This window comes from Hakea prostrata, chromosome 3 (assembly GCF_041222555.1).
Source record: "Hakea prostrata isolate BN-2017 chromosome 3, UWA_Hpros_2, whole genome shotgun sequence".
Lineage (NCBI taxonomy): Eukaryota > Viridiplantae > Streptophyta > Magnoliopsida > Proteales > Proteaceae > Hakea > Hakea prostrata.
Window position 1 is genome coordinate 73771933 of NC_142602.1, and position 139619 is coordinate 73911551.

General features: G+C 38.8%; 6 protein-coding genes and 1 non-coding gene across 10 annotated transcripts; 2 read left to right on the top strand and 5 right to left on the bottom strand.

Moving 5' to 3' along the window:
* Positions 1-17396: 17396 nt before the first annotated feature.
* Positions 17397-17503, bottom strand: LOC149023043 (small nucleolar RNA R71). The gene has a single exon (XR_016172640.1). It is a non-coding gene; the product is annotated as a small nucleolar RNA R71 (small nucleolar RNA).
* Positions 17504-56397: 38894 nt separating this feature from the next.
* On the top strand, positions 56398-66161 carry LOC149023044 (RPM1-interacting protein 4-like). The gene is made up of 4 exons (XM_089150907.1): positions 56398-56856; positions 64598-65125; positions 65358-65549; positions 65650-66161. Exons 1-4 carry the CDS (start codon positions 56851-56853, stop codon positions 65680-65682), a joined length of 759 nt encoding a protein of 252 aa, XP_089007033.1. The 5' UTR covers positions 56398-56850; the 3' UTR covers positions 65683-66161.
* Positions 66162-66758: 597 nt separating this feature from the next.
* On the bottom strand, positions 66759-74452 carry NPQ1 (non-photochemical quenching 1). 2 transcript variants are annotated; one of them, XM_089150906.1, is made up of 6 exons: positions 73996-74452; positions 72283-72602; positions 72040-72209; positions 70566-70662; positions 70072-70463; positions 66759-67813 (listed from the first exon to the last, which is right to left on the bottom strand). In XM_089150906.1, the coding sequence occupies exons 2-6, from the start codon at positions 72571-72573 to the stop codon at positions 67312-67314; spliced, it is 1452 nt and encodes a 483-aa protein (XP_089007032.1). In that variant the 5' UTR covers positions 72574-72602; positions 73996-74452; the 3' UTR covers positions 66759-67311. The 2 variants fall into 2 exon arrangements, with proteins under 2 accessions (XP_089007032.1, XP_089007031.1); XM_089150905.1 differs by having other exon boundaries at positions 66761-67813; positions 74034-74450.
* An 8763-nt stretch (positions 74453-83215) lies between these two features.
* Positions 83216-88730, bottom strand: LOC149023046 (protein INVOLVED IN DE NOVO 2-like). 2 transcript variants are annotated; one of them, XM_089150909.1, is made up of 8 exons: positions 88586-88730; positions 87266-88201; positions 86941-87122; positions 86386-86475; positions 85986-86273; positions 85403-85615; positions 83836-84074; positions 83216-83546 (listed from the first exon to the last, which is right to left on the bottom strand). In XM_089150909.1, exons 2-7 carry the CDS (start codon positions 88179-88181, stop codon positions 83847-83849), a joined length of 1917 nt encoding a protein of 638 aa, XP_089007035.1. In that variant the 5' UTR covers positions 88182-88201; positions 88586-88730; the 3' UTR covers positions 83216-83546; positions 83836-83846. The 2 variants fall into 2 exon arrangements, with proteins under 2 accessions (XP_089007035.1, XP_089007036.1); XM_089150910.1 differs by having other exon boundaries at positions 87266-88730.
* Positions 88731-98377: 9647 nt separating this feature from the next.
* On the bottom strand, positions 98378-103460 carry LOC149023047 (uncharacterized). Its single transcript, XM_089147751.1, has 4 exons — positions 103455-103460; positions 102800-103298; positions 100249-101008; positions 98378-99740 (listed from the first exon to the last, which is right to left on the bottom strand). The coding sequence occupies exons 1-4, from the start codon at positions 103458-103460 to the stop codon at positions 98378-98380; spliced, it is 2628 nt and encodes an 875-aa protein (XP_089003877.1).
* Positions 103461-118170: 14710 nt separating this feature from the next.
* On the top strand, positions 118171-118691 carry LOC149023048 (protein FAR1-RELATED SEQUENCE 5-like). Its single transcript, XM_089147752.1, has 2 exons — positions 118171-118177; positions 118285-118691. Exons 1-2 carry the CDS (start codon positions 118171-118173, stop codon positions 118689-118691), a joined length of 414 nt encoding a protein of 137 aa, XP_089003878.1.
* Positions 118692-127001: 8310 nt separating this feature from the next.
* Positions 127002-136438, bottom strand: IDN2 (XH/XS domain-containing protein). 2 transcript variants are annotated; one of them, XM_089150911.1, is made up of 9 exons: positions 136051-136437; positions 135821-135870; positions 131309-132225; positions 130981-131162; positions 130435-130524; positions 130033-130320; positions 129449-129661; positions 128108-128346; positions 127003-127616 (listed from the first exon to the last, which is right to left on the bottom strand). In XM_089150911.1, exons 3-8 carry the CDS (start codon positions 132204-132206, stop codon positions 128119-128121), a joined length of 1899 nt encoding a protein of 632 aa, XP_089007037.1. In that variant the 5' UTR covers positions 132207-132225; positions 135821-135870; positions 136051-136437; the 3' UTR covers positions 127003-127616; positions 128108-128118. The 2 variants fall into 2 exon arrangements, with proteins under 2 accessions (XP_089007038.1, XP_089007037.1); XM_089150912.1 differs by lacking the exon at positions 135821-135870 and having other exon boundaries at positions 127002-127616; positions 136051-136438.
* Between the last annotated feature and the right edge of the window lie 3181 nt (positions 136439-139619).

Sequence of the window (139619 nt, forward strand, 5' to 3'; positions counted from 1 at the left end):
TCAATGTTTTATGATCAAAGCGGAGGGGTCTTCCCTATGGCAGATTCGATGCGGTTGAGACATTCAGTACTCAAGAAATCAAGAGGGAGACCGGGGAGATTGATCCACAAGGGAATTGTGTTGGTCAACCTTGTGGAGGGGCATTGAAGGATACCATGGCTGAAGGAAAATAGGGGATTTACCGACGAACCAAGGAGAACCTTCCAAAGTGCGGGCTTTGCAATTAGAGGAATGGAGATTGAAGAGAAAGAAGCTAGAGTTGAGAACAAAAAAGTTAAAATATTCTATTGCTTTCCATTGCTTAGATAATGAGGTTTTTACAATACTGGAGAAGGGCTAAGAAACTATCCAACAATGGCAAATTGCCAAAGAAGGATGCTCTCCTTGGTAGCAGAGGCAGGGTAGTGGGCAATAGGGGTAACCGACAAGGGAGCAGAAGGGTATGATGGAGTTAGAGGTGGAGGAAGTGAAGAGGGAATTCCAGGGTTTAGCTGGAAAAATGGAACGGAAAGAGTCAAGGGTGGGGAGGGGTTCGGTGGGTCATTGGAGAGGTCAAGGGAGTTGCCGAAGGATCAGAGCGGGGGTGGGGAGGCCATCTCTCATGAGCTTACATTGTCAATCGCTTGAAAAGTGTTGTTATTGCAATACAATGGTACATTCGGCAACATTTTATGTAGCATTTAGGGAAACACCAAAATATGTCTAAAGCAGCATTTAAAGAACCTATGGCGATATCTACCAATGTTGCCATTGACCCTTTTTCTTGTAGTGTCTATTGGCTCTTGTGATGACATAGTGGGCCATTCTCCTACTCAAACATCTATTCGCCAATATCAAATGAGTTTTAAGAAGAAATCAACCATATGAGGGTTTTAACTTGTGTTTCATTCACTCCCGTGGTTAAGATGAGTTGGGATCATTTCCCTTTTAGAGTCCCCACCCTCTCCATCACACAATCAAGTGAAACCCCATCTCTAAAAGTTGACAAGGTGAGACCTCTCATTGTAGAATAGTGGGAATGAGATGTAATGTTATACACTACCCTCAAAAGAAGCAAAACTGGACTTGAATAAGACAATAAAAAGTATTTGCTTTCACTTCACAATATGTCCCAATTCAAAGTGAAATCTATATAGAAAACCATGTTGTGTTTCCCATTGTGTAACTCAATATTTAATGGTTATGGAGAATGAGGCAACAACTTGGGCTATGGGCATGTTTTATCTGAGTGGAGCTCAGCTGAAATATATCATTGTAGCTTATGCAAATGACATTCATCATGATTAACTTTTTTTTTTTTTTAATAGGATTGAAAGAAAAAAACAATGAATGAATAAAATCTAAACATGGCATTATAAAGCATTGTATAACAGTCTACATAAGCCCAACCACCATTCTTTCCTTCTCAGCCCACCTGAGCACATATATAAGAACCTCAGTTAACTTACCAATCCATTTAATAGTTGGGCTAGGTCGAGCCTAGACTTGTCAGGCTCATTAGACACCCAAAAAGCTAGGACCTGTGGGTGCAAGTTTGGACCTTTATGGCCCGAACCCTCTGGCACACCCTGATCTCAAACAAGGACTGAACTCAAAATTCTTATCCTAAAGGCATGTCAAGGCCAAGTTAAGGTACCCTTGGATTAGGATCTAGGCCGAGTTAAGGTTGAGCTATTGGCCCAGTCTAACCGAGCCGCCTTATAGAATATTTTTAGTAAAAATAAGGTAACATTATGGAATTATGCATTGTTTTATTGTTTCATGGTTACGGTCTAGATTAGAGTCAGTGTCACGGTTAGTTGTCTAACACACCTAATCCTAACCCAACCTTATAAGGTCAAGATCAAGTTACTGGATTTATGATTAGGGTCAAGGCTTAAAAATTAAGTTCTACCAACCCAACCTACTTGCATTTGCAATCCTACTAGGAGTCTTTAGAAAAACCATGCACACAAACTTTTAACTACAGGAGGATGATCGACTTTGTAGGGTTGAGCCTGAAGTTGACACCCCCAGTTGAGCCTGAGAATATTGTTAATCAATATTACTTGTCAGAATGAACACCAAGAAATCACAAATAAGAACATAGACAAATCAAAGTAGAATATAATTTTAACGTGGTTCACACACCAACACGGTGTGCTACACTCAAAGCAAAGAAGAAGAACTCTCACTATGTAGGAAGAAGATTATAATGGAGATCTTAAACCTAATCGTCAAAAGGGTGTTACAAAAACTCTCATCCAAAACCTTAGCACGAAAATCTCAAATCTCAAATCTCACAATAACCTGATAAGAGAAGATAGAGTACATATTTTTAGATTTTGATCTGGTGAAGGGGTTGGCATATTCGGTTAGCTGCACTCTCACCCAAAACCGAGATTCGTGATGGGCTATGGGCTTAGGCCAACATCCATTACAAATATCACTAGTTGGCAGTGGCGGACCTAGGATGCAATAGTAGGGGGGCCGAAAAATGAAAGCGAGATAACCTTCCCATTTGGGGTCCCACCTCTAAATTATTTTATTAAATTAAAGAATAGACCCACATATATTTTGTGGGGCCCACACATATTTGAAAAAAATAATAAATTACTGATAATGATTTTTTTAAAGACAAAATATAGGTAAAATTAAAGCAACAATATAAAAAATATATTTACATGACTTCAACCCTAAAAAGTTAAATGCAAACCAAAATTTTCTTTGGTAGGAGATGTAAACTAGAATTTTTTTTAGATAAGAGATGCAAATTAATGGTAGTTAATTACCTACTAACTATAGACATTTTATTCACAATACAAAATCAAATAACAAAAATTGCAAAGAAATAAAGAAACATAGAATATAAAATAAAACTAAAAAGAATAACTAAAAAAGAAAAGAGAAAAAGAGAAACAATAAATAAATTGAGCAAGAGAAAAAGACATAATTGTGGAGTAGATTTTTTTCCAAATTTTCTTAAACCACGCTTATAAAAAGGAAAAAGAAAAAATAGGAAAAAAAAGATGATAGAGGAGAGAGGAGATAGGAGAATAATAGGGATTGAAGAGTTAGTTTTAAATTAGAAATAATACTTTGATTTTTGAATACCTAATAAGATTTTTTTTTCAAAAATTTCCTTTAACCCACGTTTATAGAAACAGAAGGGAATAAATAGGAAGAAAAGATGAGAGAGAAGAGAGGGGAGAATAAATAGGGATTGATGAATTAATTTTTTATTGGGAATGACATTTATACCCATCATTTTACCTTTAAAAATTGTTCACAATATTGGGGAGGGGGGAAATAGTGACATTTCACATGCGGGAAGAGAAAAACCAGAAAAAATTAAAGGAATTAAGGGAATATCCATAAAATTTTAAAAAATCCGGGGGGCCATGGCCCCCTCCGGCCCCTTCATAGGTCCGCCCTTGCTAGTTGGGTCATTCAAGTAGCCTACCAAAATATATTGGGGTTGCTTCATCTATGAAGTTGGGTATAAGAATTAGGTAACACATAACACTCCTTGTCTATACTTTTTTTTAGCTTTTAAGAAAGAGAAAGCATATAAGCATGTTGTGTTTTGAGCAGTTGCAACTACTACCTTTTCGTTTATTATGGAGAACTTTTAAAGTGGTGTGACTACTTTTGTTAGTGGTGTCAAATGGTGGATTTGACTTAATTTTGGTTTGAGAGTTGGTGAGAACAAAACCAAATTTTAAAAAATTGAAAAAAGGAAAAAAGAAATTTACTTGAGGGTCTTCTTAGTCAAGGATAAATTACCTGTTGGGTCCTCTTAGTAGGAAACCTTACATCTAAGTATAGGGGCCAATAACACTTTGAGTAACTGTTAGTTTAATTCAAAATTTAAAAGTTAAATGACCAAAATGCCTTCCTTGACAATTAATAAATATAATTTTACAAAAATACCCACCTACCCTTTTTTTTTTCTTTTTTCAAAAGAGAAGCCACTTACCCTATTTTACAAAACTATATAGATTGGTGAAGGGGAAAAGGACCAAAATGCCCCCTTCACTATTAATAAATGTAATTTTGCAAAAATACCCAACACTTTATTTTAAAAAACCATATTATGTGGATGAAATGATTCCCCTCTTCACTCATCTTTTTCCTTCAAAAAACTAATATCCTTCAAGATATTGATAAGCTCAAATTGAGGAGGCATGTGGCACCAGTTATCTAGTTATTACCTCATTGGAATCTGATTTTACCAACAACAATCCACCCCGTTTGAGACACATTGCAGAAGAGCTTCACGATCTCTGGTACTTCCCCTTCTAGAACAAATGAAAAAATAATGGGATAATTACTATTACCCCCTTGCACTACAACATAATTACTACCTTACCCTATATTTTTTTAAATTACATTATCCAAAACTTTGCCTATAAATACTAATGTCCCTTGCCCGTTAAGGTCTGTTAGTTAAGTAATGTGTGACATCTTTTACAAATTTAAAAACCCAAAAATAACTTTTAATTTTTATATTATTTATTTACATTTTATATTAAATTATATTATTATCCTTAGGAAAAAATTAACCTTAAATTTAAAATGCTAAACAATCTTCTTTTTTTATTAAAATAGAAAAGAAAAAAAAAATTGCTTTATCCAGCACATTAAGTGACCTCCAGGGTACCCAAAGAAGAGTCCAGATCAGCTACCCGTTGGGGGAGCACTCTGTGCTCTCCGACGGCTTTACCACCATAAATACAAGGGGACTTAGGGGTTGGGTGATGGGAATTTTTTATTATTATTATTATTATTTTTTTATTTTTTACCTGTGAGTCCCACAGAATTTATGGTGGTAAAGCCGTCAGGGAGCACAGACTCACAGGGTGATGATCCAGATTCTCCAAAGAACAAAACAAGGTCTCATTTTCTTTTTTTTTTTCTTTTTTTTTTTGGTTGGGTTTGGGGGGTTGTTAAGACAAGATCTCACCCTTAAGCCATGCCAAAAGTCAACTCAAGAATTAAATTAGACCTCCAAAAGTCTACTGCAAACGAACAATTTCTCCAGTTAAAATATTTCAAACAGATGGAATTCTGCTCAAAATCATACAAGGGTAAACTTTATGCAGACACAATTTCCCCACACGCAGACTGCTTTTTCATGGGTGCCCTTCTATTATTATTCTCAGCAATTTCTCTATGCTTTTCCTTCACATTAAAAAGCTTAGTAATTAATCTATAACATAAGGTGGTAAGAGTAATAAATAGAAAAAAATTTATGGACACTGCCCACAACAGAGAACCCCTTGTTTGACAAGGGATCATCCAATTGGTCAAATTCAAATTGAATACATATACTAATTAATACATAAGAAAATTTGATGGACATCCCAGAATAATTGGAAAAAAAAATGCACAGCACCTCAAAAGTATGTCAAATCTGGAATGAACCCCCTCACCCTCGTGCGCCCAAAAATAAAAAAAAATGTCTCTTAAACTTGCGGAATAGTAAACTCCGTCAGCAAAACTTTATTAGGTCATGGTTAGATAATTTCATAATAACTAAATTTCACTTAATCTCTTTTGACTTTACTGTGTTGCCATTGGTAAAATAGAATCCTGAATTTCTTCTCTTTCTTCCTCCTTGAGTTCCTTCTTCTTTCTCCGTTCATTATTTTATGTTACAAGATATAAATTAGTACAACTAAAATATAATTGTCATTCCATCTGTTGTGGAGAACATATATCCTGAGGACCCCCCCTCGGGACGAACATACACCCCCACTCGGGATAGAGAAGTCTTCTTAAGGGAAGTCCTCTTAGGAGGATTCTGAGAATCCCTTATGGAGAAAACGCATATCCACTCGAGACTTGATTATTCTGAAGACTCGGGAGGAATAGTGTTCTCCCTTGAAAGGCAAAAAAACCCCCTCGGGCCATGATTATTCTGAAGACTCGGGAGGAATAGTGTTCTCCCTTGAGAGGCACAGAAAACCCCCTCGGGCCATGATTATTCTGAAGACTCGGGAGGAATAGTGTTCTCCCTTGAGAGGCACAGAAAACCCCCTCGGGAGGAAGCATATTCACCCCTTCAGGGAACATGTACGGAATAAGCTCAAGAAGCCCATTTGGACTAAGTCCAAGAGAGACGTTGAAGAAGACGGCCAGGTCAAGAAAGTTAGTTACAGATAACTACTCAGTAAGAGCCGTTCCGAGAATTGGGGAGATGAGTCATCAAATAACGGCTCTATCCGGTCCGACAAAGAAGGAGCCGTTATTCCAAAGAGACTCCACTCACTGTTCAACCGTCAATCCGAAACTCAAGGAAGCGCCGCCTCCAGGTAACCTCTATATAAACCCACCTCCTACATGGAGAAAGGTACGAGAACTTTCATCTGAATATTTACTCATTACGTTCTTGAGAACTCTCTCAAGAACCATTATTGTTGCCTAGGCTGACTTGAGCATCGGAGGCGGTTCCCTGTCAAAAACTAGGCCGAACCGTTCTTGCTTTCTTTGTGTGTGCAGGCATCCCAGTTATTCCAACTTGGCTGGAGAGCTCTTAAGGTGGACATCTCAATATCCGGCCCTCGAAGAAGTTCTAGACGCAACAAATTGGCGCCGTCTGTGGGAATCGTCACAAAAAGTCATGACGAGACATACCACACCTCAAGTGACAAGTTCTCAAATTCTCACTCGAGTGAGAGAAAGGGAGATAAAAAATGGACGTGTTGAAGAACGAACTCTCCCTTCTTCAGATCGACAAATTCCTATTCCAGAGGAAGGTCAAGAAGGAGTTCCAGAGATTCCCCCATTAACTATTCCAACTCCATTTGGAGAGGGAGGTTCAAGTCAACCTCCTATTCCAGCAACAGTAGCCGATTTGCAGAATATGCAAAGAGAAGTCCAACAACAAATGTTGGAACTCCAAGGAGTAGTTCGTGGCTTAGTCCATCAAGTCGGGGTACCATCCGGACCCCCCAGAAATTCCCAAGAAGGACGAAGGCGTGAAGCCATCCGACAGACTCGGGATAGGCAACGTCCGGTGAATGAAGAAAGAAGAAATCCCAGAATACCAAGACGACTAGCTGAACGAGTTGGAGAAAGATCTCAAGGAGTTCGTATTGAAGAACCACTTCCCCGAGGAGATCGGACGAGGGGAAGTGTTTTCAATCGTTTGGCTGGGCTCAGGCAAACTCAAGATTTACCCAGAAAAGGGCGCAGAAATGAAAGAGTTCGGGAACAAGAAGGCGAAAGCACCGGAAGAGGCCATTCCAGATCTAATGACCCGAGAGGATCGGTCAGTCACTATGGATCTTCTCATGGACCAACTTCCCAATATTCTGATCTAAGAAGTGTTCGGTCTCCGCAAGAATGTCAAGAGGCGCATGGTCTCGGGAGAAGATTAGATGCCATGGAGAGAAGGCTTGATGATCGGGACCTTGATGACGACTATGACGTGGTTGACAGAGAACCCTTCTCAGAAGAAGTTACGAGAGCACCTCTTCCACCGAACTTTATCATGCCGACATTTACTCCCTATGAAGGTAAGTCCAATCCTCGAGAACATATTAGTTGTTTTAAATCTGTCATGGCTGTTATTGGCCGAGAAGATGAGTTATTGTGCCGAACCTTTCCGGCATCTCTCAAAGGCCCGGCGATAAAATGGTTTTCTAGCCTACCGCCAAGATCCATCCAAAACTTCCGAGAACTCGGGAGAAAATTTATTGCCCGATTCCGAAGTTGCATCGGGAGTAAGAAGACAGCAGATAGCCTCTTCGCCATCAGGAAAAAGCCGAATGAGTCTGTTCGAGACTATCTTCTCAGATTCGATAAAGTGGCTATCGAGGTAGAAGAGTTGGATGACACGGTGGCGTACAATGCACTCTGGAGTGGAATAACCCAAAGACGTTTGTTTGAGGTATTGCTCCAAGATAAGCCAAAGACTTATGGAGCACTTCTTAAGAAATGTCAAAAACAAGCAACGGTTGCAGAAGTTATCGAAGCCCGAGAAGAGTCTACGAGAGGCGTAAAGGAAAAAAAGAATTATGGAGAAAGAGGTCAGAATTCAAATGCTCGGGCAAGAGATGACAAAAATGGAGGTTGGAAAGAAAGACTCGCCAATGGAGACTTTACACCTCTTAATACTAAGAGGTCAGAAATTCTATTACAGATCAGAGATAAAGAAAACTTGAAGTGGCCGAGCAAGATAAGAGCCCGACCCGAAGATAGGAATATGACAAAATATTGCCGCTTTCACAAAGACTACGGCCACCGATGAGTGCAGAAATCTAAAGATCGAGATCGAGAAACTCATCCAAGAAGGGCATCTTGAAAAGTATCTTCAGAAGAAGCGACAAGATCGAGAGAAGTCCCCACCTAGATCAACAAAAAGACTCAGATACAAAAGTCCCGAGAGGGCAGACAAGAATCCCGAGAAGAGACCCGACACTCGAGAATTTCCCCCCATTTACATTGTTTTGGGAAATCCGACGGAAGAATCCATTAAGAAGGCGAAGCAAAAGGCACGGTTCGTTGGATCGATGCAGTTGCCAAGAAAACGAAGAAATGACTTATGCCCAGATCCAATAACCTTCACCGAAAAAGATCTCAAGGGCGTCACTTCTCCTCACGACGATGCTATAGTTATCAAAGTGAAATTGGCAAATCGGGAAGTTCACCGCGTTCTTGTAGACACGGGATCTTCCGCCGACTTACTATCTTATGAAGCATTTAAGAAATTGAAGTTTGAGGACGAGATGATGACTCCATGCGGGACTCACTTATATGGGTTCGCCGGGTCGTCCACCATATCCGAAGGGACCATCCAATTGGATCTAAGGATCGGGACCTCTCCTCGGGATGCAGTCGTCCAAGCAACATTGATGTTGGTTCAGGACCTTTCAGCTTACAACGTCTTACTCGGGAGGCCAACTCTTAACGCCTTAGGGGCGGTGGTTTCTCCAACACATATGAAGTTGAAGTTTCCAACCACAGCAGGAGTCGGGGAGTGCTCTTCTGATCAGCGACTCTCCAGACAATGTTATGTGAATTATCTCAAGAAAGTCAGAAGAACCGAGAGATCGGACAATACAATGAGTATTGAAATTCGGGATGACCGGGATGAAGAAGCTATGCAGAGAGCCGAACCTGTTGAAAAACTCAAGCGAATTCAACTTCATCCGGATCTTCCCGAGAGAGGGACTATGATCGGTTCAGAACAACCTACAGAATTCAAGGAAGAATTGATCGAGTTTCTCCAGAACAACCTAGATGTATTCGCATGGTCGGCCGAAGACATGCCCGGAATAGATCAAAGAGTTGTAGAACACAGTTTATGGATCAGGGACGATGCAATTCCAATGATCCAAAAAAGAAGGAATTTTTCGCTCGAGAAACATGCTGCCATCAGAACCGAAGCGGAGAAGCTAGAGCAATCGGGTTTTATAAAACTCATAGAATGCCCAACTTGGTTGGCGAATGTAGTCATGGTGAAGAAAGCCAACGGCAAATGGAGAATGTGTACAGATTACACAGACTTGGATAAAGCATGCCCAAAGGATTGCTATCCACTTCCCCGGATCGACCTTTTGATCGACGCCACAACAGGACATGAAGTATTAAGCTTCATGGACGCTTACTCGGGATACAATCAGATTATGATGAATCCCAAGGACGAGAGGGATACGGCCTTCATGACAGATCGAGAAAGTTACTTCTATAAAGTAATGCCCTTCGGGTTGAAGAACACTGGGGCCACTTATCAGAGAATGGTAAACAAAGTCTTCAAAGACCAAATAGGAAGAAATATGGAAGTATATGTGGATGATATGCTCATAAAGAGTATTGTCCGAAGAAGTCATCTGGAAGATCTTGAAGAAGTCTTTGATACTTTAAGAACATATCAAATGAGGCTAAATCCGGAGAAGTGCGCGTTCGGAGTTTCTTCCGGAAAATTCCTTGGATTTATGGTATCCCAACGAGGAATTGAGGCCAACCCAGAAAAAATCAAAGCCTTGCTCGAGATGGAATCGCCAAAGACGGTTAGGGATATTCAATGCTTAACTGGAAGAGTAGCAGCCTTAAACAGATTCATTTCTAGATCGGGTGAGAAATGTTTGCCTTTCTTCAAGGCTCTTAAAGACCTCGGGAAGGCAAAGGATACACTCTGGACGGATGAATGTCAGAAAGCGTTTGAGAAGTTAAGGAGAAGCTCGGGACTCCACCTCTCTTAGCTCGACCTTCAACGGGAGAACAATTATTCACATACTTAGCCATTTCTCCAGCGGCGGTAAGCGCGGTGTTAGTAAAAGAAGAAGGTACTTCGCAAAACCCTATTTATTTCATAAGTCATGTTCTAGTAGATGCCGAGACGTGATATCCAGATGTGGACAAACAAGCTTTAGCCCTTGTAGTCGCATCTCGGAAACTCAGACCATACTTCCAAGCTCATCCAATTGTAGTCTTGACCAACTTCCCGTTGAAGAAAATACTACAGAAACCAGACTTAGCCGGAAGAATGGTAACATGGGCCATTGAGTTAAGCGAATATCAAATCGAGTACAGAACTCGTCCAGCTATAAAGGGACAAGTTTTGGCTGATTTTGTTCTTGAGAATAGCAAGCCCAGTTGGGGAGTAGAAGATCCACTCGGTCAGGAGTTATGGACTTTATATGTCGACAGCTCGAGCAACTCTTTGGGGAGTGGAGCAGGGTTAATGCTAATCAGCCCGGATGGATTCACTATTCATTATGCTTTAAGATTCAACTTCAAAGCCTCTAATAATGAGGCTGAGTACAAAGCCCTTCTAGCAAGACTAAGACTTGCCCAAGCCTCTAATAATGAGGCTGAGTACAAAGCCCTTCTAGCAAGACTAAGACTTGCCCAAGCTCTAAGAGTCCGAGAATTGGAAGTCCGAAGTGATTCTCAGTTGATGGTGAATCAAGTTCGCGGCGTGTACGAGGCAAAGGAAACAAGAATGGCAAATTACTTAGCCAAAATTGACGATTGTCACCATTATTTTGATCATCTTGAAATAAAGCAAATTCCGAGAAAGGTAAATGAATTAGCAGACAAGTTATCCAAGTTGGCTTTATCCAAGTACTCAACCTTAGGTTCAGCCGTTTATATTGAACAGTTGGAAATTCCTATCATTCGAGAAGTCGAGGCGATGGATATTGAAGAAAAGCCTAGTTGGATGAACCCAATAATATCATATTTGAAGAATGATATCCTTCCGGAAGACGTCAAGGAGGCTAAGGCAGTTAAAAATCAAGCAGCGAAGTTCACCATTATTGAAGAACAACTTTATAAAAGATCGGTCACACAACCTCTTCTAAAGTGTGTTGGCCCTTCTCAAGCTCAATATGCCTTAGCCGAAGTACACGAAGGAATATGCGGAGCACATATGGGAGGTCATGCTTTAGCCCACAAAATAATACGCCAAGGCCTTTATTGGCCGACTATTCAAAAAGATGCCGTGGACTATGTCAAAAAATGCAAGCAAGTCAAAAGACCATTTGATTCTCAATAAAGTCTACGTCTCCATTTTTGACATCATTTTTCTTGAAAAGAAAGTTATAGCGAAGAATATACAAGCATTTCTTCAAAAGAACCCAAGAGAGTTCTTGACAAGTTCAAGAACCCGAGAGCGTTCTTAAGAAGAGCCCAGGAGAGTTCTTAACAAGTTTAGAACCCAGGAGTGCTCTTCAAATCAACAAAAAACTCGAGAGAGTTCAAAGGCGTTACACTCGGGACCTCACTCGGGTAGCCATTCGGGAGTATTTCCCCACCTCTTATGAAAGTCCAATGTAGACTCTCATAAGATGGAATTATTCAAAGGCGTTACACTCGGGACCTCACTCGGGTAGCCATTCGGGAGTATTTCCCCACCTCTTATGAAAGTCCAATGCAGACTCTCATAAGATGGAATTATTCAAAGGCGTTACACTCGGGACCTCGCTCAGGTAGCCACTCGGGAGAATTTCCCCACCTCTTATGAAAGTCCAATGCAAACTCTCATAAGATGGAATTATTCAAAAGCGTTACACTCAGGACCTCACTCGGGTAGCCACTCGGGAGTATTTCCCCACCTCTTATGAAAGTCCAATGCAGACTCTCATAAGATGGAATTATTCAAAGGCGTTACACTCGGGACCTCACTCGGGTAGCCATTCGGGAGTATTTCCCCACCTTTTATGAAAGTCCAATGCAGACTCTCATAAGATGGAATTATTCAAAGGCGTTACACTCGGGACCTCACTCGGGTAGCCACTCGGGAGTATTTCCCCACCTCTTATGAAAGTCCAATGTAGACTCTCATAAGATGGAATTATTCAAAGGCGTTACACTCGGGACCTCACTCGGGTAGCCATTCGGGAGTATTTCCCCACCTCTTATGAAAGTCCAATGCAGACTCTCATAAGATGGAATTATTCAAAGGCGTTACACTCGGGACCTCACTCGGGTAGCCATTCGGGAGTATTTCCCCACCTCTTATGAAAGTCCAATGCAAACTCTCATAAGATGGAATTATTCAAAGGCGTTACACTCGGGACCTCGCTCGGGTAGCCACTAGGGAGTATTTCCCCACCTCTTATGAAAGTCCAATGCAGACTCTCATAAGATGGAATTATTCAAAGGCGTTACACTCGGGACCTCACTCGGGTAGCCATTCGGGAGTATTTCCCCACCTCTTATGAAAGTCCAATGCATACTCTCATAAGATGGAATTATTCAAAGGTGTTACACTCAGGACCTCACTCAGGAGAATTTCCCCACCTCCTATGAGAACTCAAGAAAGGCTCTCATGAAATGGAATTTCTCAAAGGCGTCACACTCGGGACCTCACTCGAGTAGTCACCCTTAATAAAGGCAATGGCATCTCTCGGAGAACCAGGCTGGGGGCTTCTCGACTCGACGAGACTTTAGAGAAATGATGGCTATCATTCAAGACGACGCATTGGAATTTCTTTAAAAGAAAAAACCTTCAAAGAGGTATGAGAAGAACATTCCATACACTCGAGAAACCGATCGCACGGAATGGGGGGCTCTGTTGTGGAGAACATATATCCTGAGGACCCCCCCTCGGGACGAACATACACCCCCACTCGGGATAGAGAAGTCTTCTTAATGGAAGTCCTCTTAGGAGGATTCTGAGAATCCCTTATGGAGAAAACGCATATCCACTCGAGACTTGATTATTCTGAAGACTCGGGAGGAATAGTGTTCTCCCTTGAAAGGCACAGAAAACCCCCTCGGGCCATGATTATTCTGAAGACTCGGGAGGAATAGTGTTCTCCCTTGAGAGGCACAGAAAACCCCCTCGGGAGGAAGCATATTCACCCCTTCAGGGAACATGCACGGAATAAGCTCAAGAAGCCCATTTGGACTAAGTCCAAGAGAGACGTTGAAGAAGACGGCCAGGTCAAGAAAGTTAGTTACAGATAACTACTCAAGAAGAGCCGTTCCGAGAATTGGGGAGATGAGTCATCAGATAACGGCTCTATCCGGTCCGACAAAGAAGGAGCCGTTATTCCAAAGAGACTCCACTCACTGTTCAACCGTCAATCCGAAACTCAAGGAAGCGCCGCCTCCAGGTAACCTCTATATAAACCCACCTCCTACATGGAGAAAGGTACGAGAACTTTCATCTGAATATTTACTCATTACGTTCTTGAGAACTCTCTCAAGAACCATTATTGTTGCCTAGGCTGACTTGAGCATCGGAGGCGGTTCCCTGTCAAAAACTAGGCCGAACCGTTCTTGCTTTCTTTGTGTGTGCAGGCATCCCAGTTATTCCAACTTGGCTGGAGAGCTCTTAAGGTGGTCATTTCAATATCCGGCCCTCGAAGAAGTTCTAGACGCAACACCCTCTAAACAACGAGTGATTCTAACAAAAAAGGGGCAACTACCAATTTGGTATTGTTTTGGAATATTTATGCTTTTTGCCAATACCTAAGGGTGTTCTTAAAATTTTTCCTATTTGTTAAGAAGATTATGGGTAAAAGTGATTTTGTATTACCTCTTCATGAGTATATATAATACAATCAAGTAAAGAATAAAATAAATGTGGCACGCTATACATAAGAAAAGAAATTATATAGAATAAGACATAAAGGGAAAACATGCATGGGATGAGGATTTGAATTGCAATCCTAGCATTTATAGTTTGCAGCGGTCATTGCTAGCTTGAAATTCAGTCCACCATAATCTCCAAAGATCTCTGATGGTCATATTCTCCAAAGATCTCCAACGGTCATATTATAGCTAATGTTCCCCCTCAAGTTGGAGAGTGAGTATCAAGAACTCTCAACTTGTCCTTTAGGAATAGAAAAGAATCTTTGCCCAGGGATTTGGTGAAAATGTAAGCAATGTGGGTAAAACTGAAGTGTGGACGGTGTGGACGGTGCGGATGAAGCTAGAGCATATCTTATCACGAATGACATAACAATAAATTTCAATATGTTTGGTGCGCTTGTGAAACACAGGATTGGCGGCGATGTGGATGGCCGCTTGATTGTCACAGAAAAGATGGATTGGCTGCTTCAAATGAACACCAAAATCTTAAAGGAGCAAAGTTAACCAAATTAGCTCACAAGTGGCCATCGCCGAATGGGCTCGATATTTTTCCTCGACAGAGGATCGAGAAACTGTATGTTGTTTCTTGGTCTTCCAAGAGATAAGGCTAGAACTGAGAAAAACATAATAATCAGTGGTGGATTGGCAAGTCATGGGACAACTAGCCCAATCAGAGTCACAAAAAGCATGAAGTGATAAGGTGCTATTAGCTGGAGTAAAATACCCTGGCCAAGTGAGCTATAAAGGTATCAAAGAAGGCAAGTTGCAGTGTCCATATGTGGTTTCCGAGGTTGGTGCATAAACTAGCTGAGAATGTTGACAGTGTACACAATATCGGGACGAGTGATGGTGAGATAAATCAATCATCCAATCAAACGCCGATAAGATGTAGGTTCAGGAAGGACATCACCATCAGAATCCATAAGCTTGAGATTTTGTTCCATTGGAATTGAAGTCGAGCGAGCACCGGTGAGGCCAACATCAGATAATATATCCAAAGTGTATTTTTGTTGATTAAGGAAAATACCCTTTTTTGAGCGAGCCAATTCAAGACCAATAAATTATTTCATGGGCCCAAGATCTTTGATACGAAATTGTTGGTGAAGGAAACCCTTTAAGATGGAAATAGCAAAAGCATCAGAACTGGCAATAAGGATGTCGTCCATATGCACTAATACAAAGATGGTTGAATCCCTGTGGCCCTTAGAAAAAAGGGAATAATCTACAGTTGATTGAATGTGTCACACCCCACCAACCGATCTCAGTTATTCGCCCGAGAAACCCGTGGGTGTGAATTGTCACAAGATCCACAGTCTTACCATCAATAATAATAAATGCAAGTAATAGATAATCATGAGCAAAAATAAGTGCAATAATTAATAGAAAGATACAGGAGTCCAAATACTCTAATAAAATAATAATTGAAAGAATCAATGATCAAAAAGAATAATGAGTTCAGCGGAAGCAATCAAGATAACTAAATAAGTTTCTTTCCGGTTGATAAGCATTCATTTACCATTATTTATTTGATTTAATTCCCCATACTTATTTAATTAAAGAGAGCTAATTGAGTATTTTTGTTTATTTTTGAGGAATAAGGAGATTTTGGATATTAGAGATAATATGGAGTAAAGTTGGCAAGTATATTAGATATTGGTGGATTTTAAGTCATGGCATTCAATCTTGCTGCTCAAGAAATCAAGAAAAGTGAGATCTTAGCCAAATTGGAAATAGGTGGAGGTCTAAGGAACAAAATTGGTAATAAATCTGAAAATCGGGTAAACAGACCTACCTTCAGTATTTTGGGCATATCTCTCTCGTATGAGCTTCGATTTCAATGATTCAAGATGCTATGGAACGATATTGAAAATATCTACAATTTTTCAGTTTTGAGTTTTTCCAAATTTCTAAAGAATAAAGGTCAAATCGATGGGTAAAGAGAGAGGATTCATTGTGTGCGGTAGACATAAAAGAGAAGCCAACCACAGAGAAGGGAAGACGGCGAATGCGGCTCTCATCTCTCATTGCTGAAGAAGAAGACTCATCTCTCTCTCTCTCTCTCTCTCTCTCTCTCTCTCTCTCTCTCTCTCTCTCTCTCTCTCTCTCTATGTTTCATCTTTGTTGTTCCATTGGCCTAAAATGAAGGTGTTATCATTGTTGGCAACTTAAGTTAGCTTTGATATGGTACAGCAACACACAAAAAGGTTTCGAGAGAAAGAATCCAATTCAAATAAAGAAAACTCAAGAATCCCGTTTTTGAGGGTCTCTCAAGAATCTCGTTTTTGAGGGTCTCTGTCCAGTTTTGATCAACCTCTTCATCGGATGGTCATCTAGTGTCCGATTGAGCCGATTTTTGGAGGAGAGCTTCACGACTTTTTGATCTTCAAATCCAACGGTGGGATTGTTTATTGGATATCTCTAAGTTAGTCCGATTTGTACATCAAAACACTCCTTGTTTAAGTCAGATAAGAACTCTGAGTTTGATTCAAACTCTGAGTTTAATTAATCTATAAAAGGAGAGCAAACTCCAGCATAAGAGATAGGACGTTTTGAGGAGTTTGGGAAGAGCGTGGAGGTCGAACCAGAAGACGTTGGTTGGCTTTGGAGATCTGAAGCTTGGGAATAAGAAGTCTTTTGTTTTGCTGAACAAAAAAGAAAGTGAAAGAGAAGGAAGAAGAAGCAGCAGAAGAAAAGAAGGGAACATGGTTGTATGGTTTTTTTAAAGAGAGAAAACTGAAAAAGATTTAAAAGAGAAAAAAAGAGTTGGAGAAAAAGAGAAACAAGTATTGTTAGAAGAGACTTCAGGTACATCCTAAACTCTCCCTTTTGCTATAGTTATTTTCTTTTAATTTTACTTATTTAGCTTATTCTTTTTTTATTCTTCTGTGTGTATGCATGGTCGTCGGTCACTAAACCCTGAGTTGACTCCACTTGACTTAGAGTTAGAAGAGACTTTGGCCAATCTTAGAAGGCAAAGAACCATGGCAAACTATGAGCCTCCAATGAGGCCCTTGAGTGAGCATTTCATTCCTATGATATATACTTCGGTTTCTTGTATTAAGTTGCCTAACATAGAGGCGGCTCAATATGAGATCAAATCTAGTGTGATTCAAATACTACCATCTTTTTATGGACTTGCCAATGAAGAGCCCTATAAGCACTTAGATGCGTTTTTAGAGGTGTCATCCACGGTTAAAATTCAAAACTTCTCAGTTGATGCTTTAAGGTTACTTCTTTTTCCATTCTCCCTTAAAGATAAAGCTAAGCATTGGCTTCATTTTTTGGACATTGTTAAAATTTTCACTTGGATAGAAATGCAACAGGAGTTCCTTAAAAAGTTCTTCCCCATTGGCCGTACCAATAGCATTAGGAGAGTGATAACGAGTTTCTCCCAACAAGAAGGAAAACAATTTCATGAGGCTTGGGAAAGACTAAAAGAATTACTTAGGAAGTGCCCCCACCATGCTATTCCTAAATGGCAATTAGTTCAATGTTTTTATGATGGCCTTAGAGACTGACATAGGCAAATGGTTGATTCTTCTTGTGGTGGGACTTTCATGCACAAGAATGAGAATCAGGCATGGGAACTTTTTGAGACCCATAGTGAAAACTCCCAACACCATGCTTCAGCAGCTAGGACTGAGATTCCATCCATTGGGCAACCAAAGAGGAGTGGTCTCTATGAGATCAATTCTACCATTGAGATGAACACTAAGGTTGACTTGCTATCAAAGAAATTGGACCATCTCTTGTCATTAGGACAACAAACCCCATCTCCACTTCCTACAAGTTTCTCTCCACCTAATTCGATTGAAGCATGTGCTTTATGTTCTAGCCTATCCCATCATGTCACTGATTGTTGTTTGGCTGCACAATACCCTGAGTTTGTTAAGGAGCATGCAAATTTGGCCCAAGGAGTCTCTAAATTGGGCAATGATCCATATTCCAATACCTACAACCTAGGATGGCGAAACCACCCCAATTTTTCATGGCGAAACTCAATGCCCAATCCCTCTAATCAAATACCTTATAGGCCACCTCCATTTAATATGCATCAAAATGCCTATAGGAATGAGCAACCATCATCTTCACAACCCTCACATAATTCATCATTTGAGGATAAGGTACCAAAAGCACTTAGTGGATTAGAGCAAAACACTCAATTGTTGCATTCCCATTCTCAGTCTATTAACAAATTGGAAACTCAACTTGGTCAACTAGCTGATGCCATCAGTAGGAGGGAGGTTGGTCAGTTACCTAGTCAACCAATAGGTAACCCTAATCATCAAATTGGGTCTAGGAAAGAACAAGTCCAAGCAGTCTCTATTGTGACACATAGTGGGAAGGAATATTATGCCCCTTTGCCTACTCCCAAGCCATTGCCCATTGATCTTGAGAGTCGAGAGGAGGTTGATTTGATCCATGAGATTGGCGATGATGCACACAAGCCTAGTAAAGAAACACCACCTGTGAGTATTCCCCATCAATTTCCTTGTAAGGGGTTGCACATTCTGATTGTAGAGGGTCCTACTCCTAAATCTTACACTCCCAAAGCCCCCTTCCCTGAAGCTCTTGAGTCCTCAATTCTAGATTCTAGAAAGAATACTAAGATGCAGGAGATGATTGATTTATTCCAACAAGTTCGTATCAATCTCCCACTATTAGATGCTATCAAGCAAGTCCCAGCTTATGCTAAGTTTCTAAAAGATTTGTGCACCCAAAAGCGTAAGTTGAAGACTCAAACACCTAAAATCGTGCACCTAATCAATCAATCAGCTCGGTAATTTCCAACCAACTGCCCCCTAAACTTAAAGATCCAGGTACACCTTTAATTTCATGTGTCATTGGAGATTTATCCATAAGTAAAGCATTGCTTAATTTGGGAGCCAGGTGGGATATTTTACCCGGTTCAGTTTATGATAGGTTTGGTCTAGGAGACTTGAAATCCACTGATGTGATTCTACAATTGGCAGACCGTTCAATTAAACGACCCCGTGGGCTACTTGAAAACGTTTTGGTAAAGGTTGAGGATCTATATTTCCTGTTGATTTTTTGATCCTAGGTATGGACAATACAACTACCAATAAGTTACCACCAGTCATTCTTGGACGACCCTTTTTAGCCACTGCAAATGCTTGCATCAATTGTAGATCGGGTGTCATGGACATATCATTTGGCAATAAGAAACTTAGAGTCAACATCTTCAATGCATCATTAAGCTCAAATAGCGATGAAGACTGCTTTGCGATTAACTTTATTGATGAGGTAGTGGCTGATTATACTCCAAACATGTTTATTGATGATCCCCTATAGTATTACTTGCCATTTGGGGAATCTAAACTAAATATTGAGGAAGTCAACACATTGTTGGACTCTTCCACTTCTTTGGAGCAGTCACCATTCACATTTAGATTTGAGCCTCCACCTCCATTGGCTGCATTTCACTGAGTCTGGCTGAAGACACTAAACTTAGGGCTTAATGGGAGGCAACCCATTTGTATAGATGTTATTTCTTGTTCTTTTTCTTCTCTTTTCTTTGTTTGTTGTTAGGTTTTACTGTTGCGTGCTCTATCAATTTCAAACATCGGGTAAACTCTTTCCTCTATTTGCTTCTATCATTTTTTTATATATCATACATGCAAAGAGGTCATTGCATAATTTAAGTGTGGGGGGGGTGTCTCGAGTAAGACTTGTTGATAGTTGGTAGAGCATTGTCACAAAGATAAAAAGTGCCCAATTTTTTCTGGCTTTGGTAAGATAAATGTTTTAATTCCTTGCTTAGATACAAAATGAGAGTTTAAGTGTTTTAGAAATCCCATCTGATGTAATGAACACCCTCTTCAGAGAATAGTAATGGGTTTTACATTTTGAGACCGAGGTTGAATTGGAAAATAGGAATTCCAGGTAGTCCAAAAGGTTTGACCATCTAGTTATCTTGTATTGCCTTGTGCTTATGGTGACAAGTTAAGACCGATTTTAGACTATTGAAATGTGAAGTGAATTGAAGTATAATGTGAAAAAAGAAAAAGAAAAAAAATGCTGAAGTTTAAAGGTTAGACCTCCTTAGTAACCAGGTCTCGGTGTCATCAACATCGTGCTTCGCGTCAAACAGTTGGGGTGTCTTTGGTCCAGTCTTGGCTTGTAGCCTAGTTGGCTTGAGTAAGTTCGAGGGGTATTCTACACCTAGTCCCTTAAGGCCATCTGACTTGAGAGCGGCTGACCCAACACTCATTACATAGGCCATCTAGAAAGCTTAAGAGGCAAGACATTGCACGGACTAGAACTGTGACCATTAAAGAAAGAAGTGAATTAATGTGCTTATAAAGGTGAAATGTCTAAGAAGGTCAATATTGCTTAGATCTTGAGTTCTTGGTATTATTTGGTATCTAGTTTAGTCTCATCTGAGGGTGAACTGGTAGACTGAAGATAAAAAGAGACTTCTCGATTGAATTGTTTGCCTAGAGCTAGACTCAAGAGAGGGTGTAAAGAGCTTAAGTGTGGGGGTGCCTATATTCCTTTAATCTTTTGGGGTACCTAGCCATGCAATACTAGGCTCTCCCTAGGTATGTCATCCAGTAGTTGTGATAGTGTTGAAGGCATCAGTGAGCATGTGTCTCATACCACAGTCCTCTGATATCTCAAGCCAAGATATCCCAATGGAATACCCTTTCCATCAGAACCACAATCCATCAATCACCATCATACCATAACCATGATTGATACAATTCATACAAGAACATTACAAACAACAAGTATACAAAAAGATTAACATACTTTATACAGTTACAGCAAGATATACGATTAATGAATAGTAAGAAAAGACACTGATCTAGCATGTTCAAGTCATTACATAAAGATAAGAGTGTATATCCTTACATGTAAATAAGTAGAATTCCTATAAAATGTAATCCACAAACAATTATAAGACTTTCAGTAGAAACAAAAAATACCTATAAACAGGGTTACAAGATCATATAAGCCAAATGAGTCAAACAAACAAATAGCCAAAAGCCACATACTTACTGTGACCTAGCCGGTCGCTTAGCTCAAGCGACCGCCTTGAGCAATGTTAGAACCAGAAGACCAGAGGCACAGTACAGACAGACCAATTACAGAATCAAAAAGAAATAGATATATAACGTATTCTTTATGTCAGTATCACTAACCCGAATGTAGTAGAATGAGCGAAAGGAAAACAACACGAACTTTCACAGGGTGAGTTGAGGTGTACGAACTATACTTTTCCTTAAGGTATTTGAACACCCCCTTTATGCTGCTGGGTTTGACCTTGACGTTCTTACCTCCAAGATACAACAACTCTTAGATCCGAAGGCAGCACTCCAACGGAGTCTACTTGCAAAGGAGATCCGAAGGTAATACACAGCACCGAATGTAGAAAACAAAAGAAGGAATTTTCTAACACTAGATTTTCAAAATTCTGTTTTTCACCAAAAACGGAATGGAATCTTGTACAGAGCTTAACCTCTATTTACTGACTCGTATGGACACCTTCAGAGGGCTGCATATGTACGTAAGGTCACCTGCAGAGAGTTGTGACTGTATGATCAGTCACCTCTCTACTGCAAATCCCAAAGCCGAGTTTTTTAGATCCATGACCCAAGACCCACGTCCCCAAGTCCCAAGTCCCATCATAAACAACTTAATATTATTTATATAATATTACGGTGCCCCATGGCTTGATTAGACTAGGGTCTACGGACCACTACCACAACCACGCCCGACTTGGTCCAGCTCGTTGCATGCGCGTGAACCACACATAGCTCTCTACCAGCATACACCCCACTTAGGAGCTATATACGATTATATAATCATATAATCATTAGCTCCATCCGATGTGGGACTAAACGCATATGGTAATCTAAATCACCTAATATACATCCAGAAGAGTCCTATAGAAACAAGAGTCCTAAAACAAAACTAGGGAGATAGAGTTTTAATGATTTTGAAACTTATCTAAATAGTATATTATATTATATTATATATTTTTTAAAACAAAATCCAACAAGCAACCGCCCCAAAAACAAAATACTCAAATCTGAAACTCAGGCTTTTGATCATCTAATTTCAATCCGGTTTTGGGATGATCTCAATCCGAATTTCAAACCTAACACGTCTATAACCAAGGGGTAAAATGAAACCCTAAAATTAACACATATTTGCCACCCAAAATCCTCCCCTTGAATAGATCCATCCTTTCCACGAGTTCATGGATTTGTTTTCGGACAAGATCTCATCAAGAACATTAAAAAGGGGATACCATGACAAGAGGATCATGAACAACCAAAAAGGGAACAAAACAATACTATTCTATAGCTCAAGAAAAAGACGGAGTGAATGGGGATTCACTTACCTCAACTAGATCAGCAAGAATAGAAGGGAAAAGGTTCCAGATCACTAACAGCACTTCGCCCACCTTCTAACAGGTCTCCACTGCCCAAAATAGCAATCCCGAATATAATAATGTGTTAATAGGGTGAGGGTTGCTATTTATAACGAATAGGGGGCAAATTAGGGTATTTTCCCGCAAGCAGAACTTGGCGGTCTCTTGGGGTGGTCATTTGGTTCAATCAACCGCTTCAAGCAACCGCCCCCTAGTACATTGTTGTACAAGGGTGATTTGCTCAAGGGGTTGAAACCTAAACACAACCTAACCCTAATCAACACATGGGGGAGGTCTTACCTTCATTCTGGACATCTCTAGACACTTCATGCCTTCTACCAGAGATCCAACTTCCCAGCAAGGTAGGTTCATCATCAAGAGAATCCAAATCCATGGGTTCAGAGTATGGATCATGGACTTCTATCTGAACACTCCACAAATTAAGCCAACTAGACCTTCGGGTTCTTAGACCTGCAATACGAATCTCGGGTTAGAAATATAGGGGTTGTTACAGAATGAAGCTCACATTTTAAGGTAGTAGAAAATTTGGCGTACCAATTACGAAAAGCTTGCTTTAAACCATAGAGAGATTTGTGGAGGCGGGAAACAACATTCTCCCCCTTACGATGATAACCAAGAGGTAGAGTCATATATACTTCTTTGTCAAGATTGCCATGTAAGAAGGCATTATTGATGTCAAGTTGGTGAAGTGGCCAATTTTTAATTGAGGCAAGAGCAAGCAAGACGCATACAGTAGCTAATTTGGCCACAAGAGCATAAATCTCATGAAAAATCAACACCTTCAGTTTGGGTGTACCCCTTGGCCACCAAATGTGCTTTGTACCGTTCAATATAACCATCAGTGTCGTTTAATTTTGTAGACCCATTTACAACCAATGGCTTTCTTTTAAGGCGGCAAAGGAACAAGTGACCAAGTGTAATTGGTTTCAAGAGCCTCAATCTTTGACTACATGGCATCTTTCCAGTTAGGTGACAACATTGCTTTGGAAAAGCTAGTGGGTTCTTCAGAAGACGAAAGAGACCTGGTAAACTTAAGATGAGAAGGTGAGACCTTATTATAAGATATTGAAGAATCAAGAGGAAGGAGTTTACCGGCATCCGAAGAAGATGATGTGGAGTGAGTAGCCAAGCATATGCAGTCCTTCAAATGGGAGGGGGGATGATGTGACCTGGTGGAGCGACGTGGCAACAACACAACTGGAGGTGGGGAAGGATTGTGTGGTGGGGCTGGCAGGTCTAGTGGTGGAGATGGGAAAATTGGGTTTGTTGGGATGGAAGAGGATTCAAAATCAAGCTAGAACAGGGGAGGATAGGTTAATAGATGAAGGGGCAATGAAAACAACGTCTCTACTAGTGTAAACCTTGTGAAAAGTGAGATAGAAAATTTTATAACCTTTTTGAGCAAAAGGGTACCGAATGAAAATTTCTAGAGATGCATTGGGGTCAAATTTGTGTTTGATGGTGAAATGGTTGTGCCCAGAGCACAAACAACCAAAAGTACGAAGATGAGAATATGTGGGGGTTTTATTAAAAAGAAGTTCAAAAGAAGTTTTCTCTCGTAATAGTTTGATAGGCAACCTATTAATAATGTGTGTGGTAGTAAGAATATAATCACCCCAAAAGTCTTAGGAAGATTGACCTAAAATAAAATGGTCCGACCAACATTGAGTAAGTGCCGGTGTTTGCGTTCAACAACATCATTTTGTTGTGGGGTGTTAACACAACTATGTTTATGGATAACTCCATCGTTGGAAAAAAAAAAAAAAAAGAGGTGGTGGAGTGATTAAAAAATTCAAGAGCATTATTAGTACAAATATTTTTTATTTGACAATTGAATTGAGTTTTGACCATTGCAAAAAATCATGTAAATAAGACAAAACGTCAGATTTAAAGTTTATTAGAAAAACCCAAGTATAGTGAGAATAGTCATCCACAATAGTCAAAAAATATTTAGCACCACATATAAAAGGAACCCCCAAACATCGTAATGTATTAAATCAAAATAAGGTGAAGTGGATATGGAGCTAGATGGGAAAGGTAACTAGGTTTGTTTTGCCAAAGGGCAAATAGTGCAAACACATTTATTAGAAACTTAAATGCAAGAATTAAAACGTGATACAGAAGTAGTAATGTTGCGAGATAGATGGCCTAAGCACCAATGTCACACATCAAAGGAGTGGGAATGAGTGGATGAGGCCACAATAATGGAGGGAAGCAACTCCAGATAATATAAACCATTATTCTCTTTACCCAATCCAATCATTTTCTTCATTTGTAATCTTGAAAGACACAATGACGAGGAAAAATGTGACTGAACAACTGAGAGCTTTAGTAATTTGACTAACGGATAATAAATTAAAACGGAATGAAGGAACATATAATACATTATGAGGAGAGATGGAAGGGGTGGGGGTGCAAATCCCTAAATGAGAAACAGGGATTGTTTCACCATTGGGCAATGCAATCGAAGATGTATAAAGAATCACCGTGTTAGTATCAAAGAAATGCAACTTAGAAGCCGTATGAAAATTCCCCCCATAATCAATAACTCATGGGGAAGGGGAATTACCTGCACCATTTGCTAAAGGAGTGGGATTTCCTATTTCGATTAATGCCAATAATTGATAATACTGCATTGATGTAAAGGAGGGGGCATAATTTGTTCTTGGGTTGGTGGCTGCAAAGGATCTAGCAGAGAGTCAAGATGATGTTGATTTAATGTGTGTACTATTGCTCTTAGGAGGACAATCGTGTTTCTTAAAACAATGGGAATCTGAACGGCCATCCATACCATAAAAATCACAGTAATACATAGGTTTCTTACATTTTTAGAACGTGTACGAGAAGCATTGGTTGCAAGGGCAGCAATGATGGATTTGGCAACTCATGGAAGGAGTGATGACGCTTCTCTTGCAATAAAAGAGAATAAGCACGATTGATGTTAGGCAAAGGTTCCATTAAAAGGAGTTGACTCAGAACAGAAGAATCAGAATCATTAAGGCCCACTAAAAAAATTCAAGTAAGCAATCTTGTTGTTGAAGATCAATGTGTTTTAACAAGAGACCACAAGTGCAGGGAGGGAATGAATTGTATGAGTCAACTTTATCCCAAAAACCCTTTAGAATAGTATAATAACATACCAAAGAAGAGTTTCCTTGATGATGATTAGAAATGCTACGCCGGATTTCAAAAATTCGATGAGCATTTTTTGAGAAAAATGGTCATGAAGATCGTCCCAAACTTCGTGGGCAGTAAATGTGTAGAGAATGTTATTAAAAAAAAGAGAGGAGAGAGAAGAAGGGAAGGAAGAAAGGGAGGAGGAAGGGGGCGGAGGCTGTAGAAAAAGAAAAAAGAGAAAGGGGGAAAGGGGGAAGAGAAAGAGAAAAGAAAAGGTAAGGTAGGGGCAAAAGAAAGATAAAAAAGAAACACAAGGAGGGGGAAGAAAGAGGGAGGGAAAGAGGAGAGAGAGGAGGGGAAAAAAAAAAAAAAAGAAGGAGAAGGAAGGGGGGGGGGGAGAGAGGGAAGGGGGGGAAAAAAAAAGTATTGGAGGAAAAAAAGGGGAAGGAAGAGAATGAAGGGGTGGGTTTGTTTTTTTAAATTGAGGGGGAGGAAAAAAAAGAGGGGGGGTTTTTTTTTGCTCTTGTATATAAAAATTAGGGGGGGGGGGGGGGGGGGGGGGGGGGGGGGGGGGGGGGGGGGGGGGGGGGGGATAATTACTATTGCCCCCTTGTACTTTGGTTTTATTACTAATCAAACCTCTTTCTTTATGAAATTACTGTTGCCCCCCTCACTTCTAACGGTGTTAAGTGGTTGTTAACATCAAATATGTAATGTCTATTTTGCCCTTCATTAAAATTAAGAAGTTAAAAAATATGACATTACCCTCATTTTTAGAAACTATATTGAATGTCAATTATATCCTTAAAATCTTATATTTTATGATAAATTTTGGCTTTGGTGGGACCACACTTTGTACAATGGTTAACATATATTAGGAGATTTTCAATTTTCAACTTTGAATTACATTTGATATTTCCTAATATTTTAGTTTCTATTTAAGTTTTATTTAATCACATATTTCCTTTATTCTGCGATCTCTTTTTAGAGAAGAAAAATCAAGTCTTTTCTTTATTCGGTAGTTTCTTTTTAGAAAATTTAATTTAATTTTTCTCCATAGTTAATTCAGGATAGTATTATAACTTGCAAAGAGTAAATAAGTAAAGAGATAATTGTAGGGTTATTTTTGGGTTTTTGAAAAAATATATAGATGCCACATCATCAGTAAACTAACCAAGCTTAACGGAAGGGGGCATTAGTAATTTTAGACAAAGTTAAAGGTTGGATTAGCAATTTTAAAAAGTAGAGGGGATAAAGTAGTAATAAAATCCAAGCCACCCCGCCCTTCACCCTTACCCCTCACCTTAACTTCCAATATTTTGTCCTCCCTCATCTACACCCCTTCATCTTTTTTGGGCTCAAATTTTTTTTTTTTCCTCTTTACTTATTAAAAATAAAAAAATGCCACATCCACCAAAAAAAAGAAAAAATAAGAGAAAAAAAAAAAAAGGGAAAAGGTGGTGGGGATGAATTTTAAACTTCCAACCTAAATATAATAATTTTAACCAACCATCACCACCTAAACAACCACCCCCCCAACCCCCCACCCCCCCCCATATAATAACTATAACAATAAGAAAAAAATGGTATTTATTTTTCCATATAATAATAAAATGATAAATAAAATAATTATCTCATTGTGTTTTAATTTTATTTTTTTTTTCTTTCAAGGATTTGGCTTATCTTGAAAGAGTTCAATGTCCAAGAAGTATTGGGGAAGTATGGTACGCCTGAGTTGTGTTACATATATCTTGAAGTTTGTCCAATAACAATCTTAATGCATATGGCCTAGTTATTGGATACTTGGACCACTAGATGTGTGGCCTGAATTATGGAGGAAATCATTTATTCGATTTACATATAAAGCAACATTGCTTCCAATGGAGAGCTGTCCTCATTGGCCTCTTTATCTTCACCAAACCACTATTGGAACATCATATAGAAAAAAGATGCTGTAAAGGATTAGAAATTAATTACTTTTCTCATTTTTCTCATTTTTATAAATAGAATAATTAAGCAAAAATTTCAAGATAGGAATATATTTACAGGAGAGAGGGGAGCTGTCAATAAAGGAAAAATAGATGATGCAAAGGATTAGAAGCTACCAATTTTTTTCATTTTCTTAAGGGTTTTTCTTTAAAAAAATATTAGGCAAAATTTTGGGATTGGAAAATAAATAAGAGGTTTTTTTGGGAATAATATTTGTAGAAGACAAATGAGTTAGATGACTATAAAGGAAAAATATATAAGAATGATTAGAAACTACCTATTTTTCACATTTTCTTGAGGGTCTGTTTTTTTTGGAGTTTTTTACGTTGGGGTCCCTTTAGTAGACCATAAACTAATATTGGGTCCCCTTAGTGCAATATGTTATGTGTAGGTCCCAAACTAACTAACACCATTAAATATGGTTAGGTATATTCAAATTTCAGATGTAAACAGGACTAAAAGGCCCCTCAGGTTATTTAATACATTGTATTAATATATGGTTTTAAAAAGAGATAATTGGTCATGAAGCATTAATTATATGGTCAAAAAATATATCTATAAAAAAAATTTATAATAACACAATGTATTAAATAACATGAGGGGCATTTTGGTCCTTCAACGTTTGAAATTCGAATATACTTAATAGCGACTAATGGTGTTTGTATAGTTAGGACCCACACGTAATATATTGCACTTAAGGGGACCCAACATTAGTTTGTAGTCTACTAAGGGGACCCACACATGAAAAAGTCTTCCTTTTTTTTTTTTAAATAAAAAATTAGGCAAAATTTTAGGATGGCATGAAATAAAATGAAAGAATTTTTTATTGAAATAATATTTATAAGGGAGAAATGAGGGAGGTGACAACAAAGGGAAAATGAACTATGCTAAGGAACTACCTATTTTTCTCATTTTCTTGGGGATTTTTTTTTTAATAGAAATATTGGGTGAACTTTTGGAATGGGATGAAACACAATGATAGATTTTAATTTTTTTAATTCAAAATAGTATTTAAGGAGAGAAACAAAGGGAAGTGATGATAAAGTTAAAAATATGCTATTAGGAACCATAACTTTTTCATTTTCTTGAGGATTCTTTTAAATAAAAATTGGGGTTATTTTTGGGATGGGATTAAGTACAACATGAGATTTTTTTTTTGTTACAAAAACATTTATAGGAGAGAACTAAGAGAGGTGATGGTACAAAGAAAGTAGATGCTAGGAAAGAATTAGTTACCAGCTTTTCTCATTTTTTTGAGGTTTTTTTTTTTCCGTAATAAAATATTGGGCAAATTTTGGGATTGGATGTCATACAATGAGAGAAATTTTCGTTGGAAGTAATATTTATCGGATAAATATAAGGGAGGTGACTATTTGTAAAACAACACAAGATTTGAGATAAGAGGGTGTTAGTGAAGAGACATGCCTTCTGAGTTGGAGTAATGTTAATAGACAAATCCATTAGAGTAGTGGAGGTATGTTAAATGATGCAACTATTGATAATAGACAAGGGTATTTTGGTCCAGTGAAAGAGTATACCAAACCAAAGCTGATTTTCTACTTTTACATAGTAGTATAGTATAGTATAATATGATGATTAGTAAACTTATTTATTTAAGCATGCCCAATGCATAGTGTAGTGTTAAGGAACCAGCCCGAGTACCCCCTTAGTCAGGCTAGCCCATACTCCCGTTGGAGAAGATATGAAGAACCCCGTCAGGGAAGACATGAAGAACCCCTATCGGGGTAGAAGTGAAGAATTTCCCCATTGGGGAAGGTACGAAGATATCCCCCCCCCCCCATCGAGGAAAGCACGAAGAGCATGAAAGATCCCTATCAAGTTAAGTGAACCCCTGTCAGGAAGGACCCGGGTCAGGGAGCAAGTACTCCAAATTTGGTGAACCACGTTCAGAGAAGTCTTTGAAGAAAGACTAAGTCAAAGGGTCCAATCAAGGAAGTAATCACCCCATACACCCATAACAAATCATGGGGGAGTGACTCAGAGTAATGATTCCATTAGAGTCCATTAAGGGAACCACCAAGGAATGGAAACATGCTTCCAAAGAAATGTGCACCACTTCTCACTAAGTGAGCAAAATCCATGGAGTAACCGCCTTGAGGTAACCTCTATATAAACTCAACTCAAGAGACTTGCAAGTTATGAAGAACTATCTACTACTATTGCTTATGCTCTGAGAACCCCTCTCAAAGCCTTCAACTGTTGTGCCTAGATTAACTTGAGCATCAGAGGCAGCTCCCCGACCTACCCTAGGTCGAGCCGCTGTAACTTTTATTGTGAGTGCAGGTCATGCTCCTACTCAGGTAACATTTAAGAAGCTCCAAAGAGGTTGTCCAACTACTTGGGTGGCACAGAGAAGGTCTAGACACAACATATTGGCATCGTATATGGGAAACTAAAGAAAAGCCATGGTGAGATGAAGAACAACCAATTGAATAGCTAAAAATACCAATCAAGCTACTAATAAAATGGGAGGAAGGGTGACCGAGAATGAACGCAATCAAGAAGGCATGTAAGAGCAAGTCCCCATTGTTCCGAATTGGCAAAACCAAAGCCAAGAGAAAAATTGGGAGGAGAAGAAGGTTCAAATCAGCCACAACACTAGTAACATCATCCGATCTACAAAATATGTGAAGAGAAATGTAACAACAAATGTTAGAGATCCAAGGAGTGCTGAGAGGTTTGGTTCACCAGATCGGTGTGCCAACAGGACCCCCTCGAATACCCGAGAGGGAATATTATGAGAGGCACTTTGAGCTATATGTGCCAGATGACATTTGGAGAAGGTTAAAGAAAGACACAACCAACAAAATAGGTCCAGGCAACCAAACGAACAACGTCCTCAAGGTAACCAGACTCAAAAGTGCATATTCAATCACCCAAATCAGACAAACTCAAGATCTTCCAAGAATGCACCATGAAGAAAGAGTTCGAGAACGAGAAGGATAAAGTCGTGGAGAAGTCTAAGGCGTAGTAGGGTTGGGAAACCCAAGGGGGTCAGCCAACAAAGCCTAATCTTTAACCCTACCACTGACTCATTATTCAGATCGAGAGAGTATCGATCACCTCTAGGAATGCACCATGATGAAGATGGGCTCGGAAGATGGATGGACAAGTTGGAGAACCCTACCGCTTTCTCATTATTCAAATTGAGAGAGTATTGATCACCTCCAGGAAGACACCATGATGAGGATGGGCTCAGAAGACGGATGGACAAGTTGGGGAAGTAGCTTGAAGATCAGGATCACGATGACGACTATGAATGTTGTTGGTCAAGAACCCTTCTTTGAAAAAGTCATGAGAGTGTCACTTCCACCCCACTTCATTATGCCAATTGTCAGACCCCACCCAGCCGGATCCAAACTCACCCAAATACCCGTGGGGGTGATATCACTATAGGATCTAGGTTCATACTCAACCCATAACAATAATACAACATAACATAATTGATGAGCACATTTATGTGAGAAATCTTAGGGCATAAAGCATGCATTTTATACACTTATAGTGGAGTTACCTTGGGTCTTATGTTGTTTTTGCAGATTTTAGGACTTTTCAAGCTTTTAGCAAATATTTGGAGTTTTGGGCTTGAATCATGCTATTTTACACGTCAAGAAGTCCATTCAAATTCTCAAATGCGAAAATGGGCCTGATCTGAAGCATGATGGGCTAGAGATGTGTGATTAGGGGCCAACTCCGAAATATTGAAGAGATAAAGAAGGCAAATTTGATCTACAGCTGAGATTTTAAATCAAATCTACAGAGATATTATTGAGAGAGTCCAAATGGAAAAGAGTCCTTGCATACCTCAATATCTTATTTCCTATCTTGGATTTAATTAAAGAAAGAAAAAGAGGAAAAAAATTATATTTAGAAAGAAAAAGAGGAAAAATCCCGTTTTTGAATGCCTCTGTCCAGTTTCGATCAAACCCTTCATCGAACGGTCATCTGATGTCCGATCGTGCTGATTTTTGGAGGAGAGCTTCAAGACTACTTAAACCTTAAATCCAACGGTGGAATTATGCATCTGATCTCTCTAAGTTGGCACGATTAGTACGTCAAAACCCTAATTGGCTGAGTCAGATAGAAACCCTGAGTTTTATTCAAATTCAACCGTGCTTCATATCTCATGTAAACTCTATAAAAGGAGAGCATACTCCATCAAAGGAGAACATGTTCTAGAGCTTAGTAGAAGCATTCTTTCTTCTCTCTTCAGTTTATTTAGGCTTTCTCTAGTTTTCTTTGCTTGCATTAGTGAGATTTAAATTTCTAGATTCAATGTTTAGGTTTAACCTTTTTATATAATGCAATTCAAGTTCAAGCTTCAAGTTCAAGTTTCAATTTTTTTTAGATTCGTTTTTCTTTGGGTCTAACAATTGCATATTTAGATCATTCTAGATCTAGATTTGGTTGTTAGGGTTGGTTGAGATTCGAATCGTTTGTTCAATTCGCAAGTAAGTAACATTCTTTATTAATCTTCTCTCTTCCCTCCATTCCCGCTTCTATTTACCCCTCCATATTCTTAATTTATGATTTACTTTCAGCATTATTTATTGTTCTCCCTTCCCCTGGATCCTTAATCAGAGATGCCTACAGTCGTGCCTCTCTTTGGTTAAGGCTTTCTTTTCCTTTTATTGCTTTGTTTATTACTTTGTTACTTACTTTCTGTTATTTACTTTCTGCCTATTCATTCATCATCTCGGACCACATAATCGGAGCAAGCCTACAGTCGTGCCTCTGCTTCTGGTGACGGGTGGTGTTACATCGGCATTTTAGCTATGAACTAAATTTTACCGAATGTTTTAACATACTAACTAGTTTTACTTTTTTTTCTTTTTTATTTTTATTGTTCGCATTTTTTTTCCTGTCTTTTACTTATGCATTGATTGTGTTTAATTTATTTTTCGTTTCAATTCTATTGCATTAGACGTATAGATTAGGATCGTTTAGTTTAGTTAATTAATTAACAAAAATTGAATCATTCCACTCTCGCATTACTATTAAGAAGTTGAATTATAAGTGGTATATCTCCTTGAGATCGACCCGTTAGTTACACGATACCGTACGCTTGCGGTTACTTTTAAATTTCACAAAAATTTATACCCTAATGAGGTGGTTGGGGCCACCTGTGAAATTTAAAAGTAACCGCAAGCGCACGGTATCGTGTAGCTAACGGGTCGATCTCAAGGAGACATACCACTTATAATTCAACTTCTTAATAGTAATGCGAGAGTGGAATGATTCAATTTTTGTTAACTATTTAACTAAACTAAACGATCCTAATCTATACGTCTAATGCAATCGAATTGAAACAAAAAATAAATTAAACACAATCAATGCATAAATAAAAGACAGGAGAAAAAAAATGCGAACAATAAAAATAAAAAGGAAAAAAAAGTAAAACTAGTTAATATGTTAAAACATTCAGTAAAATTTAGTTCATAGCTAAAATGCAGATGCAACACCACCCGTCACCAAAAGCAGAGGCACGACTGTAGGCTTGCTCCGGTTATGTGGTCTGAGATGATGAATGAATAGGCAGAAAGTAAATAACAGAAAGTAAATAACAAAGTAATAAACAAAGCAATAAAAGGAAAAGAAAGCCTTAACCAAAGAGAGGCACGACCGGAGGCATCTCTGATCAATGATCCAGGGGAAGGGAGAACAATAAATAATGCTGAAAGTAAATCATAAATTAAGAATATGGAGGGGTAGATAGAAGCGGGAATGGAGGGAAGAGAGAAGATTAATAAAGAATGTTACTTACTTGCGAATTGAACAAACGATCGAATCTCAACCAACCCTAACAACCAGATTTAGATCTAGAATGATCTAAATCTGCAATTGCTAGACCCAGAGAAAAACGAATCTAAAAAAATTGAAACTTGAAGCTTGAAGCTTGAACTTGAATTGCATTATATAAAAAGGTTAAACCTAAACATTGAATCTAGAAATTAAAATCTCACTAATGCAAGCAAAGAAAACTAAAGAAAGCCTAAATAAACTAAAGAGAGAAGAAAGAATGCTTCTACTAAGCTCTAGAACATGTTCTCCTTTGATGGAGTATGCTCTCCTTTTATAGAGTTTACATGAGATATGAAGCACGGCTGAATTTGAATAAAACTCAGGGTTTCTATCTGACTCAGCCAATTAGGGTTTTGACGTACTAATCGCGCCAACTTAGAGAGATCAGATGCATAATTCCACCGTTGGATTTGAGTTTTAAGTAGTCGTGAAGCTCTCCTCCAAAAATCAGCACGATCAGACATCGGATGACTGTTCGATGAAGGGTTTGATCGAAACTAAACAGAGGCATTCAAAAACGGGATTTTTCCTCTTTTTCTTTCTGAATATAATTCTTTTTCCTCTTTTTCTTTCTTTAATTAAATCCAATATAAGAAATAAGATATTGAGGTATGCAAGGACTCTTTTCTATTTAGACTCTCTCAATAATATCTCTGTAGATTTGATTTAAAATCTCAGCCGTAGATCAAATTTGCCTTCTTTATCTCTTCAATATTTCGGAGTTGGCCCCTAATCACACATCTCTAGCCCATCATGCTTCAAATCAGGCCCATTTTCGCATTTGAGAATTTGAATGGACTTCTTGACGTGTAAAATAGCATGATTCAAGCCCAAAACTCCAAATATTTGCTTAAATCTTGAAAAGTCCTAAAATCTGCAAAAACAACATAAAACCCAAGGTAACTCCACTATAAGTGTATAAAATGCATGCTTTATGCCCTAAGATTTCTCATATAAATGTGCTCATCAATAATCCAAGAGCAAGAAAAGGAAGTAGGGTATCAAATGTAATTACAGCTATCCCCAATCATAATTCAAAGTTAGTTAAGATCACAATCAAAGTTTAAAGAAAAGTAATTGTTTAACAGCGGAAGTCTAGATGTTGTCGACGAGAAGTCTAGAATGTAAGTAGTGCTCCTACCTAACAAATAAGTAAATAACATAGCTAATGGCAACTAAGGCGACTACATTCCCCCAAGTTATCTCTATAGTCTCAGAAGAGCTGGACTCCGTAGGCACAATTTGAACATGGGCACGATTCTCCATGTATCTCAGTGTCTTCTATTGGCGATCCCTCGAAGGACTTTGTTGGCACCAGACCCTCCAGGTAAAAGAAGTCTTCATAACCTGTAGTAGAATCTAAAAGAAGATACACATAAAAGGGATGAGTTCCACAAAACTCGATGATGTCAACATAATCACACATCGCGCAACAGTTACACACACACACACATATATAAAGTTATAATGAAATATTGTATGATGATGATGTAAATATGCTCCTAGACTCTAACAAATGTAATCTCTATGGTAGACACGTATTAAGTTACAACACCATCCTCCTCTAGGCGGTCTCGTCACTCTCCCTCAAGGCACTCATGCACATCTTTTGGGTTCTCCGCGGCAGTTGGGTCAAGTCACATCGTACTGTGGCTAGGGTTTAGGTAACCACTCTCTCACCAACCATTGGTCGTTGTCGAGGATAAACGTAGCCCAAATGCAAAGTTAAGTACGTCTCGTACTACATGTGATCTGAATTCCTTCCTTCATGCCTAGTGCCCTTTTGGTCCACGTATACTTCTCACCTAGGAATGTTATTCCTCACGGTATTCAAGTCGTCTTTTGGACACCCCATGAGCCCAACCCTAACATATGTTATCCGACCACTAGAAGATAATAGTGGGCTTGCATGATGCTCACAAGACCCAGCGACTACCATCTCGGGTCACTTGGCTTCAATACCCCTGCCAAAAAGGTAGTAGCACTCAATCAAGTTCACTAGCCAAACATGTCTAGACGCATACCAACCATGCATTTAGTTAGTCTATGTGAGTATAAAGGCACCAGGGGTAATGGGTGAACCCACAACCCTGAGTTGGTATGTGTACATATGTAGGTAGTAAGCTACCACCAAATTCCCATACATCACATTCACAACATTGTTTGAATGAATTGAAATAGTAACATGAACATAGATTTCCAATGAATAATAACATATACATAAACATCGAATTAGCTTCCATCCACGCAAAGTCCCACACAATTTATAAGAGACTAAATTGACATTAATAATAATGAGAAGTAGAATCAAATTAAATGCATGATGTAGGATAATGTCTCCCCTCACCTGTAAACAACAATAATAAACTCCAATTTCCAAGAATTCCCAAATTTGAAAGTACAAATTACCCAAGATAACCCTAGAAAACATGTAGATCAAATTAAGCATAAATCAGGAATTGATCGGGCATCAAACGAGGCAAAACACATACCCGGATCAGGGGGCGGCAATATAAGCTTGTCAGGGCCGGTTGACCACCCCCTAGGGTTGTGACCAAGATTGCTCGATTTCAAACTATTCTCGAAATCCAATCACTTGGGGGGTTTTGGGACTTCAATGCGACACTAGTATTGTCCCAAAAAAAACACCTTCTAATCATCCCAATTAGTTCCAAATAGAAAAGCCCCAAATTGGCTCTCAGAGAGTCGCCCGCAGGCATCTCAGAGAGTCGCCCGCAGGCATCTCAGAGAGTCACCCACGGGCATCTCAGAGAGGTTCAATCGGTTTCAAATGGGTGAAATGGAACCATTAAACACTCAATGAAGTTGGGAAACACAAAGGAGAACTTAAGAAAGCATTCAAATCCACAAACTACTTCAACCACCACCATTAATGTAATCTCTTAACATAAATGCTTCAAAATAAAGGTTGCAAAGAACGTTTTATTGGTTTTTCTACCTCAGCACGTGATTTTCTTTATATTTTGGGCTTCGGCACCGCCGAATGAGCATGATAACTTCAAATCTTCAAGCTCTCCTTCTCTCCCACATTCTCAGTCTCCCTCTAGAATAAACAATTCGTTTATGAGGTGAGAGAACCATAAAAGAGGGTTTTAAAGGCAAAAATACCCCTCTCCTACGTAGGGGCGGTTGATCAAACTGTGCAACTGCCCCTCTAACTTCTCCGTACGAAGACCGATTTCAACGGGCTTCGGAGGGTAGAAACCTCTAGACAGTTCTCAATCAATAGTATACTTTTCCTTGGCATTTGAGTCATCTAGCATTGATTTTCGTGCATGCCAAAATCTCATTTTACAGATTGACTTTCTCTCTCCTCTTGAAATCCATTAGGGTGGTTGGGTCTTCTTCTCGCTCGTCCAACTCCACAAGTTCAAATTCAGAACTTCCGGGCTCAACTTGAATGGTCCAAAGTTGCCTTCTACTAGAACTTTGGGTTTGTAGACCTAAAAGGATGGATTATAAGGTTAGGATTTTAGGAGATTTCACACCTACATCCATTCCTTTTTAGGGTAAGTCCAATCCATGAGAACATATTAGCTGTTTCAAATCTGTAATGACAGTAATTGGGAGGGAGGATGAATTGTTGTGTCAAATCTTCCTAGCCTCCCTTAGGGCCTAGTGTCACATCCACCCAGCCAATACCTACCTGGCATACCCGGGTGTGTGATCCACAGCCCTGAGGATCAAGTATCGAGAAAACCAACCTCCCACATATACAATAACATAATCATGAACAATATAATCAATGTAGTATCATATAATAATGAGATCAAGATAAGAAGACGAGAGACAATATAATCAGAGTGCGGAAATAAATGATACCAGTATGTGAAAAATCACAAGTAAAGAATATGTGGAGAAATCACTCCCCAAACGCAGCGGAAAAGTAGTTCGAATACAATTAAGGTTACAATCCAGTTCTCAAAAGAAGGAAAGGAAGGGATAAACATCTAGGCTAATGTCTCTTCGGTCTTATACAGTATATCCTCATAAACATAAACAAAAGAAACAAGACATGGCCGCCTCCGCTCCAGGGTGGGACTAATCCTAGTATGTAGCATGATCCATCGAGGGCTCTTCAGTGTAATCTTCGTGATCACAAGCACCTTGATGGTAGTATGCTTCATCAACGGGCGTCTCGTAGTATGGGCCATCATGTTCTTCCGTTCCTGCAGGATAATCTAACAAAGATATTTGCACAAAAGGAGTGAGTTCGAAAGAACTCAGCAAGGCAAGTTATTCCATAATAACATAAGTAACATGATACAAAACATAGCATGATGTAATATGATATGAAACAGACAATGCATGTATGAATCTAACTCTATGTATGTTGGTCTCTATAGGAAGACATGCTTTAAGTCATAGCACTATACTTCTTTAGGAAAAGTCTCAAATCATTCATCATCGGTTGATAATGGGTCCTGCATCCCTCTCGGACAAATCTATGGTTGGGGTTTAGGTCACCGCTCTCTCACATCACCATTTGGTCTAAGTATTGGCGCATGTCAAGGTAAATCTAGCCAAATGCAAGTCATCTACTTAGTCATATCAACTAAGATCCAGATACTTCCATTCCTCCCCTCTCGGGATCCTATGGCTACAACCAACTCAAAATACGGACTCATCAACCCTATTGGTAATCCACAAATAATAGACGGGAAGCTCTCATGTTCTCTCATGGATATAACTCACCAGTCTCTAGTGCCCACGAGCCCAAGTCTACTATTTGCAACCCTACCAATAAATGGCCTCTCACGAGTAATCACAATGTAATCTATGACCTCTCACGGATATAACACACCGGTCTCGAGTGCCCACAAATCCACATTGCTACCATGGGTCGTTCGGTCTCAATACCCTTCCGAATCGGGTCTAATACAATAAGGACATCCTAGCCAAACACTGCCAGACAAGCCCTATGTATGACATCCAATAATCCGGGAAAGCATTCAAGAGCACCATCGAAAATATCCCATTCTATTCCCACTGATGTCCAAGGACAGAAATGTCAAAAGGACATTCCCCAATCCCAATCATACTTAATCAATCACATTACCAATTCAATCATATCATACACAACTGATATTTCATCAATATGGAAAGATACAAATAACATGATAAATCGCATATGTAATGACAAGAATAAATATTCATAATAACAAAGAATACATAAACATGGTATTACTGGTACTTGAAGTACTTACAGCAGTAATACAACATTAAGAAATATAATATTGAAAGTGAATCTAAGGAGTTCCCAAAATAGAAACAAGATTCAAGCAATCTATGTAATTATGGTAAGAATCGTCTTTACCTTAATTCTAATTGAAGATAGTTCGGAGATCAAATAGAATGGTCCCAAAGTTAGTACTTGGACCCTAGACAAACATAAATGCAATATCAGAAGAGAAATCAAGAAAAATCAGAGGTCAAACGGATCGAATCGGACGAAAACACCTTTGCTGTATTCAACTGGCTAACTGGCTTGGTCGACTGACCCAGTTGACTAGATGAACAATAACGGGGCTGAAACTAAAAATCTGATTCGAAACCTAGCTTTCGGGACTCGGATCACTCCGAAATTAGAAAGGAATGTTAGGAACAGTAGACTAAGACTCTCTAATGAAAATTTATCATTAAATAAGGATCAAATCAAGACTTCCCAATTTGAAACCCTAACTTTCTAATTGCTAAAAATCAAGCTCTTCAATGAAATCAACTATAAATGCAAAGAGAAATCAGGGATTTAATCAATAGGATGATGAGCAATAGATTAGAGATTATTACTAACATATAATCAAACCTAGTATGCTAGAGAAACCAGTTTAGGAAAGAAATCATGTTGTCATGAAAGAAAATCATAAGAATACAAGGTTAAGAATCAAATATGAGATGCATAGTGATGAGCACATTTATGTGTAAAATCTTTGGACATAAAGCATGCATTTTACACACTTCGAGTGGAGACCTTGGGTTTTATGTTGTTTTTGCAAATTTTATGAATTTTTAGGACTTTAGCGAATATCTGGAGTTTTGGGTACGATTTTACATGTCAAGAGTCTGTTCAAATTCTCAAGTGCAAAAGTAGGCTTGATTGGAGCATGATGGGCTAAAGATGCAATTGAGCCAACTCCAAAATATCTTGTAAAATTAGATTAGGATTTTTATTTTATTTTTTTATTGTAATTGAATGAATGTATGGGACTCACAAATAGTCAAATACTAGGATTTTCTATATTTTTAAAAGATTTTATTTTGTTAGATTTTGTTTATTTCTCTAATTAATTTTCTCTCTCTCTTCCCACTTTCTATTATTTCCACTATTTTATTCTTTTTCCTTAATTAACCTAAAATCACTTTTCTAAAAAAGTATATATATATATATATATATATTCCTTCTTTCCTTCTTCCACTCTTTCTCTTTCTTCTCCACCTTCTCTACGTGTAACTCAATCTTAAGTTTTATTTTTTTTAAATTTATTCCACTTTCCCTCTTAACGGATTCTATTTTTTTTATTTTTTTAAAATTATTTTTTCGCCCCACATTCCTCTCTCTCTCTCTCTCTCTCTCTCTCTCTCTCTCTCTCTCTCTCTCTCTCTCTCTCTCATTTCTAAGGAAATTTGCTCTTTCTTTATTTCTTTTTCTTTTTCTATTTTTCTATTATTATTATTATTATTATTTTATTTCTTTGTTTGTAAATTATTCTCCTTCTTCTATAAATATTACCTCCCCTCTTAGGTCTAGTTTACACTTTATTTTCTCTTTAGTTTGTTTTAGTCTTGCACTTTCTATTCTCTTTAGCTTGCTCTAGGTTTTCTCGAGTTCTTTGATTAATTTGTGGGTTTTAATTCTAGATTGAATGATTAGGAATATTGAAGTTGTGTATTTATTTATGCAAGTGTAATTCCTTTAGTTTTATCAATGCAATTTCAATTTCAAGTTCAAGTTCAAGTTTCAAGTTTGAGGATTCGCTTTCTCTCTGGGTCTAGCAATTGTAGATCCAGATTATTCTAGATCTGGTTGTTAGGGTTGGTTGAGATTCGAATCGTTTATTCAAGTTTTGTTTAGAATGTGCAAGTAAGTAACATTCTTCAATAATCTTCTCTCCCCCCTCCATTCCCGCTTCTATCTACCCCTCCATATTCTTAATTTAGGATTAATTTCAGCATTTATTTATTGTTCTCCCTTCCCCCTAGGTCCTTGATCAAAGATGCCTACAGTCGTGCCTCTCTTTGGTTAAGGTTTCCTTTTTGCTTTTATTGCTTTGTTTATTGCTTTGTTATTTACTTTATACACTTTTCTTTTTTCTCTTTAATATCATTTCCCCCGATCGATGGACTGTAAGCTACAGCAAAGGGTCCACAGTCAAAGTCATTATAATTATACTCCCCTTCCCTCGATCCAGAGCTGACACTCGGATCACTTCCCTTTTATTTTTATTGTTCGCATTTTTTTTTCCCATCTTTTATTTATGCGTTGGTTATGTTTGCTTTATTTTTCGTTTTAATTCGATTGCATTAGATGTATGGATTATGATCGTTGGTTTAGTTTAATTAATTAGTTAACAAAATTGAATCATTCCACTCTCGCATTGCCATTAAGAAATTGAATTCTAGGTGGCATATCTCCCTGAGATCGACCCGTTAGCTACACGATACTGTGCGCTTGTGGTTAATTTATTTTGCAAACACATAGCATTGATAGAATAGAAGGGGGCTTATACAAATGCAAAGAGGCAATAGAAGAGGTGGTTGCAAGGTTGTAGCACCTTCTTCATAGTCCCAACAGCAAGAATAAGATTAGACAAGCGTAGATTATAGAAAAAATGAGGGATTACATACCTTGGAGATGAACTTAGAGAAGAGAAGCTAAGAATCTTGCAAGAGCACTTCACCAATACCAAGGAAAGGCCTAAGAGGAGTCTTCCCACGTTCTCAAAGTGTTCTAGCAATAGATTAGGGTTATAACTACGAAGTCCACTTAAGTAGAGCCTAAAATGACTTAAAAACCAAAGATTCTTGGATTTATAAAGCAGCTGGCTGACTGGCTTGGTCGACTAGCCAGTCGACTAGGGCAGTCGACCAGGCTAGGATAGCACCTCAAAACAGGGAATTGAGGCCAAGATCAACTCAAAATCAAAGGGGATTCTTCCTACATCTCAAATGACTAGTCTAGGTCAGAGAATTACCTTCAATTCAAGTCCGGGAGTGCATTAGGTCCATCAATTAAACTCCCCTTCTTCAAGGTGCAGTTTCTTATCAAACACTGACAAAGCTTCCAAGTATGGAGCACCATCATCAATCTCCATGGGTTCGGAGTCAAACACCATGTCTTCTACTGAGAGGGCCCACAGTTGGCTTCTTCCTCCACTTCGGGTCTTCGGACCTACAAACATCAACGTTTCCCGGTCAAGGTTAGGGTTAGGCTAGGGCTGGATTTCACACCCAGTCTCAAATGGTTCACCAACTTGAAGCCAGGGTCTATTCAAAATTTTAGGGAACTCGGGAAAAAACTCATTGCTTGGTTCCGAAGTGGCATCGAGAGTAAGAAGACATCAAATAGCCTCTATGCCATCCGGCAAGGACATATGAGTCCATCAAAGACTACCTTTTGAGATTTGACAAAGTAGTGATTGATATTGAAGAATTAGATGACATAGTGGCATAGAATGCATTATGGGATTACACACCCTCGATTGCTAGAATCTTTACTCCAAGAAAAAATCTGAGTTATGCAATTCTACTCAAAAGGTGTCAAAAGCATGCCACGGTCTCAGAGGTTATTGAAGCTCGGTGAGAGATCACCGAGGGTAGTGAAGATACCCTCACCCCCTTAATACCAAGAGATTAGAATTCTAATGCAAATCTAAGACAAGGACCCCTTGAAGTGGCCGAGCAAGCTACATTCTCGACCAAAGGATAGGAATATGACTAAGTATTGTTGTTTCCACAAAACGATTTTAGATACCTTAAGGTGAGATTAAGAAGCGTATCTGTCACACCCCACCCGCCCGATAACCCATGGGTGCGATCCACAATCACAAGATCCATGGTTTAGCCATCAGTAATAATAAATGCACACAACACCAAATCAAGAGCAAAGAACAATTCAATAATTAAATAAAATGATATACAAGTGTCCAAAATCCAACAAAGGAAAAGAGTATAATCCAAAGAATGAATAAAAGAAATGTGTCCAAAAAGGGTATTTCAGTAGAAGCAGAGAGAATATCAAAGTCTAGTTGTTATTTTGGTCTTTTTCGGGGCTGACACTTTTCTCTTCTAATCTCTCGACATAAGGAGTCATGAAACCCTCTCTCATCAATCTATCTAAATGGCAAACCACCTGGATTATCTTACTATCAATAGGTTCTATAGTGCACTCCATGCACCCACAGGAGGCTTCGTGATGTGCAACACCACTTCCCATTGATGACTCTAGAGTCTCTTCACAGGGTTTCTCCTAGACATATGAAACTTCTACCACATCAGTATAGTCATCTAAAGAAAATAGAATAATCCACAAAGGATGAATTTTAACAAACTCAGTAAGGCAACAATCTCATATACATTTCAACATCATAAACATGAAAAATATATTAAAGAAAAGATGATGTGCAATAGTATGGATGCATCTAGCAGCTAATATGCAATTCTCTAATAAGGCAGACATGCTTTAAACTATAACACCAGTCCTCCTTTGGGTGGGTCTCGTCACTTTGATCCCTCACGGACTTGCTACCTCTGTTGGGATCTCTAACAAGGGGTATAGTCCTCATCAATCAAGCATGGCTAGGGTTTAGGTCCACACTCTCTCACCACAACCATTGGCATGAGAACTGGCGAATGTCAAGGATTCTAACCCAATGTAAGGTCATACGGTAATATACTACATGTGGTCGAGATACCTCCCCTATGGTACCAACCAACTCAACTCAATTCAATATCCTTCTCCACCTAAGAATGTGAATCCTCACGGACTAATTACCTCTATTGGACTCCATTCCCTAACCCTATGGTCATCCACATATTATTGGGGTGTATGCTCTCATGTCCCCTCATGACTTCCACGCCATTATTGGATGCCCATGAGCCCAACCCTAACATATGCAATCTACCATTGCGTAATCAATAGTGGACCACTGAGTCTCCACACAGACTGGCTACCACTGTAGGATGAAACAAAGTCACGTCACTGAAAACGTAGTAGCATGTAAGAGTATCTAACCATACAGTCTAGACCTCCTAGGTATGTAATCCAGCAACCATGATAGTGTTAAGGGCGTCAGAGAACAGTGTCCCATACCACAGTCTTTAATATCCCAAGCTAGGAATATCCAGCAAGGATAACCCTCAACCATAGTCGCACAAACACATCATACCATATCAAATAATGAATCAAGTACATTTAATCATTATCCACAACATGTCATCATCAAGTAATCAATTTAAACTACTATTACACTAGGTTATAAGACTCCCTACACATTCAAAGTAACAAATAGTTTATCATATCACATATAAAATCATATATATGTAATTGTAACCTTACCTGTTTAAGTGGAAAAACTACTGAGAGAAGTATTAAATCTCACAAGAAACCACTCCAACAGACCTCATAGATCACCTAGATTAGGGTTAAGAAGTTTTATCAAAGTCTGAGATCAAAACGGAGTAAACATCAAATTGACATGGCCACTATAATCCAGCCAGTCGCTCACGGAGGTTGGTTGGGCCAATTGACCGCCCCCTTCTCGAGTGAAATCCCAAGTCTGAAATTCAAGACTTTTGATCACCCATCTTTGATATGTTTTTGGGATGATTCAAATCCAAATGTTGTCCTTAGAACTCTAGAGAGATCATCACACTTCAGATTACGAAGAGAGGAAGATTTAGAATTCACTTCATCTCATTCGACAAAATCAACCCTTGATCCGAATATAGAAATCAATCTTCGGGCGTGATCTAGTCGCGATCATTGATGGGAAGGATTCTAAACACTCCAACTCACCATTACAGAATTTTAGAGGGAGGAACAACACTCTAATAATAAAGAAATCAAGTAAGAAGAAAGTGTGCTTAACTAACCTCTAAAAGATTTGAAAGTCCAAGCAAGATCCCAGCATGCTCCGTGATTCGAGAGTTCTTCACCACCAATCACGTGTACACTATCTCCTAGCAGTCCACAACAACCTCCACGAGTAAAATAATACTAAATTAGGTCGTGGATGACTATTTATAGAGGGTCGGGGGCAAAACAAGGTTTAAAACCCACAAATAGACTGACTGGTCGCATGGGGCGGTTGGTTGGGTCAATAAGCTGCCTTAAGCAACCACCACCTAGTACTTTCAAGTACTTGGGTGGTTTGCTCATCCAGTTGATTCCCAACACCAATTTAGCTTAAACCAACATGTGGGGCGGGGTCCTTACCTTGATCTCAGACAACTTCAAACTTGACTTGACTCCGACTAGAAATCCATCTGCCAATCCATCAAGGTTTCCACTAAATCTCCTTCGAAATTCCAATATGGATGGTTCTTCACCAGGTGTATCCAAATCCATGGGTTTAGGGTATAAATCATGGGCTTCAATCCGGATAGCCCACAACTTCTTCTGACTGGGACTTTGGGTACTTGGACCTACAATATGGTTCCCGGGTTAGAATTACATTATCCAAGAAGGCCAACTCGAGAAATATGTTCGAAGAATGGAACAATACCCGGAGACGTCCCCGGCCAAAAAGAGGCAGAGATCAAGAAGCCTAGATCAAGATCTTATGCAACTATTCCATCTCAGTTTCAATGAAGTATCATTTTAGCTGACTTCAAATACTTGTGTCTTTTAACACCTCTTCACAAAGATATTTAGTAGAAAGCTAGAGCCGAGAAGCTCAACCCGAGCACCTCTTTGAAAGGACCTTTTTTCCTCTCTGCAAGGATACGAAGGCTTGTGCCAAGAGCTCAACCTGAGCACCTATTTTATGAGGACCTTTGCACCTCTTAGCAAGGACAAGAAGGCTTCAGCCGAGAGCTCAGCCCGAGCACCTCTTTACGAGGATCTTTGTGCCTCTTTGATAGGACAAGAAGGCTTTAGCCGAGAGCTCTATCACACCCGACTCACTAGTATCGAACCCTCCTGACAAACCGTGGGAGTGATCCACAGCCACATGATCCACGGTTTAGCCACTAATTATAATAAATACACACAATGCCAAATCAATTGCAAAGAACAGTTCAATAATTAATGTGAATGAACAAAGAGTCCAAAATCCAATGAAAAATAATAAATGTAATCCAATGAATGAATCAAAGGAAATGTATCCAAAGAATGTTTTCAGCGGAAGCAAAGAAAATCTTATAATTTAATTATCGTTCTTGTATTTCTTAGGATTGGCACAACCTTCTTCTAGTCTCTCAATAAAAGATGTCATAAACCCCTCTCTCATTGACCTATCCAAATGACGAACCACTTGGACCTCTTTCTATCAATAGGTGCCATAAGAGCACTCCATACACTCGTAGGAGGCTTCGTGTTGTGCAGCACCAATTCCCATTGACGTCTCCATAGTCTCTTCATCGAAGTTCTCCATACATATGGAACTTCTTCCGCATCTGAAGAAAATATAAACAATCCACAAAGATGAGTTCTGATGAACTCAGTAAGGCAACAATCCCATATACACATTGACATCGTAAACACATCATGAGTAAAAATGAAAAGGTGATAAACAATAGTTTGGATGTGTCTAGCAACTAACCATGCAAGTCTCTAATAAGGCAGGCATGTTTTAAGATATAACACCTGCTCTCCTTTGGGTAGTCTCGTCACTCTGATCCCTCATAGACTAGCTACCTTTATCCTAGGCAAGGGGGTACGATCCTCGTCAATCAACCTTGGTTGAGGTTTAAGTCCACACTCTCTCACCACAACCATTGGCATGAGTACTGGCGCATGTCGAGGATTCTGATCCAATGCAAGGTCCTATAATAACATATTACATGTGGTCCAGATACCTCCCCTATGGCACCAACCAACTGGGTTCATTATCCTTCTCCACTTAGGAATAAAAATCCTCACGGACTGATTACCTCCATTGGACTCCATTCCCTAACCCTATGGTCATCCACATATCGTTGGGGCAGATGCTCTCATGTCCCCTCGCAACTCCCAAGCCGCCTATTAGGCGCCCATGAGCCCAACCCTAACCTATGCAACCCTACCATTGCATGATCAATAGTGGACCACTGAATCTCCTCATGGACTGGCTACCACTATTGGATAAAACAGAGTCACGTCACTATTATCACAGGTCATTCGGCTTCAATACCCCTACCGAAAGGGTAGCAATATATGAGGGTACCTAACCATGTAGTCTAGACCTCCTAGGTATGTAAACCAGTAACCATTATAGTGCTATGGGCATCAAAGAACAATGTCCCATACCACAGTCCCTGAGATCCCAAGCTAGGAATACCCAATAAATATAATCCTCAATCATAGCCGCACCAAACACATTGTTCCACCTCAAGTAATAAATTAAATACATCTAACATTATCCATAGCATGTCATCATCAAATAAGCATATTTAGCTACCATTACAACAAGTAATAAAGCTACATACATGTTCATACTGATAGGCAAATCATTATAACATCATGTCAATCATACATGCAATTATAACCTTACCTGTCTCAGCAAAAATATTACGGAAAAACGTATTAAGTCTCTCAAATAATCACTCCAACAAACCTCAGAGATCACCTAGATTAGGGTTAAAAAGTTTCATTAAGGTCTAAGATCCAAATAGAGCGAAAACAACATCAAAACTATCTTTGGAAGTGGGATTGTTGCTTGAGCCAGTTGGTTCAATTGACCTCCTTAAGCAACCACCTGCTTTTCTAGTAGTTTTCTAAGTCTGAAATTCAGACTTTTGATCACCCATCCTCGATCTGATTTTGGATTGATTCAACTCCGAAATTCGTTCTTAGAACTTCAGAGAGGATAACACATCAGATCATAGAAGAAGGATGATTTGAATCCACATCATCTTCTTCGACAAGATTAGCCCTTGATTTGGAAATGAAAATCTGTCTCCTAGCATGATCCAATCGAGATCATTGATGAAAAAGGATCTAACCACTCCAACTCATCACTATGGAATTTTAGAGGTAGGAACTATTCTCTAGGGGTGTAAATGGATAACCGAAATCTTCTTTCGAATTCGCATCCGCATCCGTTTAGGGGTATCCGGATCTATCCGATTACTAATAGGATGCGGATATGGTATACCTCTTTCTTACCGATTATTATCCGTCCGATAAAATTATCCGATTAAGTTACTTATTTAAATTTATTTTATTATTTTTATAAATTTTTTACTTGTGATATGTGACTATTTTTCTAGATTTTCTACTAAAATTGCTACCAAAGTTGCTAAATTCTTAAATTTCAAACCTAGCCTTCACAAATAAAAGGGTAAAGATGTAAACAAGCAGTCGAAAACTTGTATTCAATCTGTATTCATGCCCATTTAGAAGAATCTACATAAGAGAATAACTATCCGATTATCATCCGAATCCATCAGAATATAATAGGATGCGGATATGGTATTACCACTATCCGATCCGAATCTGGTCCGTTTACACCCCTGCTATTCTCTAACACTATAACATTCCAATAAGATAAGAGAGTGCTTAACTAACCTCTAAAAGATCTAAAAGTTAAAGTAAGATCCAAGCTCTCTTCGTGAATTGAGGGTTCTTCACCACCAACCACGTGTACACGGCATCTACTCAGTCCACAACAACCTCCACGAATATAATATTGTGAAAATAGGTCATTGATGGAGCCAAAGGCAAAACAGGGTTTAAAACCCGCAGCCCAAGCAACTGGTCGCTTAAGGACGGTTGGTTGGGTCTATTAACCGCCTTAAGCAACTGCCCCCTAGTACTTTTCAGTACTTGGGTGCTTTGCTCTCCCGGTTGATCCCTAACACTAATTTAACTTAAACCAACATGTGGAGGGGCTTTTACCTTGATCTCGGACATCTTCAAACTCGACTTGTCTCATGATGGAAATCCATATGCCCAACCCATCCAGGTTTCCCTTGGATCTTCTTTGGGTTCCCAGTAAGGCAAGTTCTTCACCAGTAGTATCCAGATCCATGGGCTCATGGTCTAGATCATAGGCTTCAATCCGGATAGTCCATAACTTCTTCCAACTGGAACTTTGGGTACTCGAGCCTGCAATACAAATTCTAGGTTAGAAATACAGGGGTCATTACAACTCAGTCGAGCCCCTCTTTGAGATGACCTTTGTGCCTCTTTGCAAGGATAAGAAGGCTTGAGTCGAGAAGCTCAACCTGAGAACCACTTTGAGAGGACCTTTGCGCCTCTTTGCTAGGATAAGAAGGCTTGAGTCGAGAAGCTCAACCTGAGCACCACTTTGAGAGGACTTTTGTGCCTCTTTGCTAGGATAAGAAGGCTTGAGTGGAGAGCTCAGCCTAAGCACCTCTTTGCAAGTGCAAGAAGCTTGAGCCAAGAGCTCGGCCCCAACGCCTCTTTACGAGGACCTTTGCGCCTCTATGCAAGGACAAGAAGGCTTGAGCTAAGAGCTCAGCTCGAGCACCTCTTTAAGTGGAGCTTTGCACCTCTTCACGAGGATGAGAAGGCTAGAGCTGAGAAGCTTAGCCTGCGCACCTCTTTAAGAGGACCTTTGCATCTCTTCACAAGGACAAGAAGGCTTGAGCCAAGAAGCTCAACCCATGCACCTCTTTAAGAGGACCAAGCGCCTCTTTAAGAAGACATTAGCGCCTCTTCGCCAGGACGAAGAAGCTAAGTAGCTCAACCCGAGTACCTCTTCAAGAGAATATTTGCGCCTCTCGACGAGGATGAAGAGGCTGAGTAGTTCAGCCCGAGCACCTCTTCATGAGGACATTTGCACCTCTCAATGAGGACGAAGAGGTTTAACTCAACCCGAGTATCCCTAAATGGGGACAATAATACCTATTAAACAAGTAGGTAGAACCTGGGAAGTTCAGCCCAAGTACCCCTAAAGGGAGGTAATTGCACCTCTTGAAGAACTCGGCTGGCAGCTTCTTGACTCATCAGGACAAAGTCTAGAGACAGAATTGGAGTTTAGGCATGAAAGGTCAAGCAAAGAAGAAGAGAAATTGAAATAAGTACCCAAGACAGGGACACTCAACAAAGTAAGCATTCCTTTTGCTTGAATGAAGTTAACCGCATGGAATGGGGGGCTCGTGTAGTGGTAAGGAACCAACTCGAAAGCCCCCTTAGTCGGGCTAGCCCATACCCCATTGGGAACAAGTGAAGAGCCGCCATCGGGGAATAGGCGAAGAACCCCCTTCGGGGAAGATATGAAGAATTCTTGTCGTGGTAGATATGAACAACCCCTACCAGGGTAGAAGTGAAGAACTCCACCATTAGGGAAAGCACAACAAACCCCTATTAGGGAAGGTACGAAGGACCCCTATCGGGTTAAGTATGAAGGATCCCTATCAAGAAAAGTGTGAAGAGCCCTGTCAGGAAAAACCCGAGTCGAGGAGCAAGTACTCCAAATCTGGAGAACCATGTTCGGAGAAGTCTCTGAAGAAAGACTAAGTCAAAGGGGCCAGTTAGGGAAGTAACCAACCCTGTACGCCCATGATGAAGCATGGGGGAGTGACTCTTAGAGTAATGGCTCCATTAGAGTCCATTAAGGGAAATGCCAAGGAATGCAACATGCTTCCTAAGGAAACTCTCACCACTTCTCACTAAGTAGGCAAAATCCACTGAGTAACTGCCTAGAGGTAATCTCTATATAAACTCAACTCAAGAGACTCGCAAAGTATGGAGAACTATCTACTACTTTTGCTTATGCTCTGAGAACCCTTCTCAAAGTCTTCAACTGTTGTGCCTAGACTAAATTGAGCGTCAGAGGCAAATCCTCGACCTGCCTTAGGTTGGGCCGCTCTAACTCTTATCGTGAGTGCAGGTCATGTTCCTACTCGGGTAACGTTAAAAAATCTCCGAATAGGTCATCCAACTACTTGGGTGGCACGAAGAAAGTCTAGATGCAGCTGCATAGAATCATGTTACCAAAGAAAAAAGAACATGCAAAGAACCTAAATTGCAAAAGTGGGAGATCCATCGAGTGGGGGGTGGCTAAATTGTCCTACACATCAAGGACAAGACTCTCTTAGCTAGAGAATCGGCTACTTCACTCACCTCTCAGGAAACAAAGGAAAACTTACAATCCAAAATTTTTTTCCTTCAAAAAATTAATATCCTACAAGATATCGATAAGCTCAAATGGAAGGGGACCTGCAGTGCGAATTATAAAATTTTGGGTTGGGGGGGTTTGTGGTGGGTTGTTGGTTGGTTGGGTTTGGGGGTTGGGTTTTGGTGTTTGTTTTGGTGGGGCTTGGTGTGGTGTGTTGTTGGGGTTGGGGTGTCGTTTGGGGGTTGGTTTTGGGTGTCCTGGTTGGTGGGTTGGGGGTGGGATATGGGGTGTGGGTTATGGTGTGGGGGGGTGGGGTTACTGAGAACTTGGAGTCTGGGATGTTGGGGGTGGGTATTCGATGTGGCTGGGGGTGCTCTGTTGCTCTTGAGTTTGGGACGGTGTGCTTTGGACTCTTCTTTCTGTGGTGTGGGTCTCTATATACTCCTCGCTGCGTTCTTCTCTCTTTGCTCCCGCCCTTCTCTCTCCCTTTGCCGCCTGGGGGGCCCTTTGCGGTTGGCCGCTCCTCTCGTGGTCTCTGTTCCTCGGCGCTCCGTGGTCTCCCTCTTGTCCTCGGCAGTCTGTTCTAGTCGTGGGATCCTGTGGGGTGGCTTTGTCCTCCTCGGACAGGTCTCTTGCTAGATATCGCCTCTTCCTCCCTCTCATGAAACAAAGGAAAACTTACAATCCAAAATTTTTTTCCTTCAAAAAATTAATATCCTACACGATATCGATAAGCTCAAATGGAAGGGGACCTGCAGTGCGAATTATAAAATTTTAATTTCAACTCTAATTAAAAAAAAAAAAAAACTATAAAATTTAAACAATTAATTGGATTGAGCCAAGTACAGCCAAGCAATACCATAAACCTTCTTTTATGATCCCTTATTATTGGAGATGGTTTGGTAGCTGTTGGGCAAAAAAAATAATAATTATTGTTGATGGCTGGTGCGACAAAATTAGGTGATGCACTATCAACATTTATTTTTGAAATAAACTTGGTGGGGGCATTCATTGGGTTAAAATGCTACATCACAAAAGAAAATATGCAAATATGTATTGCGAAAGCACCTCAATATGCCACCGGCCAATAAGTGAGACATCAAATCACATCACTCACATTTTTGAATGTGGACTTTCTCCTCTTCTTATTCATGCTAAAAAGACACATCTACCCCCATTGATTACAAAAGCAAGCAATAAAAACATGAGAATGCTGACATCGACCAATATTCCTGGAACTTGTAATTCAGAGTTGATCATTTAATGGAGACAAATTGAGTTTTTTTATTTATTTATTATTATTATTATTATTATTATTTTATTTATTTAAGAATCTATGCAATTTAAACTATATAGAGCTTTTTTTAGTTAGGGAGTCAGTCACGCTATTATAAAGTAAAATTGCTTGAACACTGCACAATTAATGCGCATCACCTGCAGCGAACGGTCGAGATCTCAATCGAAATAAATGTATTATCACATTTATGCGAAATGACTGTTCGCAGCACTGAAGTCGAGCTTTTTACAAAGTGAATCCTTATGAATTGGTTTATTAATACAAGAAGACAACAAATTTGAAGGGTATCATGATTGCACGATTTAAGTTGATAGGCGAACTCTTTCTCCCATTTCGACTACTCATAATCCTTGGTGTGGCTTAGCTGGAATTGTGCAATTTGCTCAATTTTAACATTTTAACTTGGAGTTTGTGGAGAATATTCCTTATAAAGAAAATATTATAAAATTAATTTATTATTATATTAGGTGTGCACCTTGCTTGAATATTATATTCTAATATGGCTGGTTTAAGATTTAACAATAGCCACTAGAATAAACTAATTCAAAGATTTATCTTTAATAATCAAATTGTACGGAAGAAACACAAATCACAAAGCTTGGGAATTGCCAATTTTTATAATAATCATTATACTTAATTATTAATTAATTGAGAGCACTTATTAGAGATTTAATTGAAATTTTTTAAGTGTCTTTGGATATTTCCATCAAGACATGATTCAAGCTACTTATTTTCTATTAAAAAAACTGCTCATTTTATTACGTCATTCTAGTTACGCATCTGCGAATGGAAAGATAGCGTAACCAAGGCAAATGGTCTTGTTGGTTCGACCGGTTGAACCGATGAAAACGAAGTGGTCCAAGTCAAACTTCCCATTCATAATAATAAAAAAGAAAAAATCTAATTGGACATTTTAAATTGACCTGTCAACTGACCACTAGCTTAATCAAACTAAAATTAAATTAAAGAAAACTTAAAAGGGTAAATTATATTTTAATGGTTGCTTTTACTTTTATGCAACAATTGGACCATATCATTTGCTGATATAGATCTAGGTTTTGGCCCCAATACTGATTCTAACCTTTTCTAGTTAGCTTTTGTGCTTAAAATCTTTTAGAAATACTAAAATGGACTACATAGCTTGGTGGTCCTTGAAGAACAGTGTTACCTTTTAAACTAAGAGAAATAAAAAGAAACCTTTCAAGGTTGGGTTGGGGTCTCCTGCAGAGTCCTCTATATATTAATAGTTATTCCCCTCACATATAAAGTTATTAATTCTAAAAACATTAGAACTCTTTTACATGGATTTTTTTTTTTTTTGAGGAATTGAAATTTGTGTGACCAACTTATATATGTATACCTGATTAGATCTTAGGAGGGTAATTTTTTATATATAATTTAAATATAAGGCAGGACTTCGTTTATAGCCCGGAGGAGATTTAAACCCTTGATTTTGTAATTATGAAACATTAGTCTTATCAATTGAACAACCCCTCGAGGTTCCTTTATATGGATGTTAAAGACATTTCATTTTTTGAAAGTTGAAACATGTTGATCTACCCAAGGGAACCATTCACTTAAAAAGAAAAAGAAACACTTCTTATCGTATAGCATCAAAAGTTGATTTGAATTAAAAAAAGTTCAAAAGTTGATCTGGTCTTTGCTAGTGATGCGTCCAAAATCTGCTCAGCCCTTGGATCTCCACGTGATGTCCTGCAAAACGAAAGCGTCAGATGTGGCCCGACCGCTGGGGTCGGGAGTCCACCTCCGAAGGCTAAGTCAATTGATGAACTTAATCACAAACGGCTCTGCTAGAAGCACAGAGTTAATGAATGAAGAAACGGGAAAGGTGATCTAGATAGCAGAACGCTGATAGTTTAGGTCTATCAGTATGTATCTGAACCTGAGTCTTAGATAGTATTCTTTTTGATCGATTGATCCCTTGATCCCTCTCCCACCTTGTATGGTAGTGAGGTTTATATAGAGTGTACCTTCGAATCTCCTTCGTTGGATGCACTCGAGCCTTCTTCGGGTAGTCGTTAGATCTTTATCAATAAGATCCGTTGAGCGATAGACTTCTACTAGTTTGGGCTAGTAGAGGACTCCTGAGATAACCGTTAGGTTATGCGATAGTTATCCCTTTGATGATGATTATCCGCAGCCGTCAGTTTGAGTCTGCTGTCATCAGGGTGATTACCCTAATCCATAAGTAAGATTAGGGCACGCTTGCAGCCGAATAATCTTTCTTCTTCAGCAAGCCATCTTCTGGATCCGGTTCGCTCGGGAGCTATTCGGTTTTCTCCGTCTCAACCGGGTTTTTCGAGGGTCGGACCAGGTATGAACCCGGTCAGATCATAAACTCTCCATATCAGCTAGCTTACAAACTCATGAAAGAAAAAAGCTAACTTACAAACTCACGAAAGAAAAAGCTGAAGCTACAGGATGATGACAGGTGTAATCTTTGTCTAGAGGAGAAAGAAGATGAAATTCATGTGTTCCGTGATTGCAAACTGGCGAGAGGAATTTGGAACAGCGCAACCAAGCGTGGTTCTTTTGTTGTGATCGGCATGAATGGCTAAGTGTGAATTTGGGTGGACATGCAACGAAATCGTCTACTAAGTGGGCGGAAAAATTTGGATGTATTGTATATTTTTTATGGGGTTGGAGGAATAAAGACGTTCATGATGAAGCTTATATTAGACCTGAAAACAGGTTAATGCTATTATACAGGATTATTATGTGATGTTAATAATGCTTGGGAGTCAAGTAGAATAGTTGCTCTCCACCCTTTGCAGGAAAGAGGCGACGGGGTTGGATGTGTCCTCATAGAAGATGGTTCTAGTGCAATACTAACGCATCGATGAGCACTCAGGATAATATTACCCAGTTAGGGGCTATTATTCGTGATCAAGACGGCACATTTTGGGCTGGTTTTGCAAAGAAAGAGAGACTGTGTGAGGTTTTGGAAGCAACTAACGACTAAAGAAGGACTATGATTTGCTCTTGACATGGGAGCATGGCCAGTTCAAATGGAGACGGATTCTCAAAGGCAGCTACTATGCTCGAATATCAATAATGGATCTAAGGAAATATCAATTCTTAGTAACTTCTATTCGGCAGCTAGTGGCAAGGGGCCATGTTAAATTTTCCTATGTAGGAAGACTAGATAATGGAGCAGCAGATTGGGCTTCGAGAATGAGGCTTGAAACAGGCGTCATCGTGGTTACTTTCCAAGACCCACCCCAAGACTTGGAGGCAATTTTAAAGTTAGAAGCTTTGACTGAGTCGTTGTAATGTTTTATTCTTCTCTTCGGGTCTTTGTGATCCCATTTTTGTACAAAAATAAAATAAATAAATAATATATATACTTTATTTAAAAAAAACCATAAAACATGTTAGAGTCAATTCCTTGTGATTTTGGATTGGGGACTTCATGATCCTCACCTGGTCTATGGTGTCCACTCTTTATCCTTTACGAACCATCACACTAAATATAAAGTGAAGCACACATAATAGATTAGCTAATGCTAATTGATCCTCTTTGTTGGCAGTCCTAGGATCAAATCTAATGGATAGCAAACATCATTGTTAAAATTCAAATTAAAGTTAAAAAATATTGTTATAAATTATATAAATATTTTAATGATTTATTCATAAGAAATGAAAAAAAGAATTATTCTAAATTTTTTATTTTCATTCTCATAAAAGTTAAAATACATAGATAACAAAGATTATGAAATTAGTTTAGTGAAAAGAAAGGTACTATAAAAAAAATTCAAATTGATTAATAAAAAACTTATGATTGATAATTAGAATGTAGAGTAAATTATTTTTTAACAAACTTGAAAGCTGAAGAAAATAATTGGATATTTTAGGTCAAAACTTTTATTAGGTGAGAAAAAATATTGAAATAGATGATAAGTAAATATTTTTAAAATTAAAATTTATTAAGATATATTTTTTAAACAACCTTATCAAATAAATATTTATTAATGTAGTAAATATTTTTAAAATTAAAATTCATTAAGATAAAATTTTTTTAAACAACTTCATCAAATAAATGTTTTTTAATATAGTAAATGAATGACTTTTTTTTTTTTTTTTTTTGTGAAACCGAGGTAAAAATTAGTTGAACTCTTAGTGAAGACATCCGAATGTGGTTAGTATATATATACCCATTTTTCATGCAAAACTAAGGCAAATCTTATATCAAACAAATATATAAAAAATTATATCTGCTTTGTCAGAAAAAAAAATCTGAAAAAAAAATCAAAAAATTGATGATAAATGAATTTATCCAATAACCTTATGAAATATTTTTTTATATATTTTGCCGGTACCAGAGCCTCCCAGTGGGCTCCAAGAAAACGTGGAACGCTGAACAAGATAATTAAATTATTAATAAAAATAAGGAGAAAAATAGTTTATTGAGAGCCGCCATTAAATTAGCACCAACCGAATGTATTTGCAGTCCAGTCATCAGATTCGTCACTGCAAACTTAAAATCAAGACAGACAGAGTGAGAGAGAGAATGGGGTGCTTCAAGCAAGCTTAGAGAGAGAGAGAGAGAGAGAGAGAGAGAGAGAGACTGTAGATACAGATAAGCAATAACGTTGAAGGTTATGGTGAGAGGGACTTGTGGAAGAGACGAGAAAGAGGTGTGAGGGGTCCAAAGGTCAAACAGAAAAAAAGTTACCGGTGGCGCCGGTGAATAGGTCGGATGGGTTTTCTTTCTTTCGTTGGGTTTTCCAATTCCATGCTGCTGCTGCTGCTGCTGCGGAAGGAAAGATCTTAAGATATTCAGAATCTTGTTATGCTGGATTTTTGAACTTACTAGCCACCAGAAAACTTTAATATTTTGGAAGAGTTGTTTTGCTTTTGCTGCTATTTCTAGCTTCTTTTCCGACTTCGGTTCAAGGGAAATGGCGGTAAGTTTACGTTACTTTGTTTGATCTTGTTTGGCTGGAGCTCTGTCTCTCCAATCTTGTGTTTTTGGAGTTGTTTCTGTTAGATTATTGTGGTGTTGAAACTGATATACTTTATATTAGATTCTGTAGTCTTTCTCTTGGGGTCTGCTAATGCTAAAGAAGCTTTATCCATGGTCTGTTTTGGGTTGTCATCTGTTGGATTCTAACACTTTTATTTAACAAGTAAGAAAGATTGATCATATTGGTTTTATATATGTCTCGAATTTGAGGGGTTAGACGGTGATGTAGACGGATAATTGCATAATCCATATGCCTTTTTCATTTGGAGAGAAAGGGAAGATTGGATCCTTGGGTTGTGTTATGGTTGGAGTAGAAAAAGTTGGGACTTTGGAGTGGTTTAGGGTTTTTTTTTGGGAGGGGAATATGGCATCTGAGTTTGGTCTTGGTTACTTTTCCTGTTTTCTGGTTTGCCGTTTTTAGGTACTGATTCCTGTCTTGGGTTTGATAGAAAAGAAGGATTCAGGGGTATTTTTTTTCTCGTGTTGTTTTTCTTTTTTAAGGTTTGTTGGGGGTTGTGTTGATGTGTTGAGACTTGAGAGAAGCGGGAGAGGAAACTCGGATGGGAAACAGTCGAGGTATTAATGGTGCTGCAACGTTAAAGCCCATTTGCTACTTTATTGGGACTTACTATTTTAAACTTTATGGCGGATATATTTGTTAACTTGCCCTTCGGGTTTATGGATATGTCTGTGGATTAGTTTTTTCGGTTGGAGCTTGTTGATGGGATTTTCATTGGTCGAGCAAGTCTTCATTTTTATGGAAGTGAATAAATTTTTGCATTTATTTGGTCTTCTCTGTGTGGGTTTCTGCCAGTAAATTCACCTAATTATGTTTGACATAGAGAAATATAAAGAGAGAAGTTTAAGGGTTGAGGGGGAAAAAAAAGAAAAGGAAAGAACAGGGGAGCAGCAAGCCAGTGCTGTCAGACTTGGACAGTGATTAATCTTAGGTAGATTTAAACAAAACCAAGAATTACATTTAAATCCAATTAAGCAAGCACCATATCTCAAATCAATTAAATGCAGAAATTAGGATTTTTTTGATGGAATAAAATCTGATGTGAGATATGTTCAATAAACTGCTTGAATGGTCTCCTTGCTGTCCCTGTGATGACTGAAAATCTTGTTTGGATCTGATGCTTAGATCTTTGGGTGAGTTCTAGTGAACCTAGCTGAGAGGGAAAAAGTTTTTTTAGAGCACAAATGTCAAGCAAAAGCTCCTGTGAGGAACAAGAAGATATATTTGAGGCTGCTTTATATGGAAAGCCCCTCAAAACAATTGGATCAGTGTCATTTTCCTTATTTTTTCCCCCTCTCCCCTCCAAAGGATGATTTTTCCTGAAAAAAGCACAAAACTGAAAAAGTGGTTGAGGGCGTAACTAGTTGAGAATGATGATAATCAAAGAACTATAAATTGTGAAGAATTAGATCTTGGGTTCTTAACCGCAGAGAATAAAGTGATCTGATAAGCACTTTCAAAGTTGTCTGGCTTTTCTCATCAAATTGCTGAATTTCATTGAATCTTTTCTAGGATTTCTATCATAATCTTTTCAGGATGGATGCTTAATCAACAAAAGAAGTGCAATGCAATTCCTCAACCTTCAGCCATGTCTTCAGAATCTTCACTGCGTTATATACCCCAGTCTGATATGTTTGAGGTTTCTCTCTGGTCATGATTCTTCCTTTGAATCTCATCATGAATATGGTTTCTGGACTTGAAGATGAAGGTGTACCTCGTCCCCAAAATCCATCCTTCTCTATGGTATTATGATAGCTTGTAGTTCTTAGGTCTTCCATAACCCAGATCTTACAAAGATCGTTTTGGGTATCCATTTTTTTACAGATGTGACAGATGAGAGAAAACTGATTGGAGGGCAAGAATCCATGTAGCCGACCCCATTTAGTTGGGACAAGGCTTATTGTTGTTGTTGTTGTTGTTGTTGACAGATGAGAGAAAGTAAAGGATCGGGGGGGGGGGGGGGTTTGCAAAGAAGGGTAAGATGGAAACTTTGCCCTTGTCAAAGGCTAGTTTGCTCATTTAGTGGAATAACCTGATGACATTATCTCTTAGTAGGAATCAACTAACAGGGTGGACTAAGCTGATAATATAGCATACAAGTGAGGTTGCTATATGTAATTTTTTTTTAAATGTGTTGCTGACATTATATTTGATAATGTTTGAGGGGTGTTCTTACATGTAGTTTAACCTTTGGTACAGGTGTTTGTAACCAACACTTTTACAGCCTATTACTCCAACTGGACATATTTGTCCATTTCATATCATCTATCAAATTTTCTTGTCTAGGATATTTACTGTAATAATACCTTTCATCTTCTTTCCTCTCTGTTTCTATCTTTATGCCCTCGTCCTCTCCCCTCTTCCTCCAAGTCGAGGTTTCGGTTCTGACTCCCTGTCTCTCCCCCCCCCTCCCCACCATGGGTTTATATCCTGTCAATTTTGGACACCATGCAGTTATATCAAAATCTATTTAGATGTGTGAGATCTATGTTTTTAAATCTGATAGTCCAGAAATAAGACTCATTTTTTTCCTCACTTTTTACCCAACTGTTCTCTGTCCTCTTTCTCGCTCCACTTCTCTCTTGATTTTTTCTCTGCGAATGAATAAGTTGGTTGCAGTATTCCGCTGTGTACTGCTGGAGGTCGCAAAAACTAGCATGACAGAAAGTTAATGATTGTTGTTCGTTATTAGATGGAATGTCTTTTACCCCATATTCTCACCAGTTGGATTGAATCTGAACCACCAAATGCCTGAATTCAACGCTGTCTCCTTCTGTCATACTTGTTCGATCAAACACCAAATAGAATTGTCATCAGTTGACGCTATTTACAATTTCTGAAGATTAAACGTTTTCAAAGAAGCGACTTAGAACTCAAATTAGAACTCCCATGGAAATATGCAACTCTTTCTTGCCAAATTAGTAATGAAAAACAACTCAGAAAATTTTAATTTACATGTAAGTAATTCAGTGGATCATGAAATTGAGAAAAGAAAACAAAAACCAATTCCAGTTGTCAATTTGAAACATGTGTGCACCCAGCCCACCTCCTTCAACCAATTCATCTGTATGCAGAGAAGAATTTGAGAGAAATGAGAGCTGGAACAAGGAGAGAGAGGTGTAAGTGTATAAAGTGAGGGGAAAATGAGTCTTATTTCTGGACATTAGATATAAAATCATGTTTCATGCATCTAAAAAACATTGAGAGGACTGCATGGTGTCAGAAGTTGAAAGGATAAAAATCCACCTACCACTCCATGCACCCAGTCACCTACCCTTGTCCCTCATAAACATGATTTACTGGCAGAATTATGAAACCTCAAACAGATCCACATAGTAAGGAACAATTACAATGTACAGTCCCCAGAAATTAATAGATATTGAGTCATGGAATAGACAAAGTTTTTGGTGGTAAATTTGAAACTACTGCCATCATGGATGGTTGAAGCAATGGTGCAGCAGCAGATTCAGATATGAAACTAACCACTTATTTTACAATATTTCGCTCTGTCCTCTTCGAAGTTTACGGTTTCTGATTATAAATGTACTAATTTGGTTTCAACCACCAAGGTCCTTGCAGCAGGCATCTCTGTCCCCCCCCCCCCCCCCCACCCTCTTGTATTTCTCCCTTCCCCCTTCTTGGTAGCCCAAGTCCTGGTATAATTATGTTCAGGGTCCCCACGGTTCTAATAATGAAATAGAAGCCAAGTATGGGGAAGAAGACCTGTGAACTTCATTTCTCCCGACCTCTGCAAGGCATACAACATGTCTTTGATTTATAACTGTACTCCAGGCATCACTCTCCTAGTTCATAGATTCATGATTGGATCCTTTTGACTTCAAGTCAGTTGGATAGTTGATGTCGCCTTAGGTAACTGAATCCTCTTAGCCAAGATCTTGATCGGAAGTAGCCTTAAGGCTAAACCTTTACGAGCTTGAGGAAAGTCTGTGGAGTACCTGAGGAGGTTTCTTGGGTGTATCTCAAAAGGACTATTATCTGTGGTATTTGATTTAGATGATGAGGTGGATGGGTTCAAATAGTTTCAGATTAAATAGATTAGGTTAGGTTAAGCATGTGAGTTAACAAGAGTTTTCTTATTCAAGGATGAACTAAAAATAACTTGCAGCGATGGGTTTGAAGGACTTATGGATCTAAGAATAGGCTCAAACTTGGGTTACGTCCTCCAAATTAGGTTGAATTTGAATAGTTGGTTTAGGAGTTATGAGATTTCTTGATTTTTGGTCAAGAAACTAGGGTTTCAATCAGGAAAAGATGGACTCTAGGGTTAGGGTTGTCAGAGTGGGCGAACTTGGAGGGATGTAATTACTGATATAGGGATATGATCCCCCACGTTTTGTTGGATTTGAATGGCTAAACTGGAGGATATGGGGATTGTTATTTTTGGATCTTAAGGGAGTCTGAAAAGTTAGGAAAAGGTGATAAGAGGAGGATGGGGATTCGTTCTTGCCTAAACAGTGAAGATCAAGGCACAACTTTGGAAGACTGATTCCATGGTTAGCAGTGGGAATTAGAGTTTCAACTGTAAGCACCATAGTCAACTTCCTATGTTTGACCCACAAGGTAGTTAAAGAGCTTGATCTCCACGAAAGAAGCAAGTTCCTATTAATGATTAATCAATTAGGCTGTAGCTTTAGTCGTCCCCATGGGGATATTAGAAGTCCTAGCTTAAGTCTAAATAGGAAACTAAGCTGTAACCAAGATTGGGAACTAACCCCTACTCAAAAGAGTACTCGAACTACTTGCAAAAACATAGGAACTTGTTCCAACAACTGAAACATCTGTAAATTTTGTTTATTGCAGATAAATACTTAAATGCCCCTGATTTAACAACTTAAATAAAATACTGAAATAAACTTAAATTCATGTACCAGCTTGGTACATAGGTCTTAGGCCCCTAGGACCCTTGCAGGAGGCTGTTAGGACACCAATATTGACGGGTGTACACTGTAGGGGTAGAATACAAGGAGTTATAGTGGATCAATTCCAATAATGGTGAGTAGTTTGTTAGGATTGTTTGGGGGCCTATATTATGGGGAGCAGAGGGACTGTGGAAGGGGGGGGGGAAGGAATGAAATGAGTGTTTAGTGTGGGGAAAGCTTACTTGCAGTGAGGGGAAGATCCTTGGGTTAGGGCCTTAGGGGCAACTTGAATAGGATATTCAGGGATTGGGAAGCCTTGTATTGCAATTTTAATGAGTCATTTGTAGTGTTGAATCAACTAGAGTGCTTCCTTTATATTACTTGTTTATTCCATTCAATTGCATGTGGGGTGTGTGAGATTGAGTGAACTATTGATCGCTGCTGAGAGCTATTGTAGGTTTTCATCCATTTAATCTAGGCTTCGACGGGGGGTTCTTATTGACTGGAATCAGAGCCATCACGATCCCAGGGAGGCATTATGGCGTTGTCTTTGTTCTCCTGTGAAGGGAGAGTGTGGGGATGACTCACGGAAGTCGTGATCTTCTCTTGGGAACACCAGATTGAGGGTGAGCATAAGTTGGGGGTGGCGCTCAAACACATTGAAGGAGGGTTGAAAGTTAACAGGTCAAGTTTCAAGGAAGCCCTGAAAAGGGAGTTCCACAAGGGGAAAGACACGAAACTAGGCTTGGTTGTGGACAGCCACCATATTGGACTTGAGGCTGCTGGTCATGAGGTTGAATTGAGAGCCATGCCGAGAAATGGAGTGTAATGAAATTTGGGCAGTAGGCAGTGGTGCGGCTAGGGTTGCTGCTTGTTGCACTTTGAGAAGAAAGCTTGGAAGAGGCTCAATTGTTCAAACTGTACTTCATAAGCCGGTTTATCGGTTTGGATCAAGCCCTCAAGGCCAAAGACTACATTTTACGGACCCAAGTCAGGTCCATTTGGCTTCCAGCTCCAAGCCCAAGCTCAAGCATGGTCCAGAGGCCCTCTTGTATTAGACCTAAAAGCCACATACTGGACCCTCAAGTATCCTAAGAAATCCCCTTGGGTTGGGACCAGCCAGTTCCATTAGCCCAAAGCCCAGGCCATCCCTTTTTACCCATGGCTGTAAGTATTTGGACTCAACCCATCATGTTATTACCCATTGCTTTAATTATTTCCAGTGCAGCTGGACTAAAGACCAGTTTGAGAACTTGATTGACCTAGGGAATTAATTCAACAGCGGCTCAACTGAACCACTGGTTGAATAAACTGTTTGTCTTCAACCTTTCAAAATCAAGCAGGGGAGATGGGGAACCCTGCCAGGTCAATGAATAGGAGCTGCCAGAAGCTGTCGGTGGTGGCAGAGGCGTTGGCTTGACTCCAACAGTGTTGGTGTGACTTTTCGCTGTCGAAGACGACCTTGGGGTGTTGAATGGCGACAGTGGTTTATCCAGTTATTCTGTTTCCCAGGAAGCTTTTGGGTCTTCCTTGATACAAGGTTGCAAGGGGACCTCATCTTGGGAATTTTCCACTATTGTTGGATGATTTGTGGTACCTTGGTGGTAAAGGCAGCAAAGAATACCAGGGGGCAGTCGTTTTCGAAGTCATCTTGGTATGGGATTTCAAGCAGTAAAATCTGGAATTACAGCTGATCCTCCATGTATGCCAGATGAGATGTGTCATTCTCCAAGATTGGTCGGTATTCTGTCTGCTTGAACAAAAACAGGCTGGATATGTTCATGGACTTTTTGCAGAAGCTCTGAGGATCTCTTTCTGGAAAGGCTTTATTGTTATTAGGCCAATAATGTTGAAGTTCCCTTGGGGGAACCTAGGAAAAGAACCTGTTCTTGTTCTTATAGATCATGCCTCTGTTCTTTCTGACCTTGTTCCTGCTGGATGGACACTCAAGGAAGCAGGCAGGGAAAACCTCTTTGAAGTCAAACTTCAACAGATCGAGGAAGCAGCATCAGCGATCCTTGAAGCAAATGTTAGATCAAAGCAGGAATATTCACCCATTGGAACAACCAACCTAAGTTTGGTTTGCATTACTAATTGGTCTCTGCTATGCACAAATTTTCTCTGTAGGGGTATGTGTGAATTAGCCAATGAATTAGCATGGTTGTGTGGCAAGCATGTGAAGATCAAGCTTCAGACTGGACCTCACGTTGAGGACAATGTTTGATCTCACCTTGGGAAAGGTGAAACGGAAGGAGGGAAGGGAGGTTTCGGGAACCAGAAAGCAAATAGGTAAAAGAGAGTAGATAATGTTGAACTAAGTTGTAGAATTAATACACATTTCCAAGTCTTGCGCCACATCATCTCACAAGGGGCAAACGAGTCCAGTTTCAAATCCTGTCTTGTAACCTTTGCAGTTTGCAATAGATGAACCCTATTGTATTGGGAAAAAGAATGGGTATGATAGCATTATCATATGCTAGCACTCTCATGTCTCTCTTTGTTCCTCTCTTTGAGGAACATGAGAGTCATTTCAAAGGATGGAAGAGAGAAATAGATACATAGGGTGTTAGCAAACCATACACCTAGCATATCTATTCCTCTCCCTTGCTACCATTAGTGACTTATCTTAAATAAAGATAACAACTATTAGATTATTATTATTTTCTATTGACTATTCTACATTGTGTGTGTGTGAGAGTGGAGAACTTGTTCAAGCGTGAGTTTGTATAATGATCATTTTATTATCTTGGGTAGAAATAACAAGGCTTAAATTCTTTTGGCAGCAACGTTCGCATGTACCTAAGTTTGGAAATTGGGAGAATGAAGAGGATGTCCCTTACACAGCTTTTTTTGAGAAGGCAAGAAAGGGCAAGAGTGGCACACAGATGGTAAATCCAAATGACCCTCAAGAATATGCAAATGCAATTTCTGATGATCAGTCCCCAGTTCAAGCTCCTGTATCAAAGACGGGAGCTGAACCTGAGGCAGCAGTGATACCAGGAGCAGTAAGGCCAAAGCATGAGCGCAGGTCAAGCAGGGAAGATGGTGACTTAAGGCGATCAAGTGATTCTCCGGCCCGCCACGATAATGTAGGACGAAGAACTAGTGACTCCAGGACTGGCAGGCCAAGTGGTGGCTCCAGTATTGAACACTCACCCCTCCATCCAAACCAGGCAAGAGTTTCAGCAAAAGGCAGCGGGGTTTCTTCACCCTCCTGGGAAAGAAGGGGTTCGTCTGAACATAACGCCGGCTTAGCTCCTGCCACCCCTGGAAGATCACGGCTGAGATCAGCTACCAAAGCAGATGAAAATGTAACTTCTACCATATTTCTCATCAACTGCATAGACCTTTAATCGAGTTAATGCATTGATTCGCAATAACCAGTAATGGGCAACAGTGTGTGTGTTTTATTGATCTTATTGATCTTATTTATTTATTTGGGTGGTGGGAACAGGTGCATGGTCCAATTAGAATGCCGTCACTTGTGGCACTGTTGGTTAGCTTTTCTTGTGCAGTATTAATATGATCTCTTTTTTTTGGCAGCTTGATAAAGGAGCTGCTGTACCAAAGTTTGGTGAATGGGATGAAAGCAACCCAGCGTCAGCTGATGGGTATACTCACATCTTCAATATAGTGAGAGAGGAGAGGCAGGGTGGGTCGGGAAAGACACCAGGCATGCCATCTGAATCATCTGCACACAATGGTCAACGAGGGAGGAAAAATGATGAACCTACTGTACGTTATTTCTCTTTTTATCCTCGTTCCTGATTTTAGTTGAATCTGCTGATTTGCAATTACTCAGAAATTGACTCTGGACTTCACCTACCTGTTTCAGGGTGGTTGCTGCTTTGGGTGGTGCAGAAAATGATGTTTTGTTTGTTAATGGATGAATATAGCATGTTTGGACCTGTGAATAGCTCTGAAGGCCATCTATAGAGTTTTAGAGAGTGCATTCTTTCACCATACTTGTGAGCTTAAGCTGTGATGATGAACATGAGATTTTTTTCCCTCTGAGAAAAAGCATCTCCTATTTGTACCTCATTCCCCCCTCTTCTTCCTGTTTTTTCAAGTCTTATTTTTCTCCCTTTTTGTACTTATCTATGCCCACATCACATTCTAATTTCCAATTAAAATTGGTAAGAGACGGCATACACAAATTCGTTTATTCCCTTCCTATCTGTTAATGTCAGACTGGGTTCTGTTGTTGATTCATTGTTTATTGTTCTTCACTTTCCCAGTCCACATTTTTCACAACATTCTCTCTTTATTTATTTATTTAATTCTTTTTCCCTGAAAAAAATTCAGCAGAAAAAAAAGTATGTTCATGGGTAAATTTACGTTTGCCATAGGTATTTGTAGCTTTCACCTACAGCTCCATTTCCATCTAAAAGACAGGTATTTGTATTAACGAATGGAGGATCTAGATTCCACCAAGGCTTCAAACAGAAGGAAGAAACCCGTACTTTGGAATAAAGGGTAAATATCCCATGGTAATACTAACTGATATGGATCCATATGGATGCAACAGATATAATACATATTGATACGTCTCTTTATTTGATCTACGGATGATATGTATCTTAAGATCACATTGATTGATGCGATACTTGATGTTGATTCTTCAAACCTGGCTCAGCAAAAGGCAGGAGTATCCATTTTGTAAATGCTGCTGCAACTGCTCCATGTTCCCCTTAGGCTGTGTTTGTTTGCTGGAATAAAAGTGGGGTGGGAAAATTTTTGAAAAAAACAAACTTTTCATACTTTTCCTTTAAATCCTAGAAGTGTAGATTGTTTGGTCTCTTGGGTTGGAAAAGTTAAAGAAATTTTCCTTAAATTAAGAAAACTTGTCTGGTGGGATGGTAACCTAACTTTCTTACCCTAAGTCTTTTCAAAACTTCACAAAATGTGTGAAATTTTGTGAAAAAGTGTGGAAAAGTAAAATGTGGAACTCACAATTAACATTTTTTAACAAAATTTCTTTCTTTCATTTTTTTCGCACTCACTCCACTACATGAGGCCCACATGTTTTATTTTCCACCCAATATTTGCAAACAAACGCAGCCTTATAGACCAGGTCTCCAGGTAAATTTGCCAAGCAGCAAAGGCAAGAACACAAACAAGAAAGTGGTGTAGTGGGTGTCAGCTCAAACTGACTTATGACTCCGGACTAGGTTCAAAAGTCTGTAGGATTCATACGGTTATCTACTTAATTTTGGAGGCTTTGTCCCTCATTTGTATTAAGCAAAGACATCGGTATGGATGAGACTATTTGATGAACTACATACCTTTTTCAGGGCATTAACAGGAATTGAGAAGCAGCAGCGGATCCAGAACCTATTCCAGCTCATTAATCCCAATCTTGTCACAACTTTTTAACAGGGGGAAGATAAAAATAAAGAGGATATGCAATTGTACTAAAAAGCATCTCAGACAACCAACATGCTTGATGTTGTTAAATGACCATCGAAAAACTAGTAAGCCGATTCAGTAAGTCAGCCTACCTCAACTTCCTCAACGGCAAGGCACGTTGAAATAGTTTCTCCACTTCCCCTGCTTCCAGTTTCAGACCACTCAAAAGCTCCATCTCTTCCTCGCCCAGCTCTTTTAAGAAGTTCTCCTCATCCTGCTTGAGCTCCTTAAATCCTTCTGCTAACCTTTGAAGCAATGTCCTTTCAGTCTTCTCTACTTTCTCCACCTCTTCTTCAATCACTTCTACCTCCTTTACAATTATCTTCTCTCCTTCTTCCACTGTCTTCTCCAATCTTTCTTCAAAAGGGGGTTCAGGCCCACAAGTGTTATCTGTCCTAATGAACTTGTTGAAGTCTCGTCCTACACTTTTTGCTGCCTTTTCTACTTCAGGGATTATGCTGTCAGGTAGAACTGCAGCTCTGGTGTACAGAACAGCACCGCCGTATCCATCCCAAGCATCATTTCTACCTCGGTAATATACAAATACATAGTCATCTGGTTCATTCTTAATCTTGGATGACAGAATGTACCTGAAAAGGTCATAGAAAATGATCTGTAGAATTCTCTGTAGCATATTTACATAGATGAGTAGCGTTTATAGAAGTGAAAATAAAGGCAGTACATGGAGCCCATGCAATTTTTGGTTAACAGATTCAATAGCTGGATTCTTTAACTGGTAATGTCTAGACTAAAGGTACAGAGATTATATCATATAAATTAACATTTCTGAGCATGCTCCACAGAATCAAATGTAGTCCCCGAATCATCAATCTGACCAGTATTAGAGATAGCACAGGCCAACTTTCAAGTAGCAAAATCTTCATTAACTCAGGTAGTTTTCTATTTGATTGTTCAGAACCACTTACATGGACAAAAATTTCTTAATCAAGAGTTTCATAAAACACCACTAGCAATAAGGATTCCCGATTTTATCTGCTGATCTAAGCTAGTTACAGGTATCACTTGGCCAGTTTGAAGAAAACAAAACCAGGGGTGATGGTAAGAAGAAGAAGTACAAAGGGTTAATCATTACATCTAAAAGTTTAATTATAAAAGAGACTGGTAACTAGGTAAGCTCTTCCAATTCAATAGGCCTGATCCAGAAGAAGGCCTATTTAACTGGGCAGCCCAAAAAGGGGCTGTAGGCTGATTAAAGATGAATAAATGCCAGGTGACACACTATTCAAGAACTCCACAAACCAACAATGTGCATTCAGCTACATGAATCTTGTTGCACAATTACAGATGCATAATTTGCCACAATGAGAATCTTGTATAATGTATTCAATCATAAGGTGCAAAACCATAGGATGAGAACTCAATGAGATCTAGAAATTATCTCGGTATTTCCATATAGTGAGCAGAGATAAAAAAGAAGTATCATATATCTGGGCCAAAATCTTCTGACAGAGATCTTGTCCTAGCCCCACATATGAAATCCCCATATCTTGGTTGAGTTGGTCAAGATTTTGAGAGAACTCAACCCTCTAAGTACTGTGGACTCTTGGAAAGCTGCAAAGATCACTTATGAGTCACCTTACTTGTAAACTAACCTTACATTACCTAGACTGACCACTAGGCCTCAGGGAAGGATGTCACCACTAAACCCAACCTACTGCTTCACCTGATAGGTTTGGACTGCATCAGCACATCCCAGAGAACAGCATGACCATCGATATTGAAGAGGCAAAAACTAAAGTTCACAATCATCCAATATCATACTTTCAGTTAAACCCAGTAAATTAAACCAAACCCAGAAGAACATGACAATCTTCTCTTCTTGCTGGAATTCTTTACCAACAATTTCCCATATTATGTTATTAGTAATTAGATTTACTAGTTTGCTGCAGAAATAATTATAAAGGTAACCATAACTGCACAAAAATCAGAATCATATGATGCTTGATGAGATGGATTCCCAAGGCCAACACAGACTCTGCATGTTTTCTGAGATATTGCTTGTGATGAACACAAACAATTGACTTAATTCTACATATATTTTTTCATTAGAAGTTGTTTTTAATCATGTGGATATTGGTGCATCATCAATCCAAAGAATTCATGGACCAACTATCAAGTTCAAAATTTTATATTGTATAGATTTGGTTTGTGATTTTTTGAATTTTTATTTTATGTTGTAAATATGGTTTGCAATTCTTTGAAGTTTTCTGTAGTAGTGCACATATGAATTGTAAGGTTGGTTCAAGAATGCACCACAAGTATACAAGAGGAATACTAAAGTCAGAGAAGTCCTGCAAATAGCCTCTCTCAAGACAGTTGTAAGGTTGCATACATCTAGCCCTAATAAATGTGGATGCCTTGTGCACTGGGGTATGACCTTTATTTATTTATTTATTTTGGATGAACAAACCTCTTATTTATTTTTTTTTCTATTTTTTTTTTGGGGGGGGGGGGGATGAAGGACCTTTGTTTTTTTGGTTTGTTAAACTAAGAGAAGTAAATTGAAATCTTAAATCTGGCTCACATACAGGGGCAAGAACAATTGTCTATTCTTATCTGGCATTAAAAGTCAACCCAAGCCCCCAGGCCAAATTTTAACTATCCTAACTATCAGCTTCTTTTTCATGTTCAAGAAAACAAATCAGGAGGGATAGTTAAGCCAGGAATAGTGCTGAACTTTTGACTGAGGAGATCATCATTATAGGATATTGAACTCCTGAGCAGCATTCACTCTCCATTTTAATAAATAGAAGAGCGGATGCACACCCAGGCAATGAGGAATGCGTAGCAATAGGATGCAAAGATGTTTCAGAGAAAAGAGAGATACCAATCATCTTGATAGTGAAGGTATTCATTGTCATGATTATAAAGTATCCCAGGCTGTGATGGGTCCTGAACAAATCTCTGCACAGCTGATCTAGTAAAAAAACCACCATCTGGAGTCCCTATTCTCCATGATAAATTTCCCACAAGTCTGTTTGCCTCCACATGAAACTCATGCAATTGGCAATCAAAGGTATCAAATGTTGGATTTAAACCACTTGTTATGTACCACTTCCCACTAAAATCTCCAATGTTGAAGCTTTTGACAAGAGAAGCAGGATCCGGAACAGGAAAATCACCAACATCAGATTTCCGAGGTACACATTTCTTACGGGAAACTGCACATTCATTGAATTCATCCACAACTTTGTTCTCAAACAGGTCTCCACATTTGATCTGCAAGCATAGAAGGACTAAGAAATGGATCAAAAATAAATCACTGTATCCATCATAAACCGATGGTCAAAGTGAATGCAGAAAAAATGAGGCCCAAACTACCTGGCATTCAGTCTCATCAGGTCGATCATTACATGTCTGCAGACATGCAACATTGGCTGCACAAGATGGGTTTGAAATGCACTTGGCTAATTCCACCCTGAACAAGAGGAACAGCTTGATTAACTTTACATTGAATTACCAAGGATTGATTTATGTACCAAACACTTCAACCCTAAATAACATAAATTTTTCGATGCTAGATTTCAATATCATGGGTTATAACTTGAGATACAAACTGTTGGAAAACAACATTTCAAGCAGAAGCTGAATGAACATTTCAGGCAGAAGCTGAATGAACAAAATGTTAAGGAAAATTATTATGTATTTTGATTCTTTAGGCCACTTAAATACTTACCCTCTTGAAAGCAACAACTGAAATCTTATCCCAACTACGTGGGTCGGCTACATGGATTAAAATGGGACAGAGACATTTTTTTCCAAAAGACAAACTGACAATAAGAAAGGGGAGAAGTCAAAGCGATAGTCAAAGCAACATCCGAGGAACATCCCCTTACATAGTTTTCTTTTCTTTTTTTTTTTTTGGGGGGGGGGGGGATGGGGGGAGACATCGGTCCTTGTCCTCCACAACTCTATTTGTGGTCAAGTTAGGATTGTGCCCCAACCCTGCATATCCTTTCTTGCCATTTCTTCAAGAGTCAATTTGGGCCTGCCTCTACCTTATTCAGTTCCGTCAAACTCACCTTCTCAACAACAAACCAAAAATTTGGTCTCTTTCTCTTATGATGAGATATTAATTTAGAATGAGAAGAACATATAAGAAGCTTAACTGCAAAGAAAACCATATATAATGAAAAAGAATAACTTTTGCCATTTGCGATGTTCTGGGAGACAAAGCTGACTATCAACTTCAACAGGAATAGTTCACATGTTGGGTTCTACATATTGATTTTTCCTGTTTCAAATGGAAATAGAAACAGAGAAGATTGTCACATCCCACCGGAGAACACCCCCCCCCCCCGCCTCCGCCTCCCAAAAAAAAAAAAACACACACACACACACTTGCAGTTATGGATTTTCAAATGGGGACCCAGAGAATGTTGAATCGATGATAGAATCCAATACATAAACCACAGAAGAAATCATGCTGTTTATTTATCTTCTAATTATAGACATGAAATGATTATAAAAATTTGATTGTCTCTCAATCTTTTGCTGTGCTAAATGACTAAGGAAATAACAAAATCCACGAATATCAACATAGGAAGATATGATAATTGAAGTTAAGAACTTGAGCAACTGCTTCAAAATTTAAGTGTCGGATCCACAGGAACAAGGCTTTCATTCCCTTGTCTTAGAATGCAAGAGACGAGAGTTTTTACCACAAAGAGTATACTTCCTTTCATACAATTTTAAGTACATTCTCCTAGGGCATGCTACAGCTGAAGAAAGGTGATGTAAAAGGGTGGTACTGTGGTAAACAACTCATTGCCGCTTTTGCAACATTCTGCTGTACCTGCATTCTTTCAATAAACAAGCACATGTCTTGAGTGAATCAACAGCTTCTGCTGATGGAACAACCAAGAAAATGCATGCCATAACACTGGCTACTGCAATGACATGTGCTGTCCTCAACTTCTTCAAAATGTTCAACATCATAGAAGGAGATCTGATATCCTCTTCTCTCTGCCAAAACCCCCAGTAATGTCATTACAAATGAAACCACCCTTTCAAAAAAAGAACAATGACATGCAACTACCTCAGAAAAGCATGTAGCTGTATTGATGCCAGCAACTGGAGAAGTCATTGATCTTCCACCTGAGTTGGAAGGGAAAGTTCTTGAAACCATCCGGAAGAAACTTCTGTGAGAAGTTGCCAACTGGAAAGTTCTCGAGTCTCTATTACCGGACCATAGTTTCAGCTCAAGCACAAGACGCTGATTCCAGGACCCTCTTCTGGAGAACCTTTCAGTGCATGAAGCTGCTGATACACTGCATGCAGTGATACTTTCATCATGGAAGAAACAGATTGGTTGTGTAGTGGCTGCCATTTTGTGGTGGTTTGACTTCCGAATGCAACCTGAGAGTTGTTTAGAATTAAAGGTACATGCAAATTATCTTTGCCTGTTACTAAGAACCTTGATGAATACAACTGAAGAATACTCCTGCAGTATTGCCTCTAGAATCAAATGGAAATTCAAGATACTTGAACCTATGCCCCAAAAGCTACTAGTCAGGAAAAAGAAAAAAACATAGGCATCAAGAGCTAATAGATAAAGAAAGTTTTGGTGAATGCAAATGAATTCATGTTTGCATCGCTTCTGTACGTAGGCATTAGAGACAGAAAGTCCAATACCACAAGGATTGCCGTTTCTCTTTCTTTTTGACATCCTTTCTTTACTTCAGGCAGTCAATTGGCTTTCTCTCTTATGTTATTTCCCAATCATAGATATTTTCAACCTAAAAAGTATTGTTTCAAGTTTCAATTTCGGAAAGTAGCTGACAGAATTATTTTAATTCTTTAGTGTATAATTGCCTGAGGATTGGTCTAAGAATACCACAAATAAAAACATTGAAACAGAATTTCCTACACATATTCTGCTGACTTTCTGAGAGTAATCCTTCCCCTGTTCCTGCACCCCAAGTTAATATTAATTTTGTCCAACCAACTTGGTGGCCTATCCATATTCTTGAAGAATAGTTGTTTCCTCCTACTAAGTACTTCGGGTGTAGCACGTGAACATTCTTAACGGAAAGAGTTGTTTACTCATTCTATTCACCCAAAGATGATATAAAACAAATTACACATATTTTTCATGTTAACAGAAATCATGTAAAATTCTGAGTCTAAGTAATGCCCTACATCATTTAGAAAGGATAGGCAATCAATTCATTGAAAAGAGAGGTCACAAAGGTTATACTTTAGTAAAATATCTTTTTTCAAGTATTTAGGTTTTTTTTTTGGAACTGAGGTTCATCCGGGCCAGCTTGCGCGCACCACGATTTACTTCCTTGGGGGGGGGGGGAGCTTTATATTAATGCCGCCAAGTGGGTGCGAACCCAAGACCTCCCCTAGGGAAGTTGGGGCTTTAACCGCTTTAACATACCACCTTTGACTTTTTCAAGTATTTAGTTGTTTCTCTTTTGCAGTTCAAAAGGATCTATTAAAAATACAGAAGAAAAAAAGAGTAAGGGTGTTGAATCAACAATCATGACCACCAACTCATTTCATTGTCTCTACTGCAGTAATGCAATTTCAGTATATACAGGGCCGGATCTTCCAAAAGACCAGTCAAGCTACCAAACAAGTGATCAAAGTATATCATCCACAATATGCCTAACAAGAAAATATATGTGATCCCACAGAAATTCATTGAAGAACTAGGCAGATTTTTTAATGTAAATCTCATTGATATTCACATACGCGACAATTAAGAATTTAGGAGAAACACTGTTTCATAAAAACCACTCACCAAACAGATAGAATGCATGAAAACAATGCCATTTGTACCTCAGAATAGGGAGCTAAGCTACAAATAGATAAGCATCCAACATCGGCAGCTCACAAGAGGATGATGAAGCTAAAAGTCTAGTTCAGGAAGGACGAACGAATTGAAGAGTAGAGGAGCCCAGATGTCCAAACCCACGGATTCCCACTTCCCATGTAAAATACTCGAGTTCTTTTAAATGTGGAGCTCTCGAAGAACTTTTTGAACGGAAAACTTGTTGAGCTGATGGAAAACTCAGCCGAAACGAAGTGATGGAGACGATGGTCTTCACGGTAAGCACCAACCAGAGCTGGGTTAGGGAGAGAAATGAGAGTGAGATTATAAAGGAAGAAACGTGTGGGTAGGGAAGCAATTAACGAATGAACTCGGATAAGACAACTTGTGGAGCTAAGCCTTCAAACGTAACGTATAGCTTCCAATTTTCAAAGAAAACAGAAAAAACGTAAATAAATTGGAAAGGATTGCGTTAGCGAGTCGGAGCCCATCGGAAGACCAGTGCTGAACATACGTGCCACTAACCAACTTGACATCCTACAATAAAGGCTTAAAATTATATGGAAAGCAAGTTGCTTTGGTCAAGTTCTTAAAAGCCCACCCATTCTATGAATTAACCTAAATATTATAGTAATACTATTTGATCTTTGAATTCATGCTTAATTTTTGAGGGTAAATATCACTTACCTCCTCTCTTAGCTTCAATACCTTACCCCCTCTTGTTGGATAATTCACTTACCTCCTCTTCCGCATATTCACACCTCCCCTCTGTTCTTTCTGTTAATTAACTTTTATCGTTAAATATTTTTCTAAAACCCCAAACTACCCTTGGCTAAAAATATATATTTATTTTAAACCCTAAATGACCGTAATCACCCTCACAGTTAAACTATTAAATTACTCTCAATTAAAAAATTTATTAAAAACCAAAATACCATAGTTAAAACCTAAATTATCTTTAATTATTAAAAACCCAACTTATCCTTTTTGAAAAAGAAAAAAAAAAGAATTATCAAACAATTGAACACGCTCATCGTGATTTGCTTTGGGGTATGTTGATTTCCCGTGCTACTATTTGGGGTTTTTTTTTTTGTTTGATATTTGGTTACGTTTGGATTTTAATAATTAAAGATAATTTATGTTTTAACTATGGTATTTTTGGTTTTTAACAATTATTTTAATTGTGGGTAATTTGTAGTTTAACTGTGAGGGTGATTCGGTATTTGGTTTAAAATACAAATGCCAAGGGTTGTTTGGGATTTTGAAAATATTTAACGATAAAAGTTAGTTTAACTGCAAAGGGGGGGTGATATTTGTCGAAGAAGGGGTGTGTATTTCGACGTGGGGAGCAGTCTCTGAGGGAGGTATATTTACCTTTTTAATGTCATACCAACCCTATGGTAATATAATGACTCAAATACTATTTATATGTAAAATTACAAACGGGTTATCGGTCGGTTCGGTTGGGTGCGGGCTCATACCTTGCCCTCGCCCTTGGTTCGGTTTGGGTATACGGCTATATATATCGATTCATACATATGACACCCCTACCATCCATACATGTCATATTTTGTAATTTTTTTAAAAAATATCAAACCCGACATGGTTTTTGCAATTGTTTAGGGGGGTTGGGGGGTTGGTGTGGCCTCACAATATTGTATTCCTTTTTACACGATAAATTTTGAATAAAAAATAGAAAACCTTTCAACCAAAAGGTATTTTGATGACACTCGATTTAAGTTAAGCTTGAAACATATTAAAAAACTAAAGCTCAAAATTAAACCTATGAATACTTCATAATGTAGATGCTATTGAATAAAAAACTCTATCTCTAAAATTATATTTTAGTAGAAAAAAAATTACTTCTTCCCCAACACCCCCCCCCCAAAAAAAAAAAAAGAAGAAGAAAGTAAAGCAACAAACAAACTTAGTAGAACTAGTCCACTAAAACCTCTCTAAAAATATATTTTAGAATAACTAACAGAGCTGCACACGGGCTAGTCCAAACTAGCCCAAACAAACCTATTAAGATTTGGTTTGGGCTATAATAAGCTTGGTTTAGTTTTAAAGTTTGGGTTGCAAATTGACACTCTACGTCAGCTACGCATGAGGGTTTTTTTTTTTTTTTTTTTGTATGAAGCTGAAAAACTTCATTCATGAAATCGAAAGGAAATACAAATACACATCAAAGAAAGAAAGAAATATAAAAGATAAATGCATGAAAACACAAGGTTCGGTCCAAACCAAGGAATGGAAATTGACCAAATGTTGTACATGCAATAGACAAGGTCATCATGGCTAAGGAATGGGTTGAGACCAATAAGCCCTTAGAATAATGGTTGTAACAATCACAATAACAATTAAACACAAGGAATGCAACATATGTATTCTCCATCACAAATGCCAAATAGGTGACACACCACAAAGGCGGAAACAAACACGCCACAAGGACGGAGATACACGCCACAAGGGCGGAGAGATAACAAGCCATAGGGCGGAAACAACAGCCACAACGGCAAAGACACTCCAACGGTGACCAACAACACGAGACTCTCGTAGTAGCAAAGCTTCTAGATCCATGGGAGACACTTCCAACTTCGGCATAAAACTTTTAGATCTATAGAATGCACGACTGGATCTCGCATCTACCTGTTTTTTTTTTCCCCTCTGATAACCAAAAACTTCCACCAGTTAGGGAAAAAAAGAGAAAACAGAGAGAGACAAAGAGAGAGAGAGAGAGAAACTGAGAAAATATATTTTTTTCTTTTTTCCCTCTGATAACCAAAAACTTCCACCGGTTAGGGAAAAAGAGAAAAGAGAGAGAGACGGAGAGAAAGAGAAACTAAGAAAAGGCTCTTTTTTTTCTTCCAAATAACCGGAAACTTCCAAAGGTTAGGGAAAGATAGAAAACAAAGAAAAGTAGGGACAGAGAGAAACTGAGAAAGGAGAGGATCGGAGAGAAAGGTGTGAAGAGGAACGGAGTGGAGAAAGAAACAAAGGGGAAATAAGAGAGAGAGAGAGAGAGAGAGAGAGAGAGAGAGAGAGAGAGAGAGAGAGAGAGAGAGAGAGGGAGTGAGACAAACGGAGAACAAAGGCGGAAAAAAATAAAAATAAAAAATAAACCAGAGAAAGCAAGAAGAGAAGGCGGAGAGAGGGAGAAAGGAAGCGAGGAAGAAGAAGCAGGGGTGGAGGTGGAGAGACAGAGGCTCTCCACCTCAAAGCACGGTGACGGTTAGTTTCCTCAGAGCGGCGCTTTCACTAGGGTTTTTCGATTTACGCATGAAGGTTGCAATCATAATTGAATTGAATCGGGATCATGCATAATGACACCCAATCTTGAGAATTTTATCCTCTTCATTTCTAACATGAAAATGGACCATCCATTATTTTATGGATGAGTGGACATGTGAACACATGTCACGACAAAAGGCTGAGGTTAACTTACAATAAAAAATTATCTACCCTTTAAATTTAACCTCAATCATTTGATGTGACGTATGAACACATATTATTCATCCACAAAAAAATGAATGCTCAATTTCATTTTCAAAAACAATCGGGATGAAATTATTTTAATTTCAAGCTTTCAACCATTAAGTTCTCATTTCTTTGAGAAGCAAACTTCTATTAAATCTAATCAAAAACATTATAGACATTGGCTGGTTACCGGAACTTGCACCAACATATGCACAAGCTATGTCACAAGTCCCAAGGTAGGAAGTTTTGGTGAAATTCGCGCGAGCCAAAATCGAGGGCGAAAACGACATTTACCAAATATTGATGGAAAATCGGCCATTTTTTGCCATTTTCCCGCAAACCGGAGAAATACAGGCAAAAATGCTGAAATTTCGTCAGAAATTTCACCGGATATCTCTTTTTCATTCGAACCATCTCCATCTCTGAAATTTGCAAGAAAAATCCCATAATTTCTGTTACCTAACAGATTACGGAAGAACCCTTTTTGTTTTTCAATTTTTCTGATCAAGAAGAAGTGCAAGAAAATGGCTCTAGTTGCACCAAATCCCTAAAAAAAACAAGAAGATCGGAGCAGATTACAAGAAGAAACCCTTGTATTTTTTTGATCAAGAAGAAGAAGAAGAAGAAGAAAATGGCTTTGAAGTATGATCACATCAAACTAAATCGCTACTTTCTGATCACCACTTTTCGTTATCTTCTTCTCCTCTCTTGTCTTGCTTTGTTCCACTAATAGTTGAATGGATTAAACTTGTGAAATCCCCTGGATTTCTAACCCTTTAACCCGTGGTTTCAAGACCAAGAACCCGGGCCTCTAGTTGGTGACAATTGTGGGCCATTCCAGTCAAGCTCAAAAGTTTGGAAGTGGGCCCAATGGTTGTGGATGACCCTTGTGATGATTTAACAACTTTCTTAGAGTTTAAGAAAAGAGAGAAGGTCAATCACGATGGTGTTAAAAGGAGATTTTGGCACGTCCATAGATCAGTATGGAGGGTTTGATCGATGAGGTTAAGGTATCCAAACGTAGATAATTGAAAGAACTTTCTTTCAAGCCAAAAATCTCCAAAATCGGATTTTGGATGGGGGTCCAAACAAGGACCGGTTGAGTGGCTGGTTGGGTGACCCAATCCCCCATCCCTTTTCCAGTTATAGGACAAAATCAGGATTTCGGGTTTTAAAACCCTATTTTATGTTTTAACTCACCTCTAAATGCATTTTTGCTAGAACAGAGCTGAGGCTTTGGAAAGAGGAGAAACCAAGGAGAATAGTAGATCCCATCCAATCGAAAGTGCTTTGTGATTCGGATCGTTGCGGGAACGATAAAAAAGATGAGAATTCTTAAACCCTTCTCTTTAAACATAGTTTGTGAGGTTTCTCTTATCTTCTTTTATGGGATTGCGGTAGTGGAAGCATGTTAGGTTTATTGGATGCTCTTGAATTATTTTTTTGAGGTTGGTTTTTTGTATGAGAGTTGTTGGTGCAAATCCTTGGAAAGATTTAGCATTTTGACTCTCTGAGATGCTTGTGGGCGATTTCGCAGAGCCAAATTTGGGCCTTTTTGATCTAGATCGAATTGGATCAAATTGAAGGAACCTGGAGGATCCTTTTGCTTCCAATTAGACTTTCACAAAGTTTTGTTTTATTCGACTTTGAATCGGTGGTGAAATAGTGATTTTTCCTTGAACTAGGTTGAAAACAGTGAGTTTGAACCTATTTTCAGTTTGTGTTTTCGTGGGAAGATTTTGGGATTTCTTTGAAACCCAAATTGACTATAATTTATGATTATTAATCCTCTTGCATGAATAAGTTTGTTTATCTTTTAGTCACCAACTTGTGGAAATGAATCTTGGACTTTGGAGAAAAGAATCAAAGTGAAAGGTGAGGAATATACTTAACCTTATATTGCATGTTTAATGATGTTACTTAATTTTCATTATTGATATATTGCCTTGTTTTAGTATTATTTTATGATTATGTGTGTGACTGTTGAAAGGTAAGAAAATATATTTGCTTCAATTTTTCAATATTCTTTGAATGGTGATATGAAAATGTATGAGATGGATAAGATTGGATGGATGGATTGAGTTTTTCTTTTATTTTTAAATCTTAAATTATTGATATGAAAATATATGGATGATGTTGAATTAGATTACCCTTTTATCATATATTACAAACTAGGGTTGTGTGTTTGCCCATTACCCTAGTGAACTTACATGATTATGCATCTAGACCTAAGTACATGAATACTAGGTGTCTAGAAGTGTTTGGCTAGGTAACCTCATGAGTACTACTACTCTTTTGGCAAGGGTATTGAAGTCGATTAACCCGTGATGTTAGTGGCTAGGTCTTGAATGTCAAGCAGGCCCACTATCATCATAGAGCGATAGGATTGCATATAATAGATAATGGTTCCTAGGAGCTCAAGACCGATAACCAACCCATGAGAGGACATAGAGAGCAATCTGTCCATTATATGTGGATGACCACTGGATTAAGGAATGAGATCCAACAAATGCCTCCCATTGAGGATTCCATTCATAGGTGGGAAAGTATCGAACCAAAATGGCACTAGGCATGAGGGGAGATATTGGATACTGAACTGAGTTGGTTGGTGCAATAGGGGAAGTATCTATATCATATGTAGTATGAGACCATATGACTTTGCACTGGGCCTAGGATTATCCTTGAAATGCTAAATCTCATACCAAACGGTGATGTGAGAGTGGTGACCTATACCCCAACCATGGCTTGACATGACTTTACTCAACAACCGCGGAGAACCCAATAGATGTCTTTTGTTGAAGGAAGAGTGACTGAGACCGCCCAAAAGAGAATGATGTATAAACGTAATGCGTATCTACCATAAAGACTTCATGATAGAGTTAGGAGTATAGTATCATAATCATTCATATATCATATCATTATCATTAATTACATTATCGATATTCATGTTATATGTGTGGTGTGGAATCTTATGAATGAATGTATGATATGATGTTGAGTTGACCTCATTGAGTTCTGTTGAACTCATTCCTTTTTATATGTTTGTTTTTATTATAATATATTGCAAGGTTATGAGGACTCCTTCCAAGTGGAGGATTTGTCACCGGTAGACTTTCTCGAGGGACCAATTGAAGAAGATGTAGACTTGCATGGAGCTTCATGTCAGTGCCAAGATTCTTCTTATGGGGTTGGACTCCATTAGATAATTAGTTTAGTTTAATTTTCCGCTGCGAAGAAAACTATCCTCTTTTCATTTCAAAACTCTGATGTTATAACTTTTGATTTGAAGTAATGGATGATTGTAATCATTATTTCATATTTGATAACTTTATATATTGAAACTTGATTTATTCTTGTCTTTTTGATTAATACTATATCATATGTTGTATGGAATTGTCATTGAACCTAGGTCTTGCGGTGTATCACCCCCATGGCTATTCAAACCGGATCTAGCTGGGTGGGGTGTGACAAAACTGGTCCATCGTCAACCGACGAACTCTTCTTGCCTAGCTCCACCGTCAATGATGAACTTCCTCTCTGTGCTCGTTAGCGATCGGATTTTGCTTCAGAAATTTGCTTTAAATCGATGAAGTAAAAGATGAACTTCATCTCTACAGTGGCTCAGAAATCAAAACTTCGGGTTTCACCTTTCACGCTTGGAATCTTGAATTGATTATTTTAAAGATTTAAACCCTCTTGTTACACAAAACGCCAAATACATAAAGTGAATCAACAATGTAACTTATTTACTATTTTAATCAAGCATGTGCTCAGGTGAGTAGGTGACTGACCAAATGGTCCCATAGAGAGAAGACTCGTGAAGGCTCTTGAAGAGTCGATATCCTGAGTCCTGACCGATATACCCTAAAATGTTGGCAATATTTTGCCGACATTTCGGGGGTTTTACTCTTTTCGGTAACCAATGAAACACCGAACTTTACTAATATTTCTTACCTTGACAAGTCCAGAGTTCATACAAAAAGTCATATTTGGACCAATAGATTGATTAATTTTGGCTAAAAGGATGCAATACATAATAAGGGCGAAGGGTCATTTGGACAAGGTAAGATCTTGCCCCAAAATAGATGATCCAACAGCACATATTGCGCCACAACACTCCTCCTAGCAAGCAGCCTCCCTTAATCCTTGGAGCAGTGCAACCACTAACACTTCCAGATGCAATGTAAACACCACTAGACCCTAGGCATTTCTACTCATGTGCCACTATGTACACCGAAAAAAACCCTCGGGAGCTACCAGCTGCAATGAGATAGGAAAAAGATCGTTGGAGGAAAAGAAGGCAACCAACTAACAAGAATCTAAGAGCCTAAGTTTCCAATTAAACCTAGGTATAAGCAAGAGCAAGTTGTGTAGCATGAGTCTCGATCATCGATCATCACCCCCGATGGGAGTGCTCTCCTTACACTCCTTAGCCACAAAATTAGGTGGGGGACTATAGGCAAAAAAAATTCAAAGGGGGCCGGACCCACACCAATACCTTGTGGCCCCGCTGCATTTTGTGGTTTGGAAGCGTCTGGGAAGTGCTCTCCTTTGGGGTCACATATCTAGACTCATGTAGCATGGGTACTCTCATCGTCCGAAATTGCATCTGTAGGACCGTTCTCATCTAACTTAGACATAGAAACACAAAAAGGGACTAAAATGCCGCCGGGGGGGGGGGGGGCAAGGACCTAAGGAGCTTTTCAATTCGGAGATTGAAAACATGGGTTACTAGACAAGAAAAGGAGGGTCTAGAACCAGAGCCTAATCCCAAGGTCGGCTCGCATTCACATCTTTGTACATACAAGTGACTCATTGAACATCAAAGCGGCGAGGTCGATTTTGGATGCAAAACTACCTAATCTCATTCTATCCATATCATCATTACCCATAAAGTCTAGGCCCTTTTTTCTTTTTTTTGGAGAGGAGCAACCTAGGGCCTTTTTTTCTAGGCCCTTATATTTTTGTTTATTTTGAGTTTGCGGATGCCATATCTTCATCCATTGCCACATGTCCTTTTTCTTTTTGTAGCTTTAAAGCAAATATGCTGCATGGGGGGTACCAATATTTTTGCAGGTTATACAAAGGACTTAATACAAACAGAGTGATTTTCTTGGCTGCTGATGCAACTCATCTTAGTCGGGTATTTGAACTGGTAGTGTACCAAACCTCATTCATATGATTAAGATTACATATCTTTGAAGGATTTTCTTTTGGGTAAATAGTTTGAAAAAATTATCTATTTATCATTATCACCTACCCTAAAATATGATTTGACGTATGTACATGCATATCATGAAACATGGCAAATTCAAGGCTTCAACCCACATCAAGGACCTTTTTGGTATCAATTATTGTTCTCTATTTTGCCTATTCCAAAAGAAACAAATACAAGAATCCATTTTTAAAATAAGTTCAGTACGTCCAAATGAACCAGCCCTCTGTGGTGATGCCATACACATGAGGGTGATTGATGAGGGATTTTCATTTGTTTCTTTGGTAGGAATCCCAGATTTCAAATTTTTATGGTAGAGAGAGCTCATCATGCCTCTATAAGGCGCTTTGCTGACAATGTTGTGTTCTTCGAGCAATCCAACAACAGGAGCAACTGTCACTTGGATTCTCTAGCAACAACTTTAAAACTGCTTGGGTGTTGTTGCATCAATCAGAATCGCAACTAATACACATTGTTTTATTGTATTGAAAAGTAGAACAAGGGAAGTCAAAGAAGTAATATTGATTCCTCATTGTTGCATATGCACTAAGAATATTCAAGTTTTCATCCACATTTAGCCTTTTACTTACAAATGCAGAGGCAAGAGCATAGTTGAGATGACAGGGTGAACAGGCAATGTAAGGTAAGAGATGACACCCAGAAAGAAGGAAAAACACATATCCGAAAATGAAGTTTTTTAAGTGTCAGAAATGCATTCCTGTCTCACAAAGTCTTGATCCTCTCCAACAATACTTGCCACTGATTTCTTCCGGGGGGTGCTGCTACAGTGCCAAGTCATGCAACAGAGAGTGCCACACCACCAAATTTCCTGAAAACAGTTCCAACCGTCAACAAGATCCTAAAATCAAAGTGCTCTCCTAAGTGACGCATCTATTGCTAGTAGGGGAGCAAATCTCATAAGACTTAAGAAGACTTTAGAGCTAGACTTGACCCTGGAGGCTCAAGACAAAGATCTAACCATCTTTGGTCTAACCCCTGGTTTTACTTTTACTATGAATGCTAATAACAAAGTTGTCTCTCCATACCAAAGCAAAATTACCTAAAGGAAATCGACAACAATTAAAGGCTAAAGCAGCAGTAGCATAAGTTTTCAGTACCTTTCACAAAGTCACCTCTTGTGCTTGTGTGTTTTCCACTCTTTCAGTATATATGCAACCCCTTCTTTTAGTGTAGCTTTCCTTCCTTCTTTGAAATTCCATAACTCAGAAATGATGTACCTTCCTTTTGGATTGTACTCATTTATCTCCTTCAAGGCTGTTGCAACGGCCTTGTAAACCTCATCACCCAAATCATTCTTCAGACTTTTCAGCTTTTCATCCTCTTCATTTATAATTTCCTGTACCAGCACAGTACACACAAACGGAAAATGAAAGAACTGCAGTCAAATGGACATTTTTCCTACATGGTCTTGTGTGAGAAGACATTCCTAAACAGGACGACTGCCTACAAGGCCCTAAAATCCACATGTCAAATCAGGTTGGCTTCCAAAAATTTTGGACCCATGGTCCTTGACTCTCAGCCCAAACAAAGATTGCCAAGTGTTGGGTTGAAAAATCCAAGACCATGGGAGAGTGTACAGTGGTGGTAAGAGTACCATAAGCACACTTGGTCATATGTGTTGAGTATGGCTCATGCTTTGCATTTTGGGCCCATGAATAGCTGTGGCTTAGGGTTTCTAAGCGCATATACATATTCTCGTGTAACAGAACATCTAATATAGTTGTTTTGAGAAGAATATAGTAAAAAACCTAATGCTGGATGTAGCCTCACTTTGAGGTGAACCAGGGTAAAATCTGTGTCTCTTTCTTTCTAGTTCTCTATTCGATTGTGTGTGATTGATCACTCTAATCCTAACAATATGTAATGATGCACCACTCTAAAATTTGGACAATGGCTAATCCAAACAAGTCCTCTCTTGAATCAGAATAGTCATATCATTTGTCCATGTCACCTGAAATGGTGAATCTTCTGGAAAGAGTCCGAAATGGAACCTTGCAAAATGGTTTTTCTGCGAGTTTCGAAAGACCCTCAACTCTTGTTTTCAGGTTCAGACAACATAAAAACTAGCTAAAAAAGATGAGATATCACCAAAAACAAAGCTGAGATCTACACCATGGATTGGGTCCAACATGTTACAAGTGGTTAGAATGCTCAGCTGCTCTCCCGATCTAAAACATGCCTAGACAAGAACCCAGTACCCTTAAAATCTTCCAAACTAATACCATGGTCAACCATCAGTACTATGAAGATAGAGATTCTGTTATACAGCCAAGCATAAATGAAACTCATATCGGTTTATCTTAGCAGTGGCAGATCCTGATGGTTCTCAAAAGCCTATGAGGGACTCATAGTGGTCTAGAGCTTACTGGAAGAAGAAAAAAAAAAAGAATGTTGAATATCATGCAGAGGCCACTGATACAATCTCTGAAGGCTGAAGAGCAACTGGTCTTTCTGATTTCTAGAGACAGAAGACTTCTGGATGCCTATTACCAACATTGAAAGAAATGAAAGTTGCTGTGGACTCCAAACATGGTGTATGGCCTCTCTTTGGGGCTCAATGCCTTAGAGAAACAGTTGGCCTACTTATGGTAAAGATACTTTAAAAAAAAAAAAAAAAAAAGATCATGGAAGGACCAAATATTATATTCATATATGAAAGCACACCTCTGCTTTTCCATCAACCTCAATGATCTTGTATGGGTTCCATGATGTATCTCTGAGGTAATCAGCCCACATTGAAGACAGCTTTCCGGCATTTTCATCTGCTTCTTCGGCAGAGTATTTCTTCTTGCAGGCATCAACAAATGGTTTGTTGTCAAGATCTCCCATTCTCTTGACTCCAATTTGAGCACCACGACCTGACAATTCTTTCAAACCCTGAAAGCAAAAGGAGGTTAGTATCATCCCTGAAACATGAGGAAAATCATGTCAAATCAGCTAAAATTGGGGAAAGAAATGCCCAAATATCAGAATCTTTAGATACTTCAAAGAAACCTTCTTATGTTCCAATAACATGAACCCTACCACAAGTCCTGCACTGTAATGGCACAAGAACTGATGAGTGTACATCCTTAGGTTTTCATGGATTTAAACTACAAGAGTATGGGATCTCACACGAGAACGTGATTGGTTAAGAAATCAACAGGTTTGCATCAGTTAATACTTGTTTAAGGTTCCACACAAACAAAAATTAAAAGATATGCACTAAACTTGGAAGGAAAGAAAAAGGTAAAATACAAGTACTTACATTAATTAATGAATTACGAGCGTCTTGCAGCTCATCATTAGTGTTGCGTTCCTTCACTGTAAGAGTTTGGTTGATTGACTCAAGATCTTCCAAATCTTCTTTCTTCTCCTCCAGCTCTATCTCCATTGACTCCATCTTTTTCTGGACTTCTCCATCATCTTCACCTCCAATGTGTTTCATCACCGTCAATGTCCCTTGTAACTGCTCTATTTTCAACTCTAGTGCTTGTTTCGCATCCAGTTTCTTTTCTAAATGTAGTATTCTCTTGTGGAGTTCTTCTTTTTGCCTCTGATATTGAATGTCAGCCAAAATATGAGATCTAGTGTCTCAAAGTGCATGAAATTAGATGCTTCTTGTAATCTAGATAATAAAATTCAATGCCAAATGGTATTAGACACACCTGATGATCATCTGCCAGCTTCAGCACATTTTCATCAGCCTTCTTCTGCTCAAGTGTTGCCTTTTGAGGGGAACTGTTTCTCATTGCATTCTGAAGAAAATCAATGAATAATATCATCAACTATTAATATGAATACCACACACTTCAATAAAGCATAATCAAAAACTGCTGCAACTGCCAATATAGTAGCTATGCAAATTTCAACAGAGTAATATTACTAGAAAAGGAGAACAGCAATTTCCAGTGCAAAATGTATGATTTGTGCATACACACATGGGATCCATCTACATATTGTAGCTATAAGGATGTAATAAAATTAGGGAAATGTAAGTACACGGCAGCAGGGTATACTAACTATCATGGTCTCTCTTCTTTTTCCTCATTAAATATGTTTTGGCCCCATGTACGATGCTCCCTGGTCTAAAAGAGACACTCTTTATCTGCTGGGCATGTGCAGATGTGCTTGCATGTAAGATGCCAATATAAGCCAGCAGATTGTAGATCCCTTGCCTTAAATATTTACAAGAACAGTAAAGTTTCAAAAATGAGTTGTACCTTAAACCTATCTTCCTCTAGTTTTCTTCTTTCAGTTTCATTTTGTGCCTCCCGCTTCTCCAATTCCTTACCCCGCTGCTCTAGTTCTTGCATCTGAGACTCCAAATTTTCCTTGAGCTTTTGGTGGTTGAGAAAAATTCTCTGGATATGGTTCTGTGCATCTTGGTGCATTTTTTGTATCTCTATCAAATATAAACTAAGCATTAAGTAAGATTTTGCAGCCAAAAAGCTCAAATGATATAAAAAATATGATAAAATGAATGCAATGAGTAACATGATCAGGCAACAAAACAAACATCTAAGATGTAACGCATGTTTCCTCAACCTTGTGAAAGATACACACTATCATTATATGCTTGACGTAGCTCATCCTTCTCATCCATCAAATAGCTGAGAGACTGCGAAGTCTCAGTGAATATGTTCTCCATTTCTTCCAAGTGCTTATTCTTAGTTTCAGTCTCATGGGTAAGATTAGAAACAAGTTTATTCTTCTTCCGTTCTTCTGCAGCCACAATATCAGAGATGGTTTTCAATTCTCCAATCTTTTGGAGTTCCTCCCCTATAATACCTCCAGATTTATAGTCCTCTTCACGGGCTATCCATGCATATATGCTCGTCCCATTGTGTTTCCTTCCATACCAATCTCTTTTGCCACGATGATCTGCTTCATAAACCTTCTCAAATGACATTGCATTGTTAAACCCAGGCCAATCTCTGTTGAACTCCACCAGAGCAGTCCCTGAATGACCCTGATTCTTCCACAAAGGACGGACTCTCACAGGGTTGAATCCTCTCTGTGTAAACTGCTCCCTGAGCTTGGAACCACTTTCCACCTCACGTTGTCCGTACATGTAATTAGTTGGAAGATTAACAACAATTCCCGTCCAAGGCCAAACAAAGACATCATTTTCACAACCCCTTGGAGGTTCAGATACAACTACATGCTGTGACAGAGACCCTTCAGGGGCTATATCTTTTTTCATAAATTTTGCCAACGCCAGATGGTTTGCCTTCTGCTTGACACTCCTGGTGCTCGAACCTATGCCAACCCCAGAAGCATGCTCGAGAAGTTCCTTGTAAAGATAGTTTCTCTTTCTCTTGCCCAAACAAAAAGGGCACCTGTAATTCTCATTTGAGATTTTCACCTTGGGCTTCCCAGTCTTCAGCTTTCCATAAGATTTATCTTCGTATTCAGTCATCTCAGACTCACTTACGTCTGAATTTTCCTCAGAGCTATCCATAGAATTTTTGAACGAGGAAACTGCCGATAAAAGAAACCCACAAAAAATGTAAGTCAAGGTAAAGAGTTGCTCTGTATAGTTGGCATCATCTATATACAGGATCACAACCCTTCCATTCTGATTCAGTCACCACCTGAAAGGGATCTTAGAGTGACCTAGTTTGAGTTATCTTAGTAGTCATGGATGGAAACAGGGTCTGGGTCATCTGCAAATAGGGTGGATTTGGTCCCTCTCCTTTCGACTTCCAGTTCTTCCGTTTTTTCGCAACCACACAAGTGAATGCAAAACCTTTGGCAAGAATAGCTTAGAAAAAGCCATGGAAATTCTTAGCCATGGCAGTTCATGGTTGAATCTATGAAGAATGAGGGAGAAGACGAAGAAGAAGAAAGACGTAAGAGGCTCACCGTGGTTTAATGGAGGAGGAGAACACCTAGACCGAAAGGGCACAGCAGCTGAGGAGTCCCCAAAGCTTGAAAAAAAAGGCAGTGATTTGCTAATTCGATTGAGGAGCAGCAAGCAGAGACGAGAGAAAACTCTTCATATTCCGGAATGAGGAAAAAAAAGGGCGCGAGAGGATATAATTTTTTTTACGTTACAAACGCGCTTTAAATAGGAAATTTGGGGGAGGATATTACATGTGCCGCTAGTAAGGATTGAACCCACAATCTCTCCATTGGTCAAGATGATATAATTTCATTTCACAGCATACAGAAAAGCGGTTTAAGAAACCGACATTAGATACCAAGATAAACGACTATTTATTTGAAAATTAAAACTATCACCAATAATGCACGGTCCGACACGGCGACACAGGTCGACATGTCGGGCCTTTCCCTTTTGTATATGATTGGTTATGATCGCTGCAATCGACGGAGACCCTCAATGCCAAAGCTCTTCTCTAGCTTTGGGTTTCCCCACACTAGATTCTTCCGTTACAGAAGATTGAGGTGGTAATCGGTTTTTTCAAAGAGGAAGAACATGCAGAACCCTAAAAGAAGTGGGCACCGAAAAGGGTTTGAAGAAAATGGTAGAGGAGCAAGGAAAATGAAGAACAAGGTGGCGTCTTTTCACGAGTGAATACATGTGACTGAAGCTGGAATTCGCCTACCAAATACTAACTCAGATTTGCTTTCTATGGCCCACAATGCCTCTCTGGTTCTTCTTCCCCGATGAACTCTAAACAATGTGCCAAAGCTCATTCTTCCCAAACTTATAATGAAATCACTCGCTAGTTCTTCCCTTTAAGTCAGGTTATTGCTTCGATTTTCAAATGTATTCGGTTTTAGAGAAAGAAGAATACATATGAAACGGAGAGGAAAATGCCCCAACCAAGGTATATCGTAAATTTGCAGGAGATTCCGCCTGTGGTTCCTGTCAAATTGACCGACATGTCGACCGTCGGCGATATATCACCAATAAAAAGAATAAATCATGTCACTGGGGTTGGTGTCGTGTCGCCCCCAGCGACAAGGTGATATATCGCCGACACACTGCACCGTGCAATAATGCCTTTTTCTTGCGACGATTCCTATTCCCCACCTTTTACTATTTGACTCATAAATTATGCGAATTCGGTTCAGACCGTATTCAAATTTGATAAGCAAAACCATTATCTAAATTCAATCTGATATTCATCAAAAATTTAGATAAAGTATCTGAATTCAAATCCGGAATTTCATTGGATAATCTTGTAAACTATCTCATCATTGATTGATGATTGTCAGTTTTTTTTTTTTTTTTTTTTTTTTTTTTTCATACATAATTTTTGGTTGCCAATTGCCAATTTTTGAATCTGATTATCAACCCTTTTAGTAGAAAAAAATGTTTTATTCAACGGTTTTCCCATAGTTGGACACTTGATGGGGGTTTAGGGTGAGTTCAACCTATTAATTAAGGTTAACTGGTTCAACTTAAGTGAAGATCAAAATGCCACTTGGTGAAATACCATTTAAAATTTAAATATGCCATATCCCTTTAATATTAAAAAAAATATCTATCTTGCTCTAATCGGATATTATCCGATCCGATAGACAATTACTTGAATCCGAATCCAATTGCTTAATGAATGGATATAGATACGAACACCCTTAAATATGAATATGGATACAAATTCATAAACAAATTTCAACCATTCATTAGAGGTCTACTTCACAATCCATGGTACTTTAATAGTCTCTTCTCTTACTTATGCTTCTCTTGCTATCTTAAAAGATTGGTTGATTCCCTTTTAACTCATTTGGGTCGATCCGATGATTTGTAGTTTTGATAGAGACGTCAAATGGAGTAGCTCAAGCTCGAACGGCTTCCAAATCACTCTATCTGAGTTGGAGGAAACTTACACAAGCCCAAAAAAACAATTTATGGGTTAAAGGTGTTCTCATCACTAATCCTTCAACCCCATTGGGCACAACGACAACTCGGGGCCCCCCCCCCAACCCCCTTTTTTTTGTTGGTAATCATCAAAAGTAATTCAATTCAATTAATTGATGGGGAAAGATTCCTTACCGGATTCGCTTCCCTTACTTGAAGTATTCGCAGGAAGTCTAGATCCACGTTCTCGCTCCACCACCAAAGATTTACTGGCGAGATTCCACAATCACAGGGAAAGGGAATAATATCCACAACCCAAATGCCGTGGATTAATGGAATGAAGATCAAATACCAGGAAAGAAGAATCTCTAAGCCTGCAATTCTAAGAGAGAGGGAGAGAGAGATGGAGCCGCCGTTTCTCAGAGATTCGCTCGTGCGAATGAATCACTCAGTTACCTACTCACTAATGCGGTGGTTACCAAAATATATAACCCTATTTTGTAACCGCCCTAATAGTGAGTTTCAATATTGCCCTTTGGCATTTAATTTATTAATCAAATTAATAAATTCCAACAGCTCCCACTTGCACAAGGGCAAGTGTTAATCTTTCAATGTGTCCCACACACTTGTATATCCCGATATACACATTCAATCTCTCGCTATGTATCCCGGATACATAGACCTCTTGTGTCCTGCACACATGTATATCCTAGATATACATATTCATTGATCTCTTCACTATGTATCCCGATACATAGACCACCCGTGTCCCGTACACTAATATCCACAAGTCATACCGGCAAAATGGGTTGTGCGACCGGTGATATACCCGCACGCGTGAGCCCCAAACTAGAAACCTTCCCGGGCCGAATGGCACATCACTCATAGAAACAAATCAAATGAGCATTAGTATAACACGGTGTCCTAGGTTTATTCAAACTCACCGACTAAAGGTATCTCGATCCCTCTTAGAGATCACCTTCTTGTCCTTAAAATGTTCACTACTGTAACACATACGTTTGCGCCGAACACTTTTTAGGGTGCAGTTGAATCAAACCTTTCCTTTCGCCCCTGCACCATCACTACACTTAGGATTGACTCCTTTCCCGGTAGTGCCCCTTTAGGTCGAATCAATCATGACCATAGGTAACACCCCAAAGTAGCCACATTAACCCTTCGTTTCATGATGTCGTCGAAGTCACTAAGAACACTAATGGACCATAAGGTCCAGGACTCACACAATGAGAGGAGCAGGATCCATCCTCTTATTTCCAATGATCGCTAGCACACATAGTATGATATATGTGCTATGGTGGAGCATTCTATATACAATAGAACGTATGTCCATCTCAACACCATACAGGTCTTAGTCTAGTCGCAACCTCTTGCGCCTAACCCGAGTTTCTTTATTGTCGCCACCCTAGCGCCACATAAAGTACTCGCACTGCTCCTATAGGCAACATGAATAGTGGGAATATTCATGTCGATTCTCTTCACAATAGAGAAACTCATCTTGATTCCAAATCAAGGCGACATCATGATTATGAATTGACCTACACAAAGTCATTCACAATCTGTCTCATCTCTGCTCGCCTCCAAGGCGCCGAGGCGAATGCTCGTGTGAGTGAGCCATTCTCTTGCCTATTGACATATCTTGTTTTATGCTAGCAAAAACACAATCACACGAAGTGAATAAAAAAATGCTGGAATGAACTCATATTATTCATTAATAAGAAAGTCTCAGGACAAAAACAAGTCACAATCTACGCAAGCCCAAGGATTTTACATGAGAAATAAAACATCCTTGGCTATAGGTTTGGTAAGAGGGTCAGCTACCATCTGACTAGTAGATATGTGCTTAAGTACAACTTTCTTCCTTGATGTAATGTCTCTAACAAAGTGATATCTCAACTGTATATGTTTGGTCTTCCCATGATACTTGGGGTCCTTGACATAGCTAAGAGCTGCCGTACTATCACAATAGACAAGGGCAGCCTCTTTGGATGTCATCACAATCCCGATGTCGAAGGAATCTCCTCAACCAAACAGCCTCTTGAACCCAGCCGAGCATGCCACATACTCGCTTCCCATGGTCGAGAGGGATATACAAGCCTCGCTTCTTGCTACACCACGAAATGGCCCCGCCATTCAGCAAGAAAGCATATCCGGAGGTTGATTTGCGCTCATCGATGTCTCCAGCCCAGTCGGCATCACTATAGCCAACTAACCGCAAATCCGATCCTTGGTAACACAACATGTAGTTACTCGTTCCTCTGAGATATCTCAATATCCTCTTGACTGCTTTCCAGTGCTTCTATGCCTGGGTTTGATTGGTACCGACTAACCAAACCCACTGCATAACAAATATCCGGCCTAGTACACATCATAGCGTACATAAGGCTACCCATCGCACCGGAATATGGAACTCTTTCCATCTTGGTTTTCTCCTCTGAGTCTTAGGACCCATATCAAGGCTCAAATGCAAACCCTTCTCCACTGGAGTATCAATTGGTTTGCAGTTGTGCATCTGGTATCTCGTCAAGACATTGTCAATATAGGTCTCTTGAGATAAACCCAATAATCTCTTTTGCCTATTTCTGACAATCTTGACACCAAGCACATAGCTTGCTTCACCCATGTCCTTCATATCAAATACGGAGGACAACCATTTCTTAATGGTTTCCAATAGCTCCTTGCTATTGCTAGCCATAAGTATGTCATCTACGTACAATGTCTGAATGACATAATTATTATCGATCTCTTGGTGTAAACACAAGTGGTCTTCCTCAAGCATGGAAAAACCATTTTCCATCATAGCTTGGTGGAAGCGCACATTCCACTGTCTAGATGCTTGCTTTAAGCCATATATGGACTTCTTAAGCTTGCATACTTTGCGCTCAAGTCCATGTGCTTCAAAGCCTTGAGGTTGATCCATATAGATCTCTTCCTCAAGTTCTCCATTGAGAAAAGTAGTTTTTACATCCATCTGATAAAGCTCCAAGTCCAACTGAGCAACAATGGCTAGTATGAGGCGAATTGAGGCAAACCTAACCACGGGGAAAAGTTTCCTCATAATCAACGCCCCTCTCGTTGGGTGTAGCCCTTAGCCACTAAACGAGCCTTGAATCTCTCAATAGATCCATCCGCCTTTCTTTTGATCTTGAGAACCCACTTGTTCCCAATTGCCTTTCGGCCTGGCGGCAAGTCAACCAAGTCCCGACATGATTAACTTTCATCGACTCCAACTCTTCCTTTATTGCTTTTAACCATTCCTTTGAGCTTGACCCCGCAAGAGCTTCCCGCACGCTCTTTGGTTCATGCTCATCGACCGAAATCATCTCACGTCGATCTCTTCAGAGTTACCATGTAGGCTTCATCCTCTATGTCGAAACGTCGACGAGGAACTAGCCCGCGCCCACTACGGCGCAAGTGCATGTCGATTGCTCACCGTCTAAGGTAGCTATCACATCCGCACTCCCACTCCCACTAGGATCTTCCGGATGAACCCCGTGTTCATTATCCGTAATCAATCCCCGGAGTGACAAGACCACTATCTTGTATCTCAAAGAATTCCAATGATTCTTTGTTAACTCTCGAAAGAGATGGAAAATCATTCTCCAAGAATGTTGCATCCCTAGACTCAAGTTCCGTTCTCCTCTCACTCTCATCTAGTCCAATGAAGACATGGCCCTTTGAGGGTTCGATATCTCACAAAGATACACTTTCTTCCTCTGGGTCCAAGCTTTCCATATTGGTGAGAAGTAGAGTGAACATATGCCGCACATCCCCATGCGCGCAGTAACTCAAATCTGCTTCCTTCCGGTCCACAACTCATATGGTGTGGAAGGAACCGATTTGGTTGGAACTCGTTGAGGATATAGGCCGCAGTCAAGAAAGCATCTCCCCAATAAGAGATGGGTAGATTTGCCTCGCCATCATGGATCTCACCATGTCTAGCAAGGTTCTATTCCTCCTCTCGAACCCCATTTTGCTGTGGAGTCCTTGGAATAGTAAGTTGTCTAGATATCCCCTTTTCATCACATAACCCTTTGAACATATCTGAGAGATACTCTCTTCCTCTATCCGTTCTAAGAGTTTTAATCCTTTTATCTAACTGATTCTCAACCAAGCTCATGAATTTCTTAAAACATTCCGAGCTTCACTTATGAGAAATTAGATAAATGTGACCATACCTTGTATAGTCATCTATGAATGTGATGAAATAAGACTGTCCTTTTCTAGTATGCACATTCATGGGTCCACACACATCCGATGGATAAGTTCTAAAGGAAGAGAGGCTCTCAGCCTTTTTAAATGGTTTTCTAGTTGCTTTTCCCGCTAGACATGACTCACGTTGGCAAATCGATAGTGAACCTTGGCCTAAGAGACCTTCTCTTGCCAACCTGTTCATCCTATCTAAGCCAATATGTCCTAGTCTAGCATGCCACAAATTAGAATCAATACACACGTATTTTGGCAAACAAAAGCATTACTAGAATTAAATGAATAATCAATTGTATCCAATACAATGAAACCATTATCAAGAAAACCATAACCATAAACTCGTATCACCCGATACAAAACCAAAGAATTGTTTTCAAATACAACTCTAAAACCATGTCTTAAAAGATAAATAACAAACAGATTTCCCAATGTCCTGAGCATACAACACATCATGGAGTAACCTCCCACCTCGCAAACTAATTTGCATGTGCCTATGCCATGAACCTCCACGCTTGAGCTGTTCCCCATCGTTATTCTTTTGCTTCCTCTTGGAATACCGGTATTCCACGGCTCGCTTCCCTTGTTATGTGTTCTTCGCCCGAATCAACAATCCACAAGGATTTAGTTCAACAGCCGTAGAACTTGTTACATAACAAGATGAGGTATAACACACGACATACCTCTTGCTCGTCATCACGAGCAAATGACCAGCTTTCCTTGAGCAAATCAGCTATTTCTTCTTGCCGCCTAGTCCCCCTTGAACGCTTGGGCCCACTCTTGTTTTTGTTCCCCCCCGGTTACTTTGCTTGGACCCCGAGGTTGAGCTTTCTCTCCTTGCGCTTGAGCCCACTCTTACTGTGCTAGCTTCCTACATCGCTTGAGGGGTATCCCCATCCATCCTCATCGCTCGGTGCTTGGCCTTGATCAGTCTTGACCTCCCCTGGTCGAGATCTTCTTGCTCCCAAGTCTTGGCTGCTGTCTCAACCTGCTCCTCATCGCCTCTTCGCCCCCTGCGCTCAACTCACTATCATGTTAGACATTGGTTATTCGCCTCTGGTGTGACCCCGCGCATCTTATCCTCGTGAGTCCAGCTGGCGCCTCTTGTGGTGGAAGTCCCTCCATACTGGAACTTCACCCTCCCACAAAGACTTTCGTCCTATGCTTCTCATAACGAGCATCGTCATCCCTCATGGAGCTCGATTGTAATCCTGCTCCCTCTTTCCTCTTCCAGCATTGTATATTCAGGTCCCCGTTCGTGCTGGTACCTTCCTCTGTTCTTCCTTTTTGTCTCCTTCCCGCTCTTCCAGAGATATTCCCTTTCTCCGTCATAATTCCTCTCTTCCTTATCTCCTTTAGTGAGGTCCCATGCTCTTGGTGCCCTTTTTCTATATTACATACAGAATGAGTTCAATAAATCTAGCATAAACACAACTCATGCAACAAAAATCACACTAGCATAGTCACCTATGGGATAAGCACTTAAACCAAAGAGTGCTAAAAACATTCAATCAAATTCTCTCAACCCACATGACTTATACACTGCTTCATTCCTGCAGAACATTTGTGCCCATAATAAAATAGTTTTATTAAAATAAAACATTCAATCTTTCGCTTGGTGGTTCCCCACTTCTACCTCATTAGCTCCCACTAGGCCCCATTACCCTTAATGCTCAAACATCACATAGATTGTGAGCCTAGATGTCCATAATAGAACACATTCAAATTGCAAATCCTTCTCCCTCCCTCCTCCCTTCTCCTCTCCGTCCGTCCTCCCCCCCCTCTCCCCTTCTTCTCCTTCTCCTTCCTCTCCCTCCTTCCTTCCTTCCTCCCTTCCTCCTCTCCCCTTCCCTTTACTTTTTTTTTTCTTTGAACGAAATTTTTTTCAAAAAACGGAAAATCACGTTTTTTTTTTACAAAAATTCATCCAAAAACACATGAAAAAAATCCAACAATAATTATTAACAAAAATTATCATCATGGATTATCAATTCATGCAAATCTTCATTAGGAAAATTCACAGGGATCCTCCCACTCGGATCCGAATCAAAATTAAAGGTTTCCAAAAACCCTATCAATTCTCCCATGGGTTTTGTATTAAACCCTTGATTCTCCCATTGGATCCATACAATAAAATTAAACAATGGGGAGGAACAATAAACGTGGGAACCAATGGCTTTGATGCCAATGTTGGTAATACATCAAAAGTAATTCAATTCAATTAATTGATGGGGGAAAGATTCCTTACCTGGATTCGCTTTCCCTTACTTGAAGTATTCGCAGCGGAAGTCTAGATCCACGTTCTCGTTCCACCACCAAAGATTTACCGGCGAGATTCCACAATCACAGGGAAAGGGAATAATATCCACAACCCAAATGCCGTGGATTAATGGAATGAAGATCAAATACCAGGAAAGAAGAATTTCTAAGCCTGCAATTCTAAGAGAGAGGGAGAGAGAGATGGAGCCGCCTTTTCTCAGAGATTCGCTCGTGCGAATGAATCACTCAGTTACCTACTCACTAATGCGGTGGTTACCAAAATATATAACCCTATTTTGTAACCGCCCTAATAGTGAGTTTCCAATATTGCCCTTGGGCATTTAATTTATTAATCAAATTAATAAATTCGCAACAAGGTATTCGAAAATTTCAGCAACAGCTGCAATAAGACCCTCTCTCATTGCAATGGCTTCACCACATAAAGCCAAGACAAAGTGAATTTGATCAGAGATTGCCACCTTAATCTCTCCCAGATGATTTCTGATAAGGAATCCTACTCCCGACTTGCCATCCTTCAACTTGCATCCACATAGTTTGAGATAGGGAGGTGTTGGGGGTAACCACTTTGCTTCTTTCTTCCATACAACCACATCGGAAGGGATCACTGTTAAGGGGTTTTACCTTGTGTTTCTTTAAAGAACCTCCATTCCTTCCATGCTCTTTGGGCAGTCTCCATTGGTGATCCCCCTCCACCTTCAAAAATAAATTTGTTTCACGCCTTCCAAATATTCCAACACATGTTTGCAACCCAACCTATAACCCAACCTATTATATCTTGTCCCACTTTCTTTTCAGTGAACATCTTCTTCCACAACTCAATGAAACAATGAAGTTTCGGATTAAGTGGCGGTTTGAAGCCCAATGGGGAGCAAAGCCATGCTACTCTTGCAAAACAACACTCAAACAAAACATGGTCAATTGTCTCACTCTCGTGGCCACAACGAGGGCATTCAGGATCCACTTTAATTTGGCGGGTAATAAGATTATCAACTGTTGCAACACCTTTTGCGCATGATCTCCAAAGAAATTTAACCTTTGGTTCCGACTAACAACTCTAAAGGTTCTTCCATGTTTCCTTGCTAATGTTGTTTCGATGACTCTCTCCATTAGCATCCAAGTTGTTGCATAACATGTGGTATCGGCGACTTTACAGAGAAAGACCCATTTCGAGTTTCTCCCCACATAAGTCTATCCTCACCTGCAAATAAGCTGATTGGGGTGCCAATAATCGTTGAAGCATCATCAATATGAAAATTTTCATTAATAATGCCCACCTTCCAAGATTGAGTCACAGGATCAATCAAATCGGCCACAACCTTATAATCTTCATTTCTATTTTCAGCATGTCTTATCTTTCTTCCCTCAACCGAAAGTAGCCACTTGTCTTACCAAATATTTATCTTATCCCCTCTACTTAAGACCCACACCAAACCTTCCATTAGGTGCTTTCTCCCTTCAAGAATCCCTTTCCAAGCCCATGATGCATTAGAATACGTTCTCGCCTCCAAGAAAGAGCAATCAGGGAAGTATAACTTCTTATAAAATTGGGCCCAGTAAGCTTGAGGAAAGGACCATAATCTCCAAGCCAGTTTGGTGAGAAGAGCTTTGCTCTGTAGAGCTAGATCTCTAAATCCCAGACCTCCCATCTCCTTTGATCTACACATTCTCTTCCATGATACAGAACATAGATTATCATGGTCCTCCTCACCTCCCCAAATGAAGTGAGTGATAGCTTGCTTTATCTTATTATGGTGAGAGGCAGGTAATTTGAAATGGGAAGCTGCATAAGAATTAAGAGAGCAAGCCACTGATTTGATCATGGTTTCTTTCCCGGTGTGAGACAACAAATTTTTCTTCCACCCTTGCATTAGATCACAAGTCTTCTCTCTCAAGTCCTTGAAGAGCTCAGCTTTTGAAGTTCCAAAATTAACCGGAAGGCCAAGATATTTCCTTGGCCCATCACCATACTTGATATTCAAGATACGAGAGAACCATCTCTTAATCTTGGATGGGGTGTTCAGGTTGAAAGTTAAGCAGGACTTTTCATAATTGATTTGTTGGTCACTAGCTTTGCAATAGAACTCCAAGCAAGCTTCCAAGTTATGAACCTCTTCAACCTTGACTTCTGAAAAAATGAGGCTGTCATCAGCGAAAAGCAAATGGGATATAGGGTCTAATTTGTTTTGCACTTTGATGCCTTTAATAAGACTAGCTGCCTCAGATTCCGCTAACACAACAGTGAGAGCTTGAGAGCATAACACAAACACTGCCGATGAGAGTGGGTCTCCTTGCCTTATACCTCGTGTGGATGTGATTGTATCTTGTGGGACACCATTGATAAGAATCTGGTAGGACACTGAAGTAATGAGAGACATAACCATGTTTAACCACTTTTTACAAAATCCCATGGTTTGCATCAATCGAAAAATGAAGAGCCATTCCATTCGACCATACGCTTTCCGCATGTCCAACTTCAATGCCAAAAACCTCTTTTTTCCTTTCTTCTTGTGTTTGATGTAGTGGAATGTTTCATGGGCAATAAGAACGTTGTCGAAGATCAACCAATTTGGGATGAAGGCTGATTGAGGTGCATCAATGAGAGAGTCCAGGTAACATTTCAACTTGCTTGCCAACACTTTACTAATCAACTTTGTAACTGCATTACATAAAAATATGGGCTTGAAGTGGTCCACTTTCTCAGGCTGATCGATTTTTGGAATTAAGCACACAAATGTAATGTTAGCAATGCTAGGAAGATTAGAAGTGATAAAAAATTCAGAAACAAAATGACAGAGTTCAGATTTCACCAAGTCCCACAACCGTTGGAAGAAGCCTAAAAGTAGTCCATCAAGGTCGGGACTTTTTAATGGAGACATCGACCATAGAGCCACCTTGATTTCTTGCTCTTGTGGAGTCTTGCACAAATAAACTTTCATACTTTCATCAACTCTTTCTTTCACTACAAATAATGCCAATTGGAGAGCCTCATTATCAACACTTTCAGATCAAAAAATCTCTGCATACTTTGTTTGGATCTCCTCTTTAAAATTTTTATTTCTAGTTTTGATCTTCGATTCCAAATCTTAGATTAATGTTCCGGTTATTATTTCCTCTCCTCAGTTGATTATGAAGAAGCTAGTGTTGCTGTCTTTCGTTAGAACCCATTGAAGTCTAGATTTCTGCAACCACTTTATCTCCTCTTTTTGAAATCTTTCCCCCATTAATTAATTGAATTGAATTACTTTTGATGTATTACCAAGGAAGGGAATCCTGTAAAGCTTCTAATTCTTTGAGAAGCTCCTTGATTTTGTTCTCCATATTTCCAAATGAAAAATTATTCCATGCAATGAACTTCTCTTTAATGTTCTGATTTTTCTGTTGAAGCTTCTCCATATTGGAACCTCTAACAGGTAACTCCCACGCTTCCTTCGCTATTTTTGTGCATTCCTCATTTAAGAACCACATCATTTCAAATCTAAAAGGTTTTTTTCCTTTAGCTTTCAAACCTTCTGGATCTAGTGATATGGGAAGGTGGTCAGATCCCACCGCCGAGTGCACTTTAACTGTAGAATCCGGAAAGTTTCTGTTCCATTCCTCATTTGTGAGGACTCTACCTAGTTTACTCTTAATATTATCCTTCCCTGTGGATCGATTAGTCCACGTGAATTTGGGACCATGGGATCTACAATCCATTAAACCACATAGATCAAGCATATTATTGAAACTAGAAATGTCCTTACTATTATTATCCTTTCCACCTTGCTTCTCTCTCCACATAAGGACTGAATTGAAATCTCCGATACATGCCCACTGAGAATTTCTATTTGCTCCAATTTGAGATAAGAGATCCCAAACTTTGCCTCTTTGCCCTCTAACTGGATCACCGTAAACCATTGTCAAATGCATTTCTTCCCCAAATTTCTCCATGATGTAAGTATCAATCAGCCTATTATTAGAAAATAAAATCTGAGCATGAATGGAATCCATCCAGAAGACGGCCATACCACCTCCTTTACCTACAGAAGGAATCACGAAGTAATTCTCAAACTTCAGCTTCCTTTTCAGCTACAGTGCTTGTTTTTCTCCACACTTCGTTTCCATGAGAAATATCAACTCTGGTTTTATTTCATGGGTGAGATACTTCAGACACTAAACTGTTAGCGGTCTCCCCACCCCCTGACAGTTCCAACTTAGCACTCTCATGGCTCCCCTTGGGGCTGCAATTCCCCAACTACCAAGAGGTGAACTCCTCAAAAATATTTAGATTCAGAAAGATCATGCTCCATGGATGTGGTTACCTCTTCATTAGTGACTCGATTTCTTTTTGCTCCACTTCTACTTTCTTTTTCTGTGATGGACCGAGACCTTCCTTGGTCCCCATTATTTTTACTACCAACCTTAATCTCCGTTGGAATTAGTTGCAGAGGTAAGGTGGGCATAATAGCAGCAGAATCGTGGGGGTTAATGGACATATGGTTTGTTTCAGATGAGATGTTGGGATTTGTGAGCAAGGTGGCAATGGAAGAAGTGAGGTTACAACAATTTTGCTGAGGTCCTGCGTAATTAATGTGCAGGACCGTCAAGCGAGCCGTTCGATCTAATCGGACGGCTCGCATTGTTCTTCCATTAAAATAATATAAACAACCTGTTAAAGCAGCTTTTTGGGAACGGGTCGGTCCAATGACGCTAAACCGGTTTGAGTTGGGCGGTTCGAGTTTCTCTTTTGAGTTGTACTATATGTTATAAATACGTTTTATAAAACACAACGTACATACAATTGTTTTATACCTTTAACAAAATACATTTGTATACGATACGAAATGATTTCAAACCCATGCGCGGGTAAATTTTGAATTTCAAAATATTTTGAAATACACAAAACCCATTCTTTCACCACCCAACCCTCATTTCGTTTGTGAACGATTTCGAGCTCTGACGTTCTGGAGAAGAAGAAGAAGAAGAAGAGGTTGAAACTCAACCACAAAGTGTAGCGCGACTGTGATGCAGATGAATTTCGACGAGGACGAAAAGGAATTGGAAGCCATAGCGAAACAGTTGCGGCAGCTTGATGAGTTGAAAGCTTCCCAGTTTTGATCGAAGCAGAAGAGGTATAGCTTCAGTCGCAGGTCGCTTCCCAGTTTTCGATCGAAGGAGAAGAAGAATCTTGAAGCAGAAGAAAGAAGCCCTAGTTTGAGGTAAGGTTGTAGTGTTCTGGTGTCCCTCTTCGGTTCTTCCATCTTTCCTTGCAGATGTTCCCTTTTATCGTAGAATGAAAAATGTTTCCAAGAATTACAAGTTGTGAATATGATTTAAAGAAGAGAATTCTCTGATAAAGAAGGAAATAGAAAGAAGAGTTGTTGAAGGTTTGGATTCCTGGTCAATCAAAGAGGTTTCCGAAGAAGATACCGTATTAATTTTTATTTTTGGGAGGAAGTGGAGGAATGGGTGGGGTTTGGGGGTTTTCATGTAATGTGGGCTCGGTTTCTTCTATTTTTTGAACAAAATGTAATTTCTTTATGTTTGCGATCTCTTATGGGTTTTAGTGTCACTTCTTCTGGTCTGGTTTTTGAGGAAAATCAGCATTTGGGCTTGTGCGAAATTCAACTGAGTTTGGTTAGGATATCCCCATGGTTCGTCTGCTTTACTTAGGATGGTCGGGTTGACGGTGTGGGATTTATAATGATTTTGTTGATTTCTGGAGTCTGGTGACAGTTTCGACTATTTAATTCTGCTGTTGACGCTTTTTTTTTGGTAAACGAAAGATTAATTAAAATTGGGGCAAGAAAAGCCCGAGACATCCTGAGTACAAGCTTCAAGAAGCCAAGGAGTGGAATTGGCCCATACAATCCTACTTGCCATGGACTGAGCCTTCCTAGCTAGATTGTCAACCACACAATTGGCCCATCTAGAGATGTGTTTAACTACCCAACCCGGTTCAGATGACAGGATATAATGGATGTCCTCCACCACACGAACAACTTCGATCTCACAGGGAAGTAAAGGGTTAGCAACTCGAAAGACAAGACCTTCCGAATCACTCTCAAAGGTAACCTCCACTAAAGCTTTCTCCTTCGCCCACAGTAGAGCTTCCCTTAGAGCAATCGCTTCCCTCGTAAAGATGCTCGATCTGGAACAGGGAATCGAAACAGCGCCGATGCAATCGCCATTGGAATTCCTTAGAATGAAACCAATTCCTGTGGAATCATCTTTGGCTGTTGAGCAGGAGAAGTCTGAGTTTATCTTCAATTTATTCTCGCCTGGAGCCTCCCATCGCCTTGAGATCAAATTGATCTGCTGCTCTGCTGTCTGAGAATGGTCCCAGAACTCATGGTAACTTCTCCAAACTCTCTCCACAATCGAATCTGGGTTCCATTTTATCCCTTTGACGCTTTGAATTTGAACTATTATAGGATTGTTTTAATTTGTTTCAGGGAAAAAAATGGCTATATATACAAAGGAGACCTGCATGGTTTCTTATTTATATGGGTGAGTGGTGAAATGTTGTCTTCTCTGTTTTATTATTCTAACTGGAAATGGAGTCTCCGGTTCGATTATTATATCTCTTGTCTCACTTGTTATTCCTGCAATTTTTGAATTTTTCCATGTTACAGAGAGTCGATCATCTTATTTTACCCAATAAGTGAAACTGTGATTATGTTACCTTCAACCCAAATCATTGGGGCTGATTTGGTTCTTCTGCAATTGAGATGATCAGAGAACTCTCCAGTCTAATGAAACATAATGGGACGTGACAAACGGAGAAATCAGAGAAGTGGTGTTAGAGCAGGGTTGGGGAGGATGGTGAAATGCCTTTGTTTCGGAGAGCAGATAATAACAGATGAAATGGTTCCCTCATCTGACTCGTTGGCCACCAAAGACTATTCGGCCAGTCTCTACTCTATCAAACTGGTGAAAGTTATTAGAAGCCAGATACTAGCAATATTGAAGAGGCTGAATCATCCCTTCGTGAAACCAGCTGTCTGAACTATGAGGTTTGTTAATGCACATTATCTTGCGTTTTGATTTTGCTGAGATTTGACTATGTGAATGTGATTCTGATTTCGGAGAACGGCATAGAAAACACATGTTAACCAATTCACCATATTCTATATTTGAAATATTACTTTTATAGAGAAAAGTTCCTTTTTGCTTTCCACATTAGATGATAGAATGAGTTGGGTTGTGCCTATTTGTGGTTATTTAGTTGACATTATGGATTTGTTAACTGTTGCATACATACAATTGTTTTATATTCATACAATTGTATGCTATATTTGAAAGATTACTTTTATAAAGGAAAGTGCCTATTTGCTTTCCACATTAGATGTTACAATGAGTTGGGTTGTGCCTGTTTGTGGTTATTTAGTTGACATTGTGGATTCGTTAACTGCTGCATTGTGTAAGATCATTATGGTCATATCGAGAAGACTATTGGTGGTCAATGCGTTTGTTTTCTATATTCTGTGGACCTTTACAGCTACTTGTATGGGATATGTCGATAATCATTGTGCTCAGTTCCTAGCTATAATGTTATCTGTTGGTTCTCATAAATAAGTGAATCGCGGTGTTAAAAGTTTCGGCTATATTCTTGTCCATCTTCAGTTCATTATTGTGGCGCTGTTTAGTTTTAACCTTCTGTCCTTCATTTTTAACATTCTATTCCCAACAAAAATTTTCAAATTTGGTTGTCTTTTGAAATCTTTGTTTCTTAAACTAATGGGTAGCTTAACATTGCTTATGAATGAGATACTAATTCCTATGTCTTTTGGTTCTATGAATTTGGTCAAGAAGCTCAAATGCTTTTTTATCTATAATTCGGTTACGAAGGTCAAATACATTTACTGTACACAGGAGGCTAGAGCATTGTTAGGGAAGGTCGAGTATAAAAAAGGAAACATACAAGCTGCTCTTTAATTTTCCATGCCCTTTTTTTGATTTGCTTGTTAAGCTGATACTTTAATTTTTCTAATCTGCTTTTTTGAACATATCTTGTAAAATTTTGCATGCCCTTATTCTGGTATTTTCTGTCTTTACACATGAATGTTTGTAGTTATTACTGTAAATGACTTCTTTTTATAGAATGCATATTTTATTTATCCATCTGGTGCATCTGATGGATCATCATATAATAGTTTTTTATCTAATATGGATGGATTTTAGGTTTTTCTGGTTTAGGTATACAGGGGGTAAAGACTTCATTTCATTAAATGAAGTACTTTTGACAAATACTGATGCTTGACTGATGTTTTCCTTTGCATCAGAGTCTTAAGAACCTTCTTTTTCCTTTAATTTTACATTTATTTCTTGAAACCATCTATGGATAATCCCCCTATCAATCGTCATCTCAACTGATCCATCTTTTGTACTTCTGTGTTTATAAAATAGATATTGGAAGACACAAATAAATGTAAGATTAGAACCTAAATATGTCTAATCCCAGTCAGCATGAAATAAACATCTCCAGGAACAAGACAGCGGTTGGTGTGATCTGAAAAATGGTAACTTTTGAAATTCATATCGTTGGTATACATATATATATATAAAGAAAGCTCATGGCTTTGTTCTTGAGTTAAACTTCAACTATAGTGGAGTGAATGTATGAAGATGGTTTATGGTTTTATGTGTTTTAATCCGCATCGTATTCTTCTTTATAATTGTAAACTATCAATTAATATTCAATAAGGAATCATTTAGGATTCCTTTTAAGTTTATTAATGTATTTAATTTTAGTCTTTGCATGAATACCGACTATATTTCACATGAATTTTGCAGACATTACCCAGAAAGGAGGGAAAGTGGAATTCTGACGTGATGAAGTCTCTGGTGAGACATAATCAATTGAAGCAAACGTTCCAACAATTGGGTCAGTGAAGTCATCGACAAACTCAAACCAAAGTCCATAATCTTCAAAGGCGAATTGTGGATTTCATTTGGGAATAGGCATTTGTCAGGCTTCAAGTCACGGTGAATAATATTGTGCTGGTGTAGTGAACATTAAGGTATCAGCAATTTGTTGAACCACAGCTTCTATATATGATGCTCTAGACATCCAATTCTTTTATTTGTCATATCAACCTTTCATATGACAATTACAGTGTGATGAAACAAATAATTGAAACATGACATTCATATTGAAACATTCTTTATTCCCTTTAAATTTGTATAAAACAATGATAGACCATACACGTTATTGTAATTCTTCATTTGGAAATTTCAGTGTGCATAACAGTGATTGGTTGGTCAATTATGGGATATTTTTTAGTTTTTATTTGGGGTTTCCAATACAAAAATTCTTCACATAAAGAGTTGGTATGTACAGTTGTTATTCTAATTTACCAAAAAATTATGAAGATATGAAGGTTTTGTATGTATGATTGCGATTACGTTTAGGCAAACTTGGTAAAATTGAATGGTTCTGTTCTGAACCTATTTTAAACGGAATGATTCTGTTTCATCAGACTGATCAGATAATTGAATCGCCCATCACCGTTATGAAGGTACTTGAAACATAATGATTATGTTTCATCAGACTGACTAGTTTCGACTATCAAGTATATTGCTACTTCTATTGTCTGTTTCTCAAGTCTGGTGTGTCATACCAGAAGTTGGTGGATTTCAGGTTGCCACATTACATTCAGTACTTTACCAAATCGTTTTACAGCTGATGTAGTAGAGAACTTTGTCTCAGTAAACAAATGTTGGTATGATTTAATTATTCTTTTTGAAACACGTATTTGCTTTTGAAATTATTTATTTTGAGTAGGTTGGATCTTGTTTCTTTTATTTTTGGAAGTTTGAATTGGGTTGAGGGGCTGGAGGTCTGAGACAGATCAATGCTGCTTGATCTGTGTATAATGGGAATAACCGGGATGACCATATTTTAGTGACAGTATGAGCGCACAAGCAAGCTGATCAGGTTGAACTTGTACGCAGGTCTCCTTTGAATCTTTCCTTCACATGACTTCAGAATATTCTATATTTTGTACCGTTTGTGAAAAATTCCCATTCCTCAGTACTTTAGGTCATCAGTATCGTTCAATTCATATCAACTTTGGAAATATTAATCAATAGAAGTTGGATTTAATTCAATCAGAACCGTTCATTCTGTACTTTTGACTCTTAAAGTTCAACTGCTTTCATGCACTTAATCTTCGTCATCAAGTTTTTTATCCTTTAACCTTTCGTATTATTTCCAGAAATCATTCATTTTTTAAATTTGTATTGGAATTCGGATTTTCAGGTTGTCATCAATTTAGACGCTGATCTGAATATGTTTAACCATAATGCCTCTTGTGGTCAGCCGCCCCAAATGTTTTGTAATCATCCAAATTCTGAGGTCAGCCGCCCCAAATCAAATCACCTCATTAATGCACCTCTCCAGCTTCCTTGACGTTATCTTCTTCTCTGTCATTTGATCAATAAATATTATTTGCTTTCCATCGCACGATTGTAATGATCTCCTTAATCGTTTTTATTTTATCCACGTGTCTGGTCGCAATGTTTCCAAATCCACCGATAAACCCCAAGCGTCGATTACGAACAATTATAGCCATCGATCTGAAGCATCGTATATTTCCCTCCACTTTTCAAGACTCTTTTCAGTATGTCACCTCATCTTCGTATTTATTTACTCCCTATCATCCGCTTCGGCCCATAACCCGCAGTTTTGCTCTTCATACTCAAACTGCAACTGCATTCCTCTGCAACTCCATTATCATAATTCCTGAACCTTCGTTGTTGCCTTTCTTGTTCTTCTTCATGGATCCCTCTATGAATTCATCAGGCCCCAGTACCTCCGAACAAGTGAATGCGCCTTCACATGTTAATGTTGATAGCCTTGCTCCGTATGCTGTGGACGAAGAAATAACTCCTTATGTTCCCTTGGACACCACCAAAGCAAAGATGGACCCCAGACATGCTGGACCGAATGGTATCCAACTACGGTCAAAGAAACTCACCTTTCGTCTTACCGTCAAGATTTCCATTTTCCTTCTAATGCCAAGTTATGGGTTCCTGAACATTCTGTGCGTCCATATAATGCTTGCCCTGGCGTTATTGTCGTTTACCTCCATCACCTTGATTCTGGATTTAGAGTTCCTCTGATTCCGATTGTCCAGTCTTTACTTGACTACTACCGTATCTGCCCTTCTCAACTTACTCCCAACAGTTGGAAGTTGGTTTACTGTTTCTTTGCCTTCATCCGTCAAATGGCCCGCACCCCATCTATCAAACTTTTTAGAAATTTTCACAGACTCAAAGTTTCCCGTGAGCGTGGTTATCTCCATTTTGCTCGAAGAAATAGTATTGCTACTGAGTTGGGTAACACAACCAAAATCTTCACAGAGCACTCTATTCCTCATGACAACAAGAAATGGAGAGAAAGGTATTTTTTTTGTTCCATCCCCATTCCCAATTACTGCTCTCGATGGTGTTTCCATACAAAGGAATCCCTTCGTCCTTTGAACCAGCGTCCTACGCTGAGTGCATATGATCAAGAAACATGGAGCCTGATCCCGTCTGGAATACCCATTGATGCAACAGAACTGAAGACTGATGCTGGATTGGCAACTCACAATCTCTTACCAGGTACATAAGATAGGGTTTTTCGTCTTCTTCTTCTTATTTTTTTTTAATACTATAAATTTTTTTGCAGTTGTTCACAACTATTTCTTTTACAGGGACTGATGTTTATCAAATCCCTAACATTTATGAACTCCGAAAGGTTGCTTCAGAAGAACAAAAGCGTGATTCCAAACCTGAGAAGTCAGGTAAGAAAGAAAACATTTTGCTGTTCGTCATCCCCCCAAGAGAAAGGTTGGTAAGAAGAGTGCCGAGAGAAAATGTCCACCTGGTCAGCAAAAGGTAGACCAGGTACAAGAAGAAATTGTACAAGAAAATGCTGATGAAGAAATGCCCGATATTGAGTTTGTCAAAGTGATTGACAGTAAAAACCCTCTTGTTCGAACAAGAACCTCAAGAACCTCCGAAGCCTTGAGATGTAAAGTGAACTCAGCAGGTCCCTCTTTAGGCCACAAGGTATCAGCTTCTAAGAAAAGAAAGAAAGAAAAATCAGGGGTTTCCCCTCCTGCTGGAACTCCTGACAGTGTAGCTGAAGAGACTAGTGAGCCCGTTTTTTGTTCTAGGAATGAAGTGTTCACTCCTCCCATGCTACCTCATGATGTTTCTGTTCTCCCAAACAATATGGTTGAGAATGAATATCAAGGTAAGGAAATACCTGATTATTCCATTGAAAATCTGAAGAATATGGCAGAAGAAATTCTTGCTAATGCTGCAGGTGATATTATTGAACAAATAGGTGATCTGGTGTTTGATGATAACACTTTTGTTCCCGCTCCTCCCCCTGAATTTGTTTATGAAGAGAATATCCGTAAGGATATTCCTGAAAATGAAAATGTTGTTGCTGATGATGACCATGTTTTAGTTTTTGGTCCCCCTATACATGATCCTGATTTGCCTGGCCCTGTTTTGGCTCCCCCTATACATGATCCTGATTTGCCCGCCCCTGTTTTTGCTCCCCCTATACATGATCCTGCTTTGCCTGCCCCTGATTTGGCTCCCCCTATACATGATCCTGCTTTGCTTGCCCCTGTTTTTGACAATATTGTTCCAGACATAAACATTGCTGTTGATATTGGTGAAGAGAATGCACAAATTGGTCCGCCAAATGAAGATTTTGTTCATGCTGCTCCCCCTGAATTTGATATGCCAGCTGATCCTCTTAATGGATCTGATGACGAAGCGAACATTGCGGTTGAAGTTGTTGACATGCAAGTAGATTCGAATGACGCCACTGTAGATGTTAATCCTGATAATGTGCTTGAAGATGTGAACCCACACCCAATTGGCCCTGGCCAATTCGAAGATGCCCAAAGTGTTGCTGACTCTGGTGACCATTTTCAACCTGTTTGGGGTTTGAAAGAAAATCATAGTGCCAATTGGAAATGGGAAGTTGCCCGTGAATGGGGGACCAAGGGTAGAATACCCCGTGACAAAAGAGAGACTGCTGCCATGTTTGTTGATGGGCTTTACACACATGCATGGGGGTAAAAACTTAACTATTATCGTTATTGTTAAGATAAATTTCCTTTCATTATCCATTGTTTTGCTAAGTCTTTATCACTTTTTCTGCAGATGCTTTGGTGCTGCTTTCAATGCTTTTGCTGAGGTCTTGGAAAGACAGAAATCTATGTCTTTGGAAAATGACGATTTGATCAAACGTACTTTTGAATTGAATGATCAGGTACAAGAACTCAAGAATTGTTTCAAATCGTCATAAAGGAAATTAGAGTCTGCTCAGTTCAGAGAAAAGGATTTATGTTCTGAGATATATATTTTGGAAGATGATTTTCAAATTTCTTCTAATACAAGCACTGTTTTTGCAGGAAGAAGTTTCAGGTTTAAAGGATTCGTTAATGAAATATAAGGAAGACTTCTTGCAGATTGAGATGCTGAAGAATAATGCATTGGAGGGGGCCAGACTTGCCACTTATGAAAGAGATGAAATTCAAGCTAAGTTGGCAAGGGCAATTGCTTGGTCCCAAGGTTTTGAAAGAGAAACAGCAGAATGGAAAATCAAATTAGAAGTGGAGAAATTGAATTTGAACTTTGAAAGAAGAAATGAATTGTTGCAACAAGCATTTGATTCTCTTTCGAAGGAGAAAGAAGATCTGGAAATCCAGAAAGACAATTTGAGTTTGGCTCTGAGTGAGATGTCCTTGGAGAAGGACAATATGAGGACTTCTTACAATGAAGTATGTATGGAATTACAAAAATTATCTGTTGCCTGGAAAGAAAGTGTAAAAGAGAGGGCTTCCATGGTTGTGAAGTTTCAGGAAGAGAAAAAAGAAGCAGAAGTGCAATTTGAACTTGAGAAGAAAAGAATGAAGGATGATCATGAACTTCTCCTAAGTTCTGTTACCTCTGCAGTTGAAGAAGCAGGAGACAACCCAAGTTTCCTAAGGTTCTGCAAGACTGTAGTGAAAGTCTGTTCTGATCATATTTTTTCTGAGATACTCAGGATCTGTCCAAACATTGATTTTAAATCGCTTCCTCCAGAGTGTGTTTCCTCTCGTAAGTTCTTTCATCTCAATAATTTGAAGCATCCTGACTCTGAGGATTCTGCAGATGATAATGGAGAAAGTGAAGAAGACAATGAAGATAATGATTCTGAAGAGGAAGAAACCGAATGTTCAAGTAAGGATGGTGATTGTAGCGATGAATCACCATCCAAGAAAGATGATATCCACACTCCTGAGACCCAAATCTTTGATGTTTAACTTTGAATAGAAACATTGAAAGTCCTTTGTTATATTTTTTGTTTTAGAAAAAGTCAGTTTCAGTATTTTTCTGATATATTAATATATCTTGCCCCTTAGTTCCTTTTTCTCTATCAATTAATCTAGGGATAATTACTATTGCCCCCCTATACTTTGGTTTTATTACTAATCAAAACCCCTTCTTTGTGAAATTACTATTGCCCCCCTCACTTCTAAAGGTGTTAAGTGGCTGTTAACATCAAATATGAAATATCTATTTTGCCCTTAAAATTAAGAAGTAAAAAATATGGCATTACGCTCATTTATAGAAACTATATTGCATGTCAATTATATCTTTAAAATCTTATATTTTAGAATTAGTTTTGGATTTGGTGGGACCATATACTTATGATTGTTGAAACTTTCATATTCCACTTAAATTTTTCATAATCACCATGATGGAAGTTTTACAAACAAATTAGCATATAAGATCTAATTGATAGAAAATTTGGTAACATACATAATGGTCAACATATATTAGGTGATTTTCAATTTTCAGCTTTGAATTAAATTTGATATTTCTTAATATTTAGTTTCCATTTAATTACATCTTTCCTTTATTTGGTGATTTACTTTTAGAGAAAAAAAAATCACATTTCCTTTATTTGGTGGTTTCTTTTTAAAAAAGAAAAGTGAAATTAAAGTTAATTTTTTCCTATTAAGGGTAGTATTTTAACTTGAAAAAAGAGCAAATAAGTAAAAAGATAATTGCAGGGTTTTTTTTTGGGATTTTGAAAAAATATATAGATGCAACATCATCAGTAAATTGACAAAGCTTAACGGTAGGGGGGCATTAGTAATTGTTGACAAAGTTAAAGGTTGGAATAGTAATTTTAAAAAGTACAAAGGATAAAGTAGTAATAAAATCAAAATACAAGGGGACAACAGTAATTATTCCATTAATCTATTGTCTTTTGTAATATAACATCCTTTTTGTGTTTTAATGGTTGGTTGAGTAGCATCCACCATTATTAGGCCTTCTTCTTAGCTGTTGGGCGACCCAGAGACTGCTTTATATAATGGAATTAAACCGATAATCTTAGATTTAGACCGGAGTGAATCACCTTGAACCGAGGTTGGGGTATTTTATTGACAACACGAGCCCCATGCTGATCAGGTTCAACTTATCTGAGAGTCTGGTCAGGAGGTTTGAATAAATTATTAGGTAATTCCATAATGTTGTGCACGTCATCGTCTTGTAAATTTCGTCGCTTTTGTTAAGAAAATATTTTCCCCACATATCAGACTTTTTAATATTTCCTCCACCTCGCAGTGTTTTACTTGATCAATGCCCTGTAATTTCCAAAAATAATTATATTTTAAATACTGAAACCTCAGACTTAATCGTTTTAATTAAGTCAATTTCCAAAAAAAACCATTGATAAAAATATCCTTACAATTAAGTCGAACGGTGATGGGCGACCCATCACTTATTTATGAATATAAACAGTAATTTTATCGGGAGTCGATCCGTGCTTCGTAACCCGAACCAGTTTACTGTGCTCAGCCCACAAATCTCTGTAAGATCAGCCAAAATCTTCATATGTCAGACATTTTTGTTCTCTCTCTTCAATTTTACTTTTTGTCTTCTTTGACGTTTTCCTCCTTTGCGCCATTTGATCATAAATTAAAATTTTTCCCAACATGCGGTTATCATATCTCTCTTCTTTCGTTTGATATCATCCACGTGTCCAGAGGTAATGCTTTTAAATCAACTGATTGACTCCATGCGTCGAGTACGAATAGATATAGCCATCGATCTAAAGCATTTTATACTTCCCTCCAATTTTTCAAGAACCCTCCTTCCTCTTTCGCCTTACGTCGTCCTTCTATTTATTCATCCACTGTTATTTGCTCTCGCTCATTTGAAAACAAATTGTAATCATCCGCCATTTTCATTGCTCTTACTGCTCTTACTTACAGTCTTCGAATCTTTACTCTTCTCTTTTATCATTTGACATGGATTCTGCAAGTAATCCTCAGCACCCAATACTTCAGACCGACCTGATACTCCTTCAACTGCCGATCAAACAGAGCAAACCCTAACTATTTTGTCGTCTGATCAAGTCCCCTTAGACTGGAAACCCGCTCTTTATGCTCATTATGAAGATATCGTTCCTTACACACCTGTAGATATGTCTGTAGAGAAGAAAGATCCAAGATATGCTGGTCCGGAGTGGTATCCAAGTAAGCTTAAAAAATCGCACCTGTCTTCGTACTTGGAAGATTATCTCTTTCCCTCCGATGCTAAGGTATGGGTTCCTGGATCCTCTGAACGTCCATATGATGCAAAGCCTGGAGTTATTGCTGTTTACCTTGACCATCTTGAGTCTAGTTTCAGAGTTCCTTTGGTTCCCATAGTTCAGTCACTGCTTGACTACTACCATGTCTGTCCTTGTCAACTTACTCCAAACAGTTGAAGATTGGTTTACAGCTTTTTTGCTTTTATTCGTAGAATGGGGCGTCTCCCTTCTATAGAACTCTTCAGAAAATATCATACTCTAAAAGTTTCCCGTGAGAGAGGTTACATCCACTTTGCGAGAAGAACATGTATTGCGAGTGAGTTGGGTCCAGAAACCCGAATTTTTACTGATTCCTCCATCCCTCATGACAACAAACAATGGAGAGAAAAGTATTTTTTCTGTGCCATTCCCACTCCTAACTATCGTTCCCGTTGATGTTTGCACTCTCTGAGTTCTCTTCTTCCCTTGAATAAGCGTCCTGAACTAAATGAGTATGACCAAGAGACTTGGGATTTAATCCCCAGTGGAGAACCAGTTGATGCGGCCGATCTAAGAACTGATGCAGGTCTGGCCAGCCATGGTCTTCTACCAGGTATACAATGAAATTGTTTGAGAAATTGTAATTTTTTTTAATATAAAATAATATTTGTTTTGCACTTTTACATTTGTTTTTTCATTAGGAACCGATGTATACGAAGTTCCCAATGTTTCTGAACTCCGAAAGGCTGTTTCAGAAGAAAACAAATCTGAAAAGAAACCTCAATCCAAGTCAAGGAAGTCAGGGAAGAAAAGAAAGCAGGATGTTAAGAAAACCAAAATGCCCAAAAAAGATGTTGCTGAAGAGAAAATTCCATTTGATCGGCAGGAGCCGGATCAGGTAGAAAGAAATGAAGATGCTGATAATTTTGATATTGGGTTTGTCAAAGTTGTCCCTACTGAAACTCCGATTCAAATAGCGAGGACCTTGAGAAGTCGACTTCGCTCCATGGGTCCTTCATCTGCTGAAGAGTTACATACTGCCAAAAAAGGCAAGAGAAAAATATCCTCTGTTTCTCCCCCAATTGAAGTATCCCCTGAGACAGTACCCATTGAGAAAGAAAGTTCAGTGGAAAAAGTTGTTGAAGAAGCCATTGATCCTGAAAATTCTTCTGGGGATGAGGTGTTTACTGCCCCCATGTCACCTCATCTTCCCCATGATATTACTGTTGCCCCCTCAGAAAATACAATTGAAGCCGAAAAACAAGGTGAGGACTTTTCTAGTTACTTTATTGATCAGATGAAGACAATGGCTCACAAAATTGGTAAACATGCTGCAGGTAATATCATTGATCAAATGGGTGATCAATTGTTTGGTGAGAATAGTTCTGTTCCCCATCATGAAGATGAAAATGAACAAAATATCCCGATGGATGTTCCCGACAATGATACAGAACTTGGTGATCATCCAGCTGTTCCAAATTTAATTTTTACTATCCCTGTTATTGAAAATGTTATTCCAGATATCAATGTTGTGCCCAATGTTGTTGAAGAGATTGTCCCAAATGTCCCCGATAACGATGCGTTAAATGCTGCTCCCCCTTTTTTAGTTATGCCAGTTGATCCTCCCAATGGTCAACAGGAGCAGGTAAATTTTGCGGCTCAAGTTGTTGAGTTACAAGTTCCTTCTAGTGATGTCATTGTTGATGTTAACCCCCATGAAGTAATTGAACCCGCCAATCCTCATCCGATTGGTACTGGGCAGTTAGATGATGCCCAGACTGATGGTGATTCAGGGGATCACTTTAACCCAGTTTGGAATTTGAAGGAAAATCACACTGCTAACTAGAACTGGGAAGTAGCACGTGAATGGGGAACAAAAGGCAGAATTCCTCGAGATAAAAGAGAGACATCCAGCATGACTGATCCTGTTCTATACTCACATGCTTGAGGGTAAGGAATGAATTTCCATTTCTCTTATTCAGGTTGATTGATTCAAGAGAAAGGTTTTTATTTCATCTTTTATTATCTAGTTTTTGTTAACTGTTTATCACTTTTGAATGCAGATGTTTTGGTGCTGCCTTTAATGCCTTTTCTGAAGTGTTGGAAAGAGAGAAGGTTCTTTCTTTGGAAAATGACAGTCTCATAAAGCAGCAGTTTGAATTGATTGATGAGGTAGAAGAACTGAGAAAAAGCTTGAAATCATCAGAAAGAAAATTAGAGGCTGCTCATTTCAGAGAGATGGAACTATGTTCCGATATAGATGGTTTACATAGTGATTATGAAATCTGTTCTGATCTATGCACTGATCTGCAGGAAGAAGTGTCAAATTTAAGGGCCTCAGTTCTAAATCATAAGGATGAACTTCTTCAGATTGAAATGTTGAAGAACGATGGTCTGGAAAGGGCCAGACTTGCTACGCTTGAGAGGGATGAACTGAGAGAAAAATTAGCAAGGGCCATTAGTTGGTCTTAACAGTTTGAGAAATAAAGAAATGAGATTCTGGAAAATTTCCAGAAGATTGATAAGTTTAAGTCTGATTTGGAGCAACAATATCAATGTCTGCAGAAAGCCTTTGATTCAGTTTCAAAGGAAAAATCCGATTTAGACTGTCAGAAAAACCAATTGGGATTGATCCTCTGTGAGACTTCTAAGGAGAAGGATAATCTCAGAGTCTCTTTAGATTTGGTTTCTAAAGAGAAGGAAAATTTGAAATTGGAATTGGATGAGACTGTTAAGGACAAGACGTTATGCTTGAAGAAATTCAGTCAGAGAGGAAAAAATTTGAATTAGAAAAGAAAAGAATTGAATATGAACATGAAGTTGTTTTGAGTACCGTTACATCAGCAATTGAAGAAGCTGGAGATAATCCAGCCTTTCTTGGATTCTCGCAAAAATATGGTGAAGGTTTGTTCCGATCGGATATTCTCTCGAAATTCATAAAATTTGTCCAAATTGTTGACTTCAAGATGCTTCCTTCGGGGATTCTCCCCTCCCGGAAGTTCTTTGATCTTAGAAATCTCAAATATCCTGACTCTGATGAATCTGAAGGGGACAATGAAGAAAGTGAAGTAGAATATGAAGATAAAGATTCTGAAGATGGAGAAACATCAAGTTCAACCAAGGATGACGACTCTCCTGCTGACCCACATATCTGATGTCAATCATGTTTTGGAAAGAATACTTCAAGAAACTCTTTTTTTTTTTTTTAAGTCACTCTTTTTCTGATGTATTGGTCAATCTATCTCCTTATTTTGAGAAAATGAACATTGAATTTTGTATCTTTTATAAGATTGTCTTCGTGTTTCTTTGATCAAAGCTTTTGTCATTTAGTAATTGGCTGACTAGCTTATCCGCAAATTTATAATCTTCAATCTGCATAATAACTTTTGTTAATCACATTCGAAAAGCATTATTAGGCATCGGAAGCCTGGCTACTTCAGCCTGACACATGGAATGTCGGGACCACCCACGTGGAATGAATGACGCCTGGTCAGCTACGAAAAGCATGACCAGGCCTCGGAAGACTACGGATCAGCGACCCGGACGGGGTGCTCAAAGTGCTCCCCCGACGCTTCCTGACCACAAACATCCGTGGGGCCCACGATGAAAAACACTTTTTGGAAAAAAAATAAAAAAAAATTTCACCAGTGGGATCACTTGAGCCAGACTCGTAATGAAGAAATACATAATGGAACAAAAAGACGCGAACCCAAAAAGGCGCGAAACCTCAAACTTTTTCGTTCTCTGTCCCTATTCAAGCTCTGATTTCTCTTTGTCTCTTGAATCGATTAAATCTCTAGGTTTTTGGTTAGCTGAGTCTATTTGTTCTTCGTTGACGCAAAATAGTTCATTGAACCTCTCTGGTTTCTAAGCTGTCAATCTCGATTTGGATGAAACTTCGACGCAAATAAGTCTCTGATAAATTTTCGCCTCCCACGTTTCTCCCTTACGATTCTTCAAGTACCCCTCTACAGCCGAATCTGAATATTCCATTTACCCTCAACATTTGAAGCAGCGCAATAGTGCAACTAAGGTCCTTCAGCTGAGCTCCATTCAAGTGGTGCATTTGGTGAGTCCGATCCCTTTATTTCCTGGTTTTTCCTCTAACGAGTATCTGCATTGTGAAAACGTTTATTTTTTTATATATGTAATTAAGTTCAGTTGATATATGTGTGTATCAGTTCATCGGACTATGTTTTCCGAAGCTGTTCCCTCTTTCGGTTGTTTGTGTTTAAGGTTTGGTATTTTTTTCTTCTATATTTTTATTTGTAAATTGTTTTGAATCAAATGTTTGTAACTCTGCTGCATTCATGTTGTAAACATGAGCGACTATACTTCACATTTGACAAGAACAAGATCAACATTAGATTTTGATTAGTTATAAAAAGCAAGAAGGAGATCATTTGAAACACATATTTGGTATATTCAACCCAGAATTGAGAGATTATATTGGAACAGAAAAGGCTTATTCAGTAGAATGGGACAACTTGTTTCAGTTCTTGTAAGACACGGCTGTCAAAATGTTCAGGCCTATATACATGCCTACTACTAGATCAATGTGTGATCGGATGCCAGGTTCCAACTTATCTCATCAATTTGATTACAAATGAGTCCGATGCGATGGGAAGTTGGTGTTAAATTTTTGACATCTCATAATGTTTGTTGGCTTCATCTTTGAATTTGAATAATGTTAACTGTTTTTCATAACTAAGTTTTGTAAATGTGTCTTTATAGTGAACTGTCAATGTGTGGACATGGATGCCGATGTGACACCTCGAATAAGCATGGAATTTTCATCTTTTGAAGAAGCATATGACTGTTATAACAAGTATGCGCGTATGATTGGGTTCAGCATTAGGAAAAATTATTTGCACAGGTGCACTATAGATAAGACTATCATCGTGCAACGGTGTTACGTGTGTAGTAAAGAAGGACATCGAAGAGATAAACAAGTAGAAGTCAAAGGACAACGTCCTGAGACTAGAACTGGTTGTTTAGCAAGGTTGATTGTCAAAAGAGATAATGATGGACGATTACTAGTAGATAAATTTTGTGAGGAACACAACCATGCTCTTCAGATTGAAGAAGTTGCACATTTGTTGCGCTCCCAACATGCAATATCAACTACCCAAGCCACATAAATAGAAATGGCAGACAGAACTGGATTGGGGACCAGATTGACATATAATTTGATGGGTTTGCAAGCAGGGGGCACTGAAAATCTAGGTTTCACAAAGAAAGACTTGCAAAATTATTTGAATAGCAAACGGCAACGTGATTTGGCATTTGGGGATGCCGGGACCTTGATGTTATATCTAGACAATCAACGAAATTTAAACCCTGCATTTGTGTATTCTGTACAGATGGACAATGAGGATAAGTTGACAAATGTATTTTGGGCTGATCCACAGATGCAATGTGATTATCAACTATTTGGTGATGTAGTTGTGTTTGATACTACTTTCTGCACAAACAAAGAAAATAGACCGTTGGCTGTGTTTGTGGGATTTAATCATCATAGGACTATGGTTATCTTTGGAGCTACCTTGCTTTATGATGAGACAACTGAGTCATTTCAATGGTTATTTCAAACTTTCTTTGGAGTTAATGGTGACAAGAAGCCAAAGACAATTTTCACTGACCAGGACGTTGCAATGTCAAGGGCACTAACTGAGGTTGCACCTAATACAGTCCATGCATTGTGCACTTGGCATCTCTGGCAAAATGCAAAGAAACACCATGGATATTTGATGAGTGAGAAGTCACAATTCTCCATAATTTTGTACAAATGCATCTACAATTATACAGAAGTTGAGGAATTTGAATTTGCATGGAGAAATTTAAGAGAAAATCATGGGGTTGTAAACACTGCTTGGCTAGATAGAACATATGAAATAAGGAAAAAATGGGCTTGTTGTTACATGAAGGACTGTTCTACACTAGGTGTGAGGAGCACACAGTTGGCTGAAAGTTTGAATGCTGATTTGAAACAATGTCTTAGACGCAAACTAGATCTTGTAAGGTTTATGAGACATTTCAACGATGTTGTGGAGGCAAAATGTGCAAATGAAATGAAAAAAGAATTTGATGCACGAAATGAGGTTCTTGGAGGTGCACATAGGTTTAAACCTATGTTGATTCAAGCTTACCAGTTATATACTCCAACTATATTCAAAAAAAATTTGATCGAGTTTGAATTGGTGGATAGTCACGGTATCAACAGCTAGAATGTGTCAAGTAATTTTGTTGAATATGTGATTTTGAAGGCAGATGTGACTGGTTCCTATACAGGTAAGGCATACACAATATTGCGTAATACAGTAGAAGAAAGCCTAACATGTAGTTGTAAGAAATTTGAGACTGTTGGGATCCTTTGTGTCCATATCTTAAGGGTGCTCAATTTTCACCAACTCATGTGCATCCCGAACAAATATTTTTTGATGAGATGGAGAAGATCAGTCCGATAATTAACACCAGTTGTCAGAACATGAAGAGAAGGGGAGGCAAGGAATGACGTTGATGGGAAATTAAGTTGCTTACAGCGAAGTAGGTTGATTACTCCGACATGTTTGAAAGTCATTAACCAAGCCTGTGAAACGGAAGTTGGATATAACATACTATGTAAGCATGTAAATGGGATTCTCAAAGAGCTCGAAGATGTAGACATTGTGCAACCTACTCAGCATCCCTCGGAAGAAAATGGTGAAGACTACCGAAATTTACAGTTAAAACCAAAAGAGTCTCACAAAAGGGGATCAGGAAAAAGAATGAAGCCCTGGCATGAAAAAACACAAAAGAAGAGGTCTGTCAGGCTAGTGGAAGGACAGGGCTCCATTGACATAACCTTGCCAGAGTCTGATTATTTGTCAACGTTTGAGGGTGTGTCAACTCAGGTAAATGCATTTACACACCTTTTTGTATTGTATATCTATTTTACCTCATTTCACAATTGATCTTAGGCTTGTTTGTTGTTGAATTATACAGCATGTACATTCCTCCCAAAATTCAGTACAAAATGGTGTAACTACTGATCATTCCTCAACTAAGGTAAATGAAAGTAGGGATCTCTTTTTGTATTGCTCATTTATTTATATTTCAAAGTTATTCTTACCTATTTGTTGTTGGATTATACAGCATGTACCTTCCTCCCAAAATTCAGTGCATATTGGTCAGGGTGCTGATCATTGATTAACTAAGCTAAATGTATGTACGGATCTCTTTCTGTATTGCTCATATATTTTTATTTAAGAGTGATTCGTACATATTTGTTGTTTGATTATATAGGAAGTAGGTGGCTTACAAGGCCCACCACTGATGATTGGAATAGAATGTTGTCAACGTTCCGAGCATGTGCGGTTGGTCAGGAATAGAATGTTGCGCGCATACATGAGCGACTATACTTCACATTTTTTTAATGCCACATTGAATTTGTATATGGATGGTGGTACTAGTTTGAATAAAACAATGAGGGACATATGTTTCCTTGGTCACAATGAATGTAAGTCTTCATTTTAAAATTTCAGTGAGCATTACAGTGGTTGGTTGCTCAAATTGACTGAGCATATGAGTGAATAGTAAATGTGTACACTATAGGTCTCATGAAAGGATTGCCATCTTCCTAAACTCATCTTCCTCAAACAGTTATCTGTCTATGTAATGGAAATTTTTTTCTATTTTAATTCTTTTCTTGTTGGGGGTTATGGGTGGTTAAGAGTTCCATGGACAGAGCAGGAGCACAGGACTTTTCTTGCTGGGGTACAGAAGCATGGTAAAGGTGATTGCAGAGGGATCTCAACGAATTCTTCTCAGCACAAGAAAGCAAAATAACCCAAACACATAACAATACTAGATTATGCGATAAGACCTTCCAAGAATGAGATTGCCTAAGCTCCTAAAGTCACCTGAACTATAGCTCACTCTTGCTGTCACAAGGTCGATCGAACAAAATAAATCATCTGCAACCTCACTATCAGTTGGACCCATTAGTGTGATATGATGACTATCATTAGCCATTAGCCTGTATCCTCTCAATGTTCGTAAGCTTCCATACCGTAAGGAACAGTGAAATAAAGGAATCAACAAACAAGCAGAATGAGCCGAATGACACTAAAATTGGATACACTACATAACAATAAATATGTAATACCCAACCACTTGACCATTTTCCTCTTGTCTAGCTTACAGTATTGACACAAAAGTACGGCATTTACATGTTTGCTGAATAAAGTACATAACAAGAAACTAAAAAAACCCAAACACATAAGAACAATACTATATTATACAACATTGTGATTCGGGCCAACACTGTCTGATTGTGCAGTTGATGAGTAGGGGCTCGCCATGCAGCACCCAAATTCAGCTGATTGCCTAGTGGGTCGTCATAAATTATTGGCGATCTCACTTCCTTCTTACTATTCACACTGTCATACGAAGTTGAAGCTCTAGAATGTACGTACGTTGCTGCTGCTTCACTACCACACATCTTATCTACCCAAATAAAAGAATGTGGATGCTTTTCACCATTTGGGCACCTATAAAATCTGCGACCAGGATTTTTTGTTGTGTTTGAAGTCAGCAGCAACATCCTGCCTTGCCCGCAATAGCATAATGGAGTGGGTTGCTCCATTAACATGGAAGACTGCTCTTCACAATTGCATCCGCCCATGATTTAAACAAGGATAACACAACTGCACCAAATTGACAACTCATCAAGAAGCACAATGGTGACTCAAATATGGAGATCTACAATACTAACCCCTTTCTTAAGTCAAAGTTTGATGATCAACTATGTTAAAACAAAACAAATATGATCAAACAATACAAACTGCCAAACATCATCGAAAGTCTTCAACCAATACCCTTAAATCAGTGCAATGATACAGATAATATAATGCCTCCTTTCCCCACCACAAGTCACAAAATACTAATCCTTACATGCTTATAGGAACTTATATTTTTAATTCAAAAATCATTCCCCACCACAAGTCTGTACAAACCATAGAATCAAATTATATATATCATATTGAATGGCCCCTACAACCACATAGGCCTGACCAGCTTTGGATTTAACATAAAGCTCCAATTATTATAACAACATTATCTCCTGACTGTGCATGAAACCATTTAATTTAAACATGGACGAAATGTTTTAATAAGTCAATGCTAAAACAGCACCATATTAAATGCAAAAAAACATGTCATAGGAAACCAACAAATTAAAACCGATAAATATTTCAATTATAAAAAGAGTGAAGCTTCTGTCAGATAATGTTGCACGCATGATAAAGCAAATAGCCACAGCAACAAAAGTATTATCCCACTATTCTCCAACATATTTTACCTGAAAGTAGAAATCAAATTCCAATTTCAAAGTACAATATCAGGCTTATAATCTGAGAGCGCATTTCAACTTTTCATTCACATGACTCGAGCCCTTGGAGCTTACAAAAGACACCAAAATAATGTAAGGTTTCAAAGAGGGAGTGCTCAACCATAGTTTTGAACACTACTACCAAAATATCACACTACTTGGAACTACTTTACTAAAATCCAAATTATAGGATAGAACAGTAGAACTAGTGGAAGAAATAATATTCCATCTACTTGATTCTCTAATCTCTTCCTCAATCGATATCTTCTCAGCCTCTCAGCCTCTTCCTCTAACAAAACTTGCATTTCAGATTTTAATACATATCTAGGAGGAAGAGCATGTCTGTAATTACACTCTTTACCACCAGTAGGACAAACCTACAACCAACCAACCATATTGTTTATTGTCCACTACTTCCAGAAAGTTTATATAAACTATGCATATAACCATGACATTGAGAATAGGGATAATGCTTTCTACTTACAACCAACTACTATCACCATTGAAAGAACTACTAATGATGGGGAAAAAATAAAATATCAAAAGCCTGAAATGTTGAACAAGTATATGGCACTAGGTTAGCATGCTTTAGGAGGTTATAGGCTCAACTAAAAAGAAGGAAACAGGCGAATGATGTATAACATATTAATAAACAAACAATGGTGCTGATTACTCACCTCTTATTGTTGTACAATGGAGCTGCTTCAAACAAATTTTCTTCTCACTTATGTTTTGGTTGTTTAACAATATCATAGAAATCCAACTAAGAGCACAAGTCTGAGAGATGAAATCAAAATGGACCATGCCATAGAATTTGAGCAACATACGAAATTCATATAAGGCAAGCGGGTTTTTTTTTTTTTTTTTTTTTTTTGAATCAAGGAGATCATGAAATGCAAAGTTTATCTTTGAAGATGCATAGGTTTAGGAAAAATGGAAACGTCATTAATTTCCAAAAATATGAAACATCATATTCTCTATTAGTAAAATAAAAAAGCCCGAGTGAAGCTATTGTGTTCAACAAAACCAACCTGTACAACAAACTTTGGGAACAAATCCAATCACCTTTGCCAAAAAATCTGTACCCAAGCTAATCAGAAACCGAATGGAAAGCTATAAATTCAACACTTAAGCAAATAATAAAATAATGATTTCAACAGAAATATTATAAATCAGATGTCATTACAGAAGTCCCACCAGTAAATCTTACTTTCACAGAGTCCAAAAGCAGAAGCTCCCCACTCAGTGAAAACTCAACCACGTACAGCTCGATTCCAACCTTACTCCCATCGTTGTCTTCCTTTTCTTCTTCACCTTCACAGCGTCTCTTGAAATTAGGGTAAATGACAAAATTAGCAAGAAGTGATGTGAATAATGTAAACCAGGAGCATTATAGGAGAGAATAATGGCACCATTTTGTGTTTCTTCTTTAAGAGCAGAACGCTGGAACGAGAACCCAAACTACGGCTTCTTCTTCTTCAAGCCACTACTTCAACCTACTTCTTCTTCTGCTGAAGCTTAAAGGTTTGCTTCTTCTTCTTCAAGAACGCTATAACCTATCAAACTGGGAAATGCTCCTCCGCAACTTCTTCTTCAACAACGCTGGAACCTCTCAAACTGGGAAATGCTCCTCTGCAACTTCTTCTTCAATAACGCTGTAACCATGAAAATTCGTCTTCATCTTCTAATTCTCCTCTGCAACATGAAAAATGGATTTGGGGCTTTTGATTTTGAAATGAAACACGAGATGTAGAAAACAAACGCTTTTGTGATTCAAATTTGAAAACGTATTTGTCGCGCATGGGTTTGAAATCATTTCGTATCGTATACAAATGTATTTTGTTAAAGGTATAAAACAATTGCATGTACGTTGTGTTTTATAAAACGTATTTATAACATATAGTACAACTCAAAAGAGAAACTCGAACTGGTTTAGCGTCATTGGACCGACCCGTTCCCAAAAAGCTGCTTTAACAAGTTGTTTATATTATTTTAATGGAAAAACTAATCGGACGGCTCGCTTGACGGTCCTGCGCATTAAGACCTCAACAAAATTGAGGTTACAAGGCAGGTAGGTTGTAATAGGTGAGCTATTGGGATAGGTGGGCTCCGTTTGGGATGAGTGCATTAGGTTTATGTTGGAGAAGCTAACACTTGGTGCTTATGTTGGTACAGGTGGTAGAGCTTGGCAGAAGTTCTGACTTTGGGTAGTAGGGGTAGAATTGGCTGTTTGTGGGTTAATGGAAAATTTTGCTAGGATTGGTCGTATTGACAAGATGGAATTAGTTGCTTCTGGAAATTGACTGAGATGGGACTATAGCGAGGCTAACAGATGGGCACACAGCTGATTGGTGATACCAACGTTGTTTATGGGGAGCAGTTCTATACGCTGGTTTGCATTGGGATGTGTATCAGCCACAGTGGCAGGTGGTTGGTGTGAGGTACAAGGCAGATTAACGTTTGAAACTGGGTTATGGTTGTTAGCCAATGAGAGGTTATGAGGATTTGATGCAGAAGGGATTGTTGACCTTTGTATCTGTTCTATCATCTGCATCGTACCTGGATGATAGGCTTTAGCTACTGACACCTCTCTGCTTTGACAGTCCTTTGTCTCCATTCGAATTTTCACCGCTGCATTTTCCGTCTTGCTGTTCCGGCGTCTCCTTATTCCGATCTTCAGCAAACATCATGGGGGCCTTCTCCACGATTCGAGCTAGAGGAATTATTGCTCTCATCATATTCTGTAGAGAGGCTCTCGGAGCTTGTGGACAACAAGCAACGTTACAACCTCCATGAGCTGTAGAATGAGATATTTGATCTTCAAAAAAAGTTTCACGCTTATTGTCGTCGTGGCCAAGTATTCCACAATAAGCACAACAGATAGGAAGTCTCTCATATCTGACCTTGACACATAGATTAGCACCCTTTCTCCTTTGAATAACTATTCCATTCATTAAGGGAATCTAACATCCACCTGAACTCTGCAACGTATATATTCTTCCTGCACTCCATTAACTTCACCTTTAATAATCATCACTTGACCTGGAGTACCCATTCTTTCCGCCAGTTGGAAGCCCAACTCAAATTTGACAACTTCTCTTGGAATGTCATGTAGTTGGACCCAGAGCTCTGTAAAGAATAGGTTGTTATCTCCATCTGTTTTCCATCGATCAAGGAGAAGGAGGTTCCCAGCAATAGTCCAGGGGCTCCCTGCAAGAACGTTCTCGACGTCCATTCGATGTTCAAAATGGAAGGTATAACACTGGTCAGCTGCCTCTGTGACTTCAACATTATGGTTTAGATTTCAGACTTTTACCAGGCCTTCTCTCTCCCAGCAAGAACAAGATTTGCAAAGTCATCAAGAATGTCTTCTAGCTCCTCATCAAGAATGAAGGGATCATAGTTCGGAGATCTCAGTCTTTCCGAATCTGGGGGTTTAGAAGTGGAGCTCTCTCCTCTCATTATAGAAATGAATAACAGGGCTCTAAAACTTGGGTTCAGATCACGGAAACTTCAGTTCAGATCACTGAAGTGGAAAGGGGAGGCAAGAAATGTGTTACCAGTGACCAGAAAACACAGAACCACGCTCAACAGCGGACAGTTTTTCTTAGGCCGTTGATTGTCTTATGGTCTGATAACTACGGCCTACGGGAAAACTTGTCTTTGACTCACAGGAATGATCAGCAACCTTGAGGAAAGAGAAATTTAAAACCAGGTTCACATCGTCTACAGTCTTCCAAGGGTCTGGATTGCCCGGGTTCATAGTTGGTGCCATTTACTCCGGCGACCAAATGGTCGCTCGGTGCCACAACTAAAATGTCGAGCTTTGGGCTTGTTTCTTCTCAAACACAATACCTTCTCTCTGAAATGTTACCAGATAAGAAATTTACCAGTAATTATATTTCTGAGAATCAGAGGAAGCTTTGTAAGAGACATGACATGGTAGCTTGAAGAGTAACGCTGGCCTGTTCTGCTGGGTTGACATGAGACATCTACTAATCTCAAGCAGAGACAAAGCTTTGGAAGAAAATCTGACATGAAGTTGGATTAAATCTCTCTCCAGGGTCTTCCGGTCGTAACACTACAATCATTGATTAAGAACAAAAATCTTCAAGTAGGCAGGATTTAGAAATCTCCTCCTTGTAATGGAGTTTATACGACCCCATAAGAGGTAACGATTACAAAAGGTTATCTATTTATTCTTAAATGTTTCAAATTCTAACTTTCTTCGTCTTTAATTCTCTAGCAACCTGACTGGGCCATAATGGTTTAAAAGGCACCGTAGCGTTGCCTTCAAAACTGCTTGGGTCTTGCTGCATCAACCAAAATAGCAACTAACATGTTGCTTTATTGTATTGAATAGTGGAACCAGGGAAGCCAAAGGAGAAATATTATAGATTTCTCATTCTTGCATGCACTAAGAATATTCATGTTTTCATCCACATTTAGCCTCACTAATAAATGCAGAGGCAAGAGAATAGTTGAGATGACAGCGTGAACAGCCAATGTAAGGTAAAAGATGAAACCCTGAAAGAAGGAAAAACACATACTGTAAATGAAGTTTTTTAAGAGTCACAAGTGAATTCCTATCTCATAAAGTCTTTATCCTCTCCAACAATACTTGCCACCAATTTCTTCCACAGGATGCTGCTACCAAGCCGAGTCATGCAACGACGATGCTACACCACCAAGTTTCCTGAAAACAGCTCCAATTGTCAACAAGATCCTAAAATAAAAGTGCTCTTTCAAGTGGCACATCCATTGCTAGTAGGGGTGCAAATCTCGTAAGACAGAAGAAAACTCAGAGCTAGCCAAGAATACATAACAAAAGAGATCCAACCATACTAAAATTTCAAGCTAGGTGACAAAACCAGGCCAGGCCAGATCTGGCTCAAGAAGGTCCAACCCAAATGCAGGCAACCTGGCAGAGACTGTGAGTGCTTGATACTCTAATTGAACATCGAGTTAATTAAATCTTTAGACACTGCTTCCCCGCACCTGGTTGGCAGTGTAGCGGTGCGGTTCCGTCCTATTGACTCTAAGGCCAGCTTGATACTCTAATTGAATATCGAGTTAATTAAATCTTTAAATGAAACAAATCTGTCTTTCCATACCAAAGAAAAATTACCTAAAGGAAATTGAGAACAGTCAAAAGCTAAAGCAGTAGTAGCGTAAAGTTTCCAGTACCTTTCACTAGGTCACCTCTTGCGCTTGTGTGTTTTCCACTGTTTCAGTATAAATGCAACCCCTTCTTTCAGTGTAGCTTTCCTTCCTTCTTTGAAATTCCATAACTCAGATATGATGTACCTTCCACTTGGATTGTACTCATTTATCTCCTTCAAGGCTGTTGCAACGGCCTTGTAAACCTCATCACCCAAATCCTTCTTCAGACTCTTCAGCTTGTCATCTTCATCATTTATTGTTTCCTGTACCAGCACGGTACACACAAAAGGCAAATGAAAGAACTGCAGTCAAATGGACAACTTTCCTACATGGTCTTGTGCGGAAGCCATTCCTAAAGAGGATGACTGCCTACAAGGCCCTAAAATCCACACGTCAAATCAGATTGGCTTCCAAAAATTGTAGACAATTAGATCCATGGTCCTCAACTCTCAGCCCAAACAAAAATTGCCAAGTGTTGGGTTGAAAAATCCAAGACCATGGGAGAGTGTACAATGGTGGTAGGAGTACAATAGACACACTTGGTCATAGGTAAGCATGAGTCCAAAAAGTTTGGCCGAAGGCTAATCCAAGCATGTCCTCCGTAGAATCAGAATAGTCATATCATTTGTCCATGTGACTCGAAACGGGAAACCTTCTGGAAAGATTCTCAAATGGGAGGACCATGCAAAATGAATTTTTCTGCAAGGGTTGAAAGACACTCAATGTTTGTTTTCAGGTTCAGAAAATATAAAAACTAGTTAAAAAGGGTGAGATACCACCAAAAACAATGCTGAGATTCTACACAATGGACTGAATCCAACATGTTACAAATGGTTAGCAAGCTCAACTGCTCCCCTAGTAAAAGATGCCTAGACAAGAACCCAGTACCCTAGTAAAATCTTCCAAACTAATACCATGGTCAACCATCAGTACTATGAAGACACAGGCTCCGTTTTATACACCCAAGCATAAACGAAAGCAATATCAGTTTATCCTAGCTGTGGCAGATCCTGATGGTTCTCAAAATCCTTGAGGGACTCATACTGGTCTAGAGCTTACTGGAAAAGAAGAAAAAAAAGGATGTTGAATATCATGCAGGGGCAACTGATACAAGCTCTGAAGGCTGAAGAGAAACTGGTCTTTCTGGTTTCTAGAGATAAAAGGCTTCTGGATGCCTATTACCAACATTAAAAGAAATGAAAGTTGCTGTGGACTCCAGCCATGTTGTATGGCCTCTCTTTGGAGTTTAATGCCTTAGAAACAGTTGGTCTACTTATAGTAAAGACGTTTTAAAAAAAAATAAAATAAAACAAAATAAAAGATTCATGGAAGGACCAAATATTGTATTCATATTTGAAAGCACACCTCTGCTTTTCCATCAACCTCAATGATCTTGTATGGGTGCCATGATGGATCTCTGAGGTAATCATCCCACATTGAAGACAGCCTTCCAGCATTTTCATCTGCTTCTTCAGCAGAGTATTTCTTCTTGCAGGCATCAACAAATGGTTTGTTGTCAAGATCTCCCATTCTCTTGACTCCAATTTGAGCACCACGACCTGACAATTCTTTCAAACCCTGTAAGCAAAAGGAGGTTAGTATCATCCCTGAAACATGAGGAAAATCATGTCAAATCAGCTAAAATTGGGGAAAGAAATGCCCAAATATCAGAATCTTTAGATACTTCAAAGAAACCTTCTTATGTTCCAATAACATGAACCCTACCACAAGTCCTGCACTGTAATGGCACAAGAACTGATGAGTGTACATCCTTTGGTTTTCATGGATTTAAAACCACAAGAGTATGGGATCTCACACGAGAACGTGATTGGTTAAGAAATCAACAGGTTTGCATCAGTTAATACTTGCTTAAGGTTCCACAGAAACAAAAATTAAAAGATATGCACTAAACTTGGAAAGAAAGAGAAAGGTAAAATACAAGTACTTACATTAATTAATTCCTTACGAGCGTCTTGCAGCTCATCATTACTGTTGCGTTCCTTCACTATAAGAGTTTGGTTGAGTGACTCAAGATCTTCCAAATCTCCTTTCTTCTCCTCCAGCTCTTGCTTCATGGACTCCATCTTTTTCTGGACTTCTCCATCATCTTCACCTCCCATGTGTTTCATCACCTTCAATGTCCCTTGTAACCGCTCTATTTCCAACTCTAGAGCTTGTTTGGCATCCAGTTTCTTTTCTAATTGTAGTATTCTCTTGTGGAGTTGTTCTTTTTGCCTCTGATATTGAATGTCACACCCAAAATATGAGATTTAGTGTCTCAAAGTGCATGAAATTAGATGCTTCTTGTAATCTAGATAATAAAATTCAATGCCAAATGGTATTAGGCACACCTGATGATCATCTGCCAGCTTCAGTACATTTTCATCAGCCTTCTTCTGCTCAAGTGTTGCCTTTTGAAGGGAACTGTTTCTCATTGCATTCTGAAGAATATCAATAAATATTATCATCTATCATCTACTATTAATATGAATATCAAACACATCAATAAAGCATAATCAAAACTGCCAATATAGTAGCATTGCAAATTTCAAGAGAGTAATAAAACCAGAAAAGGAGAACAGCAATTTCCAGTGTAAAATATATTGACTTGTGCATACACACATGGGATCCATCTACATATTGTAGCTATAAGGATGTACAAAATTAGGGGAACTGTAAGTACACACCAGCAGGGTGTACTTACTTTCATAGACTCTCTTCTTTTTCCTCATTATATATGCTGGCCCCATGTATGATGCTCCCTGGTCTACAAGAGGCACTCTTTATCAGCTGGGTATGTGCTTTCGTGTAAGATGCCAATATAAGCCAGCAGATCGTAGATCCCTTGCCATAAATACTTAAAAGAACAGGAAAATTTTCAAAAAGATAAATTGTACCTTTTCCCTATCTTCCTGTAGTTTTCTTCTTTCAGTTTCATTTTGTGCCTCCCGCTTCAGCAATACGTTGCCACGCTGCTCTAGTTCTTGCATCTGAGACTCCAAATTTGTCTTGAGTTTTTGGTGGTCGTGAAAAATTCTCTGGATATGGTTTTGTGCATCTTGGTGCATTTTTTGTATCTCTATCATATATAAAAAAGCATTAAGTAAGATTCTGTAGCCAAGGCTCGAATGATATAAAAGAGTGATAAAACAAATGCAATGGAGTCACATGATTAGACACCAAACAAAAGTCTAAAAAGTATCATATGCTTGTGAAGATACGTACTTTCATTATATGCTTGGTGTAGCTCATCCTTCTCATCCATCAAACGGCTGAGAGACAATGAAGTCTCAGTAAATTTGCTCTCCATTTCTTTCAAGTGCTTATTCTTAGTTTCAATCACATTAGTAAGATTAGAAACAAGTTTCTTCTTCTTCCTTTCTTCTTCAGCCACAATATCAGAGATGGTTTTCAAATCTCCAATCTTTTTGAGTTCGTCCCCTATAATACCTCCAGATTTATAGTCATCCTCACGGGCAACCCATGCATATATGCTCGTCCCCTTGTGTTTCCTTCCATTCCAATCTCTTTTGCCACGATGGTCTGCTTCATAAGCCTTCTCAAATGACATTGCATTGTTAAATCCAGGCCAGTCTTTGTTGAACTCCACCAGAGCATTCCCTGAATGACCCCGATAATTCCACAAAGGACGGACTCTCACAGGGTTAAATCCTCTCTGTGTGAGCTGCTCCCTTAGCTTGGAACCACTTTCCCCCACATATCGTCCATCCTTGTAGTCGGTTGGAAGATTGACAACAATTCCTATCCAAGGCCAAACAAATACATCATTGTCACGACCACTCGGCGGTTCAGATGCAACTACATGCTGTGACAGAGACCCTTCAGGGGCTATATCTTTTTCCATAAATTTTGCCAACGCCAGATGGTTTGCCTTCTGCTTGACACTCCTGGTGCTCGAACCTTTGCCAACCCCAGAAGCATGTTGGAGGAGTTCCTTGTAAAGGTAGTCTCTCTTTCTCTTGCCCAAGCAAAAAGGGCACCTGTAATTCTCATTTGAGATTTTCACCTTGGTATTCCCACTTTTCAGCTTTTGATAAGATTTATCTTCATATTCAATTATCTCAGACTCACTTATGTCTGAATTTTCATCTGAGCTATCCATTGAACTTTCAACCAAGAACCTGCCAATAAAAGAAAACCACAAGAAGTTAAAAGCAAAATGTAAGTCAAGGATAGATACCCAAGGTAAAGAACATACAGAGTTACTCCATATAATTGGCATCATCCATATACAGGTTCACAACCCTTCCATTCATTTCCCACCTGAAGCGACCTGGTTTGAGTGATCTTAGCAGTCAAGGTTACATGGTCTTGGTTATCTGCAAATAGAATTGATTTTGATCTTGCACAAATGGCCCCTAGGTACTTAAACTGCACTTTTGTTAAAATATTAGGTACCATCGACGCCATTTACCCGACCATGACTAGACATGGGAGGGAGGAGAGCCAAAGTGGTAGCTGGGTGTTGCACCGTATTTTGCTGACATGTAACACACACATGCACAAGCACACGCACACAAAATTCAAGATTATAAATTTCAGATAGTTGCCAAACCTGTGTAAATATGCTTAGACAAGGATAACCTAAAGTTTCATTCCAAAAACTCTTGCTGTTTACCAATTTTTTATCAAAATTCAACCATGCCCATTTGGTGGAATATTTCAATTTCAACACAGATAAAGCAACCTGTCCTGTTCAAGTCTCAAACCTTGCTTGTGAGATGCTATAGGTGACAAACTGACAACAATAAAATAATGGATCCAAATCCTGTTTGCGCATCGCATGCCGATGCCAAGACAAAGGACAACTTTGCTGGAGTCCTTGTCGCAAGCATATTCTCCAAGAATGAAATGGAGAAAATAGTAAAATGACCCATACTAACCGGAATAGTCTTGATAAGCAAGATCAGGGCAGAAAACAAGAAACCAAACACCAGAAAATTCCTTTCGAGAAGAGAACTTATAATTTCTCCAAATGATAGTAAAATCATCTAAAATGAATACATAACATGGATAACCAAAAGATGAAACCTTAAAAACCATTTGGCTTCCTTCTTATACTAATGAACAGATCAGATAAAACACAGAAATTCAGAACTAATTTTTTTCATCCTTCAAGTTTTTGGATGTCCATTATCAAGAAATAGCTCATGAGTTGTAGGCTCAGCTCGATCAAACTGGAGCTCTATCAAAACTCTCCTTAGCTTATGGCTGTAGTTACCCTTTCTGATGTAGCCTCAATTAAACGAGGGCCAGTTCTTCCATGATCTTATCAAAACCAACCTTAGCTTGATATTCAAATTAGGGTTTCAAGGGTTTTAGGCCAGAACTAGTTCAGGTCATAGTTTAGGGTCTAACTGAATTATAAATCAGATATGATTCATGAGATTTAGGACTCCTATTTCTAAATATATTTTTTTTGGATCTGAGGTTCATTGGACTAGCTTGTGCTAGTCACGATTACATCCTCAGGGTAGCTTTTTATATTAATGCAGAAATTAAATGTTACTTATATATATGCCGCCGAATGGGTGTGAACCCACGACCTCCCCGTGGGAATGCGGGTCTTTTTACCGCTAGACTAACCCCTCATTGGCACTATTTCTATTTCTAAATATTTCAGGTACCAGAAAGCTGGTATGTTCCCCTTTGAATGCTGGAATTAGGGTTAAGAATTAACCTTTCTATTGCCTCATGATCCTTGTTATTAAGTCAACCAACATGCAGGACCCAACCCACTCCACATTCCCTACTAACCAAAGTGGCCCAAGGGTTGTTGCTTAAATATAAGAAGTCGGAACAATAAAGATAAACTGAAATTCAAGAAGTTAAGAGTTTGAAGAATATAGGCAACCATTGGGGAGATGCATTGATTTTCTGGCTGATTTATGGAAGGGATTTGGCATATATGGTATATAATTTGACCATGATGACAAAGCCTGTATTTAATTATATCTGATCTATGGGATGTTCCATTCTCAGAAAATGAATCTTTCTCCTGACATAATAAATACAAAGGGAAAATTTTGACACCTAAGAGTGAGGCCCAAAGCACAGAGATGTTCATAGAATCCTTAAAAAACATAGAATATTTAACATTTTTTTCTTTTTAAAAGAAGTACAATTAGAAGTTACCACTCAAAATTGACAATATAAACTAGCAAGCAATAAAATTAAATAACATTACCCACACCTACCACCAAATGTGAACTCCAAAAATTCCCCAACACCCCCCATCATCTCAAATCAATGTCACCAAAAGCAACTTACTAATAATTATCGCATCCTTGAGTGGTGCATGACAGGAATGAACAGGCAACACTATCTGCTTCATTTGTCGCTGATTTTTAAGAAAACATTTCTGGACTGAAGTAAACCAGTCATCAAATTTGGTACCCTAACTACTGCACAGGTTCAAATGAGATCCTCCTGTGCTCTTCTTTCTCTCTGATATTCTCATCCTCACAAAACATGCAAAAACAATGCACACATCTATAGCACTGGTTTTTGCAATTTCTAGAAACTGGCCTTTACCTTTTTAAGTGATTAAAAAAAAGAAATACAACAAATGAAGATTCTTCTCTGAAACGAATAAAAAAATTAAAACTAAAAAAGGGTAACGAAGATGTCAATCTATACCGAAAGTTTCATTGCAATCTAATGGGTAGGGAATTGAAGGAGCAACTGAATAGCAGCAAAAAGAAGGCACATATGGTAGGTGTTTTTAGAAATCCAAAACTAATTCTATAGTTCTCTAAATTTAAAGAGATGACCTTCAGTCATGTATTTGTCACTATGTCCATCAGATTAGAAAAACCATGGTTTGTCAACCAAATGGTAAAAAGATTAGACAGAGAAAATTAACTATAAGTAGTACTGTTTATGCTTTACCAAAGATTCACGGCCAATATCAAATCCCACAATTGATCAAGCGACATGCAACAAGACTGAAAGAGATATTGTATAGGGGAAGGAAATATATTCTTTCAGGAAAAAGGGAGTGATAAAACAGCTGCTCACTATAAGATCAGCACTGTCACTACAAGACTGAAAGAGATATTGTATAGGGGAAGGAAATAAATTCTTTCAAGAAAAAGGGAGTGATAAAACAGCTGCTCACTATAAGATCAGCACTGGGGAAATTTTCAGACACAGAGGCCTCGGAGCTTTGAAAATATCACATTAGAGAATCAGATTCTCACTCCCATGGTCAATGGAAAATCCCTTGTTTGTTAATGCGAAAAAAGTGACATCACTGTGCCCAGGAGAGGGCTTGCAAAGGATTTTTCCCACCCTACTGGTGAAGGAAAAGATTTGCCCATGTATAAAAACCACGACTAACAGCAAAACTGAAAATTATCTCCAGTATACATTGTAAACACTTCGAAAAGGTTGTCGAGAACTCTAACAAATAACTACGGCCAAGCATAAAAGAGACTAGTTATCCACTTTATCTACCGAAGATCCTCAGTAAGTTCCAAGTGGTTATGTCTTCTACAGTACTTCAAGTGTCCAACACAATATATCCTGGAGATTTCCCCAAGTCCTTCAACACCGTCAAACCGCAATGTATCACTCGTATACAACAAAAACCATATTAAATGAAATTCCAGTCAAAATCAATGCAGTAGAACAGACAGAAAACATCTATCAAGAAGAAAAGTTCAGTAAGAAAACGAAAAACAACAATAAATAACTAGGAGAATATATTATCACCTTCAGAACGAAATACTACCCAGAGAATTTAACTCTTCGTACGCCACCGTCTTCAGAGTCATCAGTACAAGAAAATGAACAAAAATAACGAGCGATTTAGACAATACAAGCAAAAGTTGAGTCGCATCAACACATACACAAGTAAAATCAATCGAAAAATGAAGTAAACTCAAGATTAAGAAGAAGAAAAGAAGCAAATCATCGGGGGGAACGATTCTACAATTACTTACACTCGCTGAGAAGTAAACCCTCGAACCGAACCAACACTACAAAAAACTCGTCAGAGAAACCCTCTGGTGAAAGTTTTCACCGATACATTGAAACCACGAACAGAAAGAAATGGAAAAATGTGGCCAGAGGAAGTGAGATCGTTTAAGAAATCAAACGACGCAGATTGCAGAAATGATGAAAGAAGAAATTTTTTTTTTGGTGTGATGATGAAAGAAGAATCAATTAACGAAAAAGCGGAACATGATGGTACTCAGTCCATCGTCTGTGCAGAGAAAAACAAAAACAAAAAATGCTCGCTAGTAATTTCCGACGCGCAACAGAGCCACACTCTAAAGCGACTCTGACATTTTCCGTTTTCCGTTTCAAAAAATGGTCCTCACCGTCAGAGCTGGAGTAGATATTTCTAGAATCATAGGGGTAGATTAAGAATTACAAAATTATTCCTAAAACAGAAAATTTCGGGACTCCCAAAAATATATGGCAAAAGCATTAAATACAAATTAACATAAACAACTCAAAATGTCATTTGAAATTGCTTATTCCATTAATATCTTCTGTTAAGTCGTTGTTAATAATTTTGAAATTTCTAAGCTATATTTATATTTTTTGGTGAATTTGTCATTTTAACTTAATATAAAAATATAAAAGAAATGATGAAGCTTATTGTGTAGGAAGAGCAAAGAAGACAATGTACGAAAGGTAAATTGATCATTTTACAGTAAGATCTTTTCAATAGTTTAGGAATTAAAAAATATTTAAATATAATTTAATAAAAAATATTAATAATATGTACTAATATGTAATTTCAAGTAATATTTTGGAGTGTCTATGCCAATTTGATATAATTATGAGATATCTATGTTTTTTGGATTCTTATTTGTGGCAATTGCTTGCCAGCCAGCAGACACTCCGAATTTTACCATGTACATAGATTACAATCAGATGGTCTCAATTAAAAGTGGGCGGGTTTAATTGTAAATATAACTCTTATTTTTTACATTAAAAATTTATCAATTTATCAATTTTACAATTTACAATTTTACAAAAACAACCCCTGATTCTACTAAACATTAATCGCTCATTTCGCAGCCCTAAATCGAGTGAGATATGGAACCTTTCATCGGTGGAGAGAAAGAGATGAGGAAAGCGGCAGCAATCGACAATGAGATGGAACTTATTTCGGCACTTAAAGTAGGGCTCGGAGCCGGAGCCTGAGCAGCTGTGGCATCTTCAACAAGAGAGAATATGGCCAGCACAAGCGCCATAAGAGCTACAAACAAAATTTTCTACTAAAGTCCTCCATTTCTACTTGCTTTTGGGCAAGTTCTTCTTGATCTACGACTTGTGAAATGAGCGATTATGTGTATTTGCTGCGATTTTCCTAGAGAAATATGAGAGTCTCTTAGGCAATTTTTAGAGTGATCTATGATGTCGTTGCAACCTGTTTGGTTTTAGGGAAAAATCTAAGAACCTCGTCAACCTAATCTTGTGAGAATTTACTACTAAATTCATTACCATTATAAATTTCTTTTTCATTGTAATGGATAACTAGTAGATTCTATTAGAAACTAGATAAAACCTAATGTGGCTCAAGTAGGATTTTACATAGCTAGCTATCTTCTCTATCTTGTTGTGCTCGGCATTTACTCTCCAAGCCCTACTTCAGGTGGAATGAGTATCATCTCGCCGTTGATTGTTGCTTCTTTCCTCGTTTGTTTCATTGTTTTCCTCTCCACCAATTTAAGGTTCCATATCCGATTAATGGTTGGTAGAATCAAGTCTTCTTTTTGTAAAGTTGTAAAAAGAAAATTATATTTACAATGAAACCCGCGCAATTTTAATTGAGACCGCCCTATTGTAATTTGTACACGTGCTGCAAATAAAAATTCATGTTTTTTGCTATACATTTTGGAGTATCTCTAAAATTTTCATTTTTTTTACTAGGGTAAGAGCTAATTATGTCTTCTTATCAAAAATTTATCATATTAATAGTGGGATAAAGATTTTTTTAAAAAAAAAAAATTGGTGGGGGATACACCAAGACAAGTGGTATGAGTATGTAGATATAATGTATAACATCTATCATTACTATCTATCATTACTTTCTATTTTATAATTTATAATGATGATAATAATCTCTAGCAAGATCACAATGTTTTTTTTGGTAATAAGATCACAATGATAAAAAAAAGAAGAAAATACAACGATAATGATAATGAGGAATGGAAAAACCAAGCTCGTCATCAATTGGATGATGAAAATAGAAAGGGGAATATGGATGTTCTTCGATGCAATGATAATATTAGTGATGTATCATGTTATAATTCGTATGATTATTTTAAAGAGTAACTCACAAATGTGACGTTAGCGATGATGATGTGTGATGATAATTTTTTGGGGGTTTTCTTTGGAGGGGTTCTCCCAATGAATTATAAGATTTAATCATGTAAAATATTTTAATTTAAAGATTATGGTAAATCCAATGAGTGTCATCGGATCAAAATATTAAACATGATGATTTCTAATCACTCATTTGGCACTCTTTTTTTTTTTGAACTGAGTTTCATCCGGGCCAACTTGCGCGCACCACGATTTACTTCCTTGGGGGGAGCTTTTATATTAATGTCGCAGAGTGGGTGCAAACCCAAAACCTCCCATAGGGAAGTTGGGTCTTTAACCGCTTTAACATACCACCTTTGGCCACTCATTAGGCACTCATGGAGAGATATCCTCCAAGGAAAAGATCCAAACCCCTTCTTTGGCACTCTTTGGGCATTTAACTCAAATGTGGTTTTACTCCTTTGGAGGATACTATATAAAACTATTAGTACGACTAACCTTCACCACCATACAATTAGGGGGGTCTACCTTGCAAGCTTCTAAGGGTGGGATTCATATTTGATTGTGTAGTAGAAAGGTGTTAGGTTAACCCACATTGGATTTGGTCACATGATGAGGTGGCCTTTTGAGGGGTGAACCCACTTTCTATGAGTTGGCGAGATTGATCTCTTCGTCGGGGGAGCACACAAATTCATGTGGGGCCCACATTTGAACAATAATTACAAATTTTAAAAGTAAAACCTTTGATGGGTCCCACCCAAATTATTTGGAAAGAACCGTTGAGAGAGCACATATTGCTTCCTTGATGGAGATGATCTGGATTCACTTTACAGTAAAGTGGATTTAAATTAATTTTTTTATTTGAGAATGAAATTTACAAGTGGGGTGGATTTAATTCTATTTCTAGGAGAGACTTAGCAAAAGTTTTTTTTTTTTTGATAGAAAACAAGACTATATTGAAGGAGACATAGGCTCTGGATGAGGAACAAACTCCTTCAGCCAGACAGTGTAATTTTGCCAAACCCAGTCTCAAGCACTAGGGCTTCCTGGGCCAAGGAATGAGCCACAGAGTTGGCTTCTCTTGGAGTAAAACAAAAAACACATGAAAGGGGGCCGTAGCCAGATATCTAATATCAGTTATCACATTTAGAAGCTGAAATGGGACAGGGCTATTTGGCTGTAAGAGTAGCCTCTGAAAGTGAGACATTTATTTACTTTTTCGAGAGTC

Coding starts and splice junctions, on each gene's coding strand:
- IDN2 (XM_089150912.1), bottom strand. CDS start 132,206: ATGGATAGCTCAGATGAAAATTCAGACATAAGTGAGTCTGAGATAATT. Junction 130,525..130,980: donor TACAGGAAGATAGGGAAAAG/GTACAATTTATC, acceptor GATATTCTTCAG/AATGCAATGAGAAACAGTTC. Junction 129,662..130,032: donor CTCGTAAGGAATTAATTAAT/GTAAGTACTTGT, acceptor TTTTGCTTACAG/GGTTTGAAAGAATTGTCAGG.
- LOC149023046 (XM_089150909.1), bottom strand. CDS start 88,181: ATGGATAGCTCTGAGGAAAATTCAGACGTAAGTGAGTCTGAGATGACT. Junction 86,476..86,940: donor TAGAGGAAGATAGGTTTAAG/GTACAACTCATT, acceptor GATTTTCTTCAG/AATGCAATGAGAAACAGTTC. Junction 86,274..86,385: donor AGCTGGCAGATGATCATCAG/GTGTGTCTAATA, acceptor ATTCAATATCAG/AGGCAAAAAGAAGAACTCCA.
- LOC149023047 (XM_089147751.1), bottom strand. Junction 101,009..102,799: donor TCCTTGGCTTCTTGAAGCTT/GTACTCAGGATG, acceptor TTCCTTCTGTAG/GTAAAGGAGGTGGTATGGCC. Junction 99,741..100,248: donor TTACAGGATTCCCTTCCTTG/GTAATACATCAA, acceptor TAATCTTCCTAG/CATTGCTAACATTACATTTG.
- NPQ1 (XM_089150906.1), bottom strand. CDS start 72,573: ATGGCAGCCACTACACAACCAATCTGTTTCTTCCATGATGAAAGTATC. Junction 72,210..72,282: donor CAGCTACATGCTTTTCTGAG/GTAGTTGCATGT, acceptor GGGTTTTGGCAG/AGAGAAGAGGATATCAGATC. Junction 70,464..70,565: donor CTGATGAGACTGAATGCCAG/GTAGTTTGGGCC, acceptor CTATGCTTGCAG/ATCAAATGTGGAGACCTGTT.
- LOC149023044 (XM_089150907.1), top strand. Junction 65,126..65,357: donor CTACCAAAGCAGATGAAAAT/GTAACTTCTACC, acceptor TTTTTTTGGCAG/CTTGATAAAGGAGCTGCTGT. Junction 65,550..65,649: donor GGAAAAATGATGAACCTACT/GTACGTTATTTC, acceptor TACCTGTTTCAG/GGTGGTTGCTGCTTTGGGTG.